The sequence below is a fragment of the Aotus nancymaae genome, unplaced genomic scaffold (genome assembly GCF_030222135.1).
Source record: "Aotus nancymaae isolate 86718 unplaced genomic scaffold, 86718_ANA_hifiasm-v0.15.2.pri h1tg000040l, whole genome shotgun sequence".
In the NCBI taxonomy this organism is placed as follows: Eukaryota; Metazoa; Chordata; class Mammalia; order Primates; family Aotidae; genus Aotus; species Aotus nancymaae.
The window spans coordinates 35,954,029-36,098,207 of NW_026988454.1; the positions used below are offsets into that span (position 1 = coordinate 35,954,029).

Sequence of the window (144,179 nt, forward strand, 5' to 3'; positions counted from 1 at the left end):
AGAGGCCCTGTCTAAACCAAGCCAAAACAAAACAAAAAGCAGACAAAAGCAATATACCTTTGACCAAAAAGAGATCTGGCCTTTGCCCTTAACTTGGAATGTTACCCTTAATAGAAGTGTTTCTGTTTGATTGGAAGTCTTGGCTATCTTGGTTGTATCCAGCTAGCCTAACAATACGCTTTGGAATGAGGGGATTTGGTATGGGCATGAATACCTGTTTTGGCTTGCCTGGGATCTTGAAAGGCCAACAATGTGATTTGGTCTTGTGTGTGGTTGGGTTGTGAGGTATCAGCTTCACCTCTGGAGGGACTGGAAAACAGCTCAGCAATGTGGACAGTGAACCACACTTACATGATGGTGCCCAGTAAAATCTCTGGGCACCAAGGCTCAGGTAAGCCTCCCTGACTGGTAATATAATATCTCTATATATATCTCCACATGAAATATATGTATAATCCTATTGGTTCTGCTTCTCTGGAGAACCCTGCCTAATACAGTTGCCCTCTTTAAAACCACTGAACCCTGATCCCTTAGCCAATGGGATTTTTGTGATCTTAACCAATGAAATTTTCATTTCAGAACCCAGGTTATTTTTCAGTTTCAATGTTAGTTCATAGTTTTTTTTATTCATTCATTCATTTCTTCCAAACATGTTTATTAACCTCCTACCATAGGTGAGGCATTATACTAGAATTTGGAATAGAAAACCTGAAGATACAGATGCCCTTAAGTTACTTACATGCTGATGGCATATGCTGAGTGCTTTCCTACTCTCTACTCACATCCTCCAAAAGCCCTAAGCTGCTTTATCTCCATCTTCAGCATCCAGGGTTTCCAGCTTCCCATTAGAGTTCCACTAGGGAGATAGGTATATCCCCTAACCCTCAAATCCAAACCAGCATTTCTTCTAAACCAAGTGTTATTTTCTTTTTCCCGTCTTTCTCATAGATCAGTTTATTATTTACCAACCCAAGCAATCAACAACTCATTTGCTGCCAACGTAGACTACTCATCCTGGCTTCCAGGGCCCCGCAGGTCTGAAAGGTGTGTAACCTGGCCTCATTCTCCAGAGTAAGGTTGAGCCTACTTTTTGTCAGTCCAGCAGCTCTAACAATTATCTGAAGATAATCAGCTTTTTTCAAGAGACAAACTAGGTGCTCTCACTTTGTTCCAGTCCTGCTAGCCACCTCTACCCTCTTTCTGCCTCTACTTGTTTCCTAAAACTTCTGACTTGGCTCCTAGACCCAATGAGACGGGATAATTCCCTTGACCTCAGCCCCCTTCATGGGCAGGAACTGGAGTGGCTCATTTCACTCAGCCTGCAGTCCGTGGATGGCTAAGCATTTACAGCTCACTGAAGGGTCAGGGTGTCCTGCACCTGCCCTTTTTGATTATTCAGTGTCCAGGAAGAATCAGGTAGTGTATGCAGTGTGTGAAGGGTACTGTATGCAGAGGGTTTTATTGGGCGATAAAAGTGGCTCTCATGGGGAATTGGAAAGGGGATGGTGCAGGAAGAAGGTGATCTTTCCCTGACACCGACCCATCTGAAGTTAACCAGGTCTAGCTGTTGTCTCCAATGCTCAACTGCATGTATTTCTGATGTTCAGCAGCTTGCATCCATGACTACTTGCATCAGCTGCTTGTATTGCTCTGCTAGCCAAAATCTTTTCATGGGCACAGGATGGGGGCGGGGCGGGCCAAAAAAAGCAATCATTTGGGTGGGAAAACAGGTCAGCTGTTTTCACTTAGAGCTGAGGTTCCAGGCTTGAGAGTGGAGTTTAGCTGGAGAGCCAAGCCATTCTGTATCACCCACAAGGAGCCTCTACCTTGAACCAATTTAATAGCACTGGTTTGATTTAGCACACTGTTTTACTTTTGCTTCCTTTCTTCCTCCCCTGTTCTCGATCTGCTTTTAGCTGCTCCAGGTAGTTAATTATTCTTTCTGACGAAGCCTTGGTCATTTCTGAGGAATGCTAGGACAATTGATATGCTGCTCATTCAAGCGTATCTTCAACCAGTCCTTTTTTTTTGTATGTTCTCTTTTCATTCTAGTGATCATCACAGTGGTTTGCTATTTTCTTCTGAGAGAAGTATAAACTATTTTATAGAAATACCAAGCTAAAGATTTACAGAAATATATAAACTGAACTGACTGGTCCTTGGTTATGCCATAACAAAATTAACAGAGCCACCTCATTCTCATCACTAAGAATTGGTTTGGAGAAAATCAGCTTTCAAATTCAAGTATTTGAAGGGACCTGCTGGTTTTCTTTATTAGTCTTATTCTTATTTGCAAATGCAGTTTGTTTCAGTTATTTTTTAATTTTCAAATTTTTCTTCATAGATACAGAGGGTCTCACTGTGTCGCCTAGGCTGGTTTCAAACTTCCAGGCTCAAGTCATCCTCCTGCCTCTGCCTCTCAAGTATTGGAATTACAGGTGTGAGCCACTGCAACTGGCTGGGTTTCTTTCTTTATTTTATGTTTGTTGCTTTACTTTCACTAATTTTTTAAATGTTGAAATAATTGGAAACCAGCAGAAAAGCTGAGGTATCAATGCAAAAAACAATTTTCTTTCTGAACTATTTTAGAGTTCAGGGAGAAACTCTGGTTTCACATCCTCCTTCCTGCAGTTTTACGTATTCTTTTTTAAAAAATATTTTTTAAAAAAATTTTAATCTTTTTTAAAAAAAATTATTCTACAAATAGAGATGGGGTCTCACTATGTTGACCAGGCTGGTCTTGAACACGTGGCTTCAAGGGATTCTCCCACCTTGGCCTCCCAAAGTGCTAGGATTACAGGGGTGAGCCACCGCATCTGATCAGTTGGTACATATTTTATAAATAAAGACATTTTCCTACATAACCACAATATTACCATCAAAATCAGGGGATTAACATTAATATATATCTACCATCAAATCTTCAGATCCCATTCAGTTGCCACCCCAGACCCCCTGCCTTTTTTTTTTTTTTTTTTTTGAGATGGGGTCTTACTCTGTCTCCCATGCTGGAGTGTGGTGCAGTCTCAGCTCACTGCAACCTCTGCCTCCTGGGTTCAAGAGATTTTCATGCCTCAGCCTCCCAAGTAGCTGGGGCTACAGGTGTGCGCCACCATGCCCACCAATTTTTATATTTTTAGTAGAGATGGGGTTTCACTATGTTGGCCTGGCTGGTCTCAACCTCCTGAGCTCAGGTGATCTGCCTTCCTCAGCCATCGGGCTTCTTTTTTTTTTTTTTTTTTTTTTGGTAAAAGGATTATGTTCAAAAACATGTTTTGCATTTACTTGCCATGGAACAGTTCCTTCCTCATTCTGGAAGAATTTCTTAGTCAGTACTTGACTTTTTTGACTTACACTTTTGAATGTTACAGACCAGTTGTTTTGTAGAACATCCCTTAGGTTTTGTTTTATCTTTGTCCTCGTGATTAGATTCAGGTTATGCAACTGTGGCAGAAAAATGGAAATTATGTTGTAGTCTTCTCATCACATCCTAACAGGCTGGCGTGTGGTTTCAATGTCTCCTATTACTGATGATATTCATTTTGCTCACTTGATTAAAATGATAGCTGCTGGGCTTCTTGGTCACAAGGTTACTTTTTGTCCTTTTTAATTAATAAGTATTCTCTATGGAGTTACATTGAAGCTATGTGACTATATAATTTCTCATCAAAAGTTTAATCTATTCATCTATTTCTTCACAGCTTTGTGGACTCATGGTTTTCTATTTTATTTAATGGGTTGTAACGCATTATTTGTTACTTTGATACTCATATTGTCTCTGATATGGCCAGTGGGAATGCCTTCAAGCTTCTCACCATTCTTTAAGAAATTTTGGCCTAGGCATGGTAGCTTATGCCTGTAATCCTAGCACTTTGGGAGGCTGAGGCAGGCAGATTGCTTGAGCCCAGGAGTTCAAGACCAGCCTGAGCAAAAAGGCAAAAACCCATCTCTACAAAAACTACAAAAATTAGTCGGACATGGTAGCCCACGCTTGTGGTCCCAGTTACTTGGGAGGCTAGGGTGAGCTCGCTAGGGTGAGCGGGCTTGGTGCCCGCTGCCGCTACAGCGTTTTCCGCAGGTCTCTGGGTTCCAAGCTTTTTATTTCCCAGTCTGCACACTGGTTAGCCTCGAGCAGGAAGCAACTCCCTCTCCAGCCGGGAGGTGGCAGCCTACGGTCGACGACGCCTCCGTGGAACCTGGGCTTGAGGTTCCGTTTGGGGGCGCTCTAGTCCGTCTTGCAGACCGCCCTTCTCCAGAGACGGAACCATCTGGCGGCACCTCTGGTTTCAGCGGGGTTTGTAAACAGCGCGCACCGGGCTTTCCCCGTCTTCCGTACAGGTTCCTGCTGTTGGCTGGGCTCCGGAGGGAACGCTCTTGGTAAAGCGCTGCGGGAGGGAAGCGACGCCAGGGAGCTACGGTTTCTTCCGGAGGTCTCCGCCCCTCTGCCTCTTTCTTCCCAGAGCTCGGGGCTGACCTGGGCCTTTCCCGGCACCCGGGAAAGGCCAGGGTGATAGTACAGATGGAGACGCAACTACAGAGCATTTTCGAGGAGGTAGTGGTGAGTTCAGCTGCCGGCCATCCAGGACTATGGCTCAGGGAAGGGGAGACGCGGGGGCAGCCGACCAAGGAAACTGGCCTGGGCAACCTCCTCTCACGCCTGCCTTTTTATCCCCTTGTTTTGACACCCAGGTTGTATGCGGGGCGGGGGGGGGTGGGGGAGGGGGTTAGTGATTCTCAAACTGTCAAGTTCTTTGTATCCTTTGAAATTGATACAATGACAGGCCAGACAGGTATTGGTAGCTGATTAAGGTGACTTGCCCTGGGTTACGTTGTAAATACTTCACTAAGGGAGGCCCTTTTTTTTTTTTTTAACATTGTTTACATTTTTGTTTTCTACAGAAAACGGAAATTATAGAAGAGGCTTTTCCTGGGTGAGTGAATGCGTGGCAGATTTTTGTGTTTTTACATGATTGTTATCTTTCAGATTTCACTTAGTTTCGTGTTGGAGGGTTATAAGAGCCACTGTTCTGATTGTGTGTAATTACCTTTTTAAAACGAGTGACAGCTAATGTAATTTTTTTTTTAGCATGTTTATGGATACCCCTGAAGATGAGAAAACAAAACTAATTAGCTGTTTGGGGGCCTTCAGACAGTTTTGGGGTGGTCTTTCTCAGGTGAGCACTTCATTTTTAATACATTCAACTGATGATTTTTGGCCACTTCTTTTTTTTTTTTTTTCTTTTAACATTAACATTGATGTTGCTCTTAAGATCTTCCTGAGAAGGAAGAAATAAAATTGTCATTTTTTTATTCTGGTTTCCATCTGTCTTAATTTGTATATTTCAGTGGAAAACTTATGTTAAGAAGTCATTTATACTGCACAGTGTGAGATGTTTAAAAAAAAGAAAAAAAGTAGCCTCCCCTATGTTAGCTTATTTAAGACCATTTTCATCCTATTAGGATTTATCTGGTACACTTGGAAACAGATGTGTTAAGCTTTACTTGTAAAAGATACAAATTACAGGTTTTTTTTTTTTTTTAACTAAAAAAGGAATTGGCACAGTGTTGATGCAAAGATGCTATAATAGGAATACCAAGATTCTATTATAAGGATAGGAAGATATTATAGTAAAAATGAGGAAAGAAATTGTAAAAGTAACAAAGAACAGCTATCAGAAAATGTATCCATGAAAAAGACAAAATATGTCATCTTTGAACGCATTACCTTCTCGTGGTGCACAGGTAGGGAAATGAGAACTGTTTGCATGTCGACCACTGGTGATAAGATTTGCCACTCAGACATGGGTCATATAATCTCAATACAGTCATGTTTTAACCTTCTGTTTAATTATTTTCTAATAGGTAATATATTCATATGGTTCAGAATGCACAAGTATAAAAGGGTGGATCCAATAATGTCTCCTTCCACTCTCTTACCTGTTCTTTTTTCTGTCTGCAGCCAGTATCCCCAGGTTATGTTTTCTTCTGGAAGTATTTTATGCATATAGAAACATTTTTATAGAATGATCATATATATACACTGTTCATTAATTAGTACTTTGTTTTTTTCTCTTAATAATCTGAAGGTAATTCCCTGTTAGTCTAAGAGTTACTTGTTCCTTCCTTTCCTACTTTTTTTTTAAATAGCAGCATAATAGTTCGTTGTATGGCTGTACCTTCCTCCATTTAACCAATCCTCTACTGACTTTTAAGTTTATTCTTACTTTTTCTAATTTATCCAATGCTGTAATGAATAATATGCATGAGAAATAGGATAAATTCCTAGAAATAGTATTGCTGAATCAAAGGCCATATCTGTTTGTAGTTTTTATAGAAATTATTAAATTTTCCATAAGGGTTATACCAGTTTATACTTCCACCAGCAGTGTTTGAGAGTATCTTTTGCTTATAACCTCACAATAGAGTGTTAAGCTTTTTGATCTTTGCCAATCAAAAACATGAGAAATTTTATGTCAGAATAGTTTAATTTTGCATTTCTCTAAGTGATGTTGAACATCTTTGCAAATTTTTTTAAAAATTCATTAAACACTTTATGAATTATCGTGTGGCCCTCTCATGGAGAAACCAGGAAGAAAATAGGTATTTCTTAATCATTGTTATATGTGCCACAATAGAAGTATGTTTGAGAACAGTGGTCATGCAGAGAAGCAGAACATTATACGCTCTTCTTGGAGATATGCTAGAACACAAACTTTGATATGGGCACAACATTTGGGCATTATATTTAAAGTTTTGCAAGTCTAGAAATGTGGCATGTCATTGTATTCATAGTGGGCTCTTGTTTGGGCTCTTAGGGATTAGATTCACTTAAGGCTGATACGTACTGATCCATAATGAATTTTACTCCTGGTGATAGTAATATTTATATATGCCATAAAGGGCACTGTTTACAATGCCTTGCAACAATCTGTGTTAAGAGTTTTCTGTTGACCATTAATATGTTAATTAGTAGTTAATTACTACTTTTGAAGGTCCCATGTAATAAAAATGGTGGCATTTTATCTATATAATTGCAAAATTTTAAACTTAACGTGACAAATACTAAATCTGATTTTTTAGTTTGCTTTTTAAAAAATTGTTTTTATCTACAGATGTTCATAGTGAAATATTTCATTCATAGTATTGGTATACTTCCAGTTGTAGTATCAACTATTTGTTATAAAAATGTAACTTTAGACCCCAAATAAAATCATTCTCTAATTTTCCAGGAGTCTCATGAACAATGTATCCAGTGGATTGTTAAATTTATTCATGGTCAGCATAGTCCTAAAAGAATTTCTTTCCTTTATGATTGCTTAGCAATGGCAGTTGAGACTGGTCTCCTTCCACCCAGGTATGTTTAATGGGTGTGAGCAATCTGAAGCATTTTCTTTTCTATATGTGATTGAAAATTGGTTCAGGTTGTTGTTGTAAAAAGATAAGAGAATGAAGAAGAAAGTGACCCTCATCAAATAATCCTTTATGTAATACCTCAGGTTTTAGTTTCTAGGAGAAATTGTCTTTGAATTATATAATGCTTATAAGCTCAAAACCAGATGCCTTTTTGCCCAGGGGCTAAGATTAATCACTTTGATTAGTTTATAACACTTTACTTTTGCTGTACAACCTCAACACCTAATGGCTTAAAACAGTAATACTCAGGTTTTAAAATTATTATTCATGGTCTTGGTAGTTGACTGGGCTAATGAGGCACTTTTCCCTCAAAGTCTTAATGATGACAATTGATGTAGCCGGCACTGGAGCATGGCAAAAGCTTACCCACTAAGATACCTGGTGGTTGGTTCCTGGCTGTCATCTGAAACCTCAGCTGGAATTACTAGCCAGAACCTACACAGGCCTTTGCCTTGTAGCTTCGACTTTCTCACCTCATGGTGGAGTCTAACAGCAAGTGTATAAAAGAAGACTAGGCAGAAATTGTCTCACCTTGTCATGGAAGTCATACTGCATCCTTTTGGCCATAGTCTTAGGCCTTCTCATCCCCCACCTCTCCTTGGGAGAAATGTCAGTGTCACACTTCAGAAGAAAATGTGAGACCAAAAATCTTGCCACCCTCTTGGAAAAATCCAAGGTGATAGATGGTAAACATGTAACTGAAAACTTTAGATAGACTTCTTTCTAGTAAAAATATAGCATAATGAATATTATTTAGTTCTTTGTTTTTGATCTTTTATATAAGTAAAATATGTTAAATGCTACACATATTTATAAGTGTGCTTAAGTAATGCACTTTTATGGAAAATACTTGCTATGATAAATATAATACTCAGTCCACAGATTGTAACTGTATTAGTCTGTCTCATGCTGCTAACAAAGACATACCCGAGACTGGGTAATTGGTAAAGGAAAGAGGTTTAATTGACTCACAGTTCAGCATGACTGGGGAGGCCTCAGGAAACTTGCAGTCATGGTAGGAGGCACCTCATCACAGGGTGGCCGGAAAGAGAATGAGTGTCCAGCAAAGGGAGAAGCCCCATATAAAACCATTAGATCTCATGAGAACTCACTCGCTATCATGAGAACAGGATGGGGGAAACTGCCCCCATGATTTAATTATCTCCACCTGGTTTTTCTCATGACGCATGGGGATTATGGGAACTACAATTCAAGATGAGATTTGTATGAGGACACAGCCAAACCATATCAGTGGCTATTAGAGAACTTGGAAAATTCTGTCTGGTAACTGGAATGGCTGTTTCTTTTTCATAGGCTTGTTTGTGAATCCCTGATAAACTCAGACACTCTTGAATGGGAAAGAACACAGCTTTGGGCCTTAACATTTAAGCTGGTTCGGAAAATAATTGGGGGAGTGGATTACAAGGTATATTTTTCTCATTATAAAAAGTGATTGCTTTCAGATGTGATTGATTTTTTGGTGTGCATATCTTACTTTCAGGTGAGAGAAATGATGTGGAAGCATTTACAAAATCTTTCTATTGTGGTGTATTTCCTGGAGAGATTTAAAATTACTCAGTGTTCCCATGGCTCCTCTACTCCCCTCTCAACATTCTTATAAATACAGGTGGCTGACATATTTTTATGAAGACTAGGGAAGTCACAGAGCAGAATCTGTATTCCTTCATGCTGCAAGTATTGTGATGTTAGCATCTCTTCAAATGAAAGAGCACAGAGCAGGGGTGTGTGGAACTGAGAAGGGATGGAGGCATCACTGATGAAGGAAGCAAGACCTGCTTCATCTCTAACTTGACCTCCCTTGGACGTGGGTTTTTCCTCAGCTAGAATCTTCAGCACTTTGGGTTCTTGACCAAAACAACATACACTTTCTGATTTTGTCTCATAAACGGGTTAGGGACTCCATAGCTACAAAAGAATTCTGCATTTTCAGGAGACTTTTGTTATTGTCCTTTTTCCAAGAATTACCCAGTACCTGACCAGGTGCTTTATTTCTGCGTTTTCTCTAATCTGAAATGACTTAACATATAATGACCTGACAAGTAATTAATAGTTTAAATCATGATTTATCACACAGTTAACTCTAAGAAGCTTTTGCTAATTATTTCCTCTACTCAGACTTAAGCAATTTTTGCTTTCTTATTTGAATGGTACTTTATAATTGTTCTTTTACATATGTTATGTCTTTTATAAGCTTGGTTACATAGTTCATAATAAATGCATGTTGAATGGAATTTTTTTCTATATAAGATTAATGTAACTGGTATTAGATATGTGGAGATGATTAACAGAATAGCCTTGGATATCCTTGAGAGATTAAGGTGTGTGATGGATGAGAATGGAGAATAGGCAGTCACAGTAGCTCACACCTGTAATCCTAGCACAAAAGGGAGTGAGCAGAAAGAGTCATCTACCAAAAAGTTTAATATTGTTACTCAAGTTTTCAGAGTGCTTTAAAGTCCTGTTCCAATATATTTCTGTCTGTATGTATAAATTAAGGTTTTTGACCCTTATAACAATGGAAACCCTTCTAATGTTATGAGGACCAAAAAAGCTTGACCAACGGTATGATGACTTTGTTTGTTCATTGTTTTGTAAGACAATGTTTAGAATTCTGTTTGGGAACATGACTCTTCTCTTGGGTTAATGTTAGGGACTTAGATAGTAACTCTGATTCAGAAAATTTAAGGATGTGACTTTGAAGGAATCTATAACCCTGAAACCTTTGGATGTTTTAGCTAACACAGTAGACACTACTTAATTTTAACCCATGTCTTTTTTCTTATATCAGGGTGTTCGAGATCTCTTAAAAGTGATTTTGGAGAAAATTTTGACAATTCCTAATACAGTGAGCTCTGCTGTTGTACAGCAGCTTCTGGCAGCAAGAGAGGTAATTTAGACATGTCTGAAATTCATTGATCATAACCTCAAAAAAGTCTAGCTTTGTTTAGGTCTGTGCTTTTAATACTTATGATATTTTGTAAGATGCTCTATTTCTTCTACCAAAAAAAAAAAAAAATCACTTCTATTTTAAAAGATGCTAATTCCCTTATATTTCAGAAGGACATTTTAAATTTTAATTCGTGGTTTTAAATTAGGGAAACAGTGGTATAGAAATTAAAATAGCTTGAACCATTACTAGACCTCAGCATATGGACCACTTAAAGATCTTTGTACTTTGTAACTAATATTGCGAGAATTGTTACGTTGATCTGTTGCTCTCCCATGTAAGTGTGCCAATATTTAAAGCATGTTCAAGGTTCTTTACTAACCATGAACAATCCATTCCATTGTTTATTAATCTTTACTTTGGGATATTTTTTACATATGTATTTTTTTATGCTACAGTTGAAACCCAATAAATCCACAAAATAATATCTCTACATTTTATTTTAATTGACAAGTAGCAATTGTCTGTATATATATACATTGTGGAATGGCTAAATCAGGCTATTTAACATATAGGCTACCTCATATACTTTTTTTTTTTTTAATGTTAACACTTAAAATCTACTCTGTTAGCAATTTTGAAGTATACGCTATATTGTTATTAACCGTAGTCACCATAATGTACAGTATATCTCTTGAACTTGTTCCTCTTTTTGAACTGAAATTGTGTTCTTTGACCAACATCTCTCTCAGAAAGTAACATCTCTACTTTTTAATATCCTTTTCGTTATTTTTGTCATTGTTGTATTTAAAAGGCTCATGTGGGTCAGATGCAGTGGCTCATGTCTATAATCCCAGTGCTTTGGGAGGCCGAGGTGGAAGGCTCATTTGAGCCTAGAGTTGGAGACCAGCTAGCACATTTTAGGGAGACCCTGTCTTTACAAAAAATTAAAAAGTTATCTGGGTCTGGTGGCATGCACCTGTAGTCCCAGCTACTCTGTAGGCTGAGGTGGGAACACCACTTGAGCCCCAGAGGTTGAAGATGTAGTGAGCCATGATTGTGCCACTGCACTCCAAGCCTGAGCAACAGAGCAAGACCCTGTCTAAAATAATAATAATAATAAATAAAAATAAAGGGCTTATATATAGGACTAGTCAAGAATAATGTTGCCTTTTTATTTTTCTTAGGTAATAGCATATATATTGGAAAGAAATGCCTGCTTATTGCCAGCCTATTTTGCAGTCACAGAGATCAGGAAACTGTATCCTGAAGGCAAACTTCCACATTGGGTAAATTTTATATTTCCTGAATTTTTAATATAAATTTTTGGCTTGGCTTAGTGACTCACTTGTAATCCCAGCACTTTGGGAGGCTAAGGTGGGAAGATGATTTAGGGACAAGAGTTCAAGACCAATCTGGGTAACATAACAAGACTCTGTCTCTGCAAAACATTTTTAAAAAGCACACACATTAGCCAGGCGTAGTAACATATGCCTGTAGCCCCAGCTACAAAGGAGCTGAGGCAGGAGGATTACTTGAAACCGGGAGTTTGAGTCTGCAGTGAGCTGTGATCACGCCACTGTACTCCAGCTTCAGCGACAGAACGAGACCCTGTATCAAAAAAAAAAGAGGGTATTTTATCAAAAACAGTTATATTAATCTTAGTTTTGTGTGCTTATTTTTTAAATGATGACTTTTATCCTTAGATAATACATATATTTTTAATCATGATGTATTTCTTTCATTTCTCTGCATTTCCATTGAGACAATTTATATGCCATGTGATAAAATATGCTCAGCTTCATCAAATAGCTAAGGATATGGTGGTGTGAGTCGGTTTAATTCAGGGACACATGAACTGGTAAGTGATTTTTTAGAAGGAAACAAAAGGGAGCTAACCTTTAAACAATTATCATGTGCCAGACATTGTACTAATCTTTACATATACTATCTCATTTTATGTAAATGATCACTGTATTTCAGGGGCAGTCTCAATTTTCTTTTTATACTTATTTTTTTGATTTCCTCTCTCTCTCTTTAGTTACTTGGAAATCTGGTATCAGACTTTGTGGATACCTTCAGGCCCACAGCAAGGATAAACTCCATTTGTGGTAGGATTGTAGTTTTAAATATGCCAAATAGTACCTGATTTTTAGTAATCTTAACTATTGAACAAAGCTGAGGAATGGTCTCTTAATATGTGTCATTTTGGTGACTCTCTAAGAGCTTAATATAATGCCTTTCACTTGTTTTCACTTACTTTGTGTGCCAAGTACAGGAGGGAAAATAAACTCTGGAATGGGTGAGGAACACTTTTACACTGTTGGTGGGAGTGTAAATTAGTTTAACTATTATGGAAGATAGTGTGGATATTCCTCAAGGATCTAGAAATAGAAATACCATTTGACCCAGCAATCCCATTATTGGTTATATACCCAAAGGATTATAAATTGTTCTATTATAAAGACACGTGCACATGTATGTTCATTGTGGCACTGTTTACAATAGCAAAGACCTGGAACCAATCCAAATGCCCATCAATGATAGACTGAATAAAGAAAATGTAGCACATATACACCATGGAATACAATGCAGCTGTAAAAAAGGGTGAGTTCATGTCCTTTTCAGGGACATGGATGAATCTGGAAACCATCATTCTCAGCAAACTGACACAAGAACAGAAAACCAAACAACACATGTTCTCACTCATAGGTGGGTGTTGAACAATGAGAACACATGGACACAGGGAGGGGAACATCACACACTGGGGTCTGTTGGGGATGGGGAACTAGGGTAGGGATAGTGGTGGGGTGGAGAGATTGGGGAGCAATAACATTGGGATAAATGCCTGATTTAGGTGATGGGGGGATAGAGGCAGCAAACCACCATGGCATGTATGTACCTATGCAACAATCCTTCAAGTTCTGCACATGTACCCCAGAACTTATAGTATAATAATAATAATAATAAAGTGAATCTATACCTGAATAATCAAATACAACCAGAGGGGAAAAAAAAGAAAGTGGGTTTCTTGGTGATTCGAAAGACATTTTAATACAGCTGATAAAACACTAATAACTGAGTGGATATTGATATCATGTAGTGAATTATGGCCACAAAGTAGGTTTGAGAAGGATGATGAATTGAATTTGAGACTCATTAAGCTTGAAGTGCTTGTAGGACATCCAAGTGACAATATTTGTTAGGCAGTGAGATATATGAGTTAATAGTGATATGTGACATCTAAGGCCTCTGGGAATATAAAGTTTAATAATATTGACACTAGACTAGTCATCTTAAACTTTTTCTGTAAAGGGCCATCTAGTAAATATTTTAAGCTTCATAAGCAACAGAATCTGTTGCAACTACTCAATGCTGCCATTGGATGCAAAAGCAGTTGTGTTCCAATAAAATTTTACAAAACAGGTGACAGGTGGATTATAGTTGATTGACCTCTGCCATAGACATTTAGACAAAATGCAACATTTTCGAGTTTGGAAAGCCCATACAAATTGAACTTCAACTATCTGAGCTAAAAATAAAATTCCCAAACGTCGGTCTCATTGAAACATTTTTTAAGCCATTTTAAAACCAAACCACCAACTAGTTCAGCATATATGTTCATTAAATATTTTTGAAGTGAAGTATTGTTGTGTTTACATTTACTTAAAAACATTTTTGTAATACATTTAGGTCGCTGTAGTCTTCTGCCAGTTGTAAATAACTCAGGTGCCATTTGTAATTCATGGAAACTGGATCCTGCAACTCTTCGTTTTCCTTTGAAAGGCCTTTTGCCATATGATAAGGTATGTTGCTAAATATAATGGAACTTTTAGTCCATCTGACAATCTTCAACCTACATTATAAGATAAGTGATGCTGAATTGTTGCTTCATAATCTCAAGAAGCAAATATTTAATGAAAGGTAATTTATAGTTCAACATGTTATTTTATTATCTAAATATACCCTGTGTTTTATGCTATTGTGCATGTTTATGCTCCAGTGGTCCACCTCTGGCAAAGTATTTGGAGATGGGAAACTGAAATTTTAAATGGAAAACTGAAATTTAAAATTGATTCATTGATTAAGGCCCCATATTTTAAAAGTGGTAAAGCTTTTTAATGTGAACTCAGTCTAATTCCAGAATCTACACTCTTAACACCTTTGCTATCAAGTTATTTGTCCTTCCATATTTGGAAATAGTGTTTTTGTTTACACTTGTAAAAGAGTATTTAGAAACTGTCTCCATTCTTCTTAGATTACATTTCTGAGCAGAAAATTACTTCCTTACAGAGATACTTAAGGCTAATGTGGCTATATCTAAAGTCACATTTCTAAGCTTAAGTCTAAAGGGAAGAGGGTATGTTTTTTCTAATTACTGAAATGTTGGTATACCCTTTAAGGGGCACTAGTCCTTCTAAACTGTTGCATTAGTGAGCAGTTTTGCTGACTGGACTGATTTTTTTTTTGGGTCTAGTTGCTCTTTTTACAGTTATATCTACATTGTCAACTCTTGCTATAAGAACATCTTTAAACAGTCACTTTGACTGTTTAAAGATGTTCTTATATGACATTTAAAATGTCTTTAAGAATCTTTAAAACTAGCACATTGAAGTGAATGCTTATGTACTCAGACCCCTTTCCCAGACATTTTACTATTAAAATGAAGAAAGAAACAGTAAACAAAGACCATTCTGGTAGATGGAGTGAATTGAGAAGGATTACAGGCTGATAGGAATGAGTTCAAAAGAAAAAAAAAAAGAAATTTAATGCAGTAACTGTTTCCAAGGTTTTTACATCATAGTTACAGTAGCACAGTCTTTTAAAGATGATCTTAAAAATCAGTGTATAAAGTGATTTTCTTGTTTCTATCTATCCATTCATTCACCTAAGGGAACATTTTGAAAAATTCAGCTAACATTATATAAACAGTACTTGAGGTTTATAAGAAGAAAAACTTTTCATTGACTTTATCAAAATGCTATGTCTCCAGCAACATAGATAGAAATGAAAACGATGTGCCCTAGAAAGCCGTTAGATGACTCAGAAACCATCTAGCATCGTGAAAGAGTTAGAATAAACTAGAATGAAATTATTCTAAATTAATGTATTTAATAAGTATAAATTAATATTTTAAAATATATTTTAAGTATGGACAAGCAAAATTAACAAATATAAATAGGCTTATGACTGTTTCATCTACTTCTCAAAAAGTTGATATGCTTTAAGCTAAAAAGCTGCTTTTTGAATCTTACTAGGAAAATAGGAAATTGATTGGTCTATATTCAAGACATTGAATAAACAGTCAGTCTTCATTTGGAAAACTCTGAAAAAGATTTTGTTTTTAATGTCGCTTTCTAGTATTATTTTTTGTTTGATTGATTGCTTTTTAAGTCAGGCTCTCACTCTGCCGCCCAGGCTGGAGTACAGTGGCACGATCACGGCTCACTACAGCCTCAGCCTTTTAGGCTCAGGTGATCCTCCCCATCTCAGCCTCCTGAGTAGCTGGGACTACAGGCACATGCCACGATGCCCAGCTAGTTTTTTGTATTTTTTGTAGAGATGGGGTTTTTCCATATTGCCCAGGCTGGCCTCAAACTCCTGGGCTCAAGAGATCCTCCCACCTCGGCCTCCCAAAGTGCTGGGATTACAGGCATGAGCCACTATGCTTGGCCTGGTATTGTTTATACACTGAATTAGGCTATCAGAAATTGTATACTTACATGCCTAGAAAGACTTCTAAAAAATTGACTTGTCAAGTTTTTTCATTCTTTTTTTTTTTTTTTTATACAGAGTCTCGTTCTGTTGCTCAGGCTGGAGTGCAGTGGCACAATCTCGGCTCACTGCAACCTCCGCCTCCCAGGTTCAAGTGATTCTCCTGCCTCAGCCTCCTGAGTAACTGGGACAACAGGCACGCACCACCATGCCTGGCTGATTTTTGTATTTTTAGTAGAGACAGGGTTTCACCATATTGGTCAGGCTGGTCTTGAACTCCTGACCTTGTTATCTGCCCACCTCGGCCTCCAAGTGCTGGGATTACAGGTGTGAGCTATCATGCCTGGCCTCGACTTGTCAAGTTTTAACAGAAAGGAAGCAAAGACATTCTTAATGATGCTTCTTTATGTCTAGGAAACATTATCACCTAGACAAAATCTATATAAATTGGCATTAGTGAGACTCTAAAATTTAAAAAATTTAAACCTTCTGCGTTTTCAGGGAAAGTATAGTGGAAAGTGCACTGGTGAAGGGGGATTGGAAGATCTGGTTCTAGTGTTATCTTTATTGTTACTCTCTGTATGATCTTGGGGCAAGCCATTTCATCTCAGTTGTCAAATGAGGCAAATGGGTGGGAACAGATTAACTATAAGCACTAAAATTCTATGATTTTTTCCCACTAGATACTGCCTACTCTGTGAAGGTAACAAGTGCCTTTAGAGGATTTTAAAATCTCATTTCTAATAATCTGAATTAATGTTGACATTGATCTTGAAGCAATGATTTTCTTATTTTCTTTAAAGGATCTGTTTGAACCACAGACTGCTTTGTTGAGATATGTATTGGAACAGCCTTATTCCAGGGATATGGTCTGCAATATGCTAGGTTTAAATAAGCAGGTACTGTACTATGCTGGAAACCTAGTAAATTCTGCATAGAATCTGCACTATTCTTTTCTCTTTTCTTTGCTATAGCTAACTGAGCAAAACAGTTAAGAACTATTTAGTGATTTTAAAAAATATATATGGTTTATTAAACAAATGTATTATTCCTATCATTTATATATTGCTTTAAGAATGTTTAAATTAAAAAAGAAAAAATTTTAAAGTTGGTTTATTTTGCATTGCTTTTTTTTCTATAAGGCCAGTTTCAAGTATACCTTTTGCCAGAGAAACCTACACATGACTGAACCATAGTTTTTTGACTTTTTTTGTTGTTTGGGTGTCTATTTTTATAACCCTTGGTATCTTCAGCGTGGCCTTCTTGCTGATTTTTTTTTCTTTTTTGTTCTTTTTTTTTTGTTTTGGTGTACGTTTGCTTGTTCTTGGTGGTTTAACATGTGGGAGGGTTTGTGCTGACTCTGGGTTCCTTGAGGCTGGCCTCATAGTCACTGTTTTGTCTTTTCTTTTTTTCTTCCTTTATTTTTGTTCTGTCCTGTCTTGTCCTGCCCATCCTCCAATGCTCTAGACCTTGAACATTGCTCAGGTATGTTCACAACCTTACTGTTGTATTGTGACTAACGATACGCTGGCCGCTTTGTAGCCACTGATTCCATTTAGAGAATACGTGTATGGTCGGGGCTTGAAATTGGCAGGACCATGCTGAGACCAAGGCCACTAAAAAACGATTTCTTCTTGGGATATGAGAGTTATTTTTGGTGGATTGTTTTTGTTTTTGTTTTTGGTGTTTGTTTTTTTTTAATATTCTTTTTTCTTTTTTTCATTTTTTTTTTTCTTTTTGGTAACAAAGAGACAACACCTGGCACTCAATGAAGCCTGTCGCTTTTTGATGGTTTGTTTTTCCTTCCCACTCCATTTTACTTTTTCCTACTTTAGGGCTAAAGCTAGCCTGGTGGAATTTTCAGAGATGGAAAGATTTGTGGTGGCCTTTATCTTTCCAGACTACTAAAACAAATAAAGGAAAATAACAACAAAGATACTTAACGTTGCTTTGCCTTAAAACAAAAACAAATTAAAAACAACACAAAAAAGAGGAAAAAAAAAAGCACTTTAATAGAGATATGCTGCTTTTAAAAGTTGGAGTGGTAAACTTTATACAGGAAAGGCTTTTTTGGAAACATGGGGATTGACTCAGAAATGTCAGACTCTTAGGTGACCCCACACCTGCTTGACAAACACCCTTCTTTGTCAGTCTTTGCCAGAAGTGCCCTCCTCCTAGAGTGAGCTCCTCTCAACTGAAGCTCACCTGTGGTGGGAGAAAAACACTGTGGCCAAACTTTATAAATCAAACTCTTAACAGTCCCAAGTCTGTCCCAGGACTTTTCACCTTTGATATTTTAAACAAAATAGTGGTTCCAACTATTTTTGTTAAAACTTTTTGAGCCCAACATATTAAAATAGACCAGCTTTTTGATTTTAAAAAGACGTTCTTGTCTAGGTTATATAAAATAGCGTTACTGTTTGCAATACTATAGTGAAGGTTGTGCCAGTGCTTCCATTTATAAAGCCCTATTTTTAAGGACATATAGCTTGGCCATAAAACTTGCTCAGTGTTGAAACTTTGCATGCCAAACCTCACCCTAGTAGCAGTATCTCTTTTATTATTTTAAGTTTTTTCTTCTGAAAAATTTGCCAAGTTTCCTTGTTTGGACAAGCTTTTGTACATGTGAAACTGAAACTGCTTCACAGTAGAGTATCTGACAGTGACCTCATATAATCTGTCAAGTTAACATCTTAAATACCAAGTCATTAATTCTGATCAACTTTCATTGAATTAGAGGTAAGTATTCAATTAACTTTGAAAGAATGCTTCATGCTATGTTTTAAAACTAATTTTTACAGTGAACTTTAAGTCATACTTGACTCAGTTTTTTTACAGTTTGGTGGATAAATGTACCTATGGCCATTTGAGCTGCAAATACCTTCCCCCAGATATCCTTCGCTATCCTAAGCTTTTTTCTTTTGGTGGGGGGGCAGCTCTTCTCAAACTAGAAATTGACAAAACAATTGAGAGTATTTCCGATCTGATCATTTCGATAACAAGTTTCAACCTAAAAAAAGTTTATGACTAAGACATAAATCCATAAAAAATAAAGTTTATAATGGAAATGCTGACAGAACATTATTAGTATTGGTCCCACTGTAGTGTAAACATTGTCAAAAATTCACAATTCATCAGTAATCGTTTTTATAGAAAACTCTTTAGTTAGGGAACGTGTAGATAGAAGATAATATGCTCAGTTGACTTGATATTTTTACCTGCCAGAAAGTAGACTAGAAAACGAGAACACACCGTCTAAGAAGCATATGATTAAAGATCACCAAGTCATCTTACCACATCTTTTATCATTACAGAACTACATCCTACACTATACTTTCTTGTCCTTTCTCTAGCAATGTGATAATTTACTTACAGCTTTTGAAACCTTAAGAGCTGTCAATATTGCATTTTCCAGTAGGAATTGGGTTATATTTTATGCTGATATTGGTTACATTCAGAAAGTCATAAATAGCCCAGTTCCGTAACTGGCAAGGTGGAGTGTTAGATTTAAACTCACAGTGGAAAGATCTTGTTTTTTATGTGCTTACCCGGGAGTTTGTATTCTTTCTGCCAAATACAAGCATTACAAGACAAATACACTCATCAGACTCTTACATGATGGTGTGTGAATCCTGGCTACTATGAGACAGTGAAGTATTTATCATTCATTTGATCTTATGTTAATCACTAAGTTTCTCTTTGAAATTATTGTGATTGTTGGTGATTTTCTTGGTTAAAGCAAATAATATGATACATGGCATTGAAAGGAATTTTTCTTCCCAACTTCTCCTAAATAGATATTATTTTAAAATTGATTTACATCACTGCAATAATAATTTAAAATTAAGCTCACCTAAGTACAGTATGTTAAAATTTCACTGCAAAAGCATTATGAGAACTGTACATGAATAGTGTCAAGTGCCACTCAACATAGGGTATGAGATGCTAAGACTGAAAAGCGCTATCATTGACCGTTTGAAATAGTGGTGGAAGGAATTGGGTATAGGTCGGGGGTTAATATTAATGTTTCTATTAATGTCTTTTGCCTGATTTTTAGCTTTTATCAAAGCTGAAAATTTTAAATGAAGTTTCAGTATAATTTGGGCTACTATGTAGAAATAGAATTGTTAAAATATTGAGTTTAAATAGTCGTAAAACAGGTATTAACCAAATATGCATATAGTTATGATATACACTAACACATTTAACTTTATATGTCAGTATTTTGAAGACTTAATTTTACCAAAGCTTTCACAAAACAAGATGTGAATAGTCATAGGGATACCATCCATTGGTTTATGAAATTATCTTAGCCTAATGATTGACAGTTAACTTTTATTCACAGATTCTGAAACTGCTTTCCAAATGTTTGTTCCACTTTGTAAAACCATGTGCTATGTAGTAGAGAGTCTTAATTTTAATGTACCTGTCTTTAAATAATTGAAAACTAAAGCAAAGTTTATTGTTCTGAATAGTTAGCAGCAGAGATCATTTTGTATCTCAGATTTTTCCTTCTTTTTTGATATTACCAAAATATGCAGATAAAGCAACATATTTAAGCTGTCTTTAAACTTGAGTTGAGAAATATCCTTGGCTTTAACCAAAAACACCTGGGAAATTTGTAGTTAATCCTGATAGCTATTCTGCTACCATCAGGTACCAGAGCATTAGGTACTGTAGAGATTCCTGACTGACTGAATTCTTGACAGAAAAGTTCAGGGTAATCTTGAGTCATGCCATAAATTGAAAGATCATCAGCTTTAACTGTAAATTTCCTAGTGGTTCTTGCATTGTCAAAATCTTAATATTTTTGCTTTCCTTTAAAAATCATTAACTGTATGACAATAACTATATGCCTAATAATATGTAGGTGAAAATCTAGTTTAAAAAAAAAACAAATAGCTAATACTAAAAAGAAAAACTCTAAAGTGACTCAGGTGCTAAAAACCAATTTTATCTAGTTTGCTCTTTTTTCCTCAAGCAGACTGATGGAAGACCATTATGGATGGAGAAATAGATGACAAATTTGTCTGTTTCCAAACTAGAGGCAAATTCCCATCACTAGTGAAAAATTCCTACTGGAAATCCTGGCTTTACTTCTTTTCACAATTTTTTCTGACTCTGTATACTTTGAATGATCTCACTCTAAATTTGTGTTGTCTGACACATTTCTTAGGTTGTTGGTGGTTGGCAGAACTAGTGAATTTCAAGCCCTGTACACAGTAGTTTTGCATGCTGATTTAAGAAATAGTCTGTAGTGTTGTCTGTTGCACTTTGCTCTGCTTCATAATGATAATTAAATTTGGAGGAAAAGTACTGTAGTCTCAACTGGTGGTGTTAATATTGCTATTTGTAAATCTGTAATGTGGTTGAACTGTGGTCATGGCATTGTGTTTTTGAAAAAAATATGAAACAACCATTGATGCTTATCATTTGGATACTTGTTTGTTTTATTTGCATGCTTTAAGAAAAACTGCAGCTATATTGGAGCTTTACAAGTTTGGAGCTGGCAAAGAGCATGCAAAAGAGGGGATGCTATTCATTATGTCTTGTTTATTTCCGAATTTGTCCCCATTTTGCATTTTTTTCCCTAAATTTGAAAAAATCATATCCCTTTTTCATGGCAAAAGACTGATAATCACATCTAAAGTTTAGAGGAAAGATCGGTATTAGTAATTATATTCACCAGAAGGGCTTCCAACTGCCTGCTACTAAGTCATAGAACGAATTTATAAAGGAAATATGAAAATGGCTTAAATATGGCTTAACTTATTTCTTTTGGTAAAAGCGTATTTTTTAAATCACTTTTAAAAGCACAGATCTTTTTGCCTCTAGAAAGGGAAGTTGCATTCTCATTTTTAGTGTTTAAACTCAATTATTTTTCTTGTTTTAGATTTTAAAGTGATCTAATTTAAAATTAAAGCTGCATTATGTTTGGCTTCCAAAAAGGAAGAGCAGAGATCAATTTTTTTTCCCCCGTGGAAGAAGTTTCCACTTCAGTATCAGGACCAATACCCCACATTGAAAAACAGATGTTGAATAATCTGGTAGCTACTTAGATATACCCCTGGATATAAAGTTAGTGTAAACTTGTAGAGGTTACTTTAAAATAAAGAGATTTGCATAACCACTTTATTTGTTCTATCACAATATTTGATCCCTGTAAATCCAGGGTTTTCATCTTTTGATTTAGATTGCAAAATTAATACTACTATCCCTGTTTCATATGCCCTTTAAAATGTTATCTTTTTTCAAAGGATAAATAACAAAATTTTCTACTATGCATTGCCCTTTGTCTAATTGAAACAAGTGATGTCCATAGCGGAAGTCCAAAGCTAATGGGAAGTCTATTTTATGGGAAACCTGAAAAAATAATTTTTTCATTAAATTTATCCCCTATGATAATATAACATAATGCAGCTTTAATAGACTAAATCTAACCTTAACTTCTTAAGTTCAACTTCATTCCATGCTTCTCAGCCTCTTGTTACAATTAATGCCCATTAACTGGTAACTTCTGAAACTAACCGAGAGGCTTTTGGAATACTGTATTTAATCTCTGCCCTACAGCACAAGCAGCGCTGCCCTGTGCTGGAGGACCAGTTGGTGGATCTGGTTGTTTATGCCATGGAGCGATCTGAGACTGAGGAGAAGTTTGACGATGGGGGAACAAGCCAACTCCTGTGGCAGCATCTCTCGAGTCAGCTCATTTTCTTTGTGCTTTTCCAGTTTGCGAGTTTTCCACATATGGTGCTTTCTCTTCATCAGAAGGTATGTACTAAATCTTTTGGTCAGAGTGACTTCACCTGTTGATTAGTGTATTTTAGACTGCTATGGACATTCCATAGCAGTGATTTAAGAACTGGCAGAAGTTTTGAGCCCTAATTTCTGTCCTGTTTACTGCTTTTACGATTTCTTAACTTTTTACTTTCTTGTCACTGTAAAGCCAGGATTCAGTCATTCATTCAGTGTATTCCCAGTGCAGGCACCAGGGGATACAAGATGAAAAGGCACTGTAATATCCTCAAGGAGCACCTCACTAGAGGAGGAAATATACATCCATGCACGTGCTCCCGCACACACACACACACACACACACACATACACAGACAGCATGATTATATCTTAATAGTTGTCACAATGAAAGCACATTTCCCTGCAATATAAATAAAAGGAAATAGTCCCTAAGGTTGCAGTGAGCCAAGATCACACTACCGCACTCCAGCCTTGGCGACAGAGTGAGACTCCATGTCAAAAAAAAAAAAAAAGGAATGGTCTTTATTAGAGATATCAGGGATGGCCATATCAAAGAGGTCTTTAAGCAAACACTTGAAGGATGAATAGAAACTTGCTAAGAGAAAAAGACAGAAAAGTGTTTCCCTAGCAATAAGACTAGCATTTAGAAAGAGATAGAGATATGTGAGAACTGGAAATAAAAATATAAAAGGGAAATCATTGGTGAGATAAGGAAGGCGGAAAGCAAGGGTAGACACGGAGAATAAATGGCCATGTGCCTGTTGTAAGGAGTTTAGATTTTCTTTTGGAGGCAGTGCGGAGGGGAATGGCATCATTGTGTGCAAGTTGGAAAAATGCTAATGGCCACATGGAGGAAGAGAGTGGTGTAGAGATTAAAGGGGACAAAGCCAGAGGCTCACTGTAACCTTAGGGACTATTCCCTTTTATTTGTATTGCAGGGAAATGTGCTTTCATTATGGCAACTATTAAGATATAATTATGTTTGTGTGTGTGTGTGTAAAGCCAGAGGCAAGGAAATTAGTAAGGGAGATAACTGCAGCGGGCTAGGTGAAAGATGCTGAAGGCCTAAACCAGGACAGAAAGGAGGAGCTGGAGATCGGGTGTACGGAAGTGGAATAGGACTAGGTGACTGACAGCAAATAATGGGAGTCTAGGCTTGCTCAGTGGTTCCTACTCTAGGAATTAATAGAAGGGAGGATGATGAATCCAAAAAAGGGAGACAAGTGGAAGACTTAAGTTTGTGGGAAAAGTCACTTTTTGTCAAAAATTTTAGATATATTGAATGGGAATAAAACAAATGTTGATTTATATAACATCTCCATGGCATGGAATATCATGGAGAAAATTTTTCACAAAAGTTGTTAAAAATCCTTTAACCACCATCTCCTACCCCCCTCCACCATTAGTTCCTGTTACAATGTACAGAAAACCAGCCGGGCCAGGTGGCTCACTCCTGTAATCCCAGCAGTTTGGGAGACTGAGGCTGGTGGATCGCTTGAGTTTAGGAGTTCAAGACCAGCCTGGGCAACATGTTTAGGAGTTCAAGACCAGCCTGGGCAACATGGCAAGACCCCATCTTTATCCTTATTCTAAAGATATAAATAAATAAACAAAATGTACAGAAAACCAGGAAGCGTGTTTTATAATAACCAGTCCTTGATTATTTCAAATTTAAAAAAATATCCTTTTGGTATAATAGCGTATTCCCTACATTTTGATGAGATTTTTAAAAATAAGAATTATCCCATATTAAACTCGATTCTCTTGCATACATGATCAACTTGATTGTGTTCTACAACATTGCATTTTTGGTATGCATAGTTGTTTCAGGGAGCAGGAAATATTTATATATAATATTAAAATAATTTAGCAGGCTTTGCATGATGTGTCTTGAATTGAGAATAAGTAATTACTAAATGGCAAAGTGAGATGCTGACTTTCTGAGAACAAGAACCAGGGTTTCTCCTTAAAAAATGAACAACAACAAAATCTTCCTCGGTTTATGTCTTTAAGTAACAATGTATACATGTGTATCTAAACATCTTTTATAGTTAGCAGGGCGAGGACTGATTAAAGGCCGAGATCATCTTATGTGGGTTCTCCTGCAATTCATTTCTGGAAGTATTCAGAAAAATGCACTAGCTGATTTTCTCCCTGTCATGAAGCTCTTCGACTTGCTATACCCAGAGAAAGAAGTAAGCTTTACTGAATAACTGTTCATAACAACATGATGAGTGAATTATGTATAATTATGTTTAAGGATTTTAGTGTGGTTTTGTGAGTTTATGCTAAATCACAATTGAATATGAAGTATAGCAAGCTCTTTCTCTACATTCTAGGTCTACATTTTTAGAAATCACTAAAGCTGTTTTAATCTACATACACCATTGAATGGCCAGACAACAGTCTCTATTAATAGCTTTCTTTTTTTTGACAGTTGAGCCTCAGTGTGTCTCCTGGGTGTTTTGTCATATAAGATATTTGAGTAAAATGTGAGGTACTTTGATGATTGCCATTTTCTAGAAGTACTTTATTATGAAAATTTTTAAACATACACAAAAAGTAGAGTGAATAGAACAGTAAACCTACCATGTTATAACCATCATCAAGAAATACTCTTGTTTCATTTTCCCTCTTTATCTTTTTTGTCAATGTTGGCAATTTTAAAGCGAATCCCAGACATCAGTATCATTTTACCCATCAATAATCAATACATTTAATAATAATCATTTAGATTGCATATTTCTTAGATTTTTATATGTTCTTAAAAATTATTCTGAGACTTTTAGAAAGTCTTGTGTTTTTAGTTACATTATCATATTTAGTAAGATTTCATGATGATATGTTTAAATTTTTTAAAAGTAAAAATTAAAAAATGATTTTTGTTTGAGATTGCTCTGTGATTGTAGGAAAAGCTTGACAACGCAGCTGTGAATCTGTGTTACTTTCTTAACAGATAAAAACATACCAAATAAAGCATCTTGTAATAGTTTCAAAATTTATGGCTGTTAGACCTTCTGATTTGTATTATTGAATTACTCGGGCTAAAGTAAGATATGATATGTTAAAAAGAGATATATCAGAAATCGATTACTAAAATAAATTATTTAATTCTTCTTTTTCTTGTATTATTTTTCAAATTGTTATTTTTTAGTATATCCCAGTTCCTGATATTAATAAACCCCAGTCAACCCATGCCTTTGCAATGACTTGCATTTGGATTCATCTCAATAGAAAAGCTCAAAATGACAACTCCAAGCTACAGATTCCAATACCTCATTCCTTAAGACTTCACCATGAGTACGTTATTTGTTGCTTGATATTTAATTTTCTCATTTAATTAATAGTGGATTGTAGACTAATATTGGTGTCAGTGTCTGTGTGAAATTTGAAAATCTCCCCATACCCACTAGAGGTAAGGGCGAATACTTGATGTATATGTCATAGCAAGAGAATCTGGCCAGTACCTGTATCAGGAAACAGCTACAAGATTAGTCTTGGTTATATGTTTTTTTTTTTTTTTTAATTTTCATGGCTGATCTTCAGTTGTGTATGTTATACTTTAAAGTTATTGATATAATGAAAGCATATCAATTTTTATAACTGTAAAAATGTTTCAGAATTTCTCAAGTGCTTGGAACTTGAGCATGAGCTGACTGAGATATCACTCATCACTGGGCTGCCAGGATTGATTGAGCTGATCTGGCTGGCATGACCCTTAATATCTCTTCCAAAGTTAATATCTCTTCATAGAAGATGGCAAGATAATCAGACTTGATAATTTCTTTTGGTTTTCATTTTATGAGATACCCCTTAACCACCTTTTCATAGTGATATCTGTAATGAAGACATATTGTTATGTTTATACAGACAGATAATAAATAGAATCCTGGTTCATGGATTTGTGAGTTATTTCTTCATTCTCTGAAACTTAGCCTAATATGGTGGCTGTATATGTTTGTAGTACGTACTTAACAGATAACTATTAACTGTTTATTTAAAATTATTTTTCTTCTGAAATGCTACCCAAACATCTGTGTATGTTCCCACTCTACCTTTCACACAGAAACTATAATACCTATAGGAACAAAGATAGCATTAATAAATAATTGCATAAAATTGAACTTTTAAAAAATACAAATTAACATTATGGAAGTTATTTTCATTTTTTCTTTTTAATGGAACGTGAATTTTTAGGTTCCTGCAGCAGAGTCTGAGAAATAAAAGTTTACAGATGAATGACTATAAGATTGCCCTATTATGCAATGCATACTCTACAAATTCAGAATGTTTTACATTACCCATGGGAGCTCTGGTGGAAACTATTTATGGAAATGGAATTATGAGGATACCTCTCCCTGGAACAAACTGTATGGCTTCAGGATCTATTACCCCCTTACCTATGAACCTCCTGGATTCACTGACGGTTCATGCCAAAATGAGGTATGTTCTTTTTATTAATTTGGTTTCTTGTCAGGGAATTGCTAAGAATATAGCATAAACCTTTATTTCATGATTTTGTGTATTATTTTATGGTCAGGTACATTTAAGAAAATAATAGCTTTATTTTATTACAAAAGTGAATATTTTGTATTATAGGAACTCTAAGATAAACAGACCCAAAGAAAGTAATTGTCATAATCTCTCCATGAGAGATAAGCATTATAAAAATTTTTTGCACATATTCTTTTCTTTTTCTATGGATGGTTAAGTATGAGGACCAGTGTCACTAGAGCTTCCAACATTTTTGAGAAGGGCTAGAAATCCAGATTATTTTCCTACTAGTCTTTCAGCTTTTAAGTATTGGCTCAACTTTTAAAACAAACACTGTATAGGCCAAAGGAATTTGTCTTTGATCCTCCAAGTGGAGCATCAGTTCTAGTAGAGCTATACTCATTTTCAAATGGTAACTATTGTGATAGAATTACACATGTGCTTCACTTGCATATATAACAGATTTGAGCAAAGCCCCATTAGAACCTAACATTTGGGTCTTCGCAGTGATTTATTAAAGTAAAATCTGTGACAAAGTTATTTCATTTCCCAAAAGTATTTTTATGCATCATTTGAATGACCAAAATCCTTCAAGCATGCTCTTAGGAGTTGAACCCAAAGTTTGTTTTTCCATGAGCAGGGGGATCCATATGCACATTGAAAGCACTGTAGAAACCAGAGTGAGTCTCAGGTTGTGCGGTACATCCTTACCAAGGGTCCTGCACAACTTAAACACATTAAATGGATCAACTTCATTTGAATCATTTAAGTTCGAAAGTATACTAAGTTACTTCTAAGTAGAGTAGCCCTGTGTTTATGTCAAAAATATGGATTTTTATTTTCTTCCCTTTTTTCTTCTCAGCCTTATTCACAGCATTGCAACCAGGGTGATAAAACTTGCTCATGCAAAATCCAGTGTGGCCTTGGCTCCAGCCCTAGTGGAAACTTACAGTCGTTTATTGGTCTATATGGAAATAGAGTCTTTGGGCATCAAAGGATTTATCAGTAAGACAGGACTTTGTGGTGTTTATAACTATTAACCCATTCATTAACTCAAAAGGTGCTTTTCTAGGTCCTGGTGGCACAGCAGAGAACAAGTCACCACCATGATGGAGCTTATGGAGGGGGACATTAAAGTAAATAAATGAAATATGCAATATGTCCGATGATACATGTCATAGAGAAAAGTAAAGCAAAAAAAGAGGAATAAGAAGTGTGAGGGTCAGGGGGTTTGTGGCATTTTTAAGTAAAGCGGTGAGAAAAGGTTAATGTGCTACTTGCTTGGGATGCAGTGAGCAGAGTAGACATGGTCCCTGTCCTCATTCAAATAGATTCTGCCCGAAGCAGTAATGCTGTCCTCCAGTGCATACTAAGGCTGACTGGCAATAAAGAAGGAATTTTCCTACATTGCAGAAGATACATTATAATGTCTCTTAGTTATTATATAGTTCAAAATAATAGATACTTTCTAATATAGACATTTTTTCTGATTCATGGTAATTCCAGCTTTTCACCAATGCAGCATAGTTTTAATTTTAACCACAGTAATTCTTCTTAGATAACTGAATGTTGAATAAAACTTTCTTGGGGGTAGGAGGAAACAAGGGCAGGTGTAATACAATTTTTGTATTAAAAAGTGAACCTCATACTTCAAAAGGTATGGAACGTTAACTGTCTAAAAACAATTTAAAAGATAACAGAATTGAGAAGATTTTTTTTTCATATCTTGTCTCATTTAATTTTTCCACATAAACATGAGTATTGCTTGCCAAATTCCAGGGGGGAAAAAAAAAGCAAACTTGATATTATAATTAGGATCTGAATTTTTCCTTACTGTTAAAGTAGAAAATAAGAAAATATGGGGACTGTATATGTGTGTTTGTGCATGTATATTTTCACAATCAAATCTTTACTTATATTTTGTTCAATGCGACTTTCTTCAAATATCTTTTAATGCATAGCTTTTAATAATTGGTACCTTAAATTGTCTTTTTCCTCCAGGTCAGCTTTTGCCAACTGTTTTTAAATCACATGCATGGGGGATCTTACACACACTCCTTGAGATGTTCAGTTACCGGATGCATCATATTCAGCCTCATTACAGAGTTCAGCTCCTGAGTCATCTGCATACTTTGGCTGCAGTTGCACAAACAAACCAGAACCAGCTCCATCTTTGGTGAGCTCATTGAAGACCATGTTTACTTAAGATTTATTAGAAATTTTGTTGGAGATGAGGTTCTTAATCCTTTATCTTGCAATTTTTTTAATTCATCTATCATCAAACTTTCTGCTTCTAAAGTATTTTATTTCCAGTACAGGAGCTAAGTGTAGCTCTTTAAATAGAAACTAATTAAGATAGTTGAGTCCTTGCTTCAGGATCTTTGGACCGAGAATTAGTACTTCCAGGGTATTTATTATTATGTTGTAACTTAGCCCTTTAGAATGCTGGATTTAGGTATACTTCAGATTATGGTTTAAGTATCATGTCACGTTGATGTTGCTTTAAATTAAAATATTTAGATAGAAAATATAATTTTTGAAATGTAATATGTCCAGGTGAAATTTTTTAGTCCTATATGTGACAAGCCATCTTTTTCAAATTTGTAGAAATGTCACAATTTTCACTATAAAATTGGACACTTTAGGTTTTTTTAAACAAATTAAGCAACATTTATTCTCACACACAAGTTTTTTTTTTTTAATTAGAGAAGGGATGGTCATAGTTTGCATGTTTTTCCATTGTAATTAACCTTAGAATTGAATTCCATAATTCTGAAATTTTATTACAACTTTTTCACATTTCTTTTTATTCTCCTACTTTTCAGTGTCGAGAGCACTGCTCTCAGGCTTATAACAGCATTAGGTAGCTCAGAAGTACAACCACAGTTTACTCGCTTTCTTAGTGATCCCAAAACAGTGCTCTCAGCAGAATCTGAAGAACTGAACCGAGCTTTGATATTGACCTTGGCTAGAGCAACGCATGTAACAGGTACAGTTAATCTGTGATTACAAACAAATAAAAACAGATGAATTAAAGTGTTCTGTGATTCTACTAATTACTATGGGTATAACATACTAAAAAGATACTTTTCATTTGTTCAAAAAAAGCCAGTTGTTTTGATACCTTTAATATTTCATTTATGGAAGCTCTTTTGCATACCATCATTCTGTTAATAACTGGAATGAGCATCAGTTTTCAGCTATCTTCCATAATTTTAAAGTAGTAATTCTTTAAGCTTTTTGGTCTCAGGACTGCTTTACACTCTTAAAAACAAAATTGAAATTCCCAAAGAATTTCTTGTGTATATGGATTATATCTATGGATATTATTCTATTAGATATTAAAATAGAGAAGTTAAAAAACACTTATTAATTTGTTTTAAGATAGTAATAATAAACATTACATGTTAACATACGATGTTATAAAAAAACTGTATTTTCTAAAGCAAAACTTTAGTGAGAAGGGCTGCCATTGTTTTACATTTTTACTTCTCTAATATCTGATGTAAAGAAAGACAGCTGGATTCTCATTTGCTTAGACATTTAATCCATTGAAGTTTTAGTTGAAGTAAGTGAAAATGTGGCCTCACACAGATGAGGTTGGAAAGAGAGGAATATTTTAATAGCTTTTTCAGATAATAATTGTGAACGTTTTTGACATCACACTAAAATTGGGAAAATGATAGTTGTTTAAAGGTTTCCTGCAATGTGGAAACCAAAACCCTATCAGTGAACTTCATGTACTTTGTTACATTATAATCCATACATCTGTCTTGTACATCTAATAGATTTTAAAATCCATGCGTGTTTTGTAACATCACAAATTATTCATTTTGAAAATATTGGTTCATTTTGAAAATATTGGTTCACTGAGTTACATAGAGCTAGCAAATGCTGACATTTTGTTATATAGTATCAGAAAATTACATTTGTTGATATCACTACAAAGTTTATTAGAAAAGTCTAAGTTTTAGAATGCTATCATGTCATGGTAGTAGATACAGGTTTTCCAAAATTTCCATTTTTACTTAAAAGGTCAAATTTTATCATTGGTAAAAGATACCATCATTTGTTTTCCTTGAAGCGACAAGTTCATTTTGTTATTTTCGATAAAATGCCTAAATACCTGTCTAGTTAACTATAGTTTTCTGTCAGATGTTCTTTCAGATAAAATTGGAATTCAAAAAAAAAAGCAGCTCATTTAACTCAGTTCAGTCACACAAGTGTTTTTCCTTAAGACAGCCATCAAACTTTGGAACGTGAGGCACATGCTTCCCATGTTGTTATATATGATGTTAAAAATAGATAATCGAGGTTGACATTGGCCCTTTCTTTCACTGAGTGCATATGGTGGAGAAAAGCCTTTTCATCTAGTCTGGCACCACTGTTCAATTTGTACTTAGGACCAGCAGTTTTACCACCATTGCTTTTGCACCATCAGTGCTCATATCAAGTAAAGAAGCTGATGATATCTTTTTATTATTATTTGACTTCATTGAATCTTTGAAGGGCTACTGGGGAGTCCTCCAGAGGTCTGCAGACCAGACTTTGGGAACTGCTGTTTTAAAGAAATAGTTACTGATTTTGGCGACCTCAAATACATTTATGTAAATTATGTTCTTTTACATAAATAAGCCTCTTCATTATGTATATTTATATAATATAAATTTATACTTGCATTATGTAATTATTTCACTTACCAAAAAAGTCATCTTCTTTCTTTATTTTATTCCCTTGGCCCAATAAAGTACTACCAAATCAGTGACAGAGTAAATGAACGGTAGTGGTGGGCCTGTACCACTGCTATCACTGGTACTCTGTAAAACCTCAAAAAAAGAGAGATTCCAAATGTATTTTGTCATCTTTTCATAAATTGTCTCATATTTTCTAATATGATCATCTAGATCACTCATAAACTAAGCAAATTTAGGTTCCAAGCTGAATATAACTAGTTAAGCAATGAATGCACTGCAGTGAAATTCTCTATTTACATAATTATTATTTTCACTATAATCTTTTATGAATTGTGGATGTAATCATTTATATCTGGATTACATCTATTTGTTTATGTTTAGATTTTTTTACAGGCTCTGATTCAATTCAAGGAACTTGGTGTAAAGACATACTTCAGACCATCATGAGTTTCACTCCTCATAATTGGGCTTCACACACCCTGAGCTGTTTTCCAGGCCCACTACAGGTAATTTTGTCTTGAATTACTTGTGAATACACATGAAATCCTTCTTCCCGTTCACAATGGTGTTCTAGAGTGAGTCTTGGTGACATCTAAATAAAATTAACTTTTATTTATTTTAAAAAGTATTTAGGCCTGGGCATGGTGGCACATGCTTCTAGTCCTAACTACTCGGGAGGCTGAGGCAAGGGGGATGGCTTGAGCCCAGGAGTTCAACGTTACATGAACTATGGTCACACCACCGCACCACAGCCTGGGTGACAGAGCCAGACCCTGTCTCTAGAAAAAAAAAGTCATTATTTGCAAAATCTCTCAAGTTGTTCTTCATCCTACTCTGGGACTGGACATGTTTCTAAAAATTTAATTATTATGGTTTCAACTTAGTTAACAGTTTTAAGGGGAGGAAGAGTAGGAGGAGAAGAAAAATAAAAATGAAAAAGAGAAATAAATAGTTAATGATTTTAGAATCTCATGAAAATTAACATAGTATCTGAAAAATTTTTTCTCTCTCATAGAACTGAAATGGAGAGAAGTATAATGTAATGGAGTTTCACAGAGTGCATGCATATGACACTTAACTGAATTTTTTTTTTTAGTCACAGAAAGACTATAAACGTGGCTTTTCTAATAGGGCAAAAGGCAAACCTCATCTGTCTTCAGGAAAAATGTTGGGCTTGATGAACATCCACTTTTCATAACTCCTGGTAGGGCTAGAAGCATTTGGTCCTCAAACTTATCAAATCACCTGGAGGGCTTGCTAAGCTACAGATGGCTGGGCCCCCATCCACAGAGCTTCTGATTCAGTAAATCTGTGATAAGGTCTGAGAAGTTTGCATTTCTTATAAGACCCAGATGATGCTGATACTGCTGATGTTGGGACCACACTTTGAGGCTAGTGTAATGGATTTTCCTTGGAGACACTAACATATGTAGCCAAAGGGTAGAGATGTTTCATTCTTTTTTTCTTTTTAAGATTGGCAGAAGTATCAACAGATGATTGAAGAAGCTTTGAATTCAGGCTTGCTTAGAATTTTCATTTAGGAAATCTAGGAAAAGGAATCTTGGAGATAATCTAGTCAAGCTTATGTATTTTCTAGATATAGAAATTCAGGCCTTAATTGCTGAATTAAGGTCACCTAGAGTTTATTAATGTCAAAATCAAGTCTAGAACTGGTTTATTAACTCCATATTCAGTGCTCTTTCTTTTTTTTTTTCTTTTTTAAGTTCTGGAGCATATGTGCAAATCTTGCAGGATTGTTACTTAGGTATACACATCCATGGTGGTTTGCTGCCTTCATCTCCCCATCACCTACATTAGGTGTTTCTCCCAGTGTTATCCTTCCCCAGTCTCCCCACCCCCCACTATCCCTCCCCAACCCCCACCCACCAACAGATCCCAGTGTGTGATGTTCCCCTCCCTGTGTCCATGTGTTCTCATTGTTCAACACCCACCTACGAGTGAAAACATGCAGTGTTTGGTTTTCTATTTTTGTGTCAGTTTGCTGAGAATGATGGTTTCCAGATTCATCCATGTCCGTGCACAGGACATGAACTCATTCTTTTCTGTGGCTGCATAGTATTCCATGGTGTATATGTGTCACATTTTCTTTATCCACTCTATCATTGATGGGCATTTTGGTTGGTTCCAGGTCTTTGCTATTGTAAATGGTGCCGCAGTGAACATACGTGTGCATGTATCTTTATAATGGAACGATTTATAATCCTTTGGGTATATACCCAGTAATGGGATTGCTGGGTCAGATGGAATTTCTATTTCTAGATCCTTGAGGAATTGCTACACTGTCTTCCACAATGGTTGAATTAATTTACACTCCCACCAACAGTATAAAATCATTCCTATTTCTCTACATCCTCTTCAACATCTGTTGTCTCCAGATTTTTTAATGATCTTCATTCTAACTGGCATGAGATGGTATCTCAGTGTGGTTTTGATTTGCATTTCTCTAATGACCAGTGATGATGAACATTTTTTCATATGTTTGTTGGCCACATAAATGTCTTCTTTTGAAAAGTGTCTGTTCATGTCCTTCAGCCACTTTTTGATGGGGTTGTTTTTTTCTTGTAAATTTGTTTTAGTTCTTTGTCGATTCTGGATATGAGCCCTTTGACAGATGGGTAGATTGCAAAAATTTTTTCCCATTCTGTTGGTTGCCGGTTCACTTAAGTTTAATTAGATCCCATTTGTCTATTGGCTTTTGTTGCCATTGTTGTTGGTGTTTTAGTCATGAAGTCCTTGCCTATGCCTATGTCCTGAATGGTTTTGCCTAGGTTTTCTTCTAAGGTTTTTATGGTGTTAGGTCTTATGTTTAAGTCTTTAATCCATCTGGAGTTAATTTTAGTGTAAGGTGTCAGAAATGCGTCCAATTTCTGCTTTCTGCACATGGCTAGCCAGTTTTCCCAACACCATTTATTAAACAGGGGATCCTTTCCCTGTTGCTTGTTTTTGTCAGGTTTGTTAAAGATCAGATGGCTGTAGATGTGTGGTGTTACTTCTGAGGCCTCTGTTCTGTTCCATTGGTCTATATCTCTGTTTTGGTACCAGTACCATGCTGTTTTGATTACTGTAGCCTTATAGTGTAGTTTGAAGTCAGGTAGCATGATGCCTCCAGCTTTGTTCTTTTTGCTTAGGATTGTCTTGGCTATGCGGGCTCCTTTTTGGTTCCATATGAAGTTTAAGGTGATTTTTTCCAGTTCTGTGAAGAAGGTCAATGGTAGCTTGTTGGGGATAGCATTGAATTTATAAATTACTTTGGGCAGTATGGCCATTTTCATGATACTGATTCTTCCTAACCATGAGCATGGAATGTTTTTCCATTTGTTTGTGTCCTCTCTTATTTCCTGGAGCAGTGGTTCGTAGTTCTCCTTGAAGAGGTCCTTCACTTTGTTAGTTGCATTCCTAAGTATTTTATTCTCTTTGTGGCTATTGTGAATGGGTGTTTGCTCATGATTTGGCTCTCCGTTTGTCTATTATTGGTGTATAGGAATGCCTGCGATTTTTGCATCCTGAGACTTTGCTGAAGTTGTTTATCATATTAAAGAGATTTTGACCTGAGACAATGGGATCAAGTAGGCTTCATCCCAGTGCTCCTTTGACTATAACCAATAAAATAAACTTCTGATCCTCTTTTTAGGCATTCTTCAAACAAAATAATGTGCCTCAGGAAAGCCGTTTTAATCTGAAAAAAAATGTGGAGGAGGAGTATAGGAAGTGGAAGTCAATGAGCAATGAAAACGACATTATTACCCACTTCTCTATGCAGGGCTCCCCTCCTCTCTTTCTTTGTCTTCTCTGGAAAATGCTCTTGGAAACAGATCATATTAATCAGATTGGCTATAGGTAAGCCAGAAACCTAATTTGCATTCCATGTGGCAAACTGTTGTATCCATACAGTAATGGAGTTTTATGTTTTACTCTCTGCCTTCCAGAGTATTAGAGAGAATTGGAGCCAGGGCCTTGGTAGCCCATGTGAGGACATTTGCAGATTTCCTGGTATATGAGTTTTCTACATCAGCAGGGGGTCAGCAACTCAATAAGTGCATTGAAATTCTTAATGACATGGTTTGGAAGTATAACATTGTTACACTGGACAGATTAATTCTCTGCCTGGTAAGAATAAATTTTTCTAAGCTTATTCTTTTAGATAAGATGTATGACTAATGTATCTTGAGTTGATCTGTTCTATATTGCTTTGAAGGATTTAATGAATTTATACTATAACCATGAATTGCTGTCACTTCCCTAAAGAGCTAGAAATTTTCCAATTCCTTTTTTTTGTTTTTGTTTTCATTTTTGTTTGGTTTTTTGAGACAGGGTCTTGCTCTGTTGCCCAGTGCAGTGGTGTGGTCATGGCTCACTGCAGCCTCAGCCTCCTGGGCACAAGCAATCTCCTCCTGCTATTCAGCCTCCTGAGTAGCTGAGACTACAGGCATATGCCACCATACCCAGCTTTTTTTTTTTTTTTTTAATCTTTTTTATAGAGACCGAATTTCTCCATGTTGCCCAGGCTGGTCTCAAACTCCTAGGCTGAAGCTGTCCTCCTCCTCAGCTTCCCAAAGTGCTGGGACGACAGGTGTGAGCCACTGCTTCCAGCCACAGTTTTCTTATTCATTCATTTCATAAGTACATATTGAATATCAACTGTGTTCTATGCATAAAAGGTACAGAAGTAAATAAAATAGATGTAGTCATAGCCTTATGATACTCTAAAAATATGAGCAATTAGACCCTGAGTTAATTCTCCAAAACTCCCACTAGAGGCAGGAAGTAGCAGTAAATCACTGTGTTTCTTTACAGAGTGCTAATATAACCATTTCTGTATAGCTTGGTAGCCACAGCCATACCTGAATGTTAATCATGGCCACAAAATATTCCCCAAATGTTTTTTTTTTTTTTTCTCCTGACTTTGATATCTATTTCCAGTAAATTTCTTTAAAAAGACACTGAAGTAGGCTGGAAAATGCTACATTAAAAAAAAAAATTCTATGGTGATGATATTTGGAGTGGCTTAGTTTAACATTAACACCTTAACTGTAGAGCATTGATATAAAAGTAGCTATTATCTTTTAGGGAAAATAATGTAAGTCTATAAATCAATAAGATAACAGTATAAGGTGGAGGTATAGAAAAAATATTTCCAGGAAATAGTGAGAAACCTTATCTGCTTAGGTGATAGATGTGAGAGATAGATTAAATTTTTAAAAATAAAGATGGACATTCCAGGCAGAAGGAATAGTAAGCCAAAAATAGGCAAGAAAGGTCAGATATGTTTGGGGAATACCGAACAGTTGGTTTGGGATAGACTAGATGTCTAATGAAATTATGAAAGTGAGATTTTACTTTATTAAACTTTAGGTTTTCAAATGGCCCTCATGGTTTTGCACAGGTTGAGTATTTTCATATAATTTTTCTTTTGTTCTTTAAAGGCCATGCGTAGTCATGAAGGAAATGAAGCCCAGGTTTGTTATTTCATAATTCAGTTGCTGTTACTGAAACCAAATGATTTTAGAAATCGAGTAAGTGACTTTGTGAAGGAAAATTCCCCAGAGCACTGGTTGCAGAATGACTGGCACACTAAGCACATGAATTATCACAAGGTACTAGTTCGAATTGGTATTTTAAATCATCCTTTTAAAGTTGTATTTGAGTATTTGATGAATTGATTTGGCTGTTTTCTCTCTGGTTCTAATGTTTTTTCTCTGGTGTATATAGAAGTAAATTAGCTCTTTAAACTTCTTCAAGGTTTGAGAGTTTCTGTAATGTTGAAAATAAATTGAAACTGCAGTGTTAGTGGACATATGTACTTACATTATAAAAAGAAGTAAAGTATAATCAAGTTTAATTTAAAATGTTTCCTTGTAAAAAATATTTAAGTAATATTTTCAAGCTCATTTAGCTCTTTTAAGAGAATTTAAAAAAAATGCTCTAAACATTTATCATCTTCACAATTCCACAGAAATATCCGGAGAAGTTGTATTTTGAGGGCCTTGCGGAACAGGTTGATCCTCCTGTACAGATCCAGTCTCCCTATCTGCCCATCTATTTTGGGAATGTGTGTCTTCGATTCCTTCCAGTATTTGATATAGTAATCCACAGATTTTTAGAGTTGCTTCCAGTATCCAAATCACTGGAGACTCTATTGGATCACCTAGGAGGCTTATATAAATTTCATGGTGAGCTTTTGCAAATTTTAATTTCATATAAACCTCCATAATCAAAAGTAGGCTGGGCAGAACCACATGGTAATAGTGGTTCTAAAGGTTTTATTTTAATTATTTAAAAATGAAGTGTTCTGAGGATAAGTATTGTAGATGGTGCCATGAAGTATAAAATATACAACATAAAAATACAAACAAAAGTATGAGTTCAGAACAGGGTGATGTTACTATAAACTAAACAGATCTTGGCAGCCTTCTTGGATGTGTAGGATTTGAACTGTGATGCATCAGATTTATAGTAGCAGCAGCAGGGAAAAGACAGCATACGAGGCAGAAGGGATCGTTTTGGGGAAAATCATGGAGGTGATAAAATAAGGTATATTTGAAGAAAAATTGCTTTGTTGGGTTTAATTGAAAATTCTTACCAGAGAGTTCTAGATATAAGGCTGGAAAGACAGATTGCACCTAACTGTAGCTCACTTTGAATGCTATGCTGATTTTATAATTGCAGATAATAATCATCTGGAAGTTATTGAGTATGATCATGGCATGGGAAACATTATTTCAGAGAGGTACATCCAGTTATAGTTGGCAGCAGTCTTAGGAGGAAGCCCTTTCAAGGACATGTCAAAAAGCCCAGTTGGGTGATTAGTATCCAAACAACAATGGTGGCATTGAAAATGAGGGGAAAAAAAAAGGGACAAATGATCACAAAAGAAAGAACAGGACTTCATTGGTTGGTTATAGGGAGAATACTGAAAGAAAAATCAAAGACAGCTTTAAAGTTTTAAGCATAGTAACTGGCGAGTGGCAGGGTCAGTGACAGAAATGTGAAGGTCGTGGAGCAGCCACTAAGGGAACAAAATGTTTGGTAGCCAGTCCTTCTTCATCTTTAAGATACCTTTCCTCAAAGCAATAGTAATAATTGTGTGTTAACATGATAGAATAGGCATAAAGTTCAAGTGAGCATTCGTTTAAAAACATTTTTCTTTTGGATTAGGTAATATATGCACTTGGTAGGAAGAGTATATAGTGAAAAGTAGTTCCATCCTGCCTCCAGCTAGCCAGTTTCTTTCTTGGTAGGCAGCCAGTGTTACCAGTCTCTTGCCACCCCCTCTTAGAGATCCTGGGTGTTTTTCTTTTGTTTTGTTTTGTTTTTAACACAAGTAAAATGTAATACACACATTGTTCTGTGCCCTGTTTGTTTCAACTTTATCATATATTAGGGTTGGCCATTTGTATCAATACATAAAGAACTGCATCATGCATGCCATAATTTACTTTATCAGTCCCCTGTTTTTGGCTTTTTAGGCTGTTTTTCATTTTTGGTACTGTAAAGAGGGTTGCAGTGACATCCCTTGTTGTATGTCAAGGGATGAAAATTTATGCAGGATAAATTTTCAGAAATGGAATTGCTTCCACTTAAATAAAAACAAATACAAATACAAACTCTATATTACTAGAAGCATTCTGAGCCTTCTGCCTCTACTCAGGTTAGAATATTCATAGTATACAATTGTCCAGCCTGTGAAATTGTTTCATAATCTTCTGAGCTGTTTTTCAGTTATCTCGAAAGCAGTGGATTAGTTTTTCACAGTTATCAGTAACCAGTTAAACGTTGTGGTGATATTTTTTTTTCTTGGCAGATCGTCCAGTGACTTACCTGTATAATACTCTGCACTATTATGAAATGCACCTGAGAGACCGCGCATTTCTCAAACGAAAACTCGTCCATGCGATCATCGGCTCTCTCAAGGATAATAGACCACAGGGCTGGTGTCTAAGTGACACTTACCTGAAGTGTGCTATGAATGCACGAGAGGAAAATCCGTGGGTTCCAGATGACACCTACTATTGCAGATTGATCGGCAGACTAGTCGATAATATCCTTTCTGCTGTGATTTTACAGACTGTCCAGAAATAACAATATTTTGATTTATGAGAACAAAGTTTTTCTTTTTAAGGTAATTTTTTATATATTCCAAGGTTTTACTTTTTTTTTTTTTAAGATCACTTCTCTTTTTATCTCTCTAAAGGTTTGAAATCTTAAATTAGCAGCATCATGCCAGATAGGCTGAAATTCTATTAAAATTTATATTTTAGAATTTGAGGATAAGTGGTTAAAAATTATATTTAAAAATAGACTATGGAGATTTGTTTCAAAGAAAAAAATTTATTCTTAAATGTACTATATTTTGTAGCACATGCATCTGTGTGCTACTGGAGAATGTAGCATCTTGTTACTTAAAAAAAAAGTATGTTTTTATTAAATAATAAATGACAAAACATTTTTCTTTTTTTAGTGAAAAGGGATATTTTAGTGAAAATATACTTGTATGTTTCTTCATTTTGATTTTATGTTTTCATTTATTAGCACTCTATACTTCATACCACTATTTTACTAGGTAGAGAAATTCTACGTATATGAGTGTGACTTATTTTCCTACACAAAGGAATTTATTTTCTGAAGCAAAAGAAGGGCTCATTATAAAATAATGTTCATATTAATGTCTTATAACAATTAAAAGAAATAGGCTCATAAAGCCTAGGTATACCTTGGTTGCATCTGTGGCTATTATATGTCACATTTATAAGAGCCCACCTGTAAGACCAACCATTTATACTTGTGGTTAATTAAATGATTGCTCTTAATACATTTCAATCATGTCAGTGTTATTGCTTTAACTGTGTGCACCGATGGCTGGCAAATCTCCTGGTCCCTTTCCAAACTGTGACTGGAGATTCAATGAGTTTCCCAACCCAGCTGCCCACGCTCTCCATGTTACTTGTGTGGAGCTCATGGCCTTGGCAGTTTCAGGCAAAGAGGTCGGGAATGCCCTTCTAAACGTTGTCCTGAAAAGGTGTGTATTCTGGTTCGTGCAGTAAAATTTGTCGTTTATTTGTAAACAGAATGGTGTTTTATTTGGATCTTTAAGACAGACCTGTTGCCACAAGGCTGTTGCACATTGGATGATGACTGTTTTCTGGTTCCAGATCTTGTCTTTATGATATAGGAGTTATGGAATGAGCCCTGGAGAGGATCATAAGATCTGGGTTTGTTCCTACTTCTACTCATTAATAGCAGTTTGACATTTAATTTAGGATTAATGTTAACTTGTCACTTAAAACAAGATTCTCTTAATCTTGTTTTCAAGATTTCAAGATTCTCTTAAAAATTAGCACAAAATATGGGATAATGATTGGGGAAGAAGTATTTTTAAAAAGCCTTATTGAGTTTCTATGTATATTACATTTTTATTCAATAAAAAATTCCCCATTGTTTTATTGAAATGGATTAGTTGTCAATCCTCTGAATTATAGATATTCTTTAAAAATAAGATCCATTGTCAACCATCTAAAATGTTTTTATAATTTCATACTTGTGTTCTTTTTTGCTGATTGCAGTCAGCCTTTAGTGCCAAGAGAGAACATTACAGCATGGATGAATGCAATTGGTTTGATCATCACTGCCCTACCAGTGAGTTAATAATTGTGATTTGTACTTACTGATGAAATACAGCCCCTTGTTCCATGTCAGCAAAAAGAAAAAGATGCATATAGGATGCCCTTGTACAAGGACGTCAGACAAATTAATGAAGTATTTTATGTTTTTAAAGTTTTTTGTATTATTACTGCTTTAAAAATCTACAGTGACTAGTTTTTGCCTTTCTGTATTAGATCTAAATATCTCTGTGTGACTTACATGTCTCTGCATTTTCTGGTACCACCTTACCTATCCAACTTTAGTTTTTGCATTATAACCTGATCTACTCTTGGCCACTTAATATGTTGTATATCTACAGCCTTTGTTCCTGAAGATAGTACTTATTAAGACATGTTTTAGGTACTTCTGAATGTGAGTGAATAAGACATTATTTTTATTCCAGAACCTTCTTCTTTCCATCACCTTCTCTAAAGCCTATTTATTCTTTGCTAGCTTAGAGCCTCCTTTCTTAGTGAATGAAGCCTTACCTGACTTTTCCAGCCCACATGAAGACTCCCTTCTCTGACCTCCACACATATCTAAAAAAAAGTTTATTATTATAAAATAAATAATAAAACTATTGATTTATTATTTGGTAAGTTAATTGATTTACTACACAGTACATATCAGGTACCTAAATGAACTAGACAGATAAATGTATGGAGCCCACTAACTCACAGACACTTCTCCCAGGTTGTTACTGACTTAATTTGCCCAGTTACAAAGTCATCCAACAGATTTCCAGCAGAAGCTGGAAAAGTAGAAAACTTTAAAGACTGAGAAAACACTATTATTTTAGTCTTTGTGGTGGAATGCTAGATAAGTGATTTTTTTCACTAGCTTTCCTCCAATTTTAAAGGAGCCATATTGGATTGTTCTTCATGATCGAATTGTGAGTGTTATCAGCAGCCCCAGCTTGACGTCTGAAACAGAGTGGGTTGGCTATCCATTCCGCCTCTTTGATTTCACTGCCTGTCATCAGTCCTACTCTGAGATGAGCTGTAGCTATACATTAGCTCTCGCACATGCTGTGTGGCACCATTCTAGCATTGGACAACTTTCTCTCATTCCAAAGTAAGTGTAATAATTTCTTAAAGAAATTTGACATATTTCATTTTTTTTCTAATCTCATTAACAGATGAGGTATATACCTCATTCATTAGAACAATTTGCAAAGTAAGTTCATCAGAAAGCTCCTTTTGCTTCAGAATTGTTTTCAGAAAAATTGACTTGTATGTGCTAGTAATAATCTAGTAATGTAATTTTTCCACTGCAGTTTGAAGAGGCTTAGTCAAATGCATACTTTTTCCAGAATGTATCCTGAAAGTTACCTTTTAAACTGAATAACTGCTATTATCCTATTTCCTGATTATTTTTCTTGACCATAAAAGTGGTATTAATTGATTGAAATTTCTATATAGTGGCATTTATTAGATTATTCTCTTTTTATTTCAGATAAATCAGTAGTTTTACTGTTAAGAATGATTTAAATCCAATATTTCAATAAATAATCAAATGAAAGTAATATCCAGTGAGAGATGTGAGATTAATTAGAAATATTATTGTTACCAAATTAAAAGAAACTTTTAATATTACAAGTTTTGTTGTAATACTTTGTAAATACTATATTAACAAAAGTCAAACAATTTAAATAATTTTCAAGTCACAGGAGATTTTTATCTTCAAATTTTAGGTTTCTCACTGAAGTACTTCTTCCTATAGTGAAGACTGAATTCCAGTTGCTTTATGTATACCATCTTGTAGGACCATTTTTACAAAGATTTCAGCAAGAGAGAACTCGTTGTATGATAGAGGTAAAATATAATCTGGGTTTTCTGTGACATGATTAAATTCTGAATTATCTATTTAAGTTTTTTTGTGTTATTGAAACCTCAGGTCACAACCATTAGTAGTGAAACTAGTTTAACAGTTTTCCAAGAGCAATTGTAGAGGACTTAGTGTGCTAGTAATGATTTGGGGTGGGATGTATTGAATTGGATATGCAGGGGAAATACCCATCATGAAGGCTGAGAAGAGGTTAAGGATGGAGAAGTACATTTGAGATCTTACAGTGCAGAGGAACTAATTAAAATCATGAGAATGGATGACGTTAGTCACTTATAACAAGATGTCAAAAACAAGGAACGGAGCCAGGAATAGAACCTTAAAGCAAGAGCTACCAAATGGAACAAAGAAAGTATAATCCAAAGATCCCTAGAAGTGTAGTTTTCCCAGACATCGAGAGATGGTGTCTAGAAGGGGATTGTTTATCTCTTAATTTCAAGAGAAATTACTAAACTATGAAGAGATATTTTGTTTAAGCCTTATTAGGGGCATTTTGTAGCACTATAGATTGTTTTATAAATGCAGGCCACATCATATCTCCCAGGTGCATAGAGGTGTGTATGGCATGTGACAGTTCTACAACAAACACAGTATCCGCCAGTGCTAGTGTTGTAATGGTGCCCATCTGCATCATGCTGAATTATTGAATCACTTCACTTTTGACCACTTAAATAATTTTACATTATTTGTAAATAGATTGGTGTGGCATTTTATGACATGCTGCTGAATGTCGACCAGTGTAGCACCCATTTAAATTACATGGATCCCATCTGTGACTTCCTGTATCACATGAAGTATATGTTTACTGGTGACAGCGTGAAAGAGCAAGTAAGTTGAATTTGTTTAATTCTTTTTAATGATGTTTAACTTAGAAAATTTGAACCATATAGTGATAGACTTTTTTGATTTGGGTGATTATTTTTCTCTAATTTTTTTTTTAAGGAAAAAGGGTGGATATGAGCCCATTTTAGGCAACAGGGGCGTATTATTCTAGATGAAGTATTAAAGTAAATACAAGTTATAATTTCTTATCCTTTTCTCTCTTGATATTTGCAACAGAACATCTAAAAAAAAAAGATGTAAAGGGTTAGTTAATGGTAATCTCATTAGGGAGAAACAGTGGGATACGGCTGCTGAAGTATGAGCAGAGAGGTTGCTGTGTTCTGAGTAAAGGAGGTCCTACTTCTCCTGACACTTATGGTGACAGACAAACTGCAGCATAACTAGAAGACTAAACTCAGGATTCCAGACTAAACCTGACTAGAGACTAATTCATGAAGAGTATTTAAAGAATATGGGAATACTGACCCTGAAGAAAAAAGTCCTAGGGAATTATTTATGACCCCAGTCTTTTGAAGGGTTTCCATTTGGAATACATATTAGATTTGCTTTGTGTCACTTTAGAGGATGTATGAATTCTGGTAAAGTTAAAGGGAGGCCATGCTGACTTAGCATATGAAGAGGAATTTCCTAATAGAGATGCCTGAAAGTAGAAAAAGACCTTGAATCATAACTGAGTTCCTATGTGTAGGAAACAGAATCTGGGCTATTTTAAAGGGGTGGAGGTAGGACAGATAGGGAAAGTTAAGTCCATCCTCTTCCCCTTCCCAATACTTTAATGTTATTTCCTTCTGTAATGGAGAGGAAGATAAACTGCTGTGTAGCCATATGAGTCTAGTCTGCTAAGGCTTCTTTCTTTGGAGCTGGAGCTGGGAGGATGTTGACTCCTTATGTCTCAGCAGCAGTGTCAAAGAGAGTTGACCTGTTCTCCCTCATGTAAGAAAGAAATTGTATCTGCTTTTGTTACAACACAGAACATGCAGAAAACCTATGAAGAAACATTTTTGTTTTTTTTGTTTGTTTGTTTTTTGTTCTTAAAGTATTCTTTACATTTGGGCCTAAGTAACTTTGACTCAAGGGAGTACAGAAAGGAAAAGGTCAAACAGCATTTGAGTAAAGCTAAGAAAGCTGTGGAACTACTTGATGTGTTTGTCTCTAGTGTTTTTCCAAAGAGTAGATCTAATATTATTTATTTCGAATTCCAAGTATAAATCGAAACCAAAATAATTAGCTTTGTAGATAAATGTTGCAGACATGAGTTATTCAAAGAACTTTAAAATATAATTAATGCTTCATGCTACTTTAAAGATAGCATTTTAAAAGAATGATCAACTCGTTGGATGTATAAAATTTCCAGTATAAACTCTGCTAGCTTTTGGTAGCGGGATGACTGGCTAGCTAGAATGGATATGCTTTTGTAAGTATATGCATATATATGACAATACATGTGGTACATGTACAGACATGCATATATAATATATAATGGGTGTGTGTGAGGGAGAACGTGTTGTTTCTCATGTAAGAAAGATATAATTGTATCTGCTTTTCTTAAAACACAGAACATGTTGAGAAACTTCTCATCTACCCCACGCCGCTCCTTTGTTTATTGTCTCAGGATATATGTACGTCCTGCTTTAAATGTGAGAAGTTGAAATTCTCTGATTAAAGTACTTTTTAATGTGTTTTTATTTCTTAGGTAGAGAAGATTATCTGTAACTTAAAACCAGCTTTAAAACTTCGTCTTCGATTCATCACACACATTAGCAAGATGGAGCCAGTTGCAGTGCCTCCACAAGCCATAAACAGTGGATCTCCAGCACCTCAGTCTAATCAGGTGCCAGTGTCTTTACCAGTAACTCAGTGAAGCCAGACTCTACTATGGAGAAAGTGGAAATGCATCCGTCTTTGAGAGTGGACTCAAACCTGTTAAATCTGAATGCTGTCATGCTATAGTGATAATAGTAGAAGCAGTGATGATGTTCAGATTGTTTTATTTTGATTCAGATGATGAATCTTTTGACACCTTATAACACCCATCTCCCTAACTATATTTTTGTCTCTAAGAGATTAAGATACATGTTGTTCATATTCATAACAACTTATTAGAGCTATGTAGGAACATAGAGGTATCTGTGATCAAATGACTCTTGTCATTGGTACTTTCAGTCTTTCCTAGCTGTTGCTTTTGTTTGTATTTTTTATTAATGACGTATTTAGTCTTCAGATATATTATTTTAAAGGCACCACACATGTAAAACAGTTATTACAAATCCTTTTATACATAAATCTCTTGGTGGGTCTTCAGAATAATAGTGATTTTTATCAAGAAAAAAAATCTAGACTTTGTTGCATTGTAGGAGCAAACAAGGCTTCATATTCTTTTTTAAATGACTTGAAATTTTATTATAAATTTCCATTGTTTCTATCGAGGTCAGTTGGCAGTTTTATTACCTTTGCTATGGACTCAAACTTACTGTATAAAATGAGCTGGAAGCCATGTAAAAAAAATAACATCTGAAAATTCTTAAATAAAACTATGCTTAAATGGTTGATTCTCCAATTTCTTTTTTTAAAAATAAGTTAATTGCTTTTGCAGGTTGACACTATCACCTGACAGATGATATAATTCTTCAAATTTTTATAATCTTAAAATTTTTAAATTTTTATATTTATAAATAAAGTACACATTTTATTTCTTTAGAATTTCTTAGATTTTGAGAGACATTGTTAATTTGGGGGCAATTGGCATTGTGAGAGACTTGACAACTAATGAGTAAAATCTGCTGAATGAATAAACCTCATGATTGTTTCATGACTCCATTGGAATGAGTGTCTGCTGTGTGCCAGGCGGTGTGTTGGCTAGGTTCAGTTGGAAATGGGGTACTCTATGGGTCATACACTACAGTTGGTGACTGATGTTGGCCTAGGAATTAAGAGTTACAGATTCTTTTAAAAAGAACTAGTGAATTTAACCAACTGTACTTCAAATTCATATTTCTAAATACAGTCCCCCTAGAACTTTATTTTCTTGGTAGCTCATGTTATTGCCATCATTAAATCATTACTGGCCACGCAAGTCCAGCTAAAAATATATGTAATGGTAAAAGTAATTTTTGCAGACTCATTCTTAAAATTACCTAGAAAAAATGCTAGAAATTATTTCAAGTTATTAATCTTAACATAGTGTCAATATATTCTTGCTGCCTTGAGGAATATATTGCTTTTTGATCCTAGAATGAAAATAAAATTGTGACACTAGTGTTGTACATACAGAATAGAGGAAGTGAAAATCAATATAATCACTTTCTCAAGGACATAAACATTCTAATTAATTTATGAAAAATTCAGTTTTCCCTCTCTGGCTTAAAAACTTGGGATAGATTTTTAAATAGGTTTTTAATCAGAGACTAAAGGAAGACAAACTTTATTTGGGTCTACAATACTGCTGATGGGAAAAATATGCCTTTATATTTATCACATCCTGAAAGTTTTTCTTTTTGAAAATAGTTTAGAGTGGCTCTGTCCAGTATGACTTTCTGCAATGATGCAAATGTTCTATACCTGTGCTATTCAATACACCAGTTAGTAGCTACATTTATCTATGAAGTATTTGAAATATGGATCTGAATTTTTTAATTTTATTAAGTTTCAGTTTGACCACGTGGGTGCTGTATTAGACAATATATCCTAGAGTGAGATCCTTTATAATTGTTCCCATCTAGAAGTAATTCAATAAAATGTTTATCTTTCAAAGGCCCAGTAGTTAGAGGTAACAGTTTGTAAATTCTGTGTTACATTTGAAAAATCAGATTGTAGGGGCTGTTTATCATATAGCTGTTAAAAACACAGAAGAAATCCATTCATGGAGCCTACCTTATTTGCAGAACCGCCTGGGGTTTTTGCAAAAATTACTGGGAAGAGAAAAACTTTGCTTCCCTTGTTTTGATTGCAGTTTACTCTGGTTTGTTTTTTCCATTTTCCTTACTACATTCCAGAGCCAAGATGAGTTTTTAGGATACAGCTGATGGTACCATAATTGCAGGGTGAGTGAAGGGTGAAACATTGGAAGCCACAGGTAATTTTAGATGACATCCTCAGCTGAATCAGTCATTCTTAAAAACAAACTAGCAATATGATTTATCTGACTCCTGAATAGATTTTTGGAAGCATCTTTTTTTTTGTTTCCCAAAGTCTCACTCTTGCCCAGGCTGGAGTGCAGTGGCGTGATCTCATCTTACTGCAACTTCTGTCTCCTGGGCTCAAGTAGTCCTCCCACCTTAGCCTGCTGAGTAGCTGGGACTATAGGTGCTCACTACCATGCCCAGTTAGTGTATGTGTGTGTGTGTGTGTGTTGCATGTATTCAGAAATACATAGACAGTGCAATCTTGTTATAAAGAATTTATTATAAAAAAAAAAATCACATCTTTTGAATGACATGGACACATAGTACCTTTCCAGATGGGGTAGCTTTGTCTCCTGATTCCAGGAGTCCCGCTCTGTGTATGGGGGCTTTTGTTAAGTGTGCCTATTTTTAATGCCAGCAATTTTTTAATTGTAAATCAATGCATGCTTCTCTTTCTAAGGATAAGCCTTTTGCCAAGTTAGAAAATATAAGCTTTTAAATTTCAAAAAAGTTAGAATTTCCACATCTTGAGTTTTACACCAAGAGGGAATTTGTAGAGTTTATGCTAATTGGAAAAACATTTTTCTGAAAGAAGAAATCTTTAGAAGGATAACTGTATGCTTAAGTAAGTTATTAGATTTGCTAATTATGCCATTAGCTATGAGATTTGTATTGGCTGTTTCTACATTTACTTAGGTGGGTTAAGGTAATCAATAGGCTTGTGATTACCCTCACGAGCAACTCCAAAACAAGCCAAGGTTAGTGCTACTGCTGTGTTCACTGTTCGAATTACTTCTTCTGGTGTCTTCCCCAGGGATGGGTTCACTTCCATTATATCTAATCCTGAGAGTAGCCCTGCAACAACAAATTGTAATAATGTAATTTATAAAATAGTTGACATTTTGAAGTTTGTACAGACAGACTTGAAAGATTGTCTGCTAACATAAAATGGTAGTAACCAAGAGAAAACACTTTAGCTATTGCATCATGTGATTGGTGGACATTCTAGAAGTGTCAACTGGGACTTGGTTTTCAGGTCAAGAGGTATAAATATATATTAGTCAAGTGTTCACTTGCTTCTCTATTCCCTCAGATTGTTACCTACCTGTTTTGTAGATTTCTTCTGTGATGTAGAGACCTTCTCTGTATGACAGTCCTCCCACGACTGGTGTGCCAGTAGCTGGTGTGAAAGATGGGTCCAGTCCGTCAACATCAAAACTCAGATGAATTGGCCTTTTCTTTCTTTTAAAAAGTGGGAAAGGATTTCAGTTTAAAGTTGACAGCTTCACATTCCATAGATAAATATATCTGTTATCTTGCTTTATAAAAAGTAGCAACTCTATTGCATGTAAAGACTTTATTAATAATTTACATTGGTTAATGTCAGCAGCAACCTTTTACGTTACACACATGTGTGCACACACAAAAGAATCATACCTTCCTAGTAGATAGCTAAGCGTTTCTTCCATCACCTTGCCAATTCCCAGTCTGTCCACTTCAGTCATTGAAAAGTATTTAATGCCTAGAGTTTTCAAAATGTAGCTATAAAAGAGAAGATAATTATAATTAATGAGGCTGACTGTGCCTGCCTGCCTCCTTTTAAAGGAAAGATCAATGTAGTAAAATATAGAAAATATTTAGGTTCTATAAACTGTATATATAGCCCAATATGGTTATATTTGTATTTATTTTTAACAGCAAATCAATTGAGATTTAATTGCCTGGATACATACGTATGTATGTACATGTATATGAATTTACGTGTGTTGGGTGTATGTTTGTGTGTCTTGATATTTAAAATAATTTTCTCTCATAGATTTGGTCAGTAAAGCACATCTAGCACACAAAGGGACAAAAATGAAGGCAAATCACATCAAAGAATAGGCTTACTGTTCCCCAGGGTCCACGTCTCTCAAGCCAATATACACAATATCCTTGGCAGATATGCAGGGAGTCACCCAGGAGAATCCTGGCACATCAGGAATCTAAAATTGCAATGTTTTCACTTGGTTATATATATGATTCTCTTGAACAAATCCTACATTCAAAGTTAAAGACACTTATTGGATTGTGCATATCTTATATTTAGAATATAAATATAGAAGAAATCATGTAAAAATAATGCAAAATTAAGAAGGGGATGCATGCTTCCTTTTGAGTGCTTTGACTTTGCCTTGAACCACTTGACATTTACCTACTTTGTGCCCCATTACTGCTCTGCCCTTCTTTCCCAGGGCTCCTCTATAAAGGAATGAGTGTGCTCCCATGACTTTGGTAGATTTCTTCTTTACTTCCCTTTCTCAGTAAGTCCTTAATGCAGAGGATGGCCTAGAGCAGCTAAGGGAAATTTTTGACCTGTCCTTTGGTTATTCTTCACATCATAATATGATAATATCTGCTTTGTCCTGGAGCCACATTTAGTTTTTCCCCTGCGCTAGGTAGATATTTTGCAAGTTTATAAACCTATCCCTTGGTCATTAGTTCAAAAGACATTACTTCTGAGCATTTAACATAATGAGGTTTTAACCTCATATCATTATAAAGACCAAATATTATATCAATAAAAACTTTTTATTGATATACTACGGCACATCAACAAAAGTTATGAGCTATAATGTTAAATTTTAATCTGTCATTTTATTTTACATCTTTTAGAAGTTTCTAGGGAGCAAGGAGATTGTTCTTTTTCTTATGATTTAGATAGGTGCTTCTCCCAGTAAAGATATTAATTCATAAACCATTGTATTTGAAATTTTAAAATTCCTTTTTTGAAAAGGCTCTGTGATGTAGAAGGACTACTGGGTAAGAATGCAGGGCTGCGTGGCATGTAGTGGAAAGAGGAAGGAATTAGGAGACCTGGGGCTGGCCCTTGCTTTACTATAGGATTGGCATATATCCTGGGCAAGTTGGTTAACCTCTGAACCTCCGCCGATCTGTTTATAAATGATTACTCTCTGCCTCAACTACTAAAAGTGTAGTTTAAAAATTAGCAGAGAAAAGATATATTAAATCAGTTTGCAAAGCAGAGATAGAGAGCCTCACTGCCTTTTATCAACCAACCCTCTGCTTATTGGCTACAGAGAAAATGATTTGAGATTACACCAAGAATAAGACAGCATGGGAATTTGTTATTTCCCTTCCACCTCCTGAATGTCTACCAAAAACTATTCTTTCACACTAGAGTACCAACTAATCCTTTACCTTTCCTTTTAGTTCCTTCAGGAGGAAAGATACAGGTTGTCCATGCAAGTTGCCAGTTGTGGTTGTCTGTGGAGTGTTGATATCAGTGTGAGCATCCACCCAGATGACTCCTAGATCAGGGTGGACCCTGGCATGGCCAGAGATGCTTCCAATTGCCAAACTTCGGGGGAAAAAATTCATGTGAACATCAGGTTTTCAGTGTCACTACATGCATCATATTCACTCACTTTATGCTCCCACTTGGTTTTCCTTTAAGCCACAGTGTCTGATATTTCTGATAGGTTCTAAATTAGAGATGCCAATTAGTTATAACAATAGAGAAAACATAACTTGCGCTTAATGCTTACTGACTAGTTATATTTACGTCAATTGCATTACCAAAAAAAATTGTGATTTTTTTCCCCCAAAATCCACCTTGTAATAAAACCACAGATTAGAGCTTAGCCAAAAAATAAATGAGTATAAAAATACTAGCCACACAAGAAATTCCTCAGCATGAGACACTGTTCAATTCTGAGAGTCAAATTTGGATCATTTTCTGTACACTCATGTCTCTTGGTAAATACTTAATTCTCTCAAGTGAATGATGACAAAGCCCTTCAGTTTTTCTTAAAATCCAGCTCTTTTATAATTTGGGGGCATCACTCAGAAGTTCTTACATGTTCTCATTCAGAAGTTCTTTAGCTAGCTTGTGGTATGTGTTCGCTCATTCTAGTTCTCCACTTAACCAGGAACAGACAAAGCTCATCCCAAATACTTCAAGCGCCAGACATTTTGCTGGAATGGAAGAGGTAAATGATATCTGGCACAGAAGTTAAAAGTTAGGATTTATTAGTCAGGTGCAAAAGTATTATGGTTTTGCCATTTAAAAACTGCAGTTACTTTTGCACCAAGCTAATACTTATACAATGCCTGTATTCTCCCATTTGCAAATGTGTAAGTATCATACAGAGAATCATGAACTTTTAGACTCTCGAAGTGGAAGCAATCATGCCTTAATGTCAGGTATGGATTACCCAGTGTGACTGTTTTCCCTTCAGGTTTCTTGTCTTTTGCCATGTGCCATTCATAAAATTTCCACTTACAAATTTCTCCACTTAAAAAAGAAAGCGAGCCTCAGTTCCCAATTGCAGTTTTGATACAGAGAGGTCCTAGTAACAGTTTGGCTTCAGAAGACGAAGCTGAGGAGGCCTGAAGTCACTGCTCACCTCAAGAGCCATAGAAGTGTTTCTGCTTTTAGATCTAATCAGGTTTCTCTGGTAAAATTATCCTAGACCTTGAGAGTAAATATTTTAAAAGGCTCATGCACAAAAATGGTCTTTGCCACATTATTTGTAATGGTGAAAATTTTAATGTAACCTGAATATCTGACAATATGTACATATACAGCGGTGTAACCCCTTGATGAAAAATCATGCAGCAGTTAAAAAACTGATGCTTATGATGCTTATGCATATTACATGAAGTAACAAGGAAATTTGCACTTTAGAGTGAGACCATAACACAGAATATCTCTCTCTCTCTCTCTCACACACACACACATGCACACACATACACAAAATTGTTAAAGTCATCATGTACAAGGAAAACAAGATACCATGAAAGAAATGTGCCGGATTTTCAATTCTGGTTGAAATGGTTGTTAGAGAATTACAGTTACCACATTTTTGTTTCTTGTGTGTCTGATTCTTTCAAAAATGTTATAATCATTACTCTTATAATAAAAAACACATACTTTGAAATTGTTGACCTCTATGAGTTGTACATATTATTGGCAATTAAGAACAATAAGCTATGAATTGCCTCACTTATTTAGAAATGTAAGCTTGTGATGAATATTTAGATCAAATCCATTCATATTTCATATGTTTTCTGCTGTACTAGGTCAAAATACAGATATTATAAGACTTCAAATAGAAGTCTGTTTCTGTAATAAAGCAGTAACCTATCAAATTTTTTTAAACGCAGAAAGTTTGCTATAAAATGTAGATCAATGCTTTTCTGTGTATTTTCTCTTTTCTTTTGGCCTTGGTTACACTTGCTTTGTGCCAGACTCCCATAGACACAATTATTCAACAAGACCTGTGGTCTCCGCCCAGCACCAAGCTGACCCTTCCGTTCTTCTTGACTTCTTCCACCTTGCCAGCCAGCTTCTCGTTCGCTTTTCCCACAGACCTTGGATTCTTCACAATTTGAAAGGGACTGTCATTAGGGATGTCAGCAAAGGGCAGGTCCCCATAATCCTTCACATCATACTCTAAAATTAAAAGTTTTGAGTTAGTAAATAAAAAAGTAGAATATAAATCAGCCTGTGTAGGATGATCCCAATTGTATGAAATAGGCATATATTCACAAGTATAAGCAAATGAAAAATCTGAAAGGTCTATAAACACAGGGAAGGTGGAACCCAGACCTGCTTCTGTTTGGCATCATGTTACCAGTACCACACACTGGTGCGTGCTGTAGACTAGACTTGAATCTATACAGTTAGACTAGACATTAAAATATAACAGTGATGGTCTTCTGCTTTGGGCTTAATAGGGAATATCCCTGTCTTTGTCTCTGTCTGTCTCTCCCTCTCTGCTTATGTACTTTTTACCTTTCTATAGTAAGCATGATTCATTTTGATAACAATTAAATATATGAATAGATATATATACGCTCAGAAAATTTGGAAAGCACTGGTGTATTTTCATGTCACACACACACACACACACACACAATATCCATTGAACCTGCCTCATAGTGGTATCATCAGAATTCAATAAGAATATGTGAATATGTGCTTAGCACTGAGTCTATCACTTTGGAAGCTCAGGAAATAAAACTTTTTTGTTATTCTTTTTGGTAAGGAAATATTACAGGTAACCCCAAATTCCTAAGGACTTGGTGTGCTTCCTAAAAGGCCTTGAATTAGGCTTGAAAAGTAGAGAGTTTCATGTAAAACTGTGGTATGGGATCAGTTCAGTGTTCTGAACCAACTGGCCATCATATATAGTATTTGTTACATGTCGGTGTGAATCTGATTCAATAATGCCTCCGAGAACTTTCACCTGATATAACACGTGATCAAATTATGCTTGTTAGTTAAGGGACAAGTCCATTTATCCAAGCATTCTGTTCTCTACTGGGTGTCTGTATTTTTGTCTTTTTTTTTTTTTTTTTAAGATTTACGAGGTATAATTCTTCTTCAGTGAAACCCACTCATTTTAAGTGTGCAGATGAATGAGTTTGAACAAATCTAGTCTTGCAACCACCACCACAATCAAGATTTAAAACACTTCCATTCTCCCCCAAATTCCATCCTGCCCCTTTAGAGGTAATTCCTGCCCCCAACCCCAGGAACTGTGGATCTGCTTTCTTTTGGTATGCTTTTGTCTTTCAGAATTTCATATCAATGGAATCACACAGTGTGCAGTTTTTTCGTGTCTTAGCATGCTGTTTTTGAGATCCACCATGTTCTTGCCTGTGTCTGAAGTCCATTCCTTTTTATTTATTTACTTTTATTTATTTATTTAGAGACAGAGTCTCACCCTGTCACCCAGGCTGAAGTGCAGTGGTGTAATCTCGGCTCACTGCAACCTCTGCCTCCTGGATTCAAGCAATTCTCTGCCTCAGCCTCCTGAGTAGCTGCGATTACAGGCACCCGCTACCATGCCCGGCTAATTTTTGTATTTTCAGTAGAGATGGGGTTTCATCATCTTGGCCAGGCTGGTCTTGAATTCCTGACCTCATGATCCACCCATCTCGGCCTCCCGTAGTTCTGGGATTACAGGCGTGAGCCACGGCGCCCAGCCCATTCCTTTTTATCGTTGAGTACTATCTCATGCATGGATGTGACACTTTTTGTTTAACCATTTACCAGTTGACAGGCATTTTGCTGTTTCCATCTTTTGGTTATTAAAAATATTGCGGCCCTCAAACATTCAAGTACAAATCTATTACCCAAGAGAAATGGAAACATATCCACACAAAGACTTGTACTTGAATGTTTGTAATTATACTTCTCTTCACCTACAACTTAAGAAACTACCCACCTGTTTTCAAGGTGGCTGTATCATTTGCCTTCCTATCAGAAATATATGAGAGTTCTAGTTGCTCCACATCCTAACCAATACTTTATCGGCATCTTGTATGTAAAGATAACAGAGAATTGAGCCCATACTTTAAAAACAGACATAATTTTGCATTTGCATGCTTATGTATATGTATGTCTATATACACACTGTGCAAACACTAGGTGCTGTTATCATCAATGTTACTATTTTATTTAATTTCATTTCAAAAATAGTGCTCCTGTTGCTAGTAGCATACTTCCTGCTGCCCCTTGCCTTCCATTTGCTCTTCCCCCGCTCCCCTACCATCCACCCCAACCCCAGTTCTTGCGCACGCAAATTCCCTTATACCACAGTTTGGCTGGAAAGACAAAATATCTGAGAAAGGAGGTACATCCAGCGATGCTTCCTGAGCATTCTCCCATGCCATGCTGCTTTTGTAGGATGTGTTTCTAAGGTTATAGCCAGTACCACAATTCTGCGTAAATATTCCAGACACACTCCACATTCACAGGGGCCTGCTCCTTCCTTCAGGGTGGGGAGGAAATCAGGCTGATCATCTTTTAACTTTAAAATTACCTTGTTCTTTAAGTTTCTCAAGCAGACCAGCCTTTCTCAATACCGTAGGGCCTTCTTCCACCCCTCCTCGTGGCTGAACAATTAAAAAATAAAGTACTTCAGACATTATCATCACCATCAGATGCTCACAGTAAGAACCCTTTTCATTATTTAATCAGTTGAACCGTAGCTATCATTTTTTGAGCTCCTACAGAGCCAGGAATTTACATTATTTCATTTAATCTTCACAGCAAGGTAGACTGAACACCTCTTATGCCAAATAGAAAGATCTAGAATCACAAAGGTTATATGGGTTTCAGACAGGCACACAGCTAGTAAGTGGCAGAGCCCATGTTCATATTCAGGTCTTTGGATTCCAAAACCTGCATCCCCTCTTCCCATCAAACCATGTTATCAACAGAGTGAACACATAGTTTGTGCAAAAGCAGTCTGATAGATGAGATCCAATAATGAAAAGGCTTTTGTCTTTGAGTCCCTCATAAGCTAATAGGAGATACGGGCATTTAACCCTAATTACAATACACAGCTGCTTCAATCAAGATATAAAATGTCATAGTAACAAAAACAGGACGCCCTTAAGACTATAGTGGACAGAGCGTGTCAGTAAAGGCTACAAGAAATAAATGTTTACGCTGAGTCTTGCAACATGAGTACGTACTCAAGAAAACAATACAGAGTGATGGAAAAACTCTGCAAACCAAGGGAACAATTTGGGCAAAAGCGTCGAAAGACTGTGGCATGAAAGAGACCTACGTGCTTGTCCTCACAGCAGCAAGCCAGAGCTCTTGAGGAGAAAGCAGGCAACAGGCACAATTATCACCCGGGAGATGAAAACTACAAACAAAGACCAACCCAGTAATTTCAAGTTTTGGCCTGCTCAAACAGTAATTGGGAAGTTCTACCCTTGCAACTTTGAGACTAGGGAAGCTAACACTCTTCCTCCAAGGGACAAGTCTTCCTCAGCCCCCTGACCAACTAGAGGTCTAAGACACAGTTCTTTTCTGTATCTTTCGCATTCTAATTTCCAACAGGGCTTTCAGATGCAGAAAATTATTACATGTTGACAGATGAGACAATGTGCTAACAGACACGTTGTGCTAAGAGAATCCAATCTTTAGGATTGGGGCTGTGGCATCAAAGTAAGCAAATATTTCTTCCTCATTCAGAGGACCAGAAGACTTGCCCTGGGTGCCAGGCAAATCCTTGGTGTCAAATTCCTGTCCCTGGCAGCAAGGGACCCACCCCATCCTCTGTCTGACACATTTTGCTCCTTTTTTGCTTGACACACCTCCTTCTCCCCAATCAAGTAGACATCATTTCTCTTTCTTTCAACTGCAGTAGGGTGCTGCTTGGTTCATGTTTTGCCTTTAGTTTTGTGTCTGTGTTTGTATTTTCCCCGTTGTTAGATTTCAGTCCAGCTCTGTTTACATTTGGGCACTATATTTTGTAGTGTAGAGCTGACATGTAGTAGATGCTCAGTAATCCTCAGTTTGGTCAAACTCCTTGACTTTTTTCTCCTTCTCCCTTTCAGACTTTAGAATAAATGTCATAGACCCCTTAGTTGACACTGTGTTTGCTATAACACAGTTATTAAATTTTCTAGCATTCTTTTTTATTTGTTTTATTCAAATGGCTTCTCATGATTGGCCTTTCCTTTTGCTTGCTGTATCTGCCCACTTTGGAAATTGCTTTGTCAGCTCCACTGACTTTCTAAGCTGGGCCCAATCCCTAACTGGCCAGAAGTATAAAGTCCCCTTCGGAGCTGAATCATCTGAAGGGACATCAGTGCAAATCAAGGGCATAGGCATTGGAGTCAGATTATCCTGTCTGGAATCATGAAATCAAGGCTGTGTGACTTGAAATCAAGGCTGTGTGACTTTAAGCACATCACCAAATCTCTCTGAGCCTTTTTTCAACCCAATTGTAAGGTAAACGTAATACCTACCTCATTGTTTGCTCACTGCCCTGCAAGGGGGTGAGACAGGGAATGAAGCCCTTTCTCAGACTCAACATTTTAGTCATCTGCCCTCTAATGCTTTCCTTTTGCCTGCTTGTCAAACCTGTACCTCCTTTAGGTGAGGACAAATGCTTATATGTTTGCCATTTTGTCCTTTTTACTCTATGACTTAGTGTAAAAAAATCTCTCTCTCTTAGTCCTTACAATCATGAGACAATGAACTCCATCGTCATGGCCATGTTTTAATGGGAGAAGGGTGGTGGAGAGAGGAGACTTGCTTCCCTTTGGTCAGTTTTTAAAATTATGTATTTTTTATAACTTGTTCAAGAATAGGTGAGCACAGTGTGGATTTTAAAAGGAACACTTCTGTGTCAGCAAAATACCCCTGTGTTTGGGAAAGACTTTTGGAGGATTTCCAGGGGAAGAAAAGTAGTATTTACTGACAGTCCAAATGCAGTTTGGGTCTCTAACCTCTGGCCTCTCTCAATTTGTTTTGCAGTAAAAAGTCAGAGTACACAACAAGGGTTCCAGATTAAGAGCAGCAAAACGCTGCCCAGATTCTGAGAAACCTGGAGAAAATCAAACTTAGGAGTTTCAACACACACGTTGTCTTGTTTGATTTTGTTCTTTGTTTTTTATCCTCTTTAAGCACAGATACATGTTGAAGTCTATGGTGTTCTGTCAACTCATTCTCTTTACCAGAATAAGTGTGCCCAGGCAGAAAAAAAGAGTGTATTCAAATGTTGCTGGCATGTGTGGATTCACAGCTGGTGGCTCTAAGGAAGTCTGGGAGTTTCATAAATCCATCCAAATCCTTTTAGACTTGCCAACCTGCAGTAGGATTTTTCTTTCTTTTTTTCCCTTTCCAAGAGAGGTCCATAAAGGATTCTACCTAGCCCATGAATGAGCAGTTTCATAGAATCATTAAAATCCTAACATAACATGAATTACTCACAAAGTTGCATGAAACAATAATATTTAGGTTATACAAATTGTAAGAAGTCTGGAGGTTACCATCAATCTATTAAATTTTTCTAGGTATTAATTACATATCTAAACAAATGTATTTTCTTAAAATCCTCTCTTCCTCTACATACACACAGTAACATCAAAAGCAACAAGAGCAACTAAACCTAAACACGTAGCTGCAATGCAGAAATAGTCCATTTCAACTCAAAGAAAAGCATTTTCTCCTAAAACCTAGGAGGAAACATTCTGTAGGTTCAAATGAATTTGACTTTGGCTGAGATCAGGAGCCACAGAGTAAGTGGGTTTGTGACTATAATTATACAGTGTGGGAAAACGGTGAGAGGACTCTAAAATATGCATTTCCAGGCCAGATTGTATCAGAAAACTTAACAGATAATAACCTCTCACAAATTTTGAAGTCCCAAATTTTCAACAGAATTCCAGGTATTCAAAGAAAGACTTTTTTACTTACCTGTCCCTTTGAGAAAGGAGCTCCGATAATCCCTATGGTTTTGGGCTTGGCACTCATGCTCTGACACTTCTCTTTGCTGCACTTGAACGCTTCAGTTAGTCAACCCTCAATGACAGAGGGCACATCTTTTTTTTTCCATTTATACTTGGGTTGAATAAACAATATTTATTCTAACGAAGGCAGCTGGCTCCACCCACTAAACCAAAGAATGGTAGTCAACAGTCTTGCAAATTCTTCGTACATGGAGTAACCATAATTCCTCTGAGTCTAGGTCTCTAATTAAGTCACAATTATTCACGTTATTACTTCACACCATTTTCAAAAAACCAGCCAGATGACATTAATGTTTCCTTAGACAATTGACAAGTTTCACAACTACATAAGAAGTACTATTGTTCTGGCTCAGGGAACTCAGGACAAGGCACTTTCCTCCTCCAGACCGCTGAAGACCTCCTTATAGAAGAAGGGCCAGCCTTGGCAAGATCGTCTGTCACATCCCTTCCAGCCCTAACATCCTAAGATTTCACACATGAGGGTAAATGGTAAATCCATGAGACATATTTCACAAACTTTTAGGGTACACTATCGTAGAGAGTATATAACTTCCTTTTTTTTTGATTATTACTTTAAAAAATTACTTGATTCAGAACCCAGGGATGTTACCATTTTTGAAATATGGTATACAAAAAAATAACTGTTGGAATCATATCATAATCAAAGTATAGCAACAAACATAGCTAACATTGAGTTTTTAGTCACGTGTCAGCTGCTATTCTGTTTCATATTACCTTATTTAATATTTATACCAATTTTACATGAAGTCTCATCATCGGTGCCATTATACTGATGAAGAACCTGAAGCTCAGAGAGGTTGCCAACATAGCTTGTAGAAGAGGAGCTGAGATTCAGTCTTAGGCATTTGGAATCCACTTAACCATTGGGCTTATATTCTAAATTTATAAATCAATCCATAGGGATTTGCCTTCAAATTTCATTGCTAGAATTTTTTCTTAGAAAAATTCACTTCCTAAAAGTTCTTCCTATGCCAAACTGAGAGTGCCTTCCTGTCATTTGAACATGCATCACCACCCTTTAATCCAAGTGAAGCACATTATCTTTTGGCTGTCATGTCTTTTTTGGATTTCTATTGTTTAGGTTGAATATCTCCAAATACCTAGCCAATTTCTTGTGTTACATAGTTGCCACTTTCCTTCAGGTCACCAACTTGGTCACTCTCTTCAAAATACCTCGCTTCCCTCTGCCTTTCCTAAATAGGGCATCCAGAGCCAAGTTCACATATTCAAATACAGGCTGAGTCATCTGGTCTATCAGACACAAATTTGATAACACCTGACTTTTCCAAGTTACTGATAAAAATGTTGAATAAGGCAGCACTTTTATAAACACTCTGTGACATTCCACTGGAAACCTTAACCTAGACTGGCATAGCTCCATTAATTAATCATCAGTCGAGATACAACTGATCTCTGATTTCCAGCTCAACCCCTCCATCCTGTTCACTAGGATATTGTAAGGAAATTTACCAGGTTTCTCAATAAAATCTCACCACATTTTACTACCTTTATCTTCTGCCAGTCTGACTTCTCTGTCAAAGTTGATGAGCTGACCTTGACAGGTCCAGTTCCTGGTGAACTCATGGTGACTTCTAGTGATTGCTGCTTCCTTTTTATTATTAACACAAGCTATTTTTTCAATCTCCAAAGCTATCATCTTAAGACTTCTTTTTTTTTTTTGAGACGGAGTTTCACTCTTGTTACCTTTTTTGCTTGACACACCTCCGGCTAGAGTGTAATGGCGCAATCTCTGCTCACCGCAACCTCCGCCTCCTGGGTTCAGGCAATTCTCCTGCCTCAGCCTCCTGAGTAGCTGGGATTACAGGCATGCGCCACCATGCCCAGCTAATTTTTTTTTGTATTTTTAGTAGAGACGGGGTAAAGGAAGAAAATAGGGGCATCTCTCCTATATCCCTCTATCAAAGATCCACTCTTTTCAGCTCAATTCTTTAATTAATCGTAGGGTATGTATATTGAGGTTTTAAAAGCCCTTCTAACACTGCAGACCTCTTAATCAAACATTGAAAGAAAAACCCGACCCGGCATTTTCCTGGGAATGAGACCACATCTTATTTGACCTTAATCCAATGCTACTGGACTGAGATTTGACACATAATAGGCCCTTATATTAGTCTCCTATGGTTGCTGTAGCAAAGTACAATTACTTTGTGAGTACAAAGTGAGTGCTTAAAAAAAAAAATTTTTTTTGTCCATAGTTTAGAGGATAGAAGTCTGAAATCCAGGTATCAGCAGAGCCGTGCTCCCTCTGAGACCTGCAGGGGAACACTGCCTGCCTCTTCCTAGCTTCTGGAGGTTTTCTGGCAATCTTTGGCATTTCTTGACTCATAGATGCAGCCCTCCAATCCTCCATCTTCAGTTGGCACTCTCCCTGTGTCTGTGTGTTGTCACATGGCTGTCTTCTTATGGGGATACCAGTCATATTGGGTTAAGGGCCCACCCCACTCTAGTATGGCATCACATTAACATCTGCAATGACCCTGTTTCCAAATAGAGCCACATTCTGAAATACTGAAAGTTAGGATATCAACATATCTTTGGAGGGATGTAATTGGACCTCTAGCAGCCCTAATTAATATCACTGAAATGATAAAGAGAGTACGAATTAAAGAGTTACATGATGAGAGGGGCCAAAAAAATGACACACTCTTGCCCTCTACTTGTTTTTCTTTCTGATGCTCCAAACTGCAGCCCATTTCTGCATTGTCTTTTCAACAGCCGGCTAACAGATGAGAATTCTTTCCAGATGAGGCCCAGGATTCTTAGTACTTTTAGCAAAGACTGGAATATACACAAATCTGAAGGACTAAATCTTGAGTTGGGTGACTTCAGGGAATCATTTGGTTTGGTACATGGCCTAGAACCCTTAAATCCAATGTAGGAAGGTTGGACCTGGTCCTGGAACACTAAACCCTAGGATTTTATGGAAAAGTTCAAAGTGAACGATGTCTGGGTAAGTTACCTAGTCATTTCTTTGAGTAGGAACTCTCTTAACCCCTTAAGGCATATTAGTAGCCTAAGCAGAGTGAGTCACCAAAAAAAGAAGGTTCATAAGAAGTGTCTAGCTCGTGTTGCTTTACAACTACATTTTAGTAGACACTTTCTCTTTCCTTCCTTTCTTTTCTCTTTACCCTTTCAGACTTGAGGCGGCACTCTTACGCACATGAAGCCTATAGGAAACAAGTTGTTAAAGAGCAGTGCTAGCGTTCTCTCTATGAGCAGAGGGAGCTCAAGGCAGCACTGTTCTGGGACCAGGTGGCAGAGAGGAACCCAAAGAGGGAGCTACATCCGCTTTGGTGCCCTGAGGTCTCCAGAGATGTCACCCAATGTCCAAACCAGTCCCTGAACTATAGCATTGAAGTCAAGGGAAAGATATTTAAGTTTTGTTTTGGAGGCTTCAGCTACAGACCTCTAAAGAGGGTCTAAAAATAGTAAGAAGACAGAAGGTGTAAATAAAAGGGAATTAAAACCAGTAGTTTCAGGAGTACATATGGATTGCCTCTCTGTATTCCTAGAAATAATTCAAAGGCTTAACATTCCACAATACTGGGTGAGAATTACAGCTAGGGAACTACTGTGTATGTCCATTATTGAGATCTAGATTTATCCCAAGGTCAGTGTGGCCTGGAGCATAGAATCATAGAATATGAAATAACTGTGGCCCCTGAGGCAAAGTGGCATCTCCAAGTTTTGCAGCTACTTGAGTCTAGAACTGAGAATGAAATCCACATTTCTTGGATCCTCCATGTTTCTTGGATAATGCTGCATTCTTCAAACATTCCTCCCACATGCTGATGTCACCTAAACCTGCAAGACTTCTTCATGCTTGTAAACAAGAGTCAGTCTTTAGCTTTTAAAAGATTAAAGTCATTTTCAGAATCTTTCTGAAACCACATTCGATGAGTAATGGACTACACACTCGGAAAAATGGAAAAAATAACCTGCAGAAAATCATTCACGTTTTCTACACAAAAGCAGAGAGTCAATCAAAGTTTACATTTTTTTTTTCAGTGCCTTCTTTCTCTTGATTTGGTTTATTAAGTGATGGATGCCCTCAAAATCTAACTTCTCTGGAAAATAAAACTAAAAGTAAAACAAAATTTTACTGTTTGCTGAAGCATTTTACTGCATCTATCTATTAATTAACACTTTATATCAGTTTCTTATAATTATTAAAGAAAACCAAAAGTGTATTAATTTAAGAGATGGTAGTATTTTTGTAAGATAAAATAGCTTGGCTCATAGTCTAGAAACTAACTTATCTAAGCTGCCATTGAAGCATTTCTGGAGGACAGTGGTTTTGGCTAGATATTTTTCAGATTTCTCTCTTTTACCTTGACATTCTGTAGCCTTGGTGTGATGTATCTTGGTATAGATTTTTATATATCCTTTTTAGATTTCATATATATTTCCTGGATTTTCTAGGCTTCATGTGTAGATTTGCATTATTTATCAATTTTTACAAAAATCCTGTTTTTTTTTTTTTTTTTTTTTTTGGTTAGCCTTCTGAGCCAGGGTAAGCTCAGAGACTCTGAAATCCTGACTATTTTTATGTGAGCTTCCCATTTCAGAAGCTGAAAATCTACAGGTATATTTTTGAAAATAGACAAAATACAATGGGAAGTTTAATTTGCAATCTTTCCAGTGACATTTCCCAAAAGGAGAAGTAAACAAGATACACATTCTCCATATAGACTCTCTGAAGATGTGGCTGAAGACATGTCTGCAAGGACGCCTTGCTCTCTAGTTCTTCAGGGTCAAGAACAAATAAATTGCAGTGATTGCTGAGATCATGAAACACCTTCACTTGACAGAGTCTGGCACCTTCAAAGCTGTTCAGTTTTGCTATAAATTATCTGATGAAGGACAGAACTCCTCTGCACATCTAACTGCACACCTGTATTCTGTGGGTGGTTTTGAACAAATATTCCTAAGGAAGAGGTGAGCTGATGAAGTAAAAGACCCTACACATCTAGATTCTTTAATAATTAATCAGCCAATAAGTATTTACTAAATAATCATTTTACTTAGTGCTTGCTTCTATGTTGTTTGCTATTTGAGATCCATTAAAACAATATATGATCAGTACCCTTAACTCAGGATCAGCTTTCATAAAATTGCCATGTATCTTTAGTCTCCTTTCCCCTGATATAGTTGCCCAGTTTTTCTTTGTCAACTTCAACTTTTGCAGAGTCTCTCAACTCAAGTTGAGAATTAAATTAAATTCAAGTTTTGCATTTTCTCAAGAATACTACAAAAGTAACGTGGTGTACTTCTCAGTGTATCACATCAGGAGGGATTTAACGTTGGTCTGTCCATTACTGTGTTAACTTTAATCACTTGGCTAAAGTAGTGCCTCTCAAGTTTCTCCTGTGTAAATTTACTGTTTTTCGTTTGTAATAAATAAGTATCATGTGGCGGCAATACTTTAATGTTGTATAATTATCCTGTTTCTCATCACACTTTGATCCACTAAGCTTAGCAGCCATTGATGATTCTTGACTAAAATAACTGTTGCTGTGATGTTTACCAGATGGTAATTGTCTATTTCTATCATTTTATGTTATTTTTAAGAAAATAAATACTAGTTAATAATTTGATAGATTTAATTTCTCAATGAAATTACAAAAAATGTAAGCTTTATTAATATTTATCAATTTAATATATACATTTCAATGAGTTTGTACCTATGCATACATCCATGATACTATCACCACAAATAAGACACTAACTCCAAAAAAGGAAAAAAACTGTAAAGCAAAGTAAAAAAGTAAAGGAAAAGATATTTTGTTTGAAACACTTCGAGCAACAAAGGGCCAATGGCCTTAATGAAAAGAAGCTCTTAAAAATCATTAAGGAGACGTAAATCTAAGACCTCAAAGCTATGAAACTATTACAAGAAAACACTGAGGAACATCTCCAGGATGTTGGGCTGGGAGTAATACCCCGCAAGCACAGGCACCAAAGCAAAAATAGACAAATGGGATCAGATCAAGTTAAACAGCTTCTGCACAGGAAAGGAAACAATCAGCAAAGTGAAGAGACAACCTGCGGAATGGGAGAAAGTATTCATAAACCACCCATCTGACAAAGGATTAGTAACCAGAGTATATAAGGAGCTCAGACAACTCTAAGAAAAAATCTAATCATCTAATCAAAAAAGGGGCAAAAGACTTGAATAGATATTTCTCAAAAGAGGACATACAAATGACAAACAAGTCTATAAAAAGGTGCTCAACATCACTGATCATCAGTCACATGCCAATCAAAACTACAATGAAATATCGTCTCACCCCAGTTAAAATGGCTTTCATCCAAAAGACAGGCAGTAACAAATGCTGGTGAGGAAGCGCAGGAAAGGGAACCCTCGTACACTGTTGGTGGGAATGTAATTAGTACAACCACCCTGGAGAACAATTTACAGGTTCCTCAAAAAAGTAAAAATAGAGCTATCATATGATCCAGTGATCTCACAGCCAAAACAAAGGAAATTAGTATATTGAAGAGATACCCGACCTACCATGTTTATTGCAGCGCTATTCATAATAACCGAGATTTAGAAGCAACCTAAGTGTCCATCAACAGAGGAATGAATACAGAAAATGTGTTATATATACACAATGAAGTAATACTGAGGCATAAGAAGAACGAGATCCTATCATTTGCAATAACATGGATGGAAGTGGAGATCGTTGTGTTAAGTGAAATAAGCCTGGCACAGAAGGACAAACATTGCATGTTCTCACTCATTTGTGGGATCTGAAAATCAAAACAGTTGAACTCATGAACGCAATTGAACTTGGACATAGAGAGTAGAAGGACGGTTACCAGAGGCGGGGAAAAGTAGTAGGAGGATTGGGGGAGGTGCGGACAAAAAAAAAAGAAAATAGAAAGAATGAATAAGACCTACTATTTGGTAGCACAACAGTATGACTATAGTTAACTTAATTTCCCACTTTTAAATAACTAAAAGAATATACTCCGATTGTAAAACAAAGAATAAATATTCGTGGAGCTGGTTACCCCACTCTTCACGATGTGATTATTACATATTGCATGCCTGTATCAAAAGATTTCATGTACCTCAAAATAAATACATATACCTACTATGTACTCACAAAAATTAAAAATAATTTTTTTGGGGAGGCCGAGGCAGGTGGATCATGAGGTCAAGAGATCGAGACCATCCTGGTCAACATGGTGAAAACCCATCTCTACTAAAAATACAAAAAATTAGCTGGGCATGGTGGCGCGTGCCTGTAGTCCCACCTACTCGGGAGGCTGAGGCAGGAGAATTGCTTGAACCCAGGAGGGGGAGGTTGCGGTGAGCCGAGATCGCGCCATTGCACTCCAGCCTGGGTAACAAGAGCGAAACTCCGTCTCAAAAATAATAATAATAATAATAATTTTTTTTCTAAAATAATTAAGGAAAAACAAAGGAGAACAAAATATGGAAAAGCAGCTTACTCACATATGGCAAGTAAATAAATCGCGGAAAAGAAACCAGAATTCCCACAGTCTGAAAAAGGAGTTCGATATAAGGAAAGGCAAAAGGCTAGAACCCGTTCAGTGGTGTTAAATCAGAGGATCCATATGAACTCATGGTTTTCAATATATTTGCAAGTGACTAGATATAGAAATAAGAAGTGTGTGTGTGTGTGTGTGTGTGTGTACATATATTTCCCAGCTCTCTGCTGAAAGAGCCTAGAGACTGATTTCCCAGTAACAATGGATACCTCTGCACATGCTTCTTGGTCTGCATCTACCATTCTCTTTTTTTTAAAAAAATTATTTATTATACTTTAAATTGTGGAGTACATGTGCAGATCATTCAGGTTTGTTATATAGGTATACAGGTGCCATGGCGGTGGTTTGCTGCATCCATCGCCCAGTCATCTACATTCCATCTACCATTCTCAAATAAAAGAGACCAGGCCTCCTTAGAGAAATGGGTCATTCCAGGGCTGGAAGAGAGAGAGTATAAGCTGCAAGTACAAAATAAGACTGAAATCTCTTGTGGTACCAGAAAGTAAGGAAATGCTCGAAACATGTGAGGATCAGCTGACTCAGTGGCTACACCTGTAATTCCAGCACTTTGGAAGGCCAAAGTGGGTGGATGACGAGCCCAGGAGCTCAAGACAAGCCTGGGCAACATGGTGAAACCCCATGTTGTACAAATATATTAAAAATTAGTGGGGAGTGGTGGTGCATGCTTGTAGTTTCAGCTACTCAGGAGGCTGAGATGGGAGGATCACTTGACCCCAGGAGGTTGAGTCTGCACCTGGCAGGTTGAGGCTGCACCTTCCAGGGTCAAGTGATCCTCCCATCTCAGCCTCTCAAGTAGCTGGGACTACAGGCATGCACCACCACGGTGACAGAGCAAGACCCTGTCTCAAATAAATAAATAAATACATAAATAAATAAGTGGATCATGTAAAAGATACAGCAGTCAAAAGATTGGCTAAATCTGGGGCAATCAAAGCCACAAAATACATAACGATAGTAATTGATTGTAACAAGTAGAGTAAAATAAGAATTTCTGAGTCCACGGTGATACAAGTAATAAGCAAATAAATGGGGAAGAAATAAAAGCTCTTCCTTAAAGTAGTATGTGTTACCCTCAAATAAAATAGTAAATAAAGGAACTGACATTTTTAAAGTAATAGATACATCAAATTAACACATAAACTGCAAGCAAATGATGCTGCCTAAGCAGTACTCATTTTATTTATTATTGTATTTTTTTTTTTGAGACAGAGTCTTGTTCTGTCACCCAGGTAGGAGTGCAGTAGTACGATTACAGCTTACTGAAGCCTCCACCTCCCCAGGCTCAGGTGATCCTCCTGCCTCAGCCTCCCAAGTAGCTAGGACTACAAGCACGTGCCACTATGCCCAGCTAATTTTTGTATTTTTTGTAGAGATGGAGTCTTGCCATGTTGCCCAAGCTGCTTTCAAACTCCTGGGCTCCAGCTATCCACCCGCCTCAGCCTCCCAAAATGCTGGGATTACAGACATGAGCCACCATGCCACTTATTTCAAATGATCTTAGGTTAAACATTCTCATAAATATTATGTTATTTATGCTTCTCATATATTTAGCCAGCAATCTTCTCTACCAATAAGTCTATTATAAACAAGCCCAGAAAATGACCACAAATGGGAATAAATGTTTTTCTGTGTGTATTGATTATATACACTGCTTCATGATCTATACATTTAGTTGTACTTCTTGGAATTTTCAAATGAGCTTTCTTAACATCACATGTTGCTTTTAATTATCAATGGTCTATTATAAATGTTGTGATGGGTTTTATATAAAATTGATTATAGTTATCATTGGCTTCAGCTAAATGATACAGTTACCATTTAGCTGAGACTTTTGTCCCCTCAATGTTAACTGAAAGCTTATTGGAGCAAGGGGCTGTAAAAAAGTCTTAAAGTCAGGGCATGATGCAACTTCTACCTACCTCATTTGATGTTAACAATTAAAGAATGATTGTGAAATGCATCAATAAGCATTAAGCAATTTATATTGTAAATAACTGGTTTGAATGGCCCTCTGCATTCGCATGATTGCAGAGGCCGATGTTCTGCCAGGGAGAAGAAGGGAAGACTAAGTGATCCCTAAAATAATCTGCACTGTGCATGGTCATTTTGGGAAAATGCTTGAAGAGATTATTCTCCAGCACTGAGTAACATCTGAACTAGGGTTCACCATCTCTCCAGCTTTATTACTAAGGCATACCCAAATAAACCTTTACTAATAGGACTGGAGAAACATAATTATGTAGAGATGAGAGGGATGAATATTTTGAAACAATGAATCTATTTTTTCCTTTTATTTCTCTCTTTTCCTCTTTCTCATCTAACAGAGAACCAGGTTTTGTGCTCCCAGCTTCAGTGGAGGGAGTTGGCAAGGCAGAGAGCTGAATAAGCTTGCAAAACTTGACTTTTATTTCCTAAAGTCTTACAGTAGAGAGAGGATTTGCGTCTAAATAAAGTGTTTTGGCTAAAATTGCAAAAGGAAAGGGATTTCTTCAGGAAAAACCTAGAGATATGCCCAGAAACCTGGAAGCCATCAGAACAGAGGGGTTTGGTCCCTGGGAGAGAACCTGGCTTCTGGGCAGCCAGTTCTCCCCTTTGCTCCTCCCTATTCCATCTTGCAGCAACTGGTTGGGCATGACAGGGAGGTGTGCTTCTGCAGATGGATGGAGAGCAATCAGCAAGATTTCTGCCTCAATCACAGCTTGGCAGCAACTGAGGACCACTGGATCCACAGGAATTTTTACTCTGGTTTGTGGACACCTTCATGGCAACCTACATGGACCAGCAACCAGATGGGATACCATTCACACTGAAACCTGGCCCTGGGCGAGACTGTGACACAACTCAGGATAGAGGCCATGGAGGGAAATGGAAAATGATTGAGGGTGGTTCTTGCCAAGTGGGAGAGGGACTATGAATAGAAATCAAGATGAGTTTTAAGAAATCAAGAAAAATCTATTTTTGCAAACTTGATATAGGGAGTTCTAATGCTGATGTTATTTTATTTTTAAATAAAATGTTTTAAATAAATTACCTTTGTTATTTAAAAAATAGAATCAGAGCCATATAAGAAAATCCAAAAATATGGTCACTATTACTATACTGGGGAATTCTGCTGAAATTTAAAGATTTATCGATCATCCAACTTCTGAAGCTCTTAGATACCAATTTCTCCTGAAGCTAAAGGTGTAACTAAGGGCAAAGGAGAGGGCAACTGTACCAGGTGAAACTCCAAGGGGATATGAAGGGAGCAGGTTTGATCTTTACAAACTGAAAGATGCAAATCACATGTAGAAGGGGCGTATAAGATTCTCTGTTGGACCTACTTCAATAACCTTGGGTTGGGCTGAGCATAGTGGCACATGCCTGTAATCCCAGCAATTTGGAAGGCTGAGGTGGAAAGGCTGCTTGAAGCCAGGAGTTCAAGACCAGCCCGGACAACATGGCGGGACCCTATCTCTACAAAATATTTTTAAAATTAGCTGAACATGGTGGTGCACACCTGTAGTCCCAGCTACTTGGGAGGCTGAGGAGGGAGGATCTCTTGAGCCCAGAAGGTTAAGGCTACAATAAGCCATATTTACACCACTGTCCTCTAGCCTGGGTGACAAACTGAGACCCTGTCTGAAAAAAAAAAAAACAACCATAAATTTTATTAAGGATCCTGTCATTTCTCTTATAAATGACCCATGAAATATTTGAGTCTAAAACATAAAAATAAAAATAAAACTTACCATAATTGCTGACTGTCATTTTGGAGTTAATGGATGAGATTTTTGATTGGATGTGCTGATCTCAACTGGCTTGAGAAATTAGCAGGTTTATTTTTCTCCTGAGTGGATCTGGTTATTTTAGTATATCTTAGGCCATCTCATATGTATGCATATAGGAATCAAATTTCTTATCTATCCTAGTTTCTGAAGTAAACCATACATATATAGATTCTGAAATTTCAAAGAAGTAGAAGAGTTTTCCAATTCCTCACACACTGTTAAATTAGTACCTTGATCTGTCTTGACATCTAACCATCATACATAGTGTTCCCAGTGTACAGGAAGAAAATTGTTTCCCCCTCCTGTGGGATATTAAAATGACTCAACTTCATTAAATCTTTTAAGATCTGAACCCGGGTAATAAAATTTAATCTCACAAAAAAACTATAATACAGATCTCAATCCTGGGGAAATTTTAAAAAATACTTCATTGGACATTTTACCAGTTGTTAAGTACTTAATAAAAGCTATGCGACAAAATCACAGAGGACCTGATTAGGAGAGGAGAAGAAACGCTCTGTGGGCCTGGGCATGGTGGCTCACGCCTGTAATCCCAGCACTTTGGGAGGCTGAGGTGGGCAGATCACCTGAGGTCAGGAGTTCCAGACCAGCTTGGCCAACATGGTGAAATGCTGTCTCTACTAAAAATACAAAAATTAGCTGGGTGTGGTAGCAGGCATCTGTAATCCCAGCTACTCAGGAGACTGAGGCAGGAGAATCTCTTGAACCCGGGAGGTGGAGGTTGCAGTGACCCGAGATTGCACCACTGCACTCCAGCCTGGGTGACAGAGTGAGACTCCATCTCAGGAGTCTCAAGAAAAAGAAAGAAAAAGAAAGAAAGAAAGAAAGAAAGAAAGAAAGAAAGAAAGAAAGAGAGAGAAAGGAAGGAAGAAAGAAAGAGGAAGGAATGGAGAAAGAGAGAGAGGGAGAGAAAGAAAGGAAAGAGAGAAAGAAAGAGAGAAAGAGAGAAAAAGAAAGAGAGAAAGAAAAAGAGAAAAAGAGAGAAAGAGAAAGGAAAAAGAAAGAGAGAAAGAGAGAAAGAGAGAAATAAAGAAAGAGAGAGAGAAAGAAGAAACACTCTGGGGTGTCCTACTGCCTCAAGAAGCTTTTCCAATCTGCCCATAAAGTTCTCAACAAGTCCAGCTCTCAACTTGCAGAATTATTATTGCCAGGAATGTTCACTGCATCATTTAATAATATCGCCATTTAATAGAATGTAATTCTAGAGGTTGCCTCCTAATCCCGTGTGTATTAAGGAGTCATATTTTCATTTCTTTTGACTCTCTGAAAGCATTCTGTGGGTGCTTAAGCAACCACGTGTTAAACTGAATTGGTGTATTAGGCAGAGAAAGCCAGAGATACAGAATCAATGAAAGATATGCAGATACAGAGAAGGATATTTATGATGAAGAATTGGATCACTAGACTATGGAGGCTGTCCCGCAATGTGCTGTCTGCCAGCTGGAAGCCTAGGAAAGCCAGTGGTGTTGAGTGTGTTTCCAGTCCAAATTTGAAGTCCTGAGAATCAGAGGAGGCTGTGGTGTAAGTCCCAGCTCAAGTTTGAAGTTCCGAGAACCAGGACGGCCAATGTCCTGCAGCAGGAGAAAACGGATGTCTCAACTCATGCAGGGAGAACAGTTGCCCTTTCTCTGCCTTTCTGTCCTATTCATGCCCTCAGTGGATTAGACGATGCCCCGTTGCACAGGTGAGGGCTCTCTTCTTTACTCAGTCTGCTGATTCAAATGCTAAGATCTCACTGAAACACCCTTACAGTTACATCCAGAAATAGTGTTATGTCAGCTCTCTGGGCATCTCAGCCCAGTTAAGTTGACACACAAAATTAACTATTGGCCGGGTGCAGTGGCGCATGCTTGTAATCCCAGCACTTTGGGAGGCCGAGGCAGGTGAATCACTGGAGGTCAGGGATCCGAGACCAGCCTGACCAACACGGTGAAAACTTTTCTCTCCTAAAAATACAAAAAAATTAGCTGGGTGTGGTGGCATGTGCCTATAATCCCAACTATTCGGGAGGCTGAGGCAGGAAAATCGCTTGAACCAGTGAGGTGGATGTTGCAGTGAGCCAAGATCATGCAACTGTACTCCAGTCTGGGCAATAGAGCAAGACGCCATTTCAAATAAATAAATAAATAAATAAATAAATAAATAAATAAATAAATAAATAAATAAAACTAACTATCACAACGGGTAAAAAAAAAACTTTAGGCAGAAATTGTGAGAATCATTTTCAGAACCGTTAGTCTGAGCAAAGTTCTGACGGTCATTTTAAAAACTTTAATAGGCATAAAAATAATTTCTGGCATCTGCCTGGTGTTTCATAGTGTAAAACACACTTTCATGTTATTTATGTCATTTGACTTTTTTTTTTAGACCTGGTTTCACTCTGTCGCCCAGACTGGAGTGGCAGTGGTGCCATCTGTGCTCACTGCAACCTCCACCTCCTGAGTTCAAGCGATTCTTCTGCCTCAGCCCCCTGCAGGTAGCTGGGATCACAGGTGCCCAACACTGTGACCAGCTAACTTTTAATATATTTTTTGTAGAGACAGGGGTTTTGCATGTTGCCCAGGCTGGTTTCAAACTCCCGGACTCATGCAATCCATTCACCTCTGCCTCCCAAAGTGCTGAGATGATAGGCATGAGCCACTGCACCAGCTGCCATTTGACTTTGGATTATATATTCCCATGTTTCAACGTGGAAATAAGTTGAAAGAGACTGGTTAACTTGCCCAAAGCTGATTTTAACAGGAAGCTAAGTTTGAGCAGAGTAATTTTTAGTCCAAATATTATTATCTTACTAGATAATTTTGAAACATTTTGTCCCATTTAGTTACAGCTTTACACCATACAAATATCAAATGTTATAAGCTGATGCTTTAAAAAATACATTTGTAAAGCAATTTGGTCTACAAGTAGTACCAAGATTAATATTTGAACAAAACTTAATTTTTTATGCAGGTCCTTTTGTCAGTCAAGGTAGAATGACTTCTCAGGATATACTGGCTTATTCCTTGATATTATTGAAGAATATGGGCTCATGCCTGTAATCCCCTAGTCCAGGTGGACAGATAACTTGAGCTCAGGAGTTTGAGACCAGCCTGGGCAACATGGTGAAAACTCATCTCTACAAAAAATATAAAAAATCAGCTCAGTGTGGTGTATGCCTTTAATCCCAGCAATTTGGGAGGTCAAGGTGGGCAGATCACTTAATGTCAGGAGTTCGAGACCAGTCTGACCAACATGGTGAAACCCTGTCTCTACTAAAAATACAAAAATTAGCGGGGCATGGTGGCATGCCTGTAGTCCCAGCTACTCAGGTGACTGAGGTAGGAGAATTGCTTGAACTTGGGAGGCCAGATATTGCAGTGAGCTAAGATCGTGCCGCTGCACTTTAGCCTGGGTAACAGAGTGAGACCCTCTCTCAAAAATATACATATAAAATAGATAAAATAAAATTTACAAAAAAGGAAAAAAAAAAGAATTATTTCCAGTAATTCTCACTGAATCATTTAATAGCATCATCATTTAATAGAATGCAATTTTAGAGGTTGCCTCCATCTGTATTAAGGAGCCATGTTTTCATTTCTTTTGTCTCTCAGAAAGCATAAACCCCACCACTTGCTTCATCTTCAGGTATTTGGCTGGAACCTCCTTTGATCAGTGACACTTCATATCTGCGTCTATTAATAGGTGAATAATCAAAGGTGAAGCAATCCATGCATTCTGATTTTTAATGTAGGTTTTATTCAGAGTTCATTCTAGGAGTGCGACATCCTTGGGCACTATTTTGATTCAATGCAGACGGATGTCTCTGGGTTGCTTTTTAGCATCATGAAATTGACCTGTTTGGAAGAACACAAGAAGCAGCTTTAAAAAAATCTACATCTATATACGCTGTGTGGATGTTGAGGTCATTCCGTACCATATCGTTTAAAAATCTGTACACAAGTACACTGAGTAATTTCTTTCAGAACTTAGTGCTATGAAGTCTTTTCTTGGCCTGAGAAACTCACGTTTTCTTCTTCTGTACAATGAAGACTATGTAACTGGCTTTTCTTTTGGACTATGGTTTCCAGGAAACTCAAAGCAAAATTTATTTCCTACCTGTGGCCAATTATGTCAGACTTGACATTATGTATTACTTGAGTGTTTGTTAGATTGGTTTTGTGTGCGTGTATAGTTTAATTTTTCTAGTTCTAATTATTTTAATTGACAAATAATAATTGTACATATTTACAAGGCATTTAGTGATGTTTAGATACATATAATGTATAGATCAGATCAGGGTAATTAGCATATCCATCATCTTAAACATCTATCGTTCCTTTGTGTGGGAATGTTCAATATTCTCCTTCTAGCTATTTGAAACTATATACTGTTGTTAATTGTAGTCTTCCTTAAGTGATGTAGAACCCTATAACTTATTCCTCATATCTAGCTGTAGTTTTACATTCTCTAACAAATGGACTATTACATTTTATGTGAAGCCTAAAATCACCCTCAAATTTTTTATAATTTCAAAACATGGGGAAAAAAGAAACAAAGAGTAATATGAAATGGTTTGAAATAGTTTACACTGAAATATCATAGACGGATTTACCTATATCTGTTTAAAAAGAGGCTCTAAATTGCTTGTAAGGGTCAGTGGAAAAAAGGATCTTAGGGAATAGCCACAAACCCCTGAAAGTACAAAAACAACTATTGTTAAGGATAAGTGATTTCCTAAGTGGGTGAATGCAGTCACTGTTTCTTTCTTGGATTTAGGAGTTTCCATTGCTTACCATTCCCCCTAGGTCTAGCTTCTGAGCATGGTCCTTCTAGAGTTTCAAAATTTTTGCCAACAAGGCAGTTGGAAGCAGGGCTATGAGCAGTATTTAATGTACAGCATCCGGGAACTTGGCTGCCTAACTCCGTTACAGGTAAACATCAGAGAAAAGTTTGAGCCTTGGGGAGGAGCTCCTGTTTTCGATGCTTTCAGACAATTGGATGCAAGTTCAGGGTCTGATACTCTCTTTTCTACTGACAGAAAAAAAGTATGCCACACCCGTATTAAAACACCTGTAGTTTTAGTATTAGTTGGATTCATATTGCTGTGTTTAGAGCATATTAAAACTGATCTTTCTAGAGAAGGCCTAGAAAAAAGTATAATTAAAATATTTATACAAGTACTTGTAAACATACTTGCTGTTTGGTAAATTAATTAATTCATTCATTCAAGATGTATTTATTGAGAACACACTTTGTACAAGCATTTTGTACTGTATTTTCAGCACAAAAACAATAAATACAAACAAACTAATATATTATAAAAACAAACTTCCAAGGAAGGTATTAAGAACCTGTGGTTTTCTGTAAACAAACATATTTTCATAAAAGTCTTGTGTCCAAACATAAATATCTCTAATGAAATTGACTGGGGACATTTATAATTTCAATTAGTCAACTCTTAGCTATTTGTTGGATGATTTGTCACATCTCTTATAATTTTTCTTTTTCTTCCTGCTGATAGACCAAACTAACATTTTCTTCTTATTAAGAAGTGAATAATGGCTGAGTGTGGTGGCAGATGCCTGTAATCCCAACTACTCTGGAGGCTGAGGTGGGAGAATTGCTTGAACCTGGGAAGTGGAGGTTGCAGTGCACAAAGATCCTACCACTGCACTCCGGGCTGGGCCAGAGAGTGAGATTCTGTCTCAAAAATAAATACATAAATAAATAATTTTTAAAATAAAAGTGGATGTGTTTCCTTATAAACTATTTAAAATATTCAAAAGAATAAACAAGAAAATGTACATCAACCACAACCCTACATCCTATATATATAAATATAGCTAATATTCTGCCATATTACTTTATAATATTTTGTGTATTTACATATTTTGTTCATTGGGGACTATTTTATATCTTGCTTTTTCTCAGAATTATTTTATGAATATTTTTATATTATTAAAAATTCTTTTGAAAATGTTTCTAAAAAGATACTAGCCTTCTGCCAAATGCTTACATCATAAAATTATCTGAATAACGAATAGATTATTTCACTTTTGACTACTATTTAAAAATACTGTCAAACTTTAAAGTTCTTTCAGCATTTGATTTCCCAGAACAGCACAAACGGTATGCAAATGAATGACACTGGCATTTGATATCATAATTGCTGAATTTAGCCATTCTCTTTTTACTTGTACCAAGAATTGTGATTCCCAACAGGATTAATCTTGTATGGATTTAAAATTCTAATTTTCTGAAAAGGTACCTTAATGTAACAAATCAACATTTATTTATGGATGGAGAAAACATTATTCCTAACAACAACAACCTCATCCCTTTCTTAAAAATTTGGCATTTCTTGCAAGTAAAAACCACAATGAGATACCATCTCACACCAGTTAGAATGATGATTATTAAAAAGTCAGGAAACAACAGATGCTGGAGAGGATGTGGAGAAATAGGAACAGTTTTACACTGTCAGTGGGCAAGTAAATTAGTTCAACCATTGTGGAAGACAGTATGGCAATTCCTCAATGACCTAGAACCAGAAATATCATTTGATCCAGCAATCCCATTACTGGGTATATACCCAAAAGATGATAAATCATTCTAGTATAAAGACTCATGCACACGTATGTTTATTGTAGCACTGTTCACAATAGCAAAGACCTGGAACCAACCCAAATGCCCATCAATGATAGACTGGATAAAGAAAATGTGGCATGTATATACCATGGAATACTATGCAGCCATAAAAAGGGATGAGTTCATGTTTTTTGCAGGGATATGGATGAAGTTGGAAACTATCAATCTCAGCAAACTAACACAAGAACAGAAGACCAAGCACTGTATGTTCTCACTCATAAGTGGGAGTTGAACAATGAGAACACATGGACACAGGGAGGGGAACATCACACACTGGGGCCTGTTGGGTGGTGGGGACTAGGGGAGGGATGGCATTAGGAAAAATACCTAATGTAGATGACGGGTTGATGGATGCAGCAAATCACCAAAGAAATCTCATCACAATAAAAAAAATGGCATTTTTCACATCAGCACAAGGTATAAGCATCCAGAAGACATGGATGTGGTGAGAAAACAAGTAATCTAGGTCAAAATTACTTCATTATTCATCTGCAAAATGGAGTATAAGAAAATTTAAAAACAAAAACAAGATTACTTTATTATTTTTACTTAATCTTTCCTTTTCCTCTAAACTTGTCACTTTATTATTTTCTATTTTTTTCTATAACATGCACCTCTATAAAACCTAGATGACAGGTTGATAGGTGCACCAACATTAAAGTCAAAAGTTTATATTACCATTCATGAATCAAATTTGCCACATAAGGAGGTGAAATTGGCATATGATATAATGCTAAACTGTATAATTGTGTAAACTACGTGTGAATCTGATCGAGTCAATGAACTTGTGTTGCCAAAGGATTTCTAACATCTTCCTAGGAACCTATAAAGTAGTCCTTCACATAGGCATGGGGAAAGATTTTGTGACGAAAACACCAAAAGCAATTGCAACAAAAGCCAAAAATGACAAATGGGATCTAATTAAACTAACATCTTCCTAGGAACTTATAAAGTAGTCCTTCACATAGGCATGGGGAAAGATTTCATGATGAAAACGCCAAAAGCAATTGCAACAAAAGCCAAAAATGACAAATGGGATGTAATTAAACTAAAAAGCTTCTGTGCAGCAAAAGAAACTATCATCAGAGTGAACAGAAAATCTACAGAATGGGAGAAAATTTTTGCAATCTATCTATCTGACAAATTTCTAATATCCAGAATCTACAAGGAACTTAAATCAATTTACAAGAAACAACCCCATCGAAAAGTGGGCAAAGGATATGAACAGACACTTCTCAAAAGAAGACATTTACACGGCCAAGAAACATATGAAAGAAAGCTCAAAATTTAACTGATTATTAGAGAATGCAAATCAAAACCACAATGAGATATCATCTCATACCAATCAGAATGGTGATTATTAAAAAGTCAGGAAACAACAGATGTTGGCGAGGCCGTGGAGAAATAATGTCTTTACACCATTGGTGGAAATGTAACGTTCAACCATTTTGGAAGACAGTGTGGCAATTCCTCAAGATCTAGAACCAGAAATACCATTTAACCCAGCAATTCCATTATTGGGTATATACCCAAAGGATTATAAATCATTCTATAAAGACACACACACAAGTATGTTTACTGCAGCATCATTTACAATAGCAAAGACATGGAATCAACCCTAATATCCATCAATGATAGACTGGATAAAGAAAATGTGGTACGTATACACCATGGAATACTATGCAGCCATAAAAAGGAATGAGATCATATCCTTTGCAGGGACATAGATGGAGCTGGGAGCCATCATTCTCAGCAAACTAACACAGGAACAGAAAACCAAATGCCACCTGTTCTCACTCATAAGTGGGAGCTGAGCAATGAAAACACATGAACACAGGGAGGGGAACAACACACACTGGGGCCTGTTGAGGGTCGGGGGTGAGGGGAGGGATAGCACTAGGACAAATAACTAATGCATACGGGGCTTAAAACCTAGATGACAGGTTGATGGGTGCAGCAAACCACCATGGCACATGTATACCTATGTAACAAACCTGCACGTTCTGAACATGTATCCCGAACTTAAAGTAAAATATCACAATTAAAAGAACTAGAGGAGCAAGATCAAACAAATTCAAAAGCTAGCAGAAGACAAGAAATAACTAAGATCAGAGTAGAGCTGAAAAAGAGAGACACAGAAAACCCTTCAAAAAATTAATGAATGCAGGAGCTGGTTTTTTGAAAAGATCGATAAAATAGATAGACTGCTAGCTAGACTAATAAAAAAGAAGAGAGAAGAATCCAATAGATTAAATTAAAAATAATAAAGGGGATATCACCACTGATTCCACAGAAATACAAACTACCATCAGAGATTACTGCAAACACCCCTATGCACATAAACCAGTAAATCTAAAAGAAATGGATAAATTTCTGGACACTTACACCCTCCCAATACTAAACCAGGAAGAAGTTGAATCCCTGAAGAGACCAATAACAAGGTCTGAAGTTGAGGCAGCAATTAATAGCCTACCAACCAAAAAAGTCCAGGTCCAGATGGGTTCACAGTCGAATTCTACCAGACATACAAAGAGGAGTTGGTACCATTCCTTCTGAAACAATTTCAAACAATACAAAAAGAGGGAATCCTCCCTAACTAATTTTATGAGACCAACATCGTCCTGATACCAAAACCTGGCAGAGACACAACTAAAATAAAAAATTTCAGGCCAATATCGATGATGAACATTGATGCAAAAATCTTCAATAAAGTACTGGTAAACTGAATGCAACAGCACATCAAAAAGCTTATCCATCATGATCAAGTAGGCTTCATCCTGGGGATGCAAGGCTAGTTCAACATACGTAAATCTATAAAGATAATCTACCACATAAACAGAACCAAAGACAAACACCACATGATTACCTCCATAGATGCAGAGAAGGCCTTTGACAAAAGTCAACAGCCCTTTATGATAAAAACTCTCAATAAACTAGGTATTGATGGAACCCATTTCACAATAATAGAAGCTATTTGTGACAAACCCACAGCCAATATCATACTGAATGGGCAAAAACTGAAAGCACTCCCTTTGAAAACTGGCACTAGACAAGGGTGTCCTCTTTCACCATTCCTATTCAACATAGTATTGGAAGTTCTAGCCAGAGCAATCAGGCAAGAAAAGAAATAAAGCGTATTTAATTAGAAAAAAAGGAAATCAAATTGTTACTATTTGCAGACGACATGATTGTATATTTAGAAGATTCCATCATGTCAGCCCTAAATCTCTTTAAGATGATAAGCAACTTCAGCAAAGTCTCAGGATACAAAATCAATGTGCAAAAATCACAAGCATTCCTATACACCAATAAAAGACAAACAGAGATCCAAACCATGAGCGAATTCCCATTCACAATTGCTATGAAGAGAATAAAATACCTAGGAATACAACTAACAAGGGATGTGAAGGACCTCTTCAAGGAGAACTACAAACCACTGCTCAAGGAAATAAGAGAGGACACAAACAAATGGAAATACATTCCATGCTCAAGGTTAGGAGGAATCAGTATAGTAAAAATGGCCATACTGTCCAAAGTAATTTATAGATTCAATGCTATCCCTATCAAACTACCATTGACCTTCTTCACCAAACTGAAAAAAACCACCTTAAACTTCATATGGAACTAGAAGAGAGCCTGCATAGCCAAGACAATCCTAAGCAAAAAGAACAAAGCTGGAGGCATCATGCTACCTGACTTCAAACTATACTACAAGGCTACAGTAATCAAACAGCATGATACTGGTACCAAAACAGAGATATAGACCAATGGAACAGAACAGAGGCCTCCGAAGTAATGCCACACATCTACAACCATCTGATCTTTGACAAACCTGACAAAAACAAGCAATGGGGAAAGGATTTCCTGTTTTATCAATGGCATTGGGAAAACTGGCTAACCATGTGCAGAAAGCTGAAACTGGATCCCTTCCTTACACTTTATACAAAAATTAACTCCAGATGGATTAAAGATTTAAACATAAGACCTAACACCATAAAAACCCTAGAAGAAAACCTAGGCAATAGCATTCAGTACATAGGCATAGGCAATGACTTCATGACTAAAACATCAAAAGCAATGACAACAAAAGCCAAAATTGACAAATGGGACCTAATCAAACTCCAGAGCTTCTGCACAGCAAAAGAAACAGTCAATAGAGCGAACCGGCAACCAACAGAATGGGAAAAAATTTTTGCAATCTACCCATCTGACAAAGGGCTAATATCCAGAATCTACAAAGAACTAAAACAAATTTAAAAGAAAAAAAACAAACAACCCCATCATAAAGTGGGTGAAGAATTTGAACAGACACTTTTCAAAAGAAGACATATATGAGGCCAACAAACATGAAAAAATGCTCATCATCACTGGTCATTAGAGAAATGCAAATCAAAACCACATTGAGATACCATCTCATGCCAGTTACAATGGTGATCACTAAAAAATCTGGAGACAACAGATGCTGGAGAGGATGTGGAGAAATAGGAACACTTTTACACTATTGGTGGGAATGTAAATTAGTTCAACCATTGTGGAAGACAGTGTGGCGATTCCTCAAAGATCTAGATACAGCAGTACCATTTGACCCAGCAATCCCATTACTGGGTATATACCCAAAGGATTATAAATCGTTCTATTATAAAGACACATGCATACGTATGTTCATTGCGGCACTGTTTACAATAGCAAAGACTTGGACTAACAAAGACTTGGAACCTATCAATGATAGAGTGGATAAAGAAAAGACTGGCACATATACACCACAGAATACTATTAAGCCATAAAAAAGGATGAGTTCACGTCCTTTACAGGGACATGGATGAAGCTGGAAACTATTATTCTCAGCAAACTGACACAAAAACAGAAAACCAAACACCGCATGTTCTCACTTTTAAGTGAGTGTTGAACAATGAGAACACATGGACACAGGGAAGGGAACGTCACATACTGGGGACTGTTGGGGGTGGGAGGTGGTGGAGGGATAGCAGGGGGTGGGGAGATTGGGGAGGATAACATTAGGAGAAATACCTAATGTAGGTGAGGGGGGGATGGAGGCAGCAAAGTACCATGGCATGCGTATACCTATGTAACAATCCTGCAAGATCTGCACATGTATCCCAGAACTTAAAGTATAAAAAAAAATATTTGATGAATATATACAATATGTATTTGATGACTATATATAATGTATACAATATAGATGTAATATATATTCATTTAATAAAGACCACTCCATTGAATAAGGCTATTTTATCTGACTTTATTCTAAATAAAGCAGATACTCCAAAGGGCAGTGACTTGCAAAAACTGCTTCTAGTGTGAATTGAAAGCCTAGAAACTCTTCAAAGCCAAGATTTTTCCATTAGTTGTGAAATAGATGTGTTTCACAGAAACTGTTAGCAGAGTGGCTGATCAGTAACGAAAATTGATCTATTTGCTGCTAAGGACAGCAATTGGAAGTCAAAAGCCTCCACCCCAAGAATGAATTTCTTATCTTCTAGTTTCATATAGAGCACTCAGAGATTGTATCTTATCTTAAAAAAAAACTCTAGAAGAGAAATGAATGTTCATTAATTAAGTAGAAAGCAGGATTTGAGGCTGCTGCTCTTGAAGAATACATTAACTGGGGGGTGAGGGTGGTATTAGAACACAGGGTCCTAAATGCCACAGATTGAAGTGCTGCTGCCTCTCATACTGAACACATTGTGCTACCATGCATGCTGGTTTTGGAATACTAGCACACATATTGATATGTAGGTGTGGACAACAGACTTTCTTCTTTTGGGGATTAGATATGTTCATCAGAAACCAGAAAGCACCTCCCCAGCATTTAAAGCAAAGGGTCTCAACAATGCTTGCATGTAAGAAGTTCCTGGAGAGGTTCTTAAAACACCAAGGATTGGGCTCCACACCAGACCAAATAAATCAGAACTTTAAATCAGAACTTCTGGGGGCAAGGCCTGAGTATGGTGCATTTTGGCTTAAGCCAGTGAATCTCTAACAAGCCTGCATCAGAATCACCAGGAGGGCTTGTTAAAACACAGATTGCTACTGCACATCTAACAGAGTTTCTCCATAGGATAGGTGCTCTAAAAATAATCTCAAATAAATATTGCTAGATTTGCATTTAAAAAGAACAAACTTCTGTCTCAGGGTTGATTAATTGGTGTTCATGGATGGGCTCAGTGGTCCTTGAGCTTCTAAAGTTGTCTGTAATATTTCCTGGGCACGTGCGTTCAGAAGACAGTTCCTCACTCATCAGATTCTTATGGGAGGGCGGATGACCTAGAAATATTACAAACCACTCTTATGGGAATTAAATGCATTTTCTTTAGATTTTTTTCTTCATTAACAGAGTGAAAATTTAAATAATTGTCTGTTTCACACCCCCCCCCCCCAAATTTTTCTAGGGTATTGACAAGCACAAAATGCATTAATTTTTTAAAAAAATAAGTCTGCCACTAAAGACATTGGTCTCTTCATCTAAGAGACTTTTGCAAATGAGTTCCCATTATTTGAGAAATGCATCTATGCTTGTTTTATTTTGAATGGAATTTATTGCAGTTTGAAAAATAAAGAGTAAGACTGTCAGCTTCTCTGGAGCAGGGACCTAGTCCTGTCAGCTTTGTGCTCCAGAGCCTGCCCAGGAGAGGCACACAATGACTAGTTGAAAGTTGAATTATATTGAAGCTATACATTACTCAATAATGAAAAAGAATTCAAGGAATATTAATAAAATATCATCGTTATGGTGTTCTGTAGTTATGAGCTTTAAAAGTTTTTTGTTGTTGTTGTTTTGTTTTGTTTTTGAGACAAGATCTTGCCCTGTTGTCCAGGCTGGAGTCCAGTGGTACGATTTCAGCTCACTGCAGCCTCAACCTCCGGGGCTGAAGCCATTTTGCCATCTCAGTCTCCCCAAGTAGCTGAGATTACAGTCTTCACCACCATGCCTGGCTAACATTTTAAATTTTTGTATGTTGCCCAGGCTGGTCTCAAACTCCTGGGATCAAGCGATCCTCCCACCTAGGCCTCCCAAAATGCTGGGATTACAGGTGTAAGCTACCACACCCAGACTACATTTTAAAAAATTATTTTCCAAAGAAATACATGTTTTTATCTCTTTTGTGTGTTCCAGCCAATTCCTGCCCTTCAAGACTCAAAGATTCACCTTTTTCAAGACAAAATATTTTTGTTAAATACAATTCCCTTTGCAGGTGTATAACAATTATTTTTTAAAAAACAGGTTTTAACAGTAATATTTGGTTTATAAACTAATACCTTCATTAGATTACTGTTAGATACTGTTGGATATATTACTGTTGGGTACATTAATGCTATGCAACACCCCTAATGTTGTGTAGTATAAAATGGAATGGTAAGTATTATAATTATAGTTAAGAATGGAGCTGTGATGCTCAGTAGAGAAGCCCCCAACCGATGGCCATCACTTTCACTGCAGTTATTTTTTTTCTTTTTCTATGCCAGATACTTCCCAAATTCACATACAACTTAACTAGAGGAATTAGCTCCTGAGTGCTCTGTTCTATTTAGGGTCCAGTGAAGGTTGTATTGATTACTGCTGGCCCAACAGTACCTGTTCCCCAGAGCAACAGGCGAAATAGCAGTAAACTGCATCTCTCTTTCTCTCTCTGTCTCTGTCTCTCTTTCCCTCTAGATGTGTAGAAGGAAATAAACTTTCAGAGTTTTAAATTTTGTGCATAAACTTTTTTCTCATAAATGGACCATTCTACATAGATTTTAGTGACTTTTTTTAGGTTTACAATGCATCTTGAATATTTTTCTACGTTAATAAAGATCTGCCTTATCCTTTTGAATGACTGCAGAACGTTGCCTTCTTTTTTTTTTTTTTTGAGTCGGAGTTTCGCTCTTGTTACCCAGGCTGGAGTGCAATGGCACGATCTCGGCTCACCGCAACCTCCGCCTCCTGGGTTCAGGCAATTCTCCTGCCTCAGCCTCCTGAGTAGCTGGGACTACAGGCATGTGCCACCGTGCCCAGCTAATTTTTTGTATTTTTAGTAGAGACGGGGTTTCCCCATGTTGACCGGGATGTTCTCGATCTCTTGACCTCATGATCCACCCGCCTCGGCCTCCCAAAGTGCTGGGATTACAGGCGTGAGCCATCGCGCCCGGCCAGTTTGTTTTGTTTTTAACCAGGCCACTGTTGATGAACATTTAGAGTGTTTCCACTTTTTCCCTGTGATACACACAGCAGTGAACATGTAAGTACAGCTTTGTGCCTGTGTCTTACCGGGGCATAATGTACCTCTCATTAGAATTTAATAACTTGACCTCCAGCCCCAGCAGTCAAAAATCCTGGATATGATCCATGTCTGTCATCCCGTAGCCATAGCAACTTGGGGAAATCACTCAAGTTTTCTTTTTTTGTGGGTTGGAAATGCCAGTCTCTTCCTTGCCCCTCTCACATAATTGCTGCAAAGAGGAGGCAATGGATGTGAATATGCTTTGAAAACTGTGAAGCCCCATGCTAATGCCAGATGATGCTATGCCGTCAGTGTTTTGTATTCTCTTTCTAATGCACTGTATGCATTAGTTTTTGTTCATAATGGCCAGTTCAATTCTTTGCACTCAGTAAATGCTCATTAAATGAAAGACTGTGAAGGAACCCTACCAGTGTTTCTTAGATTTTGGTCTGTGGACCACCTGCCAATGAGTTGGTGCAGTAGTTTAAAAGGCCATATTCCTGTGTGGGGAGGAGGGAAGAGGGAAGAGGCCCTGATTCTGTCATTTCTCAAACTTCCCAAGTGACTTTGATACAGATGAAAATTTGAGAAGCACTGAACCAGACTAACATTGTCATTGCTCATCCTCATTTAAAGCTCCCTGGTAGCAAAAGGTAACATTACCTTCTTGTCTTGAGGATAAGCAAGTTTAAGACAGGAAACTCTCCTACACATTTTCCAGACATGAATCCCATCATAGTATCCTCAGAGATCTGTCTCAGCATAGTCAGTCTGCTCAAATGAATGGTACATTTCTTACAAATCCATTTCCCAAGAGGCACTTCAGCTTTCTCACCAAGTTTTAGGGTTGTATGGATGTCTAGATTTGGCTTGAAAAAAAAAATCACATGCCACGGTTGCTAACAGTCAAACGGAATGCAGGCTGTGCAAAATGTCCCTGAGGAAATTAGAAACTAGGCCAGCCCTTTCTGGGTAAAGAGGCCATGAAATGCACAGAGAATGCAGTTTCTTTTTATGTAGTTCTTACTGTGATAATATTCCAGACCATTTTAGAAAGAAGAAAATGCAGGGAAAATAAGAGAGGGAAGATACCTTAAAAATGGAAGGCATGGCATGCGTGTTCAACAACTTCAACATTAATTTCTCATATAATGTGGTATGTAATTATATCAGAGAATGCAAAATAAGAGAACTTCTCCAAAGATCAGGTCATAAGAAGAGTTCACACTGAGAGAGCTTGCTTGGTGTCAAAACTGTGTAAAGTATGAGATATTTTACATATATTATCTCATTTAACCTCATTAATTTGCCAGTCAACACAAAGTTTTAAATAAAATTAAATGGAGAATAAAGTCAAGAAAACATGAACAAGCACTCCAGATACTTCGAGTCAACCAGTGAAGCCAGAAATCCTGGTTTGTTCTAAATGTTATGAAGTTCAGCCTCTGTAACGTCATTTGCCAGGCAAATTTATTGAATAAGGTTATGGTTTGGTGAGCCACCAGGTGAAACTGCTTAGGGAAGTGCAAAGCAGTCCTCTTGGGAAAGAAAAACAAACAAGTTTGGAACATCTAGTGCTGTTTGATATTTTCACCTATGACACTGAGGACAGAGATTCCACCATTCTCCCGGTCAGAACTGAGAAGCATAGATATCAGTTCACATTTTAAAATTCTCCTGTTTGCATAGTTTAAAATATAACACCTCTTGTAGAAGGTGATTTCCCTGTCTCATCAGAGCTTACAATCTGTTATGGGAAGGAGTGCAAATCCCCACACATTTGAATTTATAAACATGTATATGTTAATAATAAAAAGCAGTTTGATTCCTACAGATTAATAAGTAGAATCAAAAGATGAAAGCCAAAAAAAGTGAGACTCATTGAGCCAATCAAAGAATCCTGACTTGGAGTTGTCCTAGCTCCAAGGGAGGATTAGTGGAAGAAGGAGGAGCCATGGAAAGCATCTGAGATCACTTGTGGGCTAAAGAAGAGCAAAAGAGAAGGAACAATTAAGACCCTGGTTAGCAGCCTTGTTTAGGGCACATCAGACTTTACCCAGATCTGCTTCTGGGGGTTCAGCGATGCCTGAATATCCGAGTTTTCTCTTCAGCAAGACAGTGCCATTAAAATGTGACTGGCCTGATTAAAAGAGGGGAGAAATAGCAGTTAGATGTAACATGTGGTCTCAAACTGGATCGAGTTTTGGACAAGCCAAGTATATATGATTTGGGGGACATTTAGGGAAATTTGGATGTGGAATGATTATTAGGTAAGATGAATATTTTAAAATAATGTTTTTAAAGTGAGAAAATGTTATTTTAGCTAAATATGGAAATGCTCTTATCTTTAAGTGATGCAACTGATATAGTGAAATGTCTTGATGTCTATCAGTTACTTTAAAATAATTCGGCATGAAACTGGCAACATATATAGAAGCTCTAAAAATTATATAAAAATAAACCAAATAGAAAACAAAGAATGGGCCAGGCGTGGTGACTCGGGCCTGTCGTCCCAGCACTTTGGGAGGATGAGGCAGTCAGATCACTTGAGGTCAGGAGTTCAAGACCAGTCTGGACAACATGGTGAAAACCCCTCTACAAAAAATAGAAAAATTAGCCATGGTAGCATGTACCTATAGTCCCAGCGACTTAGGAGGCTGAGTCAGGAGAATCCTTAGAACCCAGAGAGACGGAGTTTGCAGTAAGCTGAGATAGTGCCACTGCACTCCAGCCTGGGTGACAGACTGAGACTCCGTCTCAAAAAATGAAAATAAAAATAAATAAATAAATAAATAAATTCTGCATAAAAATAAACATTTAGAAGGCTGCTAGGCAATTAGAAAGCACTTTTTTTCATGAGATAATTATTTTTTACAATAGATTATTTATTCCATTATATTATAAAGTTATCATATCTCTAGGGATTTTTAATTGTGCAGCCTAAACCTACAGTCTGTGCTGGCTGTAACAACCCACCAGGCCATTGACAGCAAATGTGGATGCATTCATTTTCTAGGGCTGCCATAATAAAGTACTGCAAACTGGGTGACTTAAAACAACAGGAATTTATTCTCTCACAGCTCTGGAGGCTAGAAGTTCAAGACCAAGTTGTCAGCAGGGTGAGTTCTTCTGACGGCTGTGAGAAAGAGTCTGTTGCATGCCTCTCTCCCAGCTTCTGGTGGTTTTCTGGCAATCTGTGGTGTTTCTTGGCTTGTAGAGACATCACCCAGACCTCTGCCTTTATCTACATAAATTTCTTTTCTTTTTTTTTTTTTTGTAAGGACACTAGTCATATTGGATTACAGCCCATCCTACTGGCTTCATTTTAACTTGATTTCCTTTGTTAAGGCCCTGTCTCCAAATGTCACATTCTGAGGTGCTAGGGGTTCGGACTTCAACATACAAGTTTTGTAAGTTACAATTCAGTTCACAGCAGTGCAGAAGAGCAAAGTCTGTAATTGTGCTGTCAAACCATGGCCCCAAGAAGCCTAAGGATTCACAAGCTGCACAACCCTCAGTTGCCACGCAGCGGAGGGACAGTAGACCGGACTTCTCCTTTCCTGCCTTAGATCAGAGCAGCACTGCCTCTCCTTGTTAATACGCTGATTCTCACATGAGATTTCCTGAAGAAAGAAAAATGATCAGAAAACGCGGGCAGTGACAGCAGCATACCACAGACGAAAAGTGAGGGCCAGCCACCCAGTCACTTCCTAGTCATCACTGGATCGCTGCATTTTCTTCTTGCCCTGAAATTCTAAGAATTGATCCAAATGAATTGTACTGTTTTACAATATTATTTTTACTTGGCCTGTAAATTTGAGTTTCTTAAGAAAGGTCCTGATTCAGAACAGTGGTTTTTATTTACTGACAGTCATAGGCATGACATTAGACTTGCAACCTCAGTCCTGTTCATTTCTATATTTTTTTATTCTGCGCACTTTGGAAATACAAAGGAAATAAAATAATAACACTATCCAATGAGTATGTTCCTTTAGAAATTAGAAATCAAAACATGATATATACTCTCAAACTTTGTTATTAAAACCTATTACACAAGAGGGCGCTAGATTAACATACACGAGGATGACCCATAAAGGCCAGGCATGTAAATTAGCTATAGTATACAGCGTATAATATAACCTAAAGTCAAGTTTAGTCACTGTTTGTTTGTTTTTCAGAGCTGAGAACTGACAACATTTACTAATTATTTTTTTCACATTCCATGGAATTTAATTTCTTCATATCTGAGAATCCAAAAATTTATCTGAAGAAATTGCCCCAACAGACACACACACACCCATACACACACACACAGAGAGAGAGAGAGAAAGAGAGAGAGAGAGAATGATCCACTCCACAAATGCCTGGACAGTATGTGCACACATCTGTCACTTGATCTGAAACAGCAATGAGGTCTTTTTATTATTAAGTGTTTTTATTACCTATATAATGTGTCATGCTAAGTAATTAGAAGTAGTTGTCAAAATAAATTAAGTAAACTCTACTGGTGATATAGCTTGTCCTTAAAAATGTTATTCATTTCTATGTTTACTTAGTTTGAATCTATAAGGACATTCTGTGTTGTTAATGCAGTTCATTCTGGCAAGCTTGTTCTTCCTAGCTTTACAGTTCTCCATCCCACAGAGTTGTTTATAGACATCATCAGGACAAATCAACAAAATTTTCAGGAGCAGGAAGAAACATGCATGTCTTCATTTTAAATTTGCCCAGTTTAAACATCCAATGTATAAAGATTTGAATTTATGTAGAGGAAAAAAGCCACTAAGCTCTGGTTAAAGTTCGAGGGAAAAGATGCTCACAATTCTAAATCTCATTCTACAGTCAAGTCTTCTGATAGGTATCCAATTAACAACTCTGCAAAGATAATTAGAGTTTTTACTAAGTCTCTCTCCACCTCCATCACACTAGACTACATTAAAAACAGTGTGGGTTCTGAGGATCGATGGACTTGGGTTTAAATCCCAGACTCTGAGGCTTGATTTTCTCATCTCTAAAATGGAAACAATATTCCTGACCTATTTGGTATATCATGATGGCATTTCAAATAAGACAATGTTTGTGCATCACGCAGATTAAGTATTTACAAAGTGTTAGATGCCTTTCCTCTTTCCTCTTTCTTTTTTCCCTTTTCTTATTTCCCTTTCTGCTTTCCTGTTTCCTTCTTCTTTTTTCCTAATTTGTCTGATTTCAAAAGGTGTCAGGCTTCCAAGAGTGGCAAGCTTTGTATGTTGTGCTTACAACCACGTTTCATATTTGGTTGTTTTTACCTGTGAACCACTCCTTGCCCCCAGTCCCATCCCATTGCCCACACCCACGTTTAGAAATTCGCACAGGAATTTCCTTGGGGGGGTTGTACTCTGAGCAGTGCACACAGTGTCTGATGCAGAGTAAGTGCTCTAAGCATTCTTTAATGTATATTTCAAAAGGGGGCATATTCTTTTCCTGTTATTGTTCATTTCAGCTCTATGATGCACTATAATTCTCTATTAGACAGGATTTTTGTGTCAGGCAACAGAATCATCCACTCTACTAGTGTTAAGACAGAAACTGTTTTGAGCTATTGCAATAATTTTGATATGAGTAGCTCATTTTTCAATTGCTGGGGTTACTGCAGAATCAGACTGAGTTTCCAAGAGCTGTTGAATCAGAAAACCCCTGCCACAGCTGCCAGCACAAATGTGCCAACTTGGCCGTGACCTCCATTAGCAAAAGGGAACACCTCAAGCCCTGCCCTTCTCTATACATGACTCAGCTATGAATCAATCTCATGTGAGAGCCTCTAAGGGTAGAACCTGAGTTACATTTGGAATGCTACTTTTAAGAAAGACTGGGGTCAGGCACGGTGGCTCATGCCTATAATCCTAGCACTTTGGGAGGCCAAGCCGGGCAGATCATGAGGTCAGGAGATCAAGACCATCCTGGCCAACATGGTGAAACCTTGTCTCTACTAAAAATACAAAAAAAGAAAACAACAACTCAAAAATTAGCTGGGTGTGGTGGCACGTACCTGTAGTCCCAGCTACGCAGGAGGCTAAGGCAGGAGAATCGCTTGAACCTGGGAGGCAGAGGTTGCTGTGAGCTGAGATCACGTTACTGTTTTCCAGCCTGGCGACAGAGCAAGACTCCAACTCAAAAAAAAAAAAAAGAAAAGGAAGAAGAAGAAAGAACACTGGGAAACACAATTGTTTTACATAATAGGAAGGCACAATGAAATGCTGTGGGAGGGATTTTAAATGAGCTAATTCAGAGAATCGCTACAGTCTTTATTTTCTATTTGGTTTATTTTAATGTAATTTTTAGAGATTCTATATACATTGCTAAACAGAAGTCACTGTTACTTCTAGTATTACTGGCGAGGAAGATGAAATGTGCAAAATCCAATAATAGGACCCTGTATTTAGGGTCTATTTTGAAACTATGTATTTTGACTATTCCTGCAAATAACCAAATTTAGTAATATCATATTGTCTGTTTCCCTAAATGGGACTCTATATCGTACTTTGTTAAAATATAGCATTTTAAACACCAAAGAAGAGATGGGCCTATGGATTATTGTTTTTAATTATTCTTTTCCCAAAAGATATTTGTTTAACCCCTGAAAAAAAGGCTTAAACACTGTAGTCTCCAGTAACTTGGACTTTAAAATCCACCTGAAATTTTCTTAAATCTTAGGATAATTCAGAATATACAAGCAGTAACATCATCAAATGAATAATTGCTACAGTTTTTTCACTGGGCTGATTCGGTAATTCCCCAGCTCCTCCTTAGCCCCTACCTGGCCCATTATGTAGTCTATGACCTTTTACAAAACTTATAGAAGACATTCCCAAATGAGAAAGATTGTTGGCATAACCAAGAGGAAAATTAGAGTAGATATGGGCTCCTTTTGATATGTTAAATAATTTCCCGTATCTTTGCTTTCCAGATCTGACTTCTGCTCTGTAATTTCCATAATAATATCACAGAATGGAGGTAATATTGGGTTTGCAAAGCACAGTGAACTTCAAAGTTATTGCAATAGCTCAAATTTCTACTTCTGAACCTTTTTCCTAACCCTTTCATTTTTTCTTTTAAACAAAGCAAATGTTATAGTCTTCATAACACTGAAAGGATTGTGCTAGGCTCTTTGTATACATTGCCCATTTAACTCTGATTGGAGAGCTGCAAGTAGTCCAAATGGTTGATAACAGGAAAAAACAATTTTGACACCATTAGAGATAATAATTATTGATCGAATCATTTAAATCACTCAGGACTTAAATAGATGTTCAACTGAGCAGAAATACTTGATTTTAAAACCATCCACATCCATATCCAGGTCATAGTGGGATGAACTGAATAATTTACTAATCTCTGTACTTGGTGCCTAGCACGAAACACAGGCACAAAATAAATGATTTAAAGACAGTGAGGTATAGCAACAATTCACAAAGGTGTGGGCAGAGCTTAGTTAAGGAAATGAATGTGAAATAGAGTATCACTCAGAGGCTAGTAACTGTTGGTAAGAAAGGAGAGCAGGCACAAAGTGTGGTTAGCAGAATCTGGATCAGACAGCTGCATATAGAGGGCTGAGTGATAGGAGCTAACCTTGTCTGTAGAAGGATGAAGACAACATGCGATAGCCTAGCAAGGAGATGGCTGGAGGAATAAATATTCCACCTTCACCTTCCTCCAATCCTTCAATAGTTTGCTACCATCTTGCACTGGCTGAACTTAACCAGAGACAAAAGCAAGAGAGCCCAGTGACAGTTAACACAGTCACAGGGCAGAGAGCCAGAGGAAAGAGTGGACCTGGAGGGGAACAAGAAAGAGTAGGCCTTTATATTTTGCCTGCCTGGAAATTCTTCATAGATGCTCTCTAATTTAAACATCACAAAAATCCTACAAAGTCAAGATTATTTTCTGTATTTGCATACTAGAAAATGGATGATCAAATCTATTACTGTAATTTACCACATCCATTAATGTAAGTCATCACAGTAATAGATAGAAGAAAAAAATCTAAGTACTTGCAGGAAAAAAACACTAGAGAAAATTTAATTTCCAGTGATGACGAAATGTTTTAGCAATCTTCTCATAGAAGGGAACTGTCTCAAATTAGTAAAGAATATATATTTTTGTGGCTTTTTTTTTTTTGAGACAGAGCGATCTCAGCTCACTGTAACCTCCGCCTCCTGGATTCAAGAGATTCTCATGCTTCAGCCTCCTGAGTAGCTGGAGCTATAGGCATGTGCCACCATGCCCAGCTAGTTTTTTGTACGTTTAGTGGAGAAAGGATTCTGCTGTGTTGGCCAAGCTGGTCTTGAACTCCCAGCCTCAAATGACCCACCAGCCTTGGCCTCCCAAAGTGCAGGGAATACAGGTATGAGCCACCAGACCCAGCTGAAAATATATATTTTTAAATCTACAGTAAATATCATACCTGTTGGTGAAAATGTAAAAATACAACTTTAAAGTTAAGAACAAATCAAGAATGTCCTCTACTGCAGGACATATATATATGTGTGTGTACGTGTGTGTGTGTGTGTGTGTGTGTGTGTATATATATATATATATATATATATATATATAATACATAGGATTGCTGTGGTTTGAAAGTGTTTCCAAAAATTTATGTATTGGAAACCTAATCCCCAGTGCAACAGTGTTAGCAGGTGGGGACTAATGGGAATGAATGAAAGCCACCACAGAAAGAGTTTGTGGGAGTGGGTTCTCTCTCTTCCACTCTTCGGCCATGTGAGGAGACAACAGTCATCTTCTCTTGTTCTTCTGCCTACACCATGTGAGGACACAGTAAGAATAGCCACACCAGATTCTGAAACCTTGATTTTGGACTTCCCAGTCTCTAGAACTATGAGAAATATATTTCTGTTCTTTGCTTGTGCATTGTCAGTGGGAATGTAAATCAGTATAGCAACTATGGAAAATAGTATAACGGTTCCTCAAAAAACTAAAAATAGAACTACTGTATGATCCATCAATCCTAGTGCTGGGTACATATATCCAATAAAAAGAGAAATCAGTATATCAAAGAGATACCTGCACTCTCATGATTATTGCAGCACTATTCCCAGTAGCAAAGATGTGCAATCAACATAAGTATCTATCAACAGATGAATGGATAAAGAAAACGTGGCATATATACACAATAAAATATTATACAGCCATAAAAAGAATGAACCCCTGTCATTGGAGGGAACATGGATGGAATTGTAGAACATTACGGTAAGTGGAATAAATAAGATACAGGACAAATGTCACATTTTCTCACTCAAATGTGGGAGCTAAAAAAAAATGATCACATGGAGGTAGAGAGCAGAATGATGGTTACCAGAGTCTGGGAAGGTAGGAGGGAGAGGAGGATAAAGAGAGGTTGGTCAGTGGCTACAAAAATATAGTTAGAAGAAAAGAGTTCTAGTGATTGATACCTTAATAGGGTGCCTATAGTTAACAAAAGTGTATAGTATGTTTCAAAATAGCTAGAAGAAAAGATTTAGAATGTTCCTAACCTAAAGAAATAATAAATATTTGAAATGATGAATATCTAAATTACCCTGATTTGATAATTATACATTGTATGCATGTATCAAACTATCGCATATGTGTCCCATAAATATGTACAATTGTGTATCAATAATAAAAAGCAAACAAATAAAATTTATCTTCTTTATAAGTTATCTACTCTATGGCATTTTGTTATTGCTGTATAAAATAGACTAAGACAAACATTTTTTAAAAAAAACAAAAACATTTTCATAGACGTTACGGTTGCCTGAATAGAAAGCCCAAGATAATCTACTGTCCAAGATAATCACTTATGAGACCTAAGCAGAGAATTCAGCAAGACTGATGAACGTAAGAACAATAGATATAACTCAACTGCATTTTTATGTGTCAGGAACAGAGAGTTAAAAGATGCAGTTTTAAAGTATATGGACTTTAGAAATAATCTGAATAATATACGTGCGTGACTTGTGAAAATTATAGACTCCTGAAAAATATTAAAGTAGGCAGATAAATAGAGAGGGGTATATGTTCATGTCTGGGTTATCAAAACCTAATGGTTCTTTCAGATTAATCTATAAATTTAATGTGATTCCAATAAGAATACCAACAGAATTTGGTAGAACTTTAAAATTCACCTTAAAATCTACCTTAAAGAAACAGAGTCAAGAATACAAAAAAAAAAAAAAAAAACCAGTACTGAATAAGATCAAGACATGCCCTACCAGGTAATAAGATTTACAAATCTATAAAAATTAAGAAAATGTGACAAGAAGGGAAAGATGAGCAAATAAAAGAAAAGAGATAGCCCAGAGGCAGATTCATATGTATTTGGTTACTGATTGTATGACAGAGGTGGCAGTAATCAGTGGGCTTAAGGGATGCTACAGCAATGAGTTAGCCATGTGAAAAAACATAAAATTAAAGCCCACTTCACACCACCAATGCAAATATCAGCTCTAGGTGTATCACAGACCGATATTTAAACAAAAAAGTTTATAAACATTTTAGAAGAAAATATCTTTATGGCTTTGGGGGTAGGAAAGTTTCTCTTAAATAAGATGTAAAATGCACATATCATAAAGGAAAAGATTATACATTTGTCTGCATCAAAATTAATGACATTTGCTTGACAAAAACAACATAAAAAATTAAAAGATAAGCTATAAACTGGGAAAATATATTTGCAACGTGTACAACTGACAAATCAATAAGAAAAACGGTGAATTTTTCTTCTAAGATGGCAGATTAGAAGCTTTCAGTGTGCCTGATCCACTTGGAAATAGCAAACTAGTATGTAAAGATCAAGACAGTGAGGTTTTATTCAGGAAGGAATGAGAGAATTCACCTAAAAAGTGGGGGACATTCCAGATCCTGGGGAAGAGAAGATTTACAAGTAGACTGCATGATGGCGTTTGGCTGATGAAAGTGAGCGAAGGCCAAGTACGTGAGAGAGGCAGAGAGTCTTCCTCTGTGATTCACTTTTCTACTAGAGACCCAGCCAACCAAGGTCATAGGAGAGCACCTTATTTTTCCCAAGCCATGGAGCTAACTTGAGGAGAGGCCGGAAGACAATGAGAGAGAAAGACACCAGGATAAGCTACAGGCATTTTCCCAGACCCAGGACTGACAGGAAGAAGGTGCCATTTTCAATTTGGACTCTTACAAAGTCAGTTATTATTTGACAATCTGACAGCAGAGGACACCACTTCTTTGATTAGCGATTGGAGCACTTGCTCTGGAGTGGGGGAAGGGTCCCAGCAGCCAGAATTCAGTGGCAAGTGTGGACTGTACCCCAAAAGTAAGTGCTTGAACTGGGCTGTCTCCTGTGGCCGGATTGGAGTGGGAGGGGAGTGCTGAAGCTGCGATTTCTCCTGGGAGGTGGATTTGAAGCCAGAAAAACTCTGTGGCCTGGCCTGATTTGCATGTGTCATTGCTAGGCGCCCCACGCTCCTCCCTTAGTTGAAGGAATTTATCCCACCAGTTTTGAGCAACCAGTGGAGGCATGTGGACCCCAGCACTGCTTGACTGGATTTGGAGTGTGAACCACACCTCCCTTCCCTTGCAAAGCACTTGGTGCTGGAGCACCCCCTCCACTTCACAACTGGTATATTTCTAGTCACTCTGTGTACCTGCTCACCTGAAATAGGGGCCTGAGCTGCATCTTCCTGCCCTCCTCCTCCAACTGTCTCTCTAATATCCTGTTGTAGCAGCAGCTACTCCATTCTGAAGTAGGCATTCCTTTTCTCTCTAGGAGACATATTTCCAGGCATTTGGCTCACCCTGGACATATCTCTAGGCATTTGGAGCATCCACTTTTCTAGATTAAGAGTCTAGGTTGTCCCTCCTTTCCTGGGCAGAGAAGTTGAGGAAGTGAAGGTTTCTTCACTCCATGCCCAGGCACATCTACAGGCAGTTGGCAGCTGCCTCCCAGACCTCATTTCAAACCTAGCACTTAGCCATTGGGGGATGTATAGGCAGGTTTGGCTGGTCTGGCCCTGCCCAGCTTGGTACCTCCATCTGGGGAGTGAGCAGGGAGCTTAGACCACTGTATATTCCACAAAACTGCTCATTGCCTGAGGCAACAGAAGGCATCTCAGGGTAAACAAAGATCAAGCCTATATCTCTCTGTGTCGGCCACTATTAGCTCTTATTCATAAGTGCCACTCACTGGCCTAAAGGATGAACTGCACAACTCAGTAGAAAAATCTATTGACACAGCATACAGCAGTAGGAAATGTGATAAGCTTCCTGAGACCTCCACCATACCAGCCTCTCAAAAGGTAGTGAGCCTGCTTACATACCCAATACATCGCTACTACAACCAGCATCTGAGAAATCCACCATACAAAGGTTACCTATAACCAAGGAAAATGAATAGAGTTTTTGCCACTGAAACACCCAGAACGAAACCCAAAGGATGCTACAGAACATACATTACAGCTCAAGGTGGGAGAAAGTCCATTGGAACAAAAGTAAATTCAGAAATAAGAAGGAGAGCTAGCTTATCCAGATGAGAAGGAACCAGAGAAACAATTCTGAAAGTATGGAAAAACAGAGTGTTACAACACTCTCAAGGGCCACAGTAATTCTCCTGCTACAGATCCTAATCAAAATGAAATAGTTGAAAGATCAAATGAAGAATTCAAAATATTGATTTTAAAGAAGCTCAATGATATGCAAGAGAAAGGTAAAACCAACACAAAGAAATTAGAAAAAAAACTTTTAGGACATGAAATAAAAGATAGATATTATTAATAAAAACCAAACAGAATTTCTGGAAATAAAATATTTATTGGAGGAATTACAAAATGCAGTTTAAAGTTTCAACAATAGACTTGACCAAGCAGAAAATAGACTTTTAGACCTGGAAGACAGGTCTTTTGAATTAACCTAGCCAGACAAAAATACAGAAAAATAACTTAATAAAAATGAACAAAGCCTTTGAGATATATGGAACTACGTAAAGTGACCAAGCCTACAAATTATACATATTCCAGGAGGAGAAGAAGTAAAAGTAAAAGGTATAAAAAATATAGTTGAGGAAATAATTCAGGAAAACTTCCTTGGACTTACTGGCAATCTAGACATTCAGATACATGAAAGTTTAGAGAACTCCCGGGATAGTCATTGCAAGAAGAATCTCACTAAGACATATTGTCATCAGACTACTCAAAGTCAACATGAAGGAAAAAATCCTGAAAGTATCAGACTATCCAAAGTCAACATGAAGGAAATATTAAAAAATGCTCAAAGGAGTTCTTAACATGAAAAATTAAAGGGTAATACCTTCATAAAAACACAAAAGTATACAACTCACATATTTTGTAAAGCAATTATACAATCCAGACTTTAAAGAAACTAGGTAATAATTAACATTATGACAAGAACAAAACCTCACATATCAAATGTGAATGGACTTAAACATAAATGGAATAAGTGCTCCAATTAAAAAATATAGGCCGGGTCGGGCACGGTGGCTCACACCTGTAATCCCAGCAGTTTGGGAGGCCAAGGCAGGCAGATCACGAGGTAAAGAGATCGAGACCATCCTGGCCAACATGGTGAAACCCTGTCTCTACTACAAATACAAAAATTAGCTAGGCGTGGTGGTGCGAGCCTGTAGTCCCAGCTACTCGGGAGGCTGAGGTAGGAGAATTGCTTGAACCCAGGAGGCGGAGGTTGCAGTGAGCCAAGATTGCACCACTGCACTCCAGCCTGGTGCCTGGTGATGGAGCGAGACTCTGTCTCAAAAAAAATTTTTTTTTTTTTAAATATAGGCTGATGGAACAGATTAAAAGCAAAATCCAATGATATGCTGCATAGAAGAAACCTACCTAACTGGTAAAGACGTTTACAAACTCAAAAGAGTGGAAAAGATACTTCACACAAATGGAAACCAAAAGTGAGCAGGGATAGCTATACTTAGACAAAACAGACTTTAAATCAACAACAGTTTAAAAAAAAAAAAAGACAAAGAAGATTATTATATAATGATAAAGGGACCAATTCAACAAGAAGAGGTGACAGTTCTAAATATATATGCACCCAATACCAACACTAGAGCACCCAGATTCTTAAATACTACTAGACTTGGGAAAGAAAATAGACACCAATACAGTAATAATGGAGAACTTCAATACCCCACTGACAACACTAGACAGATCATCAAGGCAGAAAATCAAGAAAGGAATTCTGAACTTAAATCAGATGCTAGATCAAATGAAACTAGCAGATATTTATGGGACATTCTACCCTACAACCCCACAGAACATGCATTCTTCTCTTCTGCATATGAAACATTCTCAAAAATTGGCCATATTCTATGCCGCATGGCAAGTCTCAATAATTTTTTAAAATAGAAATTATATCAAGTGTGGGAGATTGGTCAGAGTGGTGGGAGAAATTATAGGGAAAGGGTGCAAACCTTCTTGAAAGGTTATAAGGTTTTGCATCGCTTCAGGGAAGAATAAGCTGAAGGCAGCTGTTCTCCTACCCTGAGGAAAAGGGCAAGGAGTAGGTACAAGGAAGTGTAGGGGAATTGATATTAAATGGACTTGTTTACTCATGTTGTCCTAAAACCAAACTTTGCTCATCTGTGTGCATGACTGCTCCCTATAAGGGGGAACAATAATGTTAATTACCCACAGGTTGTGTTAGCTCCAGGCTTTTGGCATTATTTCAGTACTGACTAAAAGCAAGCAATGCCAGTTTATTGGCATTGTTCACTCTGTGGGCAGTCCCCTAGCGCTCTTTCACTGCATACCTGTGTCTGTGTACTCCTTTCATCCATCGCTCGGTCAGAGTCTGCAGGACAGACTTGGCAATCAAGTACCTTCCTGGACCACAGTAGAATAAAACTAGAAAACCAACACCAAGAGGAACTCTCAAAAATATACAAATACAGGGAAATGAAGTCATCTGTTCCTGAATGATTGTTGGGTCAACAATGAAATTAAGGTGGACACAAAGAAATGGAAAAACATCCCATTCTCATGGATTGGAAGAATCAATATTGTTAAAATGATCATACTGCCCAAAGTAATCTATAGATTCAATACAATTTCTATCAAACTAGCAGTGTCATTTTTCACAGAATAAGAGAAAAATGATCCTAAAATTCATATGAAACCACAAAAGAACATGAATAGTCAAAGCAATACTAAACAAAAAGAACAGGCCAGCTGCGGTGGCTCGCTCATGCCTGTAATCCTAGCACTTTGAGAGGCCGAGGCAGGCAGATCACGAGGTCAGGAGTTCAAGACCAGCCTTACCAACATGATGAAACCCTGTCTCTTATACAAAAATGATCCAGCTGTGGTGGTGCACACCTGTAATCCCAGCTACTCAGGAGGCGGAGGCAGGAGAATCACTTAAATCTGGGAGGCAAAGGTTGCAGTCAGCCGAGATTGCACCACTGCACTCTGGCCTGGATGACAGAGTAAGACTGTCTCAAAAAAAAGAATGAGTCTGGAGATATCACATTATCTTACTTTGAATTATACTATGAGGCTATAGTAACCAAAACAGCATGGTAATGGTATAAAAATAGATACATAGATCAATAGAATAGAAATCATAAAATGGAGAACCCAGAAATAAAACCACATATCTATAACCAACTGATTTTTGACAAAGTTGACAAAAATATACACTGGGGAAAGGACAACCTATTCAATAAATGCTGCTGAGATACTTGAAGAGCCATAAGAAGACAAACGAAACTGAACCCCTATCCCTCACTGTATAGAAAAACTAACTCAAGATGGATTAAAGACTTAAATATAAGGCCTGAAACTTAAAAAAAACCACTTCTAAAAGAAAATCTAGGAAAAATTCTTATGTACATTGGTGTAGGCTATGAATTTATGACTAATTCCTCAAAAGGAAATGCAACAAAAACAAGAATAGTTAAATGGGACTTAATTAAACTAAAATACTTCTGCACAGCAGAAGAAATAAGCAGCAAAGTAAACAACCTACAGAAAAGGCAAAAATATTTGCAAACAATGCATCTGACAAAGGACTATTATTCAGAATCTACAAGGAACTCAAACAACTTAAGATGTAAAAAACAAGTAACCCTACTAAAAGGTGGGCAAAGGACATGAACAGACATTTTTCAAAAGAAGACATACAAATGCCAAATAAACATGTAAAAAATGCTCATTAATACGAATCATCAGAGAAATGCAAATTAAAACCACAATGAGACACCATCTTATCTGGATAACCAGTCAGAATGGCTATGATTAAAAAGTCAACAAAGATCATTGACAAAGCTAACAAAAACAAGCAATGAGGAAAAGACTTCCTATTCAAGAAATGGTGCTGGGATGACAGGCTAGCCATACACAGAAGAAGATTGAAGCTGGACCCCTTCCCTAAACCATACACAAAAATCAACTCAAGATGGATTAAAGGCTTAAATGTAAATCCCAAAGCTATAAAAACCCTAGAAGACAACCTAGGAAATATCATCCTGAATATAGGTATGGGCAAAGACTTCATGACAAAGACACCGAAAGCAATCACAACAAAAGCAGTAATTGGTAAGGAGGGCCTAATCAAACTTAAGAGCTTCTGAACAGCAAAAGAAACTATCAACAGAGTGAACAGGAAATCAAACCTACAGAATGGGAGAAAATATTGGCAAACTATGCATCTAACAAAGGTGTAATATCCAGCATCTATAAGGAAATTAAATAAATTTACAAGAGAAAAACAAACAGTCCCATTAAAAAGTGAGCAAGGACATGAACAGGCACTTCTCAAAAGAAGACATACATGTGTCAACAAGCATATGGAAAAAAAGCTCAATATCACTGATCATTGGAGAAATGCAAATCAAAACCACAATGATATACCCTCTCACACCAGTCAGAATGACTACTATAAAAAGCCAAAAATAGCAGATGCTGGTGAGGTAGCAGAGAAAAGGGAAAACTTACACACTGTTGGTGGGAGTGTAAATTAGTTCAGCCATTGTAGAAAGCAGCGTGGTGATTCCTCAAAGAGGTAAAAGCAGAACTACTATTCAACCCAGCAATCCCATTACTAGGTATATACCCAGGGAAATGTAAATCATTCTATCATAAAGACATATGCACACCAATGTTTATTGCAGCACTATTCACAATAGCAAACACATGAAATCCACCTACATGCCCATCAGTGACAGATTAGATAAAGAAAATTTGGTACATACACACTGTGGAATACTATGCAACTATATAAAAATAAATCTTGCTTTCATGGGAACATGGATTGAGCTGGAAGCTATTATCCTTAGCAAACTAATGCTGGAACAGAAAACCAAATACCACATGTTCTCACTTATAAGTGGGAGCTAAATGATAAGAACTTATGAACACAAAGACGGAAACAACAGGCACATGGGTCTACTTGAGGGAGCAGGGTGGGAGGAGGAAGAGGAGCAGAAAAGAGAACTATTGGGTACTGGACATATTACCTGGGTGATGAAATAATATGTACAACAAACCCCTGTGACATATGTTTGCCTATGTAACAAATCTTCACATGTACCCCCAAACTTAAAATAAATGTTTCTAAAAATACAAAGAAATAAGTATGATTTTTTTTTAAAAAAAGTCAAAAAACAACAGACATTGGTGAGGATGCAGAGAAAAGGGAATCCTTTATACACTGCTGGTGGGAGAATGTAAATTAGTACAGCCACTAGGGAAAACAGTATAGAGATTTGTCAAAGAACTAAAAATAGAACTACTCTTTGATCTAGCAATTCCACTACTGAGTATCTACACAAAGGAAAATAAACTATTATATAAAAAAGGTGCCTGTACTCTTAGGTTTATTGTAGCATTATACACAGTAGCAAAGTTACGGAATCAACCAAGTATCCATCAGTGGATGATTGGATTAAAAATGTGGTATATTTATACCATGGAATACTACTGAGCTATAAACAGAATGGAATCATACATTTTGGAGCAACATGTATTGAACTGGAAGCCATTATCCTTACTAAAATGACTCAGAAACAGAAAATCAAAAAACTTGTGTTCTGACTTCTAAGTGGGAGCTAAAAATGGGCACCCATGGACATACAGAGTAGAATAATAGACATTGGGGATGCCAAATGGTGGAAAGGTGGCAGAGGGGTAAGAGATGAAATACTGTCTATTGGGTACTGTGTACACTATTTGGATGATGGGTACACTAAAATCCCAGATTTCATCATTACACAATATATCCATGTAACACAACTGCATGTGTACACCTAAATCTATAAAAATCAAAAATTTAATTTCAAAAAAAAAGAGAAATGACAAAATAAAAAATAAAAGACATGAAGATAAAATTACAATGAAACCAGTATTTTTAGCTAACAAAGCATAAAGTCCAAATATGTAAACAACTATAATAAAACATTAATTTCTATGGTTTCAGCAAGACACAAAAATCACAAACCATGAATAAAAAGACTGATAGATTTAATTCTGTTAGAATTAAGTTTTACATAACAACAGACATACTAAATAAAGTGAAATGACAGGTTACAGACTGGAAGACACCTAATAATATATGACTGACAAAATCCTAAGTTTGGAGAAGACATGGAACAAGGAGAGCTCTTACATACTTGCTTAGAGTTTACAAGTTGGTGTCGCTTTCAAGATCAAGTTGGCAATTTGCAGTAAAATTGACCGTGCTTATACTCTTTAGCAATTTCTAGGTATAGTCTTCAGAGAAACAGACATGTATATAAGAGGATATGTACAAGAATATTAGCATAGCATTATGACAGTAAAAAAAATACAGTTCAACAGTAAGTGGATTATTAAATAAACTGAAATTTTTATACACTGAATCCTGTACAGTAGTGATAATGAATGAACTAGTGCTTCATGTATCAGTACGGATAACCTCCAAAGAAAGCATGTAAAGTAAATTATAGAAGAATACACATATTATAATATAAAGTCTAAAGTTTTACAATACTCTATATTTTTTAGTCAGTTACAAATATATGTAGTAAAGGTATAAAGATATGGTAAAGGTAACACATCAGATTCAAGTTGATAGTTACCTCTGGATGATGGTTTAGAGAGAGTACTGTGATCAGTAAGTAGTACAGAAGAGGTTCTAATTATATTACTAACAAATGATTTCTTAAGCAGAATGATGGGTATGTGGGTATTTATTCTATAATGCTCTGTATCTTTGTTCATATCTAAAATGCTTTATTATTAAAAATAAATCAAACTGTTGATGAAAAAATATCAAATTATAAAATATTTAAAGAGATTTATTCAAATATGAGTGACCGGCAGCCCATGATGAAACCCTCAGAAGATTCTAAGAACATATATGCCCAAGGTGGTTGGGCCACAATTTGGTTTTCTAACATTTTAGGGAGACATAAGGCATCAGTCAAAACATGTAAGATATATGTTGATTTACTTCAGAAAAGTGGGACCACTGGGGCTTCCAAGTCATAGGTAGGATCAAAGATTTTCTGATTGGTAATTAGTTGAAAGAGTTATTATTAATAGACAGAAATATCTAGGTTATGATAATGGGTTGTGGAGACCAAGGTTTCATCATGCAGAAGAAGCCTCCAGGTAGCAGGTTTTGGAGAAAATAGATTGTAAATATTTCTTGTTAGAGTCTGGTCTATCGGTAATTCCAAAAGGGAGGAGGGTGTAATGAGGCATGTCCAGCTCCCCCCTTACCATCATAACCTGAACAAGTTTTTCAGATTAATTAATTTTGGAGGAGTAGTCCAAGAGGAAGGGGTCATTCAGATGGTTGGGGGGCCTTAGAATTTTATTTTTTGTTTACAAAACAAAAACCAAAAAGTGGTGTAATGAAGAGGTAATTACATGAGTAATTAAAGAACACAGGCTCTGAAGTTTTTAATCTGGCTTTGAATCCCAGCATTCCCACTCTTGAATCCTGTGACTTTGGCTAAGTGACAACTTCTCTGACCTGCATGTGTTCAAGAAGTGTATTCACAGTTCCTATGTCTCGCCACACGTACCTACTCGATGTTACCACTTGGGAAGTATTTAGCAGAATATTTGGTGTATGGTAAATGTGCTCTCTGTGGTTAAACCATGCTGATCTTTAGAATTGTTTTTTCTATGATTCCAGGACCTATCCACATGACTCGACTTCACTGTGCTCATCTAACTGGGTAATTATGTACTTATAGGGGCAGTTGTTTGATTAATATCTATATTATCACTAGGCTGTAAATTCTAGGAATCAGAGGCAGTATTATTTTTGCTCAAAAATTATATCCCCAGAACCTAGTAGATTTCCTGACTCCACTGGAACATTTTGGTTGAATAAGAAAACAATTAAACACTAAATAAATAATAACTGCTAATATTTTATAATTTGAATAAAGCTACATTATTAGTAAGTAAAAGAGTTGGGATTCAAAGCCATCTGAAGGAGTGTTTAAGTCCTTCCCACTGGGCTGATACTGTGTAGTGAGGTCTCCTGAAGAAAACTCCAGTGAGGTACCAGATGAACTAGGAACTTGAAAGAGAAATGTCTTAGCTGTGGTTCTCAACGGGAGGTGGTTTTGCCCCATGAGGTGAAACAGGAGAGTTCCCTGATCCCATTGACAAGGGGTGCACTCAAACCCCTCGTGAGAGGGAGAGCATGCAGATAGGTGTAGCAACCTGGGCTAGCACTTTTGGGCACCAGCAGTAGCAAACTCCATGCGTGTGGGTCCCGCAGCAATGTCTAGGGGTATGTACTTGTGACTCTTGAAGCCCCAGTGGGCATGCCCCAGTGCCCTTTTAGCTCTCCCATCTGCCGACAGCTTGTTAACCAGCTCACTGCCCTCTTGGTGCCCAAGTTCTCGTCCAGCATCAGGAAGAATCAGATCACACACAGACTTGAAGGAAGGGGAATGTGGGGAATTTATTGGGTAATGGAGGTGGCTCTCAGAAGGATGGATGGGGAGCTAGAAAGGGGATGGAATGGGAAGTTGATCTTCTTCTAGAGTTCGGCTGTCCTATGGCCAATCTCCTCTCCGATCGTCTGTCGCTCTCTTCTTCATGTTCAGTTGCTCTTTCTCTTCTCTCCTTCTCTGCCAACCTTCTCTTCCACCCTTCTCTTCCATCCTTCTCTTCTGCTTTTCTGTTCATCTGCTTATCTGCTTGTCTGTCCATGGAGCTGGGGTTTGGGGTTTATATGGGTACTGGATAGGGGATCATGGTGGGCCAAAGGTAACATTTGGGCTCAAAACCAGGAATGTCTGTTCCCATTTAGGGCCACAGGTTTCCAAGCTTGAAGGTGGGACCTTTGCCAGGGAACCACCCTCTTTTACCCAGTATTTCCCTGCCTCCTGTTCATAAAAAGGGGACATTTGGCAATGTTTAGTGACACATTTGTCACAGCCCAGGGAGAGGATATGCTCCTGACATCTAGTGGGCAGAGGCCAGGGATGCTACTAAACATGAGACACGCAATAAAGAATTCTCCAGTCTAAAATAGCAATGGTGCTGAGGTTGAGAAACCCTAGCCTAGGCCATCCAATTATGTGTTCTAGGGTTAGCCCATATTTTAATCACCCCAGGAAGACACAAATTTTGTAGAGCAATCTGTAGTTTCCCCTGGTAGTCACAAATTAGAATAATTTGCCTGCTTTCTAGCTAAGTCTCAGGTTTTTGGCTATTTATTCAAGAAGCTTTCAAGTGGCCAGGATTTTAGAGGCTTACCCATTAACTCTGAAGCACTAAAGAGCTCTGTTTTTCTTTTTAAACTCTGGTTTTCCTTTCTTGCCCCATTTACAGGACTCTGAGTGAAACTTAATTTTTCCTATTAACTCAGGTTTTAGTTTTAGGATTGTTTTCTTCTGTTTTGAACATTATAAATATTTCTCAGTCACAGAAAGATGAGTATAAAATGGTTTAATGAGATTTTTACAGTATAGCGTCTGTAAGGAAATAACAACTTCCGGAGTTATACTCCTAATCCTTTCCATTGCATTCATGTACAGTGTGCATTTTCATTTCATCCCAAACTGAGAGTTGTTTTCTCTTTCTTCCACCCACAGTAGTGCTGGCTGCTAATGGGCTAATTAAGCAAAGCCCATTGCGTCACTGCCACCTGGAGTCATTAACATGCACTGTGAGACAAGGATGAAAACAGGGCTCTGGACCTGAAAAGAGAAGGTCTGAATAGAAACATCAACACCGCAATGACCTCAGGGTAGTTTTCTGGTTCTAGAGCCTGGCTGGAGATCAGTTGGTAACATAGAGCCACAGGAAGTAGGCTTTACTCATAACGAGAGAAGTTAATAACCCAAGATATCTGGCAAGGGACTAGAATGTCTTTGCTTTAAAAAATCATCACTCATAGTACAAATTTTCCTATTACTTTGAGAACAAACAAAAGTAGACCTTTTACTAATGAGTTTGAGTACCAATAAGATCCAGAATTTCCTCCATTTTGCCTCTACCATTTAGGAGCTAGATAAATTATTTAATCCTTTAAAGCCCCACGTTTCTTATCCTTAAAATGGGACTAATGATAGAAGTACATACCTCATTAGATTATTATAAGAATTAAATTAGTTGATAAATGTAAGTAGACAGATCACCATGCCTAACACATACTGAGTGCTCAATAGTAACTACTGTTACAGGAAAGTGGTACCAATCAGACCCCAAAAAAGAGTTCTTGGATCTCAAGCAAGAAAGAATTCAGAATGAGTCCATAGAGCAAAGTGAAATCAAGTTTGTCAGGAAAGTAAAGGAATAAAAGAATGGCTACTCCATAAACACAGCAGCCCGAGGGCTACTGGTTGCTCATTTTTATGGTTATTTCTTGATGAGATGCTAAACAAGGGGTGAATTATTTATGCCTTCCCTTTTTAGACTATATACAGTAACCTCCTGACATTGCCGTGGCATTTGTAAACTGTCATAGCACTGGTGTGAGTGTAGAAGTGAGGATGACCAGAAGTCACTCTTCTCGCCATCTTGGTTTTGGTGGGTTTTAGCTGGCTTCTTTATTGAAACCTATTTTATCAGCAAGGTCTTTATGACCTGTATCTTGTGCTAACCTCCTATCTTATCCTGTGACTTAGAATGCCTTCACCGTCTGGGAAAGCAGCCCAGTAGGTCTCAGCCTCATTTTACCCAGCCCTATTCAAGATGGAGTTGCTCTGGTTCAAACTCCGCTGACACTATTATTATCATTATTATTATTATTACCAATCCCAGCCTTTTGGGATTGGTATACCAATCCCTCCTTTGCATACCCTCCTTAACCCTAGAAAAATCCGAAAGATGATAACTAACACTGAATATGTAATATGATTAAATAATGTAAAGTTTTATTTTGATGAAAACTTTTCAGAAGCACATTTTATTTCATGAAAGAAAGGAAGATGTTTCTTTACCAATGTATTTTGAAATATGGCAAAGACAACCCACTGATTGGAATTAACACACTATTTCTTTCCCCCTAATTTGGCTGGCTTGTCACTTGATGAGTTATAAACTCTTCAATGTTATTTATCATGTACTCTGATAGTCTCAGAGTAAAATCTAAAACAAACTGCAAATGTGAGGAGACATTGCTAAATGATTGAGATTGTGTTAGAGGAAATGAGTGTAAAGCTATGTGACCATATTATCTCTAACCTTAAGTTTATAGATTCATATATACATATGACTATATCAGCTATTGTGTTGTCATTGTCCTGAAGGAAGGAAAGGTGATTTTGCTTATCTTTGTGTTCCTGGCACCTAATTTTAAAGCCTACCAGATATTGGATGCTCTGCTACTTGTTAAGGGAATAAAATCGTTCTTAAACGCTAAAGAATCATGAGACGTCTTATATGACTGTGTGAACAAATGTAATAAAAACTCGTATTATGAGTTTTAAAACAAAACTTAATATGTTGTTTATTATCTCTGGTTTTATTACAAAAAAAGATTAAGGCAAAAGTGGATGGAATGAAGCTGAATATTCTATTTATAACATATGCCTAATGGTCTGAATGGGACTAAGGACAGTGTGTTGTCATGGTGACAGCATGTAGGGTTGTTGGGCACAAAGTCAACATCAGTATAAAAAGAGATTATTTGGAGAAATGTTCAATTATTCCTATTCAAAGGTCCTAACAATCATCATTTAGGGATTATGATAATGTAGTAAATTGGCCAAGGATTGAAATTTGAGGTTGTGCACTGTGAAGTCTAATGTCACAATTAAAGACGACTGAGTCATTCACTCAATAAGTCTCTAATGAGTTCCCCAATGTGCCAGACCCTGTTTAGGTTTGGGACTAAATAATTAGGATTCATGACTAAATATGGACTTACTGGTATTGGCAAGGATATAACATTGGAAAGTTAGTTGGTTTCTTTGACCCTCCGTTTCCTCACTTGTTATATCATTATACCTAGAGCAGAGGATATTAGAAAAATAAAACAAGATATGTATCACAGCTACTTCTTGCAGCTTATGTTTTTCCATAATTATAATGCTGATCATTAAAATGTGCTGGGCCACAGGTAATCCAGGTGTCAAATGAGTTGCATAGACTCTAAAGACAATAGGTGTCCAGGGACAATGGGGGACTGACAGGTCCCTGAACTGATTCTGACAATCATTTTCTTTGACTTTTCTCTTGTTTTTTCTTTTTCTTTTCTTTTTCTCACTCATTCTCTTTCTCACTCTTTTTCTGTCTCACTCTTCTGCCCAGACTGGAGTGCAGTGGCACAATCTCAGCTCACCACACCCTTGACCTCCTGAGTTCAGGTGATTCTCCCACCTCAGCCTCCCTAGTAGCTGGGACTACAAGCATGCTCCAACATACCTGACTAACCTTTTTTGTATTTTTTTGTAGAGACGAGATTTCACCATGTTGCCCAGGCTGGTTTCAAATTCCTGGGCTCAAGTGATCTCTCTACCTCAGCCTCCCAAAGTTCTGGGATTATAGGCATGAGCCACTATGCCTGGCCACTTTGACTTTTTTCTACTCTCAAGTCTTTATTATCTATTTCAATTGGGAGTATTGTCCTTCACTCCCTATTCCTTGTCATTATTTGATGTTGTTAAACTACTAAAAAATTATGGAGATTTTTCCTTTGAAATTGACCTAATTTGATTATGTATGAAATATGCTCTGATGTCAAAAGCCAATTATTTTAGGAAAACTATCACAGCCTTCTATGAATAATGCAATTACCCTATACATTTAGCTCTAATATTCATTTATAGCCTTAAAGATGCTAGAGATGATTTATTTTTTACTATACATATGATGCATTCATTAGGTACTTTTGGCTGCAAGTGACAGGAAAAATAACTGAAATTGGCTTAAGAAAGAAGGAAATTTATCAGTTCACACAGTGGTAGAATTGATTTCCGTGTTAGTTAATTTTGCAAGTTGATGATGTCAGTGGGGACCCAGGTCTCTCCTAGTTCATCTACAGTGTCAGTTTCATCCCAAGGTTGGTTACACCCCTATTTGTAAGACATAGAAGTAGAGCCATATAAACTTGCTTGTCTATCAGTGGGAAATACAGAAAACATAGCTTCCTGTATTTGTCCATTCTCATGCTGCTATGAAGAAACACCAAGGCTAGGTAATTTATGAAGGAAAGAGGTTTAATTGACTCACTGTCAGGTCTCCATATGCAAGCCTGGAGCCTGAAAGTCTCAAGTCCTGCTTGCCTCAACTGATCGTCTCCCACCCTCCAGCCTGCATTCACTGTTGTCCCTAATCACCCAGCGGAGCTTCCCTGGACAAGCCCCTCACCCCACCCTGCCATCTTAACTGTTATTACACTAATACTCTTATCCCACCTGCCATTGTAACTAACTATGGTAATGTGTACTCCTTGCCCCTACCCCCACCACTGTAACTGATCTTACTCGGTAACTTTCCACTGCCCACCCTAAACCTATAAAACCAACTCCTATCCCACTGCCCTTTGCTAACGCCCTTTTCGGCCTTAGCCCACCTGCACCCAGGTGAATAAACAGCCATGTTGCTCATACGAAGCCTCTTTGGGGGGGTCTCTTCATTCAAAGCATGCATTTTTCAACACTCACATTTCCACATTGCTGGAGAGGCCTCAGGAAACTTACAATCATGGTGGAAGGCAAAGGAGAAGCAGGCACCTTCTTCACAGGGCAGCAGGGTGGAGTGACAGCAGAGGAAATGCCAAATGCTTATAAAACCATCAGATCTTGAAAGGACTCACTCACTACCACAAGAACAACATGGGGGAAACTGCCTCCATGACCCAATCACTTCCCACAGGGTCCTTCCCATGACACATAGAGATGATGGGAACTACAATTCAAGATGAGATTTGGGTAGGGACACAGCCAAACCATGTCACTGTTCTTCCCGTAGTTTTCTATAAGATTCTAAAAGCTTAATTCTCTGATGACCTTGGCCAACTTCTTGCTTTTCATTTACCAAAATTGTCCTGGGCCTGGCCACCATTAAATCTTTACTGACAAGGGAATGGGATTATCATGATCAGTTTAAATTAATTAGTTGAGGTGGAATGGATGTTGGTGAATAAATAACAATGTCTCATTGGGGATTTTATTTTAACGTTTAGGTTATTCTTCACTCATTCTATTTTATTTCATTTTACAAATTGGATGAGGTCTTTGGCTTAACCAACCACACCTGTGACACAGTTAAAAAGACTACAGCAAGTTCTAATATAGGAACCTCAACATTTCTTCACTACAGACACATCTGAAATAGTGGTGATTTAACAATAAAAGAGGTCATGAAACATTTTTTTTCTTTTCTACCTACACCACTTTGGTGATCTCATGTAATCTCATAACTTTACATATCAACTCTTTATTGATGACTTCTGAAATTTTACATCTAGCCTATATCTTTTCTGACACCAGATTTTTATCCAAGAGCTTAATAATATTTCCACTTAGTACCTAATAGGTATCTCAAACTTCAGACATTCATAAGTGAGCTCTTCTTACCCCCAAACCCCTTCCCAGCCAAAATCTTTCCCATCTCATTAAGTGGTAAGTATGTCCTTCCAGGTCAAATTAAGAGAATATGCTTGGATACAAATCAACTTACAAAAATTAGTAACATTTCTGTACAGTAACAACAACCTTTCTTAAACAGAAATTAAGAAAACAATCCTATTTACAATGGCATAAAAAATTATTTAGGAATAAATTTAACCAAGGATGTGCAAAATCTATGTAGTGAAAACTACAAAACATTGAAAAAAATCAAAGATGATGAAAATAAATGAAAAAATATCCCATGTTCACAGATTGGAGCAATTAATACTGTTAAAATGTCCATATAACCCCCCCAAAATTACAGATTCAATGTAATCTCTATCAAAATAATATGTCATTCTTCATAGAAATATAACAAAAACCCTTAAAATTCATGTGGAACCACAAAAGACCCCTAATAGACAAAGCAATCTTGACTACAAAGAGCAAAGCTAGAGACAACATACTATAGAATTTCAAAATATATTACAAAGCTACAGTAATTAAGGCAGCATGATTCTGACACACTAACTAATAAAATAGTATATAAAGCTCAGAAACAAACCCACACATTTACAGTCAGTTGATTTTAGAGAAAGGCACCAAGAATATACACAAAAGGAAAGGATAATCTCTTCAACAAACGATATTGCAAAAACTGGATATTCACATATAAAATAATAAAATGGACCATTATCTCACTCCTTATACAAGAATCAACTCAAAATGGATTAAATACATAAACATAAGATGTGTAACTATTAAACTACTAGAAGAAAATTTAGAGGACATGCTCCATGACATTGGTCTGGGCAGAGATTTCTCAGATAAAACCCCAAATATAATTGCACAGGCAACAAAAACAAAAATAGACAGATGAGACTGTATTAAATTCAAGAGCTTCTGCACAGCAAAGGAAACAAAATGGAGAAGAGACAAGCTACGGGTTTGGAGAAAATGTTTGTAAATCATACATCAAATAAAAGGCTGATATCCAAAATGTATAAGGAACTCTAACTACTCAATAAAAAGAAAACAAATAACTCTACTTTTTAAATGGATAGAAGACTTTAATAGATTATATTTCTCAAAAGAAGACATACATATATGAAAAGATCAACACATATATAAAAAAATGTTCAACATCTTGAATCATCAGAAAAATGCAAATTAAAACCTGTTAGAGTGGTTACTATGAAAAAGATGAGAGATAACAAGTGGTGATGAAGATGTGAAGAAAAGGGTCCTTTCTATACAATGTTGATTGTAGTGTAACTTAGTACAACCATTTTTGAAAACAGTATGGAGACACCTCAAAAAACTAAAAATATAATTACCACATGATCCAGCAATCCCTCTACTGGGTATATGCCCAAAGGAATTGAAATCAGTGTGCCAAAGAGATGTCTGCACACTCATGTTCATTGCAGTAATATTCACAATAGCCAAGATATGAAAACAACTTAAGTATTCATCAAAGGATGAATGGAATTTAAAACGTTGTATAAATACACAGTGAAGCACAGTGAAGCACTATTCAGCCTTAAACAAACAAACAGGAAATTATGTCATTTGTAACAATATAGCTGAACCCAGAGGATATTACTTTAGGAGAAATAAGCCAGGCGCAGAAAGACAAATAGTATACCATCTCACTTACATGTGGAATCCAAAAAAGTCTAACTCCTAGAAGTAGAAAGTAGAATGGTGATTAGCAGAGGCTGGATAATGGGGTGGACAGAGAAAGGAGAGACATGGATCAATGGGTACAAAGTTATAGTCAAATTGGAGGAATAAATTCTGGTCTTGTATTGCACAACAAGGTGACTATAGTTACAAATAATGTATTGCACATTTCAAATTAGCAAAAAACAATCAGATTTTAAAATGTTTTCATCACAAAGAAATGATAAATGTTTGAGATGACAGATATGCTGATTAGTCTGATGTGATCACTCCATGAGGTATATATGTATCAAAATATCACATTGTACCCCATAAATATATACAACTCTTATTTGTCAATTAAAAATTAAATATAACCATTAAACATTTTAAATATCACATTAGATATTTTTAAAAAGGATCTGCTCATATTTCAAACCATGCTTGCATGTTTTGACCCCAGATCTTTGATCAGAGTTCTGCCTTGGCACTTTAGGCACCTGTGCAGGTATTAAGAAAAAGATACTTCAACTTGAAAACTATTATTGATCATTGAGTGTTTAATTCCATAGAAACTCTAGGGAAGTAAGAACTCTTAGAAGGACTGGATTCAGGTCTTGCAAGTGTCTTTACAAAACCACCAACATTTTACAACAATTTTGACAATATTAAGTCTACAGAAGAAACTATCCAAGTCACCATTTGGAAGAATGTAGGGATCATAAGGAACACACATACCAAAACATTCTTTTAGATAGACCAGCAAAAAAAAATTATTGCTCTTGGAGTGGGATGCTGAATACAGCCCATGATATAGTTCATCTCAATTAAATTTCACTATCTCTCCTCTTTCTTCACACTTTAAATTCTCAACTGTCTGCCAACAAGAACTTGCAATCTGATAGAGAAGATGCAAACACAATTATCTGCAATATAAGTCAGACCCTTTGACAAGGAGTGAAAACAATTAATTATGAAACTCTAGTTGAGGGAATATACAAAGGCTTTATAGGGAAACCTGCCAAGAATGAGTAGGTCATCAATAAGGGAGAAGTGGGAACATGTTGCAGAAACAATACTTTCAAAGCAAAAAGCAATTGAAGTGACAGAGGAAGTGAAATTGGATTTTAATGATTTGGGTTTCAGGATGGATCTCAAAGCTGAGAACAATAGGTGACGATACCCTCCCATTGAAACAAAGAGCTACATCATCCTGAGGACCTGATAAAGAGGTGAGCAAAATTGGTTCCACAACCAGAATCTCTGTGTTAATCTCTTATTTTTTAAAGTGGAGATAGCTCATGTTAGATGTTTCACCCAGCATTCAGTAGAATGACCAAACAACCTTAATACAATATCAGGTAGCATCAGCTAAATTAAAAGGCATTGCATTTTATCCCTCATCTCTCTTACCTGCCTTGATCCTGAAGACATCAGATATAGCAGATTAGGGAGAAAGAAGAGAAGAGTATTACTGGCTGAATTGCATTCCCCACCACCCTTCTCACTCCCCAAATTTATCAGAGTCGTAACTACCAATACCTTAGAATGTGACTATATTTGGAGACAGAGTCTTTTAAAGAGATGGTTAAGTTGAAATGAGATCCATTAAGATGAGCCCTAATCCACTGTATGACTGGTATCCTTTTAAGAAGAAAAGATTAAGACACAGATGCTTACAGAGGAAAGATTCTGTGAGGACATAAAGAGAAGACAGCTATCTACAAGCCAAGGAGAGAGGCCTCAGAAGAAACCTATCCTGCCAACACCTTTATCTTGGACTTCCAGCTCCAGAATGGTGGAAAGTAAATTTCCATTGTTTAAGCTACCTAGGCTATGATACCTTGCTATGGTGGCCCAATCTGATCCATAAAAAGAGCAGGATGGGAGTGGTGAGGAGAGTCAACATTTGCTACCCTGTCAACACATTATAGAAGCTCAATGAATCCTTGTTCTCACACCTCTGAAACAAAAGATAGTGCAAGAAGACCTGAAGGAGAATAGTGCAGTGGGAATTAAAAAGACATTGAATTGATTGAAGGTAGAACTTAGATGATTGGTTGGTTGTAAACAAAAACTGACAGGTGACAAAGAATCAAACATGGTTGAGGCTCAGAGCAGGCAAAACTAGGGCCACTGAAGAAGTGAAGAAGCTCATGGGAAGACACAAGAATAGTGAGGATGAGAATGCTTTTGAACAATTTCTGTCTAAGAGACCTGTGAAATATCCTGTCTTTGGGGCCAGGGAATTAAAGGTAGTGGTAATAATGAAATTAACAGTGTTGGACCTGGCTGAGAGAACAATATATATAAATGCATCATTATCTGACTTGTATGAAATACCAGGAAAAATTGTATTTTCTCTGCATTAAAATTTGGTGAGACATACATTATGATCTCAGAAGAATCTGAAATCAAGGATTTACTTATCTATAATAATTTGAAGCCTGGGACAGAACCCTATATTTCAAATTCAATCTAATTCTTTTTACCTCAAATTATAAATATGGTGGCAGATGAGCTTGCTTTCCTAGTGGCATGGAATTATTTTTCTGCCCCACCCCCCTCCCCCCGCCAGGAATCTGTCTTTGTTCAAGCAGGAAACGATTCCATTGCATGACGTGGGAAGCATATGGTACTGTTTGGGAAAATAGCATCATTGAATAATAAGATATTTCATACATCTGAATTTAGAAACATAACCTTCTAAGTAATTTTTCCCTAGAATTCACAAAGCTCTAAATTGCTTTAAAACAATTTGACAGCAAAAGGGTATATCTGTCTAAGTACCATTGAAATGTGCTCATTTTATTCCTTTTCATCCTTTATGCTTGACTTACTCTAAACATCTTTAAATTATTCATCATACTTCAGGGAATTACTTAAAAGAACTATCCTTGACTATAACCCCTAATAAGGTGAAAGAGGTTCCCACAACTCCCAAATTCATTTACGGACCCTTCCACACCTGACAGTCTTCTTCTCTACCATGTCCTGCCATCAATTTTGATAACTATAATATCCACAGTGAAAATTTATTATTCAGGTGTCTCAGTTCCTGGACCTTATTAGTAAATTGAGAGTACTCACATAGCCGAAGCTAGTGAGTTAGAAAGCAAATAAAAGCGTAGAATTATTAAATAAAATCAGACCTATTTCTTCCAAAAAAGAGTGTAAATACAAAGAACGGCAAAGATTAAGCAGGAAAAAAACAAACAAAAGTAAAACTTAATCAATGAGAAAAGCAGTAAAACCGCAGATAGGGAAAGATCTGGAAGATTGTAATAAAATATTTGTATAGCTTTTTACCAACAAATTTGAAGATATACATGAAATTGATGATTTTCTGGGAAATATAAATTTTTAAAAAATTTCTCAAGAATAAGTAGGAAATCTGAACAGACCAATAACCAGTGGAAAAATTTAAGCAAATTATCGAAGATCTACTTTTAAAAAATGTGCCCTACCCAGGTGATATTATACAAAGAACAGACAACTCCTATGTTATTTAAATCATCGCTGAACATAAGACAATAAAAACCTTTCTAATTCATTTTAGAATACTAGCATATTTATACCAAATCTGATATCGATAGCACACAAAAATAAAACAGATCAATTTCATCTAGGGATATGGTGCTTTTAAAAACAATTTTGTTAGAATTTTCATGCCAAATAATTCCAGGCTTCTTCCTCTTCCTTCCTAAATCCTGTATCCTTATGCTAGGAAGTGAAGGAAGGTTAAAGGAGTGTAAAGTGAATTTAGAACTTTAAGAACGGCCAAGGCAGAAAGTAAAATGTGGTTGTAAATGAGTTCTAAGGTATTTGCAAGTGACTTGCAAATTATCACAGCCAAGCTTTAAAATATAAGGGTATTTCATGATTTATTTGCTCACAAAATAAACACTAATGATCAGCAGTTCATCTACATTCTAGAGGGTGCAGCCTAGAGACCTGTCTTCGGGGGGAAAAATCACTTTCCATTATAGATTATTTATTGCACCCAGTGGACTAATTCTCAGTCTCAGGTGAGCACAGCACAGTAGATAAGTTAGTGACTGCTCCTTAGTCTTATCCACAATTATGCTCAAAAAATGTGATCCAAGGGAAAGTGGATGGCAATATGAACACAGCTGGTTCAAAAGGAAAGGAGAAAATTGTCAAATTTGGGTGGGAAAGCATAGGAAACCAGACACACACACACACACACAAACACACATATACATACATGCATATACCTCAAATAATGTCAAGCTATGATTTCCTGAGCAGATTTTAGAAGCCCACTGAATGAGTGCAACAACCTCTCCCATCTTAAAGGCTCTCTTGCGATATAACTTGGTCATTTTTTCAATTGAAATGTAGGGCCTGTTTCCCCTCTTATTAAATCTAGGCTGACCCTGTGACCTACATCTTTTTAAATTTTTTACTTTAAAATAATTTTCTCCACATCCTCTCCAGCATCTGTTGTTTCCTGACTTTTTAATTCTAACTGGCATGAGGTCGTATTTAATTGTGGTTTTAATTTGCATTTCTCTAATGATGAATGATGATGAGCATTTTTCATATGTATGTTGGCTGCATAAGTGTCTTCTTTTGAGAAGTGCTTGTTCACATCCTTTGCCCACTTTTACACTGTTGCTGGGAGCGTAAATTAGTTCAACCACTGTGGAAGACAGTGTGGCAATTCCTCAAGGATCTAGAAGCAGAAATACCATTTGACCCAGCAATCCAATTACTAGGTATACACCCAAAGGATTATAAATCACTCTAGTATAAAGACAGATGCACACATATGTTTACTGCGGCACTGTTTACAATAGCAAAGACTTGGAACCAACCCAAATGCCCATCAATGATAGACTGGATAAAGAAAATGTGGCGAATTCCTTAGTGAAGATGGCCACTTAAGAGGAAGTCGGGATTGCAGCTCCGAGAGAAGGCGCAGAGGGTGAGTGGACGCCGCATTTCCAGACGGACTTTTACTGCCCACAGACCAGGAGATTCACAGGAGGAAAAGCCCCACGGGTCTCCAGCGCCGCTGGTTTGAGCGGAGTGGCCGCTCAGCCTACGCCCTGGAGCGGGGGGCAGTGGCTTCTTGCGCAGAGCGAGAGAGACAGAGTTCCCTCTGAACCAGAAAGGGGAGCTGAAGCAGGGAGCCAAGCCAGGAGACCCCCGGGCAAGGGAGTGCCACGAATCTCAGAGCCGCTGCTTCGGCTGAAGCAGCGGCACACAGGGCAGCGGATTTTAATTGCGTGGAGAAGCTCCCCACATTCCCAGCGCCGCTGGTTGGACCGGAGCAGCCGCTCGGCCTGCACGGGGGGCGGGGAGCAGCGGCTCCTTGGACAAAGTGAACGAGACTGTGTCCCCTCTGGGCCAGCAAGGGGAACTGTGGCAAGGAGGCAAGCCAAGAGATTACAGGACAAAGAGGGCCCCTCTAGAAACACGGCTGAACCCGGGACGGTTCAGCTCTGTGGGGGAGGGGCGTCCTCCATCGGGAAACACCCTGCAGTTCCCGGGGCAATTTTCCGTAACCAAGACAACCCGCCACTACAGAGACTCCGTCACTACAGGGGCGGGCCAGCATAGCGGAAGCAGTTCTAACTACACCCACAGGACTGCTGGGAAGCTCACACGGAAGCTGGGCGGAGCCCACAGCAGCTCAGCGAAGCCTCTGCAGGCTGAGTGTGACTAGACTGCCACCTTGTGGGCAGGGAAAATGGTAGCAACACAGCTGAAAAACATAAAGTGCTAAACCCCTGGGCCAGAACACCTGGGGAGAAGAAAAGGGGGTTTATGAGTTCAGCTGCTGCAGACTTAAAATTACCAAAATCAGAAAGACAGCAACTACAAAGTCAATAGGCGGATAAATCCACAAAGATGGGAAGAAACCAGCGCAAAAAGGATGAAAACACCCAAAACCAGAACACCTCTCCCCCTACAAGGCAGCATAACTCCTCACCAGCACGGGAACAAGACTGGACGGAGAATGAGTGTGATGAAATGACAGAATCAGCTTTCAGAAAATGGATAATAAGAAACTTCTGTGAGCTAAAAGAACATGTTCTAACCCAATGCAAAGAAACTAAGAACCTTGAAAAAAGACTTGACGAAATGCTAACGAGAATGGACAACTTAGAGAGGAATATGAATGAATTGATGGAGCTGAAAAACACAACACGAGAACTTCGCGAAGCATGTACAAGTTTCAACAGCAGAATTGACCAAGCAGAAGAAAGGATATCAGAAGTTGAAGATCAACTCAATGAAATAAAACGAGAAGGGAAGATTAGAGAAAACAAGGTAAAAAGGAATGAACAGAGTCAACAAGAAATATGGGACTACGTGAAAAGACCTAATCTACGTTTGATAGGTGTACCTGAATGTGACGAAGAGAATGCATCCAAGCTGGAAAATACTCCTCAGGATATTATCCAGGAAAACTTCCCCAACCTAGCAAGGCAGGCCAAGATTCAAGTCCAAGAAATACAGAGAACACCACAAAGATATTCCTCTAGAAGAGCAACCCCAAGGCACATAATCATCAGATTCACCAGGGTTGAAATGAAGGAGAAAATACTAAGGGCAGCCAGAGAGAAAGGTCGGGTTACCCACAAAGGGAAACCCATCAGACTCACAGCAGATCTCTCAGCAGAAACCCTACAGGACAGAAGAGAGTGGGGGCCGATATTCAACATCCTTAAAGAAAAGAACTTTCAACCCAGAATTTCATATCCAGCCAAACTAAGCTTCATAAGTGAAGGAAAAATAAAATCCTTTGTGAACAAGCAAGTACTCACAGATTTCATCACCACCAGACCAGCTTTACAAGAGCTCCTGAAGGAGACACTACACATAGAAAAAAACAACCAGCACCAGCCACTCCAAAAACGCACGAAATGGTAAAGAGCAGCAACACAATGAAGAATCTCCATCAACCAATGGGCAAAACAGCCACCTAGCATCAAAATGACAGGACCAAACTCACACATAACAATATTAACCCTAAATGTAAATGGACTAAATGCCCCAATCAAAAGACACAGACTGGCAAATTGGATAAAAAGCCAAAACCCATCAGTGTGCTGTATCCAGGAAACCCACCTCACATGCAAGGATACACAAAGGCTCAAAATAAAGGGATGGAGGAAGATTTACCAAGCAAATGGAGAGCAAAAAAAAGCAGGAGTTGCAATTCTCATCTCTGATAAAATAGACTTTAAAGCAACAAAGATCAAAAGAGACAAAGAAGGACATTACATAATGGTAAAAGGATCAATACAACAAGAAGAGCTAACGATCCTAAATATATATGCACCTAATACAGGAGCACCCAGGTACATAAGGCAAGTTCTTAAAGACTTACAAAGAGACATAGACTCCCACACATTAATACTGGGAGACTTCAACACACCGTTGTCAATATTAGACAGATCAACAAGACAGAAAATTAATAAGGATATCCAGGACTTGAACTCAGACCTGGAACAAGCAAACCTAATAGATATTTACAGAACTCTCCAGCCCAAATCCAGAGAATATACATTCTTCTCAGCACCACATCACACCTACTCTAAAATTGACCACATAATTGGAAGTAAATCACTCCTCAGCAAATGCAAAAGAACAGAAACCATAACAAACAGTCTCTCAGACCACAGTGCAATCAAGTTAGAACTCAGAATTCAGAAGCCCACCCAGAACCGCACATCCTCATGGAAATTGAACAACTTTCTCCTGAATGTTGACTGGATAAACACTGAAATGAAGGCAGAAATAAAGATGTTCTTTGAAACCAACGAGAATGAAGACACCACATACCAGAATCTCTGGGACACATTTAAAGCAGTCTCTAGAGGAAAATATATAGCAATAAGTGCCCACATGAGAAGAAAGGAGAGAACTAAAATTGACACCCTATCATCAAAATTGAAAGAGCTAGAGGAGCAAGATCAAAAAAACTCAAAACCTAGCAGAAGACAAGAAATAACTAAGATCAAAGCAGAAATGAAGGAGATAGAGACACGAAAAACCCTACAAAAAATCAATAAATCCAGGAGCTGGTTTTTTGAAAAGATCAACAAAATAGACAGACCACTAGCCAAACTAATAAAAAAGAAAAGAGAGAATAACCAAATAGATGCAATAAAAAATGATAAAGGGGATATCACCACAGATGCCACAGAAATTCAAACCATCATCAGAGATTATTACAAACAACTCTATGCACATAAATTAGAAAACCTGGAAGAAATGGATAAATTCCTGGACAGTAGTCTCCTCCCATGCCTAAACCAGGAAGAAGTCGAAACCCTGAATAGACCAATAACAAGGTCTGAAGTCGAGGCAGCAATTAAGAGCCTACCACCCAAAAAAAGCCCAGGCCCAGATGGTCTCACAGCCGAATTCTACCAGACATACAAAGAGGAACTGGTACCATTCCTACTGAAACTATTCCAAATAATCCAAAAAGAGGGAATCCTTCCCAAATCATTTTATGAGACCAACATCATCCTAATACCAAAACCCGGCAGAGACTCAACAAGAAAAGAAAACTACAGGCCAATATCCATGATGAACATAGATGCAAAAATCTTCAATAAAATACTGGCAAGCCGATTACAACAGCACATCAAAAAGCTTATCCACCATGATCAAGTAGGATTCATCCCGGGGATGCAAGGCTGGTTCAATATACGCAAGTCTATAAATGTAATTCACCACATAAACAGAACCAAAGACAAAAACCACATGATTATCTCAATTGATGCAGAGAAGGCCTTCGACAAAATTCAACAGCCCTTTATGCTAAAAACCCTCAATAAACTAGGTATCGATGGAACGTATCTCAAAATAATAAAAGCTATTTATGACAAACCGACAGCCAATATCATACTGAATGGGCAAAAACTGGAAGCATTCCCTTTGAAATCCGGCACTAGACAAGGATGCCCTCTCTCACCACTCCTATTCAATATAGTACTGGAAGTTCTAGCCAGAGCAATCAGGCAAGAAAAAGAAATAAAGGGTATTCAATTAGGAAAGGAGGAAGTCAAATTGTCTCTATTTGCAGACGACATGATTGTATATCTAGAAGACCCTATCACCTCAGCCCAAAATCTCCTGAAACTGATAAGCAACTTCAGCAAAGTCTCAGGATACAAAATCAATGTGCAAAAATCACAAGCATTCCTATACACCAATAACAGACTTAAAGAGAGCCAAATCAAGAACGAACTGCCATTCACAATTGCTACAAAGAGAATAAAATACCTAGGAATACAACTAACAAGGAACGTAAAGGACCTCTTCAAGGAGAACTACAAATCACTGCTCAACGAAATAAGAGAGGACACAAACAGATGGAGAAACATTCCATGTTCATGGTTAGGAAGAATTAATATCGTGAAAATGGCCATACTGCCCAAAGTAATTTACAGATTCAATGCTATCCCCATCAAGCTACCAATGACCTTCCTCACAGAACTGGAAAAAAATCACCTTAAACTTCATATGGAACCAAAAGAGAGCCCGCATAGCCAAGTCAATTCTAAGCAAAAAGAACAAAGCAGGAGGCATCACACTACCAGACTTCAAACTCTACTACAAGGCTACAGTAATCAAAACAGCATGGTACTGGTACCAAAACAGAGATATAGACCAATGGAACAGAACAGAGACGTCGGAGGTCACACAACATATCTACAACCACCTGATCTTTGACAAACCTGAAAAAAACAATCAATGGGAAAAGGATTCCATGTTCAATAAGTGGTGTTGGGAAAACTGGCTAGCCATATGCAGAAAGCAGAAACTGGACCCCTTCCTGACACCTTACACTAAAATTGACTCCAGATGGATTAAAGACTTAAACATAAGACGTAACACCATAAAAACACTAGAAGGAAACCTAGGCAAAACCATTCAGGACATAGGCGTAGGCAAGGACTTTATGACCAAAACACCAAAAGCATTGGCAACAAAAGCCAAAATAGACAAATGGGACCTAATCAAACTCCACAGCTTTTGCACGGCAAAAGAAACAGTCAATAGAGTGAATCGGCAACCAACAGAATGGGAAAAAATTTTTGCAGCCTACCCGTCTGACAAAGGGCTGATAACCAGAATTTACAATGAACTAAAAAAGATTTACAAGAAAAAAACAAACAAGCCCATTCAAAAATGGGCGAAGGATATGAACAGATACTTTACAAAAGAAGACATACATGAGGCCAACAAACATATGAAAAAATGCTCATCATCACTGGTCATTAGAGAAATGCAAATCAAAACTACATTGAGATACCATCTCACGCCAGTTAGAATGGCGATCATTAAAAAATCTGGAGACAACAGATGCTGGAGAGGATGTGGAGAAATAGGAACACTTTTACACTGTTGGTGGGAGTGTAAATTAGTTCAACCACTGTGGAAAACAGTGTGGCGATTCCTCAAGGACCTAGAAATAGAAATTCCATTTGACCCAGCAATCCCATTACTGGGCATATATCCAAAGGATTATAAATCGTTCTACTATAAGGACACATGCCCACGAATGTTCATTGCAGCACAGTTTACAATAGCAAAGACCTGGAACCAGCCCAAATGCCCATCGATGATAGACTGGACAGGAAAAATGTGGCACATATACACCATGGAATATTATGCAGCCATTAAAAAGGAGGAGTTCACATCCTTCGTAGGGACATGGATAAACCTGGAAAACATCATTCTCAGCAAACTGACACAAGAACACAAAATCAAACACCACATGTTCTCACTCATAGGCGGGTGTTGAACAAGGAGAACACATGGACACAGGGAGGGGAGCACTATACACGGGGGTCTGTTGGGGGGAGGGGGGATAGTGGGGGGGGTGGGGAGTTGGGGAGGGATAGCATGGGGAGAAATGCCAGATATAGGTGAAGGGGAGGGAGGCAGCAAATCATACTGCCAGGAGTGCACCTGTGCAACAACCTTGCATGTTCTTCACATGTACCCCAAAACCTAAAATGCAATAAAAAAATAAATAAATAAATAAATAAATAAATAAAAAGAAAATGTCGCACATATGCACCATGGAATACTATGTAGCCATAAAAAAGGATGAGTTCCTGTTCTTTGCAGGGACATGGATGAAGCTGGAAACCATCATTCTCAGCAAACTGATAAAAGAACAGAAAACCAAACACCACATGTTCTCACTAATAGGTGGGAGTTGAACAATGAGAATTCATGGACACAGGGAGGGGAACATCATACACCAGGGCCTGTTGAGGGGTAGGAGAGGGTGGAGAGACAGCATTAGGAGAAATACCTAATGTAGATAACAGGTTGATGGGTGCAGCAAACCACCATGGCACATGTATACCTGTGTAACAAACCTGCACATTCTGCACATGTACCCCAGAATTTAAAGTATAATAAAAAATAAATACTAATGTTACTACTAATAATAATTTTAATTTATAGAAGAGTTGCAAACATGATATGGTGTGTTCCTATGTACTTTTCGCCAAGTTTCCCATAATGTTAACAGCTTCCAAAACCAGGATACAAGGAAGCTCAGGAAACCATCTGGAGAGGCCTAGTTAGAAGAGAATTCAGGTCCCCGATCAACAACCCCAACTGAGCTCCCAGCTGGCAGCAGGTACCAACTGCCAACAATGCAAATAAGGCCTTTTGGGCCCTTCTAGCCATCCCAGCAGCCCAACATACATCTGATAATGCAGGAGAAAGACCTGGTCAACCCATAGAGTCCTGAGAAATAATACATTTTTATTGCTTTAAGTCACTAAGATTTGGAGTAGTTTTTTATATACCTGTAGATAATTGAAACGCCAACTCTAATTTAGTTTGACATTTGTACTGTGTACTAATAAAATTAATCCAGGCAAGCTGACTTACCAGAAAGAAAAGGAAAAGATACAAAAAAAAAAAGTTTAGATAGGCAACATTCCATCCTTCTAGTTCAAGCTTGCTAATCTATTTTGTTATCAGACTAAATATGAAGCAAATGTGTTATTAAGTGATAAACCCTCAGTTTTAGAATGGAAGTTTCTAGGATCAACCTGATGAGTGGAGAAAGACTGATAAAGAGCTTCCTAAATTCTGATTTGAATTAAATGATGTACCTGTTAAACTATTCAAAAATCATATTTAAAAAAGAATCTATAGGCACTTGAACTAATTTGGTTACTCACACATTTCCTCTAAGCTTCGTTGTAAAATTAGCTGTTCCAAGAATGGCAAACAAGTAAGACTCTGTGAACTTTCAACAACATAGATCAGGAGCCAACAAACTTTTTCTATCGAGATCCAGATAGTGTGGTGTTTGCAGGCCAAGAAGCAATCGAGGATATTATGTAGGTACTTACATAATAGAAGGTACTTTTATTCATAAATTCAAAATATATTCATAATAACTGAGTGCAATATTTTGATAATGCAGCTCTACTAATGAGAAGAACAGAATTCTGTTAGGAGAATAATAACTTTCTTAATTGGAGTTCAAATGTAAAAAAATATTCTTAGCTCATGGGTCATTCAAAAAGAGGTCACAAGACATATTTCACAGTCTACAGTTTGCCAACTCCCGCCTTTGCAGAGAGATAATTCTGCCACGAGCTCTGAGTATTCCTGCACATCCTTACCAGGTATTCCAAGAATACAAGGTCCTGACTGCTCTTTGACCAGGCCATTTTCAAGATTGTTTGAAGGAGTACCCTTGAGGGAAGGTAACATCTCTCCCAAAGAGTAGGGTTACTATAAAGTTGTAGATTCCCCAAGCTCAGTGTTTCTCTCCTGTAATGTATCTAACTGTGTCTGCAGGCTTCCTTTATGGTCTCTTTACACTGTCCTGAGGGGCTTAGAAAGCATGGGACACTGATGCAAATGAACACGAAGCTCTGGCTGCTGCTTTTGCTGACTGATAATATTTTTAAACTTCTGACTCAGGAGTCTCATCTCTTCTGCTATTATCCATGATAACTTGTTAGCTTGTAAGTGGAGTGCAAACTCAGATCCTTCACAGTTCTTGATGTAAATCCAAGAAATAAGAGTTTAAGGTAATTAAGGGACAATCAATTCCACATTGAATGAATTGATTGTGAGAATGTGGGGAAGAGAGTAGCCCAAGGGCCTAAGACTGTTGGCAACGTGCCATACCCTGGTCATAAGGGAGAGCTGTGGAAGCGCCACTAGCGGGGTGGAGAACAGATTGGATACATCACTATTGAGCCAATGTTGCTTGTAGGCCGGGCAATGGAAGTAGTGGAGCCCCAGCTGTCAAAACTTTCTGGTCTCAACTGAGAGTGTGCCACTTTTAATTGTGTTTTAGCCAAAGATATAAAGCACCTTACCAGACAACCTTGAACAAAAAATCCTAAAATAAAGAATTTCAAGTGAAATTCCAGAAAGAAATACTAGTTTAAAGATCAAGTTCCTAACACTTAGTACACTAAGGGAGTAAAAAGACTCTATCACTATCAAGAGCCTAGATATTTCTTTCTTGGTACTTTTTCCACAGCATATAATAGGAAATGTAAAAATCAGGATTATACTAATTTCCTAGGGCTGCTATAACAAAGTACCACAAATTGGGTGACACAAAGCAACAGAAATTTATTGTCTAATAGTTCTTGAGTCTAAAAGTCCAAAATTAGGATATCAGCTGGGCCAGGTTCCCTCTGAAACCCAGAAGGGAAGACCCCCCCTTGCCTCTCTATAGCTTGTGGTGATTTGCTGGCAACCTTTAGCTAGCAGCTGCGACACTTCAGTCTCTTACTCTATCATCACATGACTTTTTCTCTTTATGCTTGTGTCTCTTCTCTTCTTTTTATAAGGATACCCACCATATTGAATTAAGGGCCCTTCCTACTCCAGCGTGAGCTCATTCCAACTAATTACCACGGCACTGTCTCCACTCCTAAATAGGGCCACATTCTGAGGAATTGAGGTTAGGATTTTAACATACCTTTTGTGGGGTGACACAATGCAATGGATAACAAGAGTCTAAAGATCACAACACGGCTGTGTTTATTCAACATGACTGAGGAGAACATGTCTCCTCTCTTTGTTCTAAAAGGTTAGCAAACTAAGGCTCATTAAGGAGTGGTTGTATCTTTTGAAGACGTGGCTCAATGGGGAGAGGTTATCATGGTGACAGAACAATGGTGCTTACTGGCACCTACTGACCTAAAGCCCCTGCGTCATGAACCCTGAGATATGTGCTGATGCAGCTGGAAAGAATTACTGTCTCGTCGCTTTTAAGGAAAGGCCTATACTGCTAAGTATTGCGTCTTGTTGGCATCTGTAAATTGATGGTCATGATGATATGTTTATTGTTGTTTGTGAGTTTTTGTTTTGGGATTTCAGAGTTTGAGGTCTTTGTGTGCATTTTGTTTGTTTTGTTTTGTTGCTTTTTGGGGTTTTGTTTGTTTGTTTTTGCAGTATGTTGGCTTTTTCCCTGTTTCTCTGACACCAAACATACAATGTGTTTTCTGTGAAAGGAAAATAAGATCTCAGGACCCCAAACTCACTGTGCTAAAGAGAAAAACTAAGCTGGGAAGCTGAGTCATACCAAAAAAACAGAATAGCTACAGATGGAAGGTTATATGCTTCTAAACAGAATAGCTACAGATGGAAGGTTATATGTCTCCATAGCTGGCCTCCCTCACCCTGACAATCAACAGCTTATCATCACAGTACAGGACAAGAGGGAACTGGAAACTATCTCCCCACCCACCCTGAAATGCATGGATATTTGATTTATTTCTCTACGCTATGTTTACTTCATCTTACATGAAGAGCAGATTTACTGAGTGTGAGACAAATACATAATTGACTGGTCCCTGTACCCGCTCCTTTTCATGCAACACATGGATTCAGTGAGCTCTAATCAAAGCCTCACTAGAATGTGACCATAGCCTCCCTTTTTCTTCCTCTTTCCCTTTCTGTCCACTTTTCCTTCTTAAATATTAAAGCCCACAAAATCCTTTTTGGAAAAAAAGTATGGGCCACATATCCTACTGTGGTTTGTGATTATTTTTCCTGGGCACATCTGCAAAAATAAACCCCTAAATTGATTGAGACTCACCTCAGTCATTTTCTTTGATTTTACATTTCCAACACCAATCGTCCATTTCTGACACTGATATTATCTACTGGAGTTAGCATCAGATCTCTCAATTTAAACTCCTACAAGACTGTTCCAACTTCAGATAGGACAGTAATCTATCCCCACTCCTTCCTGGTTGACTATAAATTCAAGGGCTTCTATAATCTCCCTTCAAGTTATATAATTTGCTACAACAGCGTGCAGAATGCATCCTACTCCTGATCTGCATTATTTACCAGTTATTGTAAAGAATGCAGCTCAGGAATAGGCAAATGGAATACATGCATAGGGCAAAGTCTAGAGGCGAAGAGGTGCAACGCCTCCATGCTCTCTCCGCTTGTGCCGCCCTGCTAGCAGCACCTCCATCTGTTCACCAACCTGAAAGGTCTTTGAACTGGTTATTCAAGAGTTTAGAAAACCTAATCTCCAGGTTTTCTCCTTCCCTGGAGGTCGAGGGTAGGGCTGAGAGTTCCCGTCCTCCTTTGGTTTCCACCCTCCTTTGGTCTTTCTAGGGACCAACCCCATCCTGAGTCCCTTCATTAGCCTATCTCAGGTATGTCGTCAGTCACTCAGGAAACGCCAGGCATTTTAGGAGCTCTGTGCCAGGAACCAGGGACAAAGACCAAATACAATAGTCCCAGACTTACAGTGGTTTGGCTTACAGTATTTTGTACTTAACAATGGATTTATTAGGGTATAACTCCATTATAAATCAAGGAGCATTTGTATGTATTTTAAGCCCATGTAGTCCAGTGAGTTATGTGCTCCTTTGAAAATCTTCTGGGAATATGGACTAGATCCTGGATAAATGTGGAATGAATGAAAAAGACACATGGCAAACCCATTTCCTATAAACAGCCCTGAAGCAAAACTGTGAAGATGGTCAAGGTGTCTTCATCACCTACCCCTCCCTCTCCTGCCCCAATAATAATGACAACCTCCTGAGGTGGTGGTGACGGGTCCTCTTCCCTGCCTTGAGTCAGCCACATTCATGCTGCTCCTCTCCTCTGCTGGACTCTTTCTCCTTGACCCACATTTTGGTTGACTGACTCCATTACAACCTCTTTTCCTAGATGTTTTCTAGTCGGGATGGCCCTCACCATCCAGTTCTGACCAACAAGTGAAGTCTGTGGAGTAGGGCGCCTGGAAAACTTTGTGATATAATTTGGATCTGTGTCCCCACCTAAATCTCATGTTGAGTTGGAATCCCCAGTGTCAGAGGTGTGGTCTGGTGGGAGGTAATGGGATCATGGGGTGGAGTTCTCATGAATGGTTTAGCCCCATCCCCTCAGTGCTGCCCTTGTGATACTGAGTGAGTTCCTACAAGATCTGATTATTTAAAAGTGTGTGCCTCCTGCTCATGCTTCTCCTTCCACCATGACTGTAAGCTTCCTCAGAAGCAAATGCTGGTGTTATGCTTCCGGTACAGCCTGCAGAACTGTGAGCCAATGAAACCTCTTTACCCAATCTCGGGTATCTCATTTTTCTATTTCTCCTTTTTTTTTTTTTTTTTTTTTTTTTGAGACAGGGTCTTGCTCTGTTGCCCAGGCTGGAGTGCAGCCGCATGATTTCAGTGAACTCAGCTGACTGCAACCTCTGCCTCCTGGGCTCAAGGGATCCTCCCATCTCAAACTCTAGGCTCAAGTGGTCTGTCTGCATCAGCCTTCAAAAGTGCTGTGACTACCAGCATGAGCCACTTCGCCTGGCCTTCAGGTATTTCTTTGAGACAGACTCTTGCTCTGTCACCCAGGCTGGATGCAGTGGCACAATCTCTGCTCACTGAAACCTCTGCCTCCCAGGTTCAAGCAATTCTCCTGCCTTAGCCCCCCAGGTAGTTTGGATTACAGGTGCCCGCCACCACACCCAGCTAATTTTTGTGTTTTTAGTAGAGACGAGGTTTCACCATGTTGGCCAGGCTGTTCTCTAACACCTGACCTCCAGTGACTCCCCCTGCCTTGGCCTCCTAAAGTGTTGGGATTATTATAGGAGTGAGTCACCACAGTTTGCCTCAGGTAGCAATGCAAGAATGGCCTAAAGCACTTCACTTATATGACAAGAAAGGACAGGCTCAGCTGACACACCCAGCTTCCTCCTTCCTCTAGGTTCAGGGTGGGTGGTGCTGGAGCAGGATGTAGGGGCAGGCAGATGATTAATCCCAGCTAAAACACTACCTCCCGGAAGATGGTGGAGTAAGTAGAAGCATCAGGAGACCTTAGGGTCCTTTGAGTCCCTCTCTGCTGGTGTGGAGACAAGAAACTGTCGAAATAAAAGACATAAGAGACAGAGATAGAGAAAAGAGAGTTTGGGCCCAGGCGTCCACCGCCAAGCAAAGCACGGAGTCTGGCAGTGGCCCCGAGTGTCCGCATACTCTGACTTTTGTTGAGTACAAAGCTGGTGGCAGGGTAGGTAGGGTGTGGCGTTGGTAGTCAGTGATAGGGTCAAGTACATCACGTGTCATACAGGTAGGGGCCCAAGGCTTTCTAGTAGCCGAGATGAGGTAAGGAGCATAATGCCTCAGCACTTTTCCATATTTGTCAAGAAAGAACAAAGACATTAAGATTTATATTACTTTTACTGATTATCTCTTCTAAGAAAAAAGGGACCAGGTGCAGAAGTGGAGCATGAGAGCGGACACGGAACGTGACCACTGAAGCACAGCGTCACATAGAGACAAGTAAGCCCCAGGATGTCTGCGGGCCTACCTGACAGCCGTCGGGCCTATCGCGAGATCTTGGAGGAGAAGAGTTTTCTCATAACTCCCTCTAGGAAGGAGATGTCTCAACCATCTTGGACTTCTTCTTCCCTAGCTGGCTAAACAGCAGGTGCTTTCCCAGCACTGGCGCTGCCACACAGCCAAGGTGCCCTCCAGCAGCCCTTACACAGGTGTGACAGAGGGCTTAAAGCATCTTGCCTTAGGGTCATTCCTTTCACAGTGTCACCCCAGGTTCACGCTTTGAGACCTGAAAGGCATTAGTAAAAAAAACTAAAATCACCTGTGAATCACCTATGAATAACTAAGAAGACCTATGAATAACTACTATGGTTATATCTCTAGTTATTTTCTCCTTTATTATTTATATGACAATCAGAGATCTCTTCCTGTTAAAAGAATTATACAGTCTTCCACAAAGAATCACGGAGGTGAGAAACAGTGAACAAGACTCTGAATTACAGATCCTAATAGCAGTTCTGACAGTTCTCCATGATAATGGGTCAACTTTCAGAAGCTTGCACCCTCAGGTTCCCTCACGTTCCCTGGATCAGATATTCTCGCTGCAATGATTTACCAGTTTCCGAGGTCACTTTTGCCCCCAGAAAGAGAGCCCCTCACTACTCAACTGATTCTGGACAACAGCATTGCAAACTCTCTCCAGGGAAGCTTCCTGCCCACTGTGGAGACACAAAGGTGACCTCTCAAAGACTCCTCTCACTGCTCTGCTCCGGGTTGTCAGCTTCGGAATTTTATGAAGAGCTTAAGTGAATTTTTGGCCCACCCCACTTTTGTTTTCTCATTTGGAACTCCACTCAGCAAGAGTTTTTCCCTTTCCATCCATTTCTTTGCTTTGCTTTTTGAAGGACTATCTGACTACAAAGAGGCCTGATTTGGTTGAAAACCTGTTTGTTCATCACTAAGCTTCAGGTCCACAGGATCTGCAGCTCTGGTGGGGGATTATGCATGATGCAGCTGGGCTGGTCTCTCTGTTATAATTGAGGGATTAAAGTACATGTTGAAAGTCCATAGACTATTAATACAAGAGTGCTTCTTTTCTGCCCCCACCTCCCATCCAAAGCTGTGTGGATAGGCTGAATCAGGAACTTTTGCCAGAAGCATGTGACACAGATGTGAATTCTTGCATTGTTCCAAGCTTCCTCTTAGTAGTTAGAGACTATTTTTTTCTTAACTAAGATATATATTCTCAGACAAATAGGCAAAGTCTTAAATTAAGGGAAAATTTGTTATACTGAAAAGAGGAGGGAATTTGGAGCCAGGCAGAGGTTGAATCTTAACTCGCAGCTTACTCCCTGAGTAGGTGTCCCAGAAAAATTGCCTGATCTTTGAAAAATGGGGAAAATAACACATACAGGGCAGGAGTGTTTGCAGGTTAGAGATAAGGAACGTGAAGTACTTGCTATAGGGCTTGGCACGCAGAGAGTTTTGCATAGATTATTTGTTATAGAGGTATTATTTTTTAAAATCCCTTGTTTGATGATTTTGGTTGAATGGGTGCACCATATAATACATTGGATAGGTTTAAGCCTACTGATCCTGAAGAACTGGCACAATGTTAGAATAAGACAATGTTCTTCTTTATGTAGTTAATATGCACATATATGGCTCACGCCTATAATCCCAGCACTTTGGGGAGGCTGAGGCAAGTGGATCATGAGGTCAGGAGTTCAAGACCAGCCTGGCCAAGATGGTGAAATCCCGTGTCTACTAAAAATACAAAAATTAGCCAGGTGCGGTGGCAGGTGCCTGTAATATCAGCTACTTAGGAGGCTGAGGCAGAAGAATCACTTGAACCTGGGGTGCGGAGGTTGCAGTGAGCAGAGATCATGCCACTGCACTCCAGCCTGGGCAACAGAGTGAGACTCCATCTCAAAAAAAAAAAAAAACCTTTCTTCTTCAGTGTGTCAATATTGTAGTTATACATGAGGAGTTATTGGGTAAAGAGATCATGAAACAATTTCCTGTAGGGGGCAACTGTGCTGGCAACTTCCAGAATTAAAGAGGAAATTTAGAAAAATTGATCAGTGCTGAAGGACAGGGTAGAGAGGAGAAAATAGCCTAGTAGTTCTCCTGGATAAGGGTATGCAGTAGTTTTGATACTTGATCCTCCAAACCTTATGTTTGAAATTCGATCTTCAATGTTGAAGGGAAGGCCTAGCGGAAGGTGTTTGGTTCACAGGGGGCAGATCTCTCATGAATGCCCTTTCACTGTTAGTTCCCATAAGAGCTGGTTGTTAAAAAGAACACGTGGGTTCTCCTTCACCTTCCACTATGAGTGGAAGAAGCCTGAAGCTCTCTCCAGAAGCAGATGTTGTCATGCTTCTTGTACAGTCTGCAGAACCATGAGCCAAATAAACCCATTTTCTTTATAAATTACCCAGCCTCAGGCATTTCTCTGTAGCAACACAGACAAAGTCAGGGTATAGAAGTCAGGTCAAATCGTCTCCTACATTAGGCTAAGGTAAGGCTGGTGGTGTTCAGGCTGCATAGACTATCTGATTAGGGTTTTTAATTTTTGGGTGAATTAGTGACTTTCTTGTACGAGTTCTTCTGTGTACAGTTTTTTGGCAAGAAAAAATAGCATAGACTCATTTTCTATCTAAATTTGCATCCAGGAAAGCACTGGCACAAAACATTGTAGAACTGTGAGACCTGGAAATCTCTGGAACTTTAGAAAAATCCTGTTCTTGGTAGGCTGTCATGCTATTCAGAAAGAAAACCAGTGCCATTTACTTTAAAATTGGCAATTTGTATTCTAAGCTCAAGTGGCAAATTAGATGTTATTATTCTTATATTATTATTCTTTAGGGCACACATTTTTCCAGCTTATGAATATTTTGTATTCTTTTACAAAACTTTATTCTTTTCAGGAATAATTATAAAGCCAATTCAACTGTAGAAAAGTATAAAGAAAAAAGCAAAAATTTTGCAAATTCTACCACCTAGGGAGAGATTATCACTGGTAACATTTGATACCTATAACACTTTCAGGCATCTCTCTAGAGGGGTGTGTGTGTGTGTGTGTGTGTGTGTGTGTGTGTGTGTGTATGTGTCTATCTCTGTACAATGTATACATCTTTTCTTTCTCTCCATCTATCTCTCTTTCTTACACATCTATACATACATATATATGGAATTTTGTATGGTGTTTAATGTGAACATCTTTCTATATCAAGAAATCTGAATGTAATTCTTTGTTTAAGAAACATGTCTAGAAGTGACATCAGCAAGACGGCTGACTAGAGATATTTGGTGCTCCTCCCCCTGACAAAAAAGGACCAACGCAACAAATAAACAGTTGATATTTGACTGCAGTGTTGAAGGGAGAGTGCTGGAGTGCAGCAGGTAATGGGGAAGCACCCGAGGTGGTTAGAAGCCCAGGAGGGCACTGTGGAGGCTCCCGGCCTCTGCAGCTCAACCTGTCCCACCCAGATTGGATTTGCTTGAAGACAGAAGGGACTTCCCTTTCAAGGAAAGGGTAAGCAGAAAAATTCCAACAGTTTCCATGGCCACCACAGATAACTGCCATTCCTACTACAGAAAAATTCCACAGTCCTTGCAAGGCCATGAGCCTGGTTTGCAGGGCTGCCAGGAATTCATGCAGCTGCACTGCTCCAGATTAGGAGCAGGAGGTGTGACTTCCTCATGGTCTGTGGTCCCAGTTGCTGCAGCAGGGTGCCATCTTGAGGCCAGAGCTGCCGGTGAAACACGCCCTGCTCTGGGAGCCAGTAGCCACTGCACTTCTCCAACACTGGAGCTCTATCTTCATTATGCCAAGCCTACTCAGGTGGCTGAACACCAGAATACCAGCTGCATAGAAACTGAGTCGCCAGGATTCGCTGTGACTATGGTCTTGTACAGCAGGGAAACCAACGCTCATCACCAGAGGAACAGTCTGGCAGTCCTGTCCAGGGCAAACCCACCCTTGAGCCAGCCAAACCACAATATGTCCTCTCTCTTGTTTATTTATTTATTTATTTGTTTTTATTTTTTTGTAGAGATGAGGTCTCACTATGTTGCCCTGGCTGATTTCGAACTCCTGGGCACAAGCGATCTACACATCTCAGCCTTCCAAAGTGCTGGGATTATAGGCATGAGGCACAGCACCCGTGTGCCCTCTCTTGAGCTGGAGAGATCCCTGAGCCACTGAGCTGCTGACTTGCCTCCAGGCCAGTGGAGTAGCTACATGCCCATGCCCAGGTTCTAAGAAACAGTCCACTGGTGCCTACCTTCCTCAAGGATACATCCCTGGCTTGCCCAAAGCCTCTGTGCCTGCAATCAAGGCTTGAGAAACAACCTCAAGGGCTGCCCATGGCAGAATTATTTCCATGCCAGCCAAGTAGCCGTGACTCCACGTCTGGGACCTGAGAAACAGCCCCACAGGCTATATCTGAAAGGCACAACCTCAGGCTGGTCAAGCAACTGCACATCAGTGCCCAGCCAGAATAACAGCCCTGTTGCCCCAACCCCAGGGAGCCAGGTCCCAAGTTGGCTGACCCGCCTTGCATATGCACACACTTCACACCTGAGAAACAGCCTTGTAATCCCACCCTCAGCAAAGCCATACTACCACCACCACCACAAATTCTCAGCCTAAACCACTGAGACACAAACATCATTTCCATGAAGAAAACTACATGAAGGCTATATTACTACGTTTACCTAGAACCAAAGCCAATGCATTCCACCAAACTGACACTCCAAGAGCCATTTAAACAAATAAATATTTCCCTACAAAACCTACTCCATAAAATTGGAAGAGGCAACTGTTCTATCAGATGCTTAGAAATCACTGTAGAAACACTACAAAAAAAGAAACTACAAGTCAATATCGCTGATGAACACAGCTGCAAAAATCCTCAACAAAATACTTGCAAAGAAAATTCAACAATACATCAAAAAGATAATATACCATGATCAAGTGAGATTATACAAGGATGGTTCAACATACACAAATCAATAAATGTAATACATTACATAAGCAGAATGCACGGCAAAAACTATATGATCATCTCAATAGATGCAGAAAAAGCATCCAATAAAATTGAGCATTCCTTCATGATAAAAACTCTCAATAAATTAGGTATAAATGGAAAGTACCTCAACACAATAAAGGCCATATGTGGAAAACCCACAGCTAACATCATACTGAGTGAGCGAAAGCTGAAATATTTTTCTTTAAGAACTAAAGACAAGGATGCCCCCCCACCACCCTTATTCATTATAGTACTAAGTCCTAGTGAGAGCCATTAGGCAAGAGAAAGAAGTAAAGGGCATGCAAATTAGAAAGGAGGAAGTCAGATTGTTACTACTGGAAGATGACATGATCTCATATAAAAAATGAAGACTCTGACAAAAAATTCTTAGAATAAATGAATTCTGTAAAGTTGCAGTATACAAAACCAACATTCAAAAATCAGTAATGTTTCTATACACAACATACTAGAGGAAAAAGAAGTCAAGAAACCAATTCCATTTACAATAGCTACAAAGAAATGCTTAGGAAAAAATTTAACCAAGGAGGTGAAAGAACTTGACAAGAAAAACTACAATAACTTGATGAAAGAAATTGAAGAAGAAACAAACAAATGGGAAGACATTCCATGATCATGGATGGGAAGAATCAATATTGTTAAAATGACCATACTACCCAAAGCAACCTACAAATTCAATGCAATTCCTATGAAAATGCCAATGGTTTTCCTCACAGAAAAAATAGTCTTAAAGTTTGTCTGGAACCACAAAACACCCTGAATAGCCAAAGCAATTTTGAGCAGAAAGAACAAAGAAGTTTAAGACCTTCTTTCTTTTCAAGAACAAAGCTGGAGGTATCACATTACCAGACTTGAAAATGGACTACAAAGCTGTAGTACCAAAACAACATGGTACTGGCATAAAAACAGACACATAGAACAATGGAATAGAAGAAAAAAACCCAGAAATTAATCCATGTGTCTATATAAAACTGATTTTTGACAAAGGTGCCAAGAACACTCATTGGGAAAAGGATAGTATTTTCAGTAAATGGTGCTGAGAAAACTTGGTATCTACATGTAGAATAATGAAACTAGACCATCACCTCTCACCCTATTCAAAAATCAACTCAGGCCAGACACAGTGGCTCACATCTGTAATCCAAGCACTTTGGGAGGCTGAGGTGTGTGGATCACTTGAGGTCAGCAGTTCAAGACTAGCTGGCCAACATGGTGAAAGTCCATCTTTAAAAAATATACAAAAGTTAGCTGGGCATGGTGGCATGCACCTGTAACCACAGCTACTCATGAGAATCTCTTGAACCTGGGAGTTGGAGGTTGCAGTGAGCTGAGATCATGCCACTGTACTCTGGCCTGGCCCACATAGTGAAACTCTGTCAAAAAAAAATTCAAAATAGATCAAAGACGTAAATGTAAGACCTGAAACAATAAAACTGCTAGGAGAAAACATAAGGGAAATGCTTTACCACATTGGTCTGGGGAAAGATTTTCTTTTTTTGTAGGAGCTTTTTACTTACTAGGAAAAGTAGCCCTTTGCAATATGAATTATGAACATATTGACATTTAAATAATATAAAAGTAGAAAAAGTGTTTAATCAAATAAGACATGCAAAGATTGTGTGCAAGTGTTTATTTTTCTTGTGTTGAACAGTGAGAATAAAATAATTTATTGATATTTAAGCATTAAAGTTAAATGAGCATAACTTTAGTCAGATTCAACTCATATGCAAACTGGCTTAAGCGAAAGAGAAAATAATTATCTTGTTAGGTAAGAGGAAGCCCAGAGATGGGCAGCTTCAGACGTCATTAATTATCATCAAAAATCCAGGTTCTTTTTGTCTGTCTTGATATTATTCTATGTCATAAGTCTGGTTCCTTTTGCAGTTATGAGGTAACCACTAGAAGCAATCATGGCTACGTATCTCTTTGTGTAGGCCCAGTAGGAGAGTGAAGTTGGCTTTTAAATGAAATGAAGTCCTTTCCTTCAGAGATTATTTTTTCTCTAGGCTATGCTTTGTTTGATATTCTAATGTATTTGTACTATTCTCTTCTCAACCATACATACTTATAACTATAAAAGTCAACCTAAGATATCCACACTAAAAACAGAGAGAAACACTTATTTAATAGCACCATATGGCAGACATATAAGACAATATCAAATGGCCTAACATACAAATAATTAAAGTTCCAGATGTAGAAGAGAATGTGACAGAAGAAATATTTTAAAAGCATAATGGCTGACATTGAAGAAAAACATAAACCTCAACATTCGACCACATTTAAGCACATGTATTAGTCTATTCCCACACTGCTAATAAAGACATACCTGAGATTGGGTTATTTACAAAGGAAAGAGGTTTAATGGACTCACAGTTCCACATGGCTGGGGAGCCCTCACAATCATGGCAGAAGGCGAACAAGGAGCAAAGTCACATCTTACATGGTGGCAGGCAAGAGGGCATGTGTAGGGGAACTCCCTTTATAAAACCATCAGATCTTGTGAGACTTTTTCAATATCATGAGAACAGCATGGGAAAAACCCACACTCATGATTCCATTACCTCCCACTGTGTTTCTCCCATGACACGTGGAGATAATTACAATTCAAGATGAGATTTGGGTGGGGAGATGGAGCCAAACCATCTTAGCATATCATAGTCAAACTGCTAAAACCCAAAACTACATCAAAACAATAAAAACCGAGAGAGTCTGAGGCCAGCAGAACTAGGCAACATGAGATACTAATGGTACTTCTTTGTGCCAAAGAAAAATAATCACATATGAAAGCATGGATCTTTAAAAAGAAATAAAAAACACTTGAAAAAGAAATATCTGAGTAAATATAAATATATAATTTTTCATTAAAATTTTAAAGAGGCTACTTACCATTTAAAGCAAAATAAGCAATATATTGTGAGATTTAGAACATTTGTACAAGTAAAATAAATGACAATAATAGCACAAATGACTAGAGGGTAGGTAAATGGAAATATACTGTTTTAAGTTTTTTTACATTATTTGTAAAGCAGTAGAATATGAAGTCAAGGTAGACAGTAATAAGGGTACATATTTTAATTTGTAGAGCAGTGCTGTTCAATAGTATTTTCTGAAATTATAGAAATGTTCTATCATATTCACTGTTCAATATAGTAGCGACTAGCTACATGTGGCTATTATGCACTTGAAGTGTGACCTGTGCAACTAAGAAATTGAAATTTTAGTTTTAACTAATTTAAACTTAAATAGTAGCATATAGCTAATTGCTACCATACTGACTAGAACAACTTTAGAATAACTACTGAGAAGATACAAAAAGGTATATCTGAAAAGCCAATATAGAAGATTTTTAAAAAGAATAATAAAACAACTGGTTAACAAAAGAATAAAAGAGAACAATAAACCAAAGAATAGATGAGATAAATAAAACACAAGCAGCAAATAATGATAGGCCTATACCCAGTGTATTAGTAACTACATTAACTATAAATGCACCAAAATTTTGGTTGTCAAATGGGACTTAAGAAAAAAAAACCAGAACTGGCCAGGTGCAGTGGTTCATGCCTATAACCCCTGTATTTTGGGAGGCCGAGACAGGCATATTACCTGAGCTCAAGGTATGAGACTAGCCTGGACAATGTGGAAAAACCCCATTACTACAAAAAAATATATAAAAGTTAGCTGGGCATGGTGATACATACCTGTAGTCCCAGCTACTCATATGAGGTGGGAGGAACACTTGAGTTTGGGATGTCGAGGCTGCAGTGTGCTGTGTTCACACCACTGCACTCCAGCCTGGGTGACAAGGTAAGACCCTGTCTCAAAAAAATTAATATTTAAATTAAATAAATTTTAAAACTCCAGAACCAACTATATTCTCTTTGTAAGAGACACCCTTTTTCTTTTTAGATAATTTTAAATGTACAGAAAAGTCACAAGAATATACAAAGAACTCCTTTACCTAGAATCACTCATGTTTTATACTTTGGCACATTTACTCTTTCACTCAGATTCTTCTAAATCATTTGAGAGTAGACTTCATATAGCACGCCCTTTTACCCTTGATATGTTAGTATATATTTTCCAAGAAGAATACTCTGACATCTCCTCAGTACAATTAGCAACATTGATATAATACTTGTATTTAACATATAGTTCACATTCCAATGTTAGCAGTTGTCCTAATATTGTCCTTTATAGAAATTTTCTCTAATACAGGATATAGTAAAGAATCACAGATTGTATTTAGTTGTCATGTCGCTTCCGATTTTCAAATTTTCAAACAGTTCCTTATCCTTTCTTTGTTTTTCATAGCACATTCAAAGATTACAAGCCAATTATTTTATTATATTTTTCTCAAATTTTTTAATAGTGTGTCCTTATGATTAGACTTGGGTTTTATATTTTTTGTTGAAATATTACATAAATGATCTTGTGGTCTTCTCAAGATATCACATCTAGAGGAATGTGATGCCTGTTTTCTTCACTGCAGAGTCTATAAAAATGTAAATTTTACAATTTAGATAACATGTCTGTTTTCTCCACTGCAAAGTTATTAGCTTTTAAAATTTTTATTTATTTATTTATTTATTTATTATAATACTTTAAGTTCTGGGGTACATGTGCAGATTGTGCAGTTTTGTTATGTAGGTATACACATGTCATGGTGGTGGTGTGCTGCATCCATCGCCCCGTCATCTACATCAGGTATTTCTCCTAGTGCTATCCCTCCCCAGTGCCCCCACCCCCTGCTATTTCTCCCCTAGACTCACACCCCCCTAGGCCCTTGTGTGTGATGTTCCCTTCCCTGTGTTTGTGTTTTCTCATTGTTCAACACCCACTTATGAGTGAGAACATGAAGTGTTTGGTTTTCTGTTCTTGTGTTAGTTTGCTCAGAATGATAGCTTCCAGATTCATCCATGTCCCTGCAAAGGACAAGAACTCATCCTTTTTTATGGCTGCATAGTATTTTTTATGGCTGCATAGTATTCTATGGTGTATATGTGCCAAAATCTCTTTAACCAGTCCATCACTGATGGGCATTTGGGTTGGTTCCAAGCCTGTAACTACAGTACTTTTGGAGACCAAGGCAGGTGGATCCTTTGAGTCTAGGAGTTTGAGACCACCCTGAGTAACATGGTGAAACCCTGTCTCTACAAAAAATACAAAAACTAGCCAGGCACAGTGGCACACACCTGTACTCCCAGCTACTAGGGATGCTGATGTGGGAGGATCGCTTGAGCCTGGGAGGTCGAGGCTGCAGTGAGCCAAAAGTGCCCCACTGCAGCCTGGGTGACAGAGCCAGACCCTGACTCAAAATTAAATTAAATAACCTATGAATCAATAAGAAAAAAAAAGAAAAATTCTCAAGTGTTTGGATAATAAACAATATACTTTTAAATAGCCCAAGTGTCAAAAACAAAACATTTAGAAAATATTTTTTACTGAATAATAAAAAAAATACCATATTAAAATTGTGAGATGCAGCTACCACAGTGCTTAAAGGGAAATTTAAAGTTATAAATATGTATATTTTTAAAAAGAATAGTTAATTTTAATCACATAGACTTTCATCTCCAGAATCTAGAAAAGGAAGAGAAAGTTAAACCTAAAGATGGTAGAAAAAATGAAATATTAAAGAAAGATAAAATCAATAAAGGACAACTATAAAATAAAAAATAATAGAGTTAATCAGCAAAGTCTTTGGGTTTTTGTACTTGGAAAACACAATTTGCCAAAACTGACAAAAATAAACTGAAAATCTGAAGAGTTGCTTATTATTTAAAGAAAATGAATGTGCAATTGCAAACTTGAAAAACCCAGGTCCAGATGCTCCTTTGGATAATTTTACCAAACACTTAAGGAGGAAATAATCTGAATCTATACAAACTCTTACAGAGAATAGAGAAAAGGAGAATACTTCATGAAGCATTGTTTATGAGGTCAGTTTAACTGTATTACCAAAACCTAAAGAGGATATTATTAGAAAGGGACATTTGACCCTTATGTCTCGTAAACATAGATTTAAAGAACAACTAAACTAAATAATTCTAACAAATAGAATCCAGTAATATGGAAAAGAAATATATTGTGACAAGTGGTATTTACTCCAGGTATTCAAGACTGTCTTAACTTTAGAAAACCAATCGGTATAATTCACCATGTTAACAAAATAATGTGGAGAAATGTATGACTATCTCAGTAGAAGTCAAACAATATTTAATAAACTTTAATACCTGTACATGGTAAAACAAACACATTCTCAGCAAAATAGGAAGAGAGAAAATTTTATCGAGCTGATAAATCTACCAAAAAGATGTCTGCAGCTAATAATATACTGTAAAGTATTGAATACTTTTCACCTAAAATCAAGAAGACAGCAAGAATGTCCACTCTCGCTGCTTATATTCAGTACTGTACTAGAAGTCTTAGCTCATGTAATCATGTAACAAAAATAAATAAGTCAAAGATTGGAAAGGTATAAGAACTATCATTATTTGCAGATGATATGAAAATGCAAAATAATCTACACAGTACTATAACTAATAAGTTAATTTAGCAAAGCAATCAAATATGTGGTCAATCAACTTTTATTTTAAGTTCTAGGGAACACATGTAGGATGTGCAGGTTTGTTACATAGGTAAGGCCGTGCCATG

General features: G+C 37.5%; 2 protein-coding genes across 5 annotated transcripts; one reads left to right on the top strand and one right to left on the bottom strand.

Annotated features, from left to right (window-relative positions):
- Positions 1–4,324: 4,324 nt before the first annotated feature.
- MED23 (mediator complex subunit 23) lies at positions 4,325–46,875 on the top strand. 4 transcript variants are annotated; one of them, XM_021666529.2, is made up of 30 exons: positions 4,325–4,558; positions 4,900–4,931; positions 5,087–5,174; positions 7,230–7,354; positions 8,728–8,839; positions 10,223–10,321; positions 11,509–11,610; positions 12,363–12,432; positions 14,015–14,127; positions 16,840–16,935; positions 17,504–17,521; positions 22,607–22,807; positions 24,844–24,987; positions 25,947–26,092; positions 26,990–27,235; positions 28,149–28,291; positions 29,288–29,462; positions 30,112–30,275; positions 32,362–32,486; positions 35,633–35,838; positions 35,928–36,108; positions 37,425–37,595; positions 37,955–38,171; positions 39,803–40,039; positions 40,852–41,017; positions 41,562–41,634; positions 42,500–42,714; positions 43,334–43,454; positions 44,182–44,313; positions 46,022–46,875. In XM_021666529.2, the coding sequence occupies exons 1-30, from the start codon at positions 4,520–4,522 to the stop codon at positions 46,187–46,189; spliced, it is 4,125 nt and encodes a 1,374-aa protein (XP_021522204.1). In that variant the 5' UTR covers positions 4,325–4,519; the 3' UTR covers positions 46,190–46,875. The 4 variants fall into 4 exon arrangements, with proteins under 4 accessions (XP_021522204.1, XP_021522205.1, XP_012313729.1 ...); XM_021666530.2 differs by lacking the exon at positions 17,504–17,521; XM_012458306.3 differs by lacking the exons at positions 4,325–4,558; positions 4,900–4,931 and having other exon boundaries at positions 5,153–5,174; positions 7,321–7,354.
- A 1,834-nt stretch (positions 46,876–48,709) lies between these two features.
- On the bottom strand, positions 48,710–59,807 carry ARG1 (arginase 1). The gene is made up of 8 exons (XM_012458309.2): positions 59,683–59,807; positions 56,285–56,357; positions 53,733–53,907; positions 51,651–51,810; positions 50,340–50,434; positions 49,887–49,991; positions 49,555–49,691; positions 48,710–49,304 (listed from the first exon to the last, which is right to left on the bottom strand). The coding sequence occupies exons 1-8, from the start codon at positions 59,737–59,739 to the stop codon at positions 49,138–49,140; spliced, it is 969 nt and encodes a 322-aa protein (XP_012313732.1). The 5' UTR covers positions 59,740–59,807; the 3' UTR covers positions 48,710–49,137.
- Between the last annotated feature and the right edge of the window lie 84,372 nt (positions 59,808–144,179).

What these genes read in the sequence shown, in the direction of transcription:
- ARG1 (XM_012458309.2), bottom strand. Translation starts at nt 59,739, where the DNA reads ATGAGTGCCAAGCCCAAAACCATAGGGATTATCGGAGCTCCTTTCTCA. An exon ending in CTCCTTTCTCAAAGGGACAG is followed by an intron (nt 56,358 to 59,682) that starts GTAAGTAAAAAA and finishes TTAATTGTTCAG; the next exon opens with CCACGAGGAGGGGTGGAAGA. An exon ending in AGAAGAAATCTACAAAACAG is followed by an intron (nt 49,305 to 49,554) that starts GTAGGTAACAAT and finishes TTGTTGTTGCAG; the next exon opens with GGCTACTCTCAGGATTAGAT.
- MED23 (XM_021666529.2), top strand. Translation starts at nt 4,520, where the DNA reads ATGGAGACGCAACTACAGAGCATTTTCGAGGAGGTAGTG. An exon ending in ATAGAAGAGGCTTTTCCTGG is followed by an intron (nt 4,932 to 5,086) that starts GTGAGTGAATGC and finishes TTTTTTTTTTAG; the next exon opens with CATGTTTATGGATACCCCTG. An exon ending in TTGGGGGAGTGGATTACAAG is followed by an intron (nt 8,840 to 10,222) that starts GTATATTTTTCT and finishes TTCTTATATCAG; the next exon opens with GGTGTTCGAGATCTCTTAAA.